This window comes from Carcharodon carcharias, chromosome 30 (assembly GCF_017639515.1).
Source record: "Carcharodon carcharias isolate sCarCar2 chromosome 30, sCarCar2.pri, whole genome shotgun sequence".
Lineage (NCBI taxonomy): Eukaryota > Metazoa > Chordata > Chondrichthyes > Lamniformes > Lamnidae > Carcharodon > Carcharodon carcharias.
Genome location: NC_054496.1, coordinates 20,032,215 through 20,176,393, shown reverse-complemented (window position 1 = coordinate 20,176,393; position 144,179 = coordinate 20,032,215). Strand labels below are relative to the sequence as shown.

Below are 144,179 nucleotides of genomic sequence, written 5' to 3'. Positions count from 1 at the left end.
GATTTGGGGTATATCAATGAGTGTTACAGTGAGTGGTGTGGGGTATATCAGAGAGTGTTACAGTGGGGTGTGGGGTGTACCAGAGAGTCTTACATTGAGGGGTGTGGTGTATATCAGAGAGTTTTACAATGAGGCGTGTGGGATATTTCAGAGAGTGTATCAGTGAGAGGTGTGGGGTATATCAGAGATTGTTTTATGCTGGGGTGTGGGGTATATCAGAGAGAGTTACAAGGTGGGATGAAGGGTATATCAGAGGGTGTTAGCATCAGGGGTGTGGGGAATAGCAGAGAGTGTTACATTGAGGGCTGTGGGGTATATCAGAGAGTGTAGCAGTGAGGGGAATGGGGTATATCAGAGAGTGTTACAGTGAGAGTTGTGGGATATATCTGAGAGGGTTACAGTAAGGAGTGTGGTATATATCAGAGAGTGTTACAGTGAGGGCTGTGGGGTATTTCAGAGAGTGTTACATTGAGGGGTGTGGGGTATATCGGACAGGATACAATGAGGGGTGTAGGGTATATCAGAGAGTGTTACAGTGAGGGGTTTGGGGTATATCAGACAGTGTTACAGTGAGGGGTGTGAGGTATATCAGAGATTGTTACAGTGAGGGGTGTGTGTTATATCAGGCAGTGTTACTGTGAGGGGTGTGGGGAATATCAGAGATTGTTACAGTGAGAGGTGTGGGATATATCAGAGAGTGTTACAGTGAGGGTTGTGGGCTATATCAGAGAGTGTTACAGTGAGGGGCATGGGGTATATCAGAGTGTGTTACAGTGAGGGGTGTGAGGTATATCAGAGAGTGTTACAGTGAGGGATGAGGGGTATATCAGAGAGTTTTACAGTGAGGGGTGTGAGGTATATCAGAGAGTGTTACAAAGAAGGGTTTGGGTATATCAGAGAGTCTTAAGTGAGGGGTGTGGGGTATCTCAGAGACTTTTACATTGAGGTGTGTGGGGTTTATCAGAGAGTGTTACAGTGAGGTGTGTGGTGTATATCAGAGAGGGTTACATTGAGTGGTGTGGGGTATATCAGAGAATGTTACAATGAGCGGAGAGGGGTATATTAGAGAGTGTTACAGTGAAGGGTGTGGGGTATATCAGCGAGTGTTACAGTGAGGCGTGTGGGGTATACCAGAGAGTGTTACAGTGAGGGATGTGGGGTATATCAGAAATTGTTACAGTGAGGGATGTGGGGTATATCAGTGAGTGTTACAGTGAGGTGTGTTGGGTATATCAGAGAGATTTACAGTGAGGTGTGTGGGGTATATCAGAGATTGTTACAGTGAGGGGTTTGGGATATATCAGAGATTGTTACAGTGAGGGGTGTGGGATATATCAGAGGGTGTTACAGTGAGGGCTGTGGGGTATATCAGAGAGTGTTACAGTGAGGGATGTGGGGTATATCAGAGAGTGTTACAGTGAGGGGTTTGGGATATATCAGAGAGTGTTAAAGTGAGGGGTGTGGGATATATCAAAGGGTATTATAGTGAGAGATTTGGCGTATATCAGAGGATATTACAAAGAGGGGTGTGGGGACTATCAGAGAGTTTTACAGTGAGGGTTGTGGGGTATATCAGAGAGGGTTACATTGAGGGGTGTGGGCTATATCAGAGAGTGTTACAGTGAGGGGTGTGAGGTATATCAGAAATTGTTACAGTGAGGGATGTGGGGTATATCAGTGAGTGTTACAGTGAGATGTGTAGGGTATATCAGACAGTGTTACAGTGATGGTTGTGGGTTATATCAAAGAGTTTGCAGTGTGGGGTGTGGGGTATATCAGACAGGTTACAATGAGGGATGTAGGGAATATCATAGACTTTTACAGTGAGGTGTGTCGGTTATATCAGAGAGTGTTACAGTGAGGGGTGTGGGGTATATCAGAAATTGTTATAGTGAGGGGTATGGGGTATATCAGACAGTGTTACAGTGAGGGGTGTGGGGTATATCAGAGAGTATTACATTGAGGGTTGCGAGGTATATCAGAGAGTGTTACATTGATGGGTTTGGGGTGTATCAGAGACTGTTACAGTGTGGGGTGTGGTGTATATCAGAGATTGTTACAGTGAGGTGTGTGGGGTATATCCGAGAGTGTTACAGTAAGGGGTGTGGTGTATATCAGAGAGTGTTAAAGTGAGGGGTGTGGGGGATATCAGAGATGGTTACAGTGAGGTGTTTGGGATATATCAGAGAGTGTTACAGTGAGGGGTGTGGGATATATCAGAGGGTGTTACAGTGAGGGCTGTGGGGTATATCAGAGAGTGTTACAGTGAGGGATGTGTGGTATATCAGAGAGTGTGACAGTGACAGATTTGGGGTATATCAGAGAGTATTACAATGAGAGGTGTGGGGAATATCAGAGAGTTTTACACTCAGGTGTGTGGGGTATATCAGAGAATGTTACACTGAGGGCTGTGAGGTATATCGGAGAGTGTTACAGTGAGGGTTGTGGGGTATATCAGAGAGTGTTACAGTGAAGGGGTGTGGGATATATCAGAGAGTGTTACAGTGAGGGGTTTGGTATATATCAGAGGGTGTTACAGTGAGGGCTGTGGGGTATATCAGAGAGTGTTACAGTGAGGGATGTGGGGTATATCAGAGAGTGTTACAGTGAGGGTGTTGGGGTAAATCAGAGAGTATTACAATGAGAGGTGTGGAGAATATCAGAGAGTTTTAGAGTGAGGGCTGTGGGGTATATCAGAGAGTGTTACAGTGAGGGGTGTGGGCTATATCAGAGAGTGTTACCGTGAGAGGTGTGGGGTATATCAGAGAGTGTTACAGTGAGGTGTGTGGGTTATATCAGAGAGTGTTGCAGTGAGGGGTGTGGGGTATATCAGAGAATCTTACAGTGAATGGTTGAGGGGTATATCCGCGTTTGTTACAGTGAGGGGTGTGGGGTATATCAGAGACTGTTACTGTGAGGGGTGTGTTGGATATCAGAGAGTGTTACAGTGAGGTGTGTGGGGTATATCAGAGAGTGTTACAGTGAGGGATGTGGGGTATATCAGAGAGTTTTATAGGGTGGGGTGTGGGGTATATCAGAGAATGTAACAGGGTGGGGTGTGGGGTATATCAGAGGGTTTTACCATGAGCGATGTGGGTTATAACAGAGGATGTTACAGCGAGGGTTGTGGGGTATACCAGAGAGTGTTACAGTGAGGCGTGTGGGTTATGTCAGAGAGTGTTACTTTGAGGGGTGTGGTTTATATCAGAGAGTATTACAGTGAGGTGTGTGGGGTATATAAGAGTGTTACAGTGAGATGTGGGGTATATCAGAGAATGTTACAGTGAGGGGTGTGGGGTATATCCGAGAGTGTTACAGTGAGGTGTATGGAGTATATCGGAGAGTGTTGCACTGAGGGGTGTGGGGTATATCCGTGTGTTACAGTGAAGGGTTTGGGGGATATCAGAGAGTTTTACAGAGAGGTGTGTGTGAGATATCAGAGAATGTTACAGTGAGGGCTGTGGGGTATATCAGAGATTGTTACAGTGAAGGTGTGGGGTATATCAGAGCGTGTGACAGTGAGGGGTCTGGGTTATATCAGAGAGTGTTACAGTGAGGGATGTGGGGTATATCAGAGAGTGTTACAATGAGGGGTGTGGGGTATATCAGAGAGTGTTACAGTGAGGGCCGTCGGGTATATCAGAGTGTGTTACAGTGAGGGGTGTGGGGAATATCAGAGAGTGTTACAGTGAGGGATGAGGGGTATATCAGAGAGTTTTACAGTGAAGGGTGTGAGGCATATCAGAGTGTGTTACAGTGAAGGGTTTGGGTATATCAGAGAATGTTACAGTGAGGGGTGTGGGGTATCTCAGAGATTGTTACAGTGAGGTGTGTGGGTTATATCAGAGAGTGTTACAGTGAGGTGTGAGGTGTATTTCAGAGAGGGTTACATTGAGTGGTGTGGGGTATATAAGAGAGTGTTACAGTGAGCGGAGAGGTGTATATTAGAACGTGTTACAGTGAGGGGTGTGGGGTATATCAGCGAGTGTTACAGTGAGGCGTGTGGGCTATACCAGAGAGTGTTACAGTGAGGGATGTGAGCTTTATCAGAAATTGTTACAGTGAGGGATGTGGGGTATATCAGTGAGTGTTACAGTGAGGGGTGTAGGGTATATCAGACAGTGTCACAGTGATTGTTGTGGGTTATATCAGAGAGTTTACAGTGTGGGGTGTGGGGTATGTCAGACAGTTTACAATGAGGGATGTAGGGAATATCAGAGAGTTTTACAATGAGGGGTGTGGGGTATATCAGAGAGTGTTACGGTGAGGTGTGTGGGGTATATCAGAGATTGTTATAGTGAGGGGTATGGGGTATATCAGAGAATGTTACAGTGAGGGGTGTGGGGTATATCAGAGAGTGTTTCAGTGAGGTGTGTGGGGTATATCAGAGAGTGTTACAGTGAGGTGTGAGGTGTATTTCAGAGAGGGTTACATTGAGTAGTGTGGGGTATATAAGAGAGTGTTACAGTGAGCGGAGAGGGGTATATTAGAACGTGTTACAGTGAGGGGTGTGGGGTATATCAGCGAGTGTTACAGTGAGGCGTGTGGGGTATACCAGAGAGTGTTACAGTGAGGGATGTGAGCTTTATCAGAAATTGTTACAGTGAGGGATGTGGGGTATATCAGTGAGTGTTACAGTGAGGGGTGTAGGGTATATCAGACAGTGTCACAGTGATTGTTGTGGGTTATATCAGAGAGTTTACAGTGTGGGGTGTGGGGTATGTCAGACAGTTTACAATGAGGGATGTAGGGAATATCAGAGAGTTTTACAATGAGGTGTGTGGGGTATATCAGAGAGTGTTACAGTGAGGGCTGTGGGGTATATCAGAGAGCGTTACATTGAGGGGTTTAGGTATATCAGACAGGATACAATGAGGGGTGTAGGGTATATCAGAAAGTGTTACAGTGAGTGGTGTTGGGTATATCAGAGAGTTTTACAGTGAGGTGTGTGGGGTATATCAGAGAATGTTACAATGAGCGGAGAGGGGTATATCAGAGAGTGTTACAGTGAGGGGTTTGGGGTGTATCAGAGAGTGTTACAGTGAGGGGTGTGGGGTATATCAGAGATTGTTACAGTGAGTGGTGTGGGGTATATCCGAGAGTGTTACAGTAAGGGGTGTGGTGTATATCAGAGAGTGTTAGAATGAGGGGTGTGCGGTATATCAGAGAGTGTTACAGTGAGGGGTTTGGGATATATCAGAGATTGTTACAGTGAGGGGTGTGGGATATATCAGAGGGTGTTACAATGAGGGATGTGGGGTACATCAGAGAGTGTTACAGTGAGGGGTTTGGGATATAAAAGAGAGTGTTACAGTGAGGAGTGTGGGATATATCAGAGAGTGTTACAGTGAGGGGTGTGGGATATATCAGAGGGTGTTATAGTGAGGGATTTGGCGTATATCAGAGAGTATTACAAAGAGGGGTGTGGGGACTATCAGAGAGTTTTACAGTGAGGGGTGTGGGGTATATCAGAGAGGGTTACATTGAGGGGTGTGGGCTATATCAGAGAGTGTTACAGTGAGGGGTGTGGTGTATATCAAAGTGTGTAACAGTGAAGGGTGTGGGGTATATCAGAGAGTGTTACAGTGAGGGATGTGCGGTATATCAGAGAGTGTTACAGTGAGGGATGAGCAGTATATCAGAGAGTGTTACATTGAGGTGTGTGAGGTATATCAGAGAGTGTTACAGTGAGGTGTTTGGGGTATATCAAAGAGTGTTACAGTGAGGGGTGTGGGGTATATCAGAGATTGTTACAGTCTGGGTGTGTGGTATATCAGAGAGTGTTACAGTGAGTGGTGTGGGGTATATCAGAGAGTGTTACAGTGGGGTGTGGGGTATATCAGAGAGTCTTACATTGAGGGGTGTGGGGTATATCAGAGAGTGTTACAATGAGGGGTGTTGGATATTTCAGAGAGTGTATCAGTGAGGGGTGTGGGATATATCAGAGAGTGTTATAGTGCTGTGGGGCATTTCAGAGAGTGTTACAGTAAGGGGTGTGGTGTACATCAGAGAGTGTTACAGTGAGGGATGTGGGGTAAATCAGAGAGTATTACGGTGAGGGGTGCGGCGTATATCAGAGATTGTTACCTTGAGGGGTGTAGGGTATATCAGAGCGTGTTTTAGGGTGGGGTGTGGGGTATATCAGAGAGTGTTACAGGGTGGTGTGTGGGGTCTATCAGAGAGTGTTACAGTGAGAGTTGTGGGATATATCAGAGAGTGTTACAGTGAGAGTTGTGGGGTATAACAGCGATTGTTACAGTGAGGGGTGTGGTATATATCAGAGAGTGTTACAATAAGGGGTGTGGGATTTATAAGAGAGTGTTACAGTGAGGGCTGTTGGGTATTTCAGAGAGTGTTATATTGAGGGATGTGGGGTATATCAGACAGGATACAATGAGGGGTGTAGGGTATACCAGAGAGTGTTACAGTGAGGGGTTTGGGGTATATCAGAGAGTGTTACAGTGAGGGGTGTGGGGTATATCAGAGAGTGTTACAGTGAGGGGTGTGTGGTATATCAGGCAGTGTTACTGTGAGGGGTGTGGGGAATATCAGAGAGTGTTACAGTGAGAGGTGTGGGATATATCAGAGAGTGTTACAGTGAGCATTGTGGGCTATATCAGAGAGTGTTACAGTGAGGGGCGTGGGGTATATCAGAGTGTGTTACAGTGAGGGGTGTGGGGAATATCAGAGAGTGTTACAGTGAGGGGTGAGGGGTATATCAGAGAGTTTTACAGTGAGGGGTGTGAGGTATATCAGAGTGTGTTACAGTGAAGGGTTTGTGTATATCATAGACTTTTACAGTGAGGGGTGTGGGGTATATCAGAGATTGTTATAGTGAGGGGTATGGGGTATATCAGAGAATGTTACAGTGAGGGGTGTGGGGTATATCAGAGAGAGTTTCAGTGAGGGGTGTGGGGTATATCAGAGAGAGTTTCAGTGAGGGGTGTGGGATATATCAGAGAGTGTTACAGTGAGGGGTGTGGGGTATATCAGAGAGAGTTACATTCAGGGTTTTAGGGTCTATCAGACAGGATACAATGAGGGGTGTAGGGTATATCAGAGAGAGTTACAGTGTGGGTTGTGGGCTATATCATAGAGTGTTACAGTGAGGGGCGTCGGTTATATCAGAGTGTGTTACAGTGAGGGGTGTGGGGAATATCAGAGAGAGTTACAGTGAGGGATGAGGGGTATATCAGAGAGTTTTACAGTGAGGGGTGTGGGGTATATCAGAGAGTGTTACAGTGCGGGGTGTGGGGTATATCAGAGAGAGTTACATTGAGGGGTTGAGGGTCTATCAGACAGGATACAATGAGGGGTGTAGGGTATATCAGAGAGTGTTACAGTGAGGGATGTGGGTATATCAGAGAGTATTACAGTGAGGGGTGTGGGGTATATCAGGCAGTGTTACAGTGAGGGGTGTGGGCTATAACAGAGAGTTTTACAGTGAGGGGTGTGGGGTATATCAGAGAGTATTACATTGAGGGTTGCGAGGTATATCAGAGAGTGTTACATTGATGGGTTTGGGGTGTATCAGAGACTGTTACAGTGTGGGGTGTGGGGTATATCAGAGATTGTTACAGTTAGGTGTGTGGGGTATATCCGAGAGTGTTACAGTAAGGGGTGTGGTGCATATCAGAGAGTTTTAAAGTGAGGGGTGTGGGGTATATCAGAAAGAGTTTCAGTGAGGGGTGTGGGATATATCAGAGAGAGTTACAGTGAGGGGTGTGGGGTATATCAGAGAGAGTTACATTGAGGGGTTTAGGGTCTATCAGACAGGATACAATGAGGGCTGTGGGGTATATCAGAGAGTATTACATTGAGGGTTGCGAGGTATATCAGAGAGTGTTACATTGATGGGTTTGGGGTGTATCAGAGACTGTTACAGTGTGGGGTGTGGGGTATATCAGAGATTGTTACAGTGAGGTGTGTGGGGTATATCCGAGAGTGTTACAGTAAGGGGTGTGGTTTATATCAGAGAGCGTTAAAGTGAGGGGTGTGGGGTATATCAGAGATGGTTACAGTGAGGTGTTTGGGATATATTAGAGAGTGTTACAGTGAGGGGTGTGGGATATATCAGAGGGTGTTACAGTGAGGGCTGTGGGGTATATCAGAGAGTGTTACAGAGAGGGATGTGTGGTATATCAGAGAGTGTGACAGTGACGGATTTGGGGTATATCAGAGAGTATTTCAATGAGAGGTGTGGGGAATATCAGAGAGTTTTACACTCAGGTGTGTGGTGTATATCAGAGAATGTTACACTGAGGGCTGTGGGGTATATCGGAGAGTGTTACAGTGAGGGTTGTGGGGTGTATCAGAGAGTGTTACAGTGAAGGGGTGTGGGATATATCAGAGAGTGTTACAGTGAGGGGTTTGGTATATATCAGAGGGTGTTACAGTGAGGGATGTGGGGTATATCAGAGAGTGTTACAGTGAGGGTATTGGGGTATATCAGAGAGTATTACAATGAGAGGTGTGGGGAATATCAGAGAGTTTTACAGTGAGGGCTGTGGGATATATCAGAGAGTGTTACAGTGAGGGGTGTGGGCTATATCAGAGAGCGTTACCGTGAGAGGTGTGGGGTATATCAGAGAGTGTTACAGTGAGGTGTGTGGGTTATATCAGAGAGTGTTGCAGTGAGGGGTGTGGGGTATATCAGAGAATCTTACAGTGAGTGGTTGAGGGGTATATCCGCGTTTGTTACAGTGAGGGGTGTGGGGTATATCAGAGACTGTTACTGTGAGGGGTGTGTTGTATATCAGAGAGTGTTACAGTGAGGTGTGTGGGGTATATCAGAGAATATAACAGGGTGGGGTGTGGGGTATATCAGAGGGTTTTACCATGAGCGATGTGGGTTATAACAGAGGATGTTACAGTGAGGGTTGTGGGGTATACCAGAGAGTGTTACAGTGAGGCGTGTGGGTTATGTCAGAGAGTGTTACTTTGAGGGGTGTGGTTTATATCAGAGAGTATTACAGTGAGGTGTGTGGGGTATATAAGAGTGTTACAGTGAGATGTGGGGTATATCAGAGAATGTTACAGTGAGGGGTGTGGGGTATACCAGAGAGTGTTACAGTGAGGTGTATGGAGTATATCGGAGAGTGTTGCACTGAGGGGTGTGGGGTATATCCGTGTGTTACAGTGAAGGGTTTGGGGGATATCAGAGAGTGTTACAGAGAGGTGTGTGTGAGATATCAGAGAATGTTACAGTGAGGGCTGTGGGGTATATCAGAGATTGTTACAGTGAAGGTGTGGGCTATATCAGAGCGTGTGACAGTGAGGGGTCTGGGTTATATCAGAGAGTGTTACAGTGAGGGATGTGGGGTATATCAGAGAGTGTTACAATGAGGGGTGTGGGGTATATCAGAGAGTGTTACAGTGAGGGGTTTGGGGTACATCAGTGAGTGTTACAGTGAGGGGTGTGGGGTATATCAGAGATTGTTACAGTGAGGGGTGTGGGGTATATCAGAGAGTGTTACAGTGAGGGGTTTGGGTTATATCAGAGAGTGTTACAGTGAGGGATGTGAGGTATATCGGAGAGTGTTACAGTGAGTGGTGTGGGGTATATCAGAGTGTTACAGTGAGAGGTGTGGGGTATATCAGAGAATGTTACTGTGAGGGGTGTGGGGTATACCAGAGAGTGTTACGGTGAGGGTTATGGAGTATATCAGAGAGTGTTGCACTGAGGGGTGTGCGTTATATCAGTGTGTTACAGTGAAGGGTGTGGGGGATATCAGAGATTGTTACATAGAGGTGTGTGTGGGATATCAGAGAATTTTACAGTGAGAGTTGTGGGGTATATCAGAGAGTGTTACAGTGAGGGGTGTGGGATATATCAGAGAATTTACAGTGAGGGCTTTGGGGTATATCAGAGATTGTTATAGGGTGGGGTGTGGGGTATATCAGAGAGTGTTACAGGTTGGGGTGTGGGGTATATCAGAGGTTGTTACCATGGGGGGTATGGGGTATAACAGGGGGTATTACAGTGAGTGGTGTGGGTTATGTCAGAGAGTGTTACATTGAGTGGTGTGGGATATATCAGAAAATGTTACAGTGAGAGTTGTGGGGTATATCAGAGACTGTTACAGTGAGAGGAGAGGGGTATATCTGAGAATGTTGCAGTGAGGGGTGTGGTGTATACCAGAGAATGTTACATTTAGGGGTATGGAGTATATCAGAGAGTATTGCACTGAGGGATGTTGGGTATATCAGTGTGTTACAGTGAAGGGTGTGAGGGATATCAGAGAGCGTTACGGAGAGGGGTGTGGGGTATATCAGAGAGTGTTACAGTGAGGGGTGTGGGGTATATCAGAGAGTGTTACATTCGGGTTGTGGGTATGTCAGAAATTGTTACAGTGAAGGGTGTGGGCTATATCAGAGATTGTTATAGTGAGGGGTATGGGGTATATCAGAGAATGTTACAGTGAGGGGTTTGGGTATATCAGAGAGAGTTTCAGTGAGGGGTGTGGGATATGTCAGAGAGTGTTACAGTGAGGGGTGTGGGGTATATCAGAGAGAGTTACATTGAGGGGTTTAGGGTCTATCAGACAGGATACAATGAGGGGTGTAGGGTATATCAGAGAGTGTTACAGTGTGGTTTGTGGGCTATATCATACAGTGTTACAGTGAGGGACGTCGGGTATATCAGAGTGTGTTACAGTGAGGGGTGTGGGGAATATCAGAGGGAGTTACAGTGAGGGATGAGGGGTATATCAGAGAGTTTTACAGTGAGGGGTGTGAGGTATAACAGAGTGTGTTACAGTGAAGGGTTTGGGTATATCAGATAATGTTACAGTGAGGGGTGTGGGGTATCTCAGAGATTGTTACAGTTATGTGTGTGGGTTATATCAGAGAGTGTTACAGTGAGGGGTGTGGTGTATATCAGAGAGGGTTACATTGAGTGGTGTGGGGTATATAAGAGAGTGTTACAGTGAGCAGAGAGGGGTATATTAGAACGTGTTACAGTGAGGGGTGTGGGGTATATCAGTGAGTGTTACAGAGGGCGTGTGGGGTATACCAGAGAGTGTTACAGTGAGGGATGTGAGGTATATCAGAAACTGTTACAGTGAGGGATGTGGGGTATATCAGTGAGTGTTACAGTGAGAGGTGTAGGGTATATCAGACAGTGTTACAGTGATGGTTGTGGGTTATATCAAAGAGTTTGCAGTGTGGGGTTTAGGGTCTATCAGACAGGATACAATGAGGGGTGTAGGGTATATCAGAGAGTGTTACAGTGAGGGGTGTGGGCATATCAGAGAGTATTACAGTGAGGGGTGTGGGGTATATCAGGCAGTGTTACAGTGAGGGGTGTGGGCTATAACAGAGAGTTTTACAGTGAGGTGTGTGGGGTATATCAGACAGTGTTACAGTGAGGGGTGTGGGGTAAATCAGAGAGTATTACATTGAGGGTTGCGAGGTATATCAGAGAGTGTTACATTGATGGGTTTGGGGTGTATCAGAGACTGTTACAGTGTGGGGTGTGGGGTATATCAGAGATTGTTACAGTGAGGTGTGTGGGGTATATCCGAGAGTGTTACAGTAAGGGGTGTGGTGTATATCAGAAAGTGTTAAAGTGAGGGGTGTGGGGTATATCAGAGAGAGTTTCAGTGAGGGGTGTGGGGTATATCAGAGAGAGTTTCACTGAGGGGTGTGGGATATATCAGAGAGTGTTACAGTGAGGTGTGTGGGGTATATCAGAGAGAGTTACATTGAGGGGTTTAGGGTCTATCAGACAGGATACAATGAGGCGTGTAGGGTATATCAGAGAGTGTTACAGTGTGGGTTGTGGGCTATATCATAGAGTGTTACAGTGAGGGCCGTCGGGTATATCAGAGTGTGTTATAGTGAGGGGTGTGGGGAATATCAGAGAGAGTTACAGTGAGGGATGAGGGGTATATCAGAGAGTTTTACAGTGAGGGGTGTGAGGTATATCAGAGTGTGTTACAATGAAGGGTTTGGGTATATCAGATAATGTTACAGTGAGGGATGTGGGGTATCTCAGAGATTGTTACAGTTATGTGTTTGGGTTATATCAGAGAGTGTTACAGTGAGGGGTGTGGTGTATATCAGAGAGGGTTACATTGAGTGGTGTGGGGTATATAAGAGAGTTTTACAGTGAGCAGAGAGGGGTATATTAGAACGTGTTACAGTGAGGGGTGTGGGGTATATCAGTGAGTGTTACAGAGGGCGTGTAGGGTATACCAGAGAGTGTTACAGTGAGGGATGTGGGGTATATCAGTGAGTGTTACAGTGAGAGGTGTAGGGTATATCAGACAGTGCTACAGTGATGGTTGTGGGTTATATCAAAGAGTTTGCAGTGTGGGGTTTAGGGTCTTTCAGACAGGATACAATGAGGGGTGTAGGGTATATCAGAGAGTGTTACAGTGAGGGGTGTGGGGTATATCAGAGAGAGTTACATTGAGGGGTTTAGGGTCTATCAGACAGGATACAATGAGGGGTTTAGCGTATATCAGAGAGTGTTACAGTGAGGGGTGTGGGTATATCAGAGAGTATTACAGTGAGGGGTGTGGGGTATATCAGGCAGTGTTACAGTGAGGGGTGTGGGCTATAACAGAGAGTTTTACAGTGAAGTGTGTGGGGTATATCAGACAGTGTTACAGTGAGGGGTGTGGGGTATATCAGAGAGTATTACATTGAGGGTTGCGAGGTATATCAGAGAGTGTTACTTTGATGGGTTTGGGGTCTATCAGAGACTGTTACAGTGTGGGGTGTGGGGTATATCAGAGATTGTTACAGTGAGGTGTGTGGGGTATATCCGAGAGTGTTACAGTAAGGGGTGTGGTGTATATCAGAAAGTGTTAAAGTGAGGGGTGTGGGGTATTTCAGAGAGAGTTTCAGTGAGGGGTGTGGGGTATATCAGAGAGAGTTTCACTGAGGGGTGTGGGATATATCAGAGAGTGTTACAGTGAGGTGTGTGGGGTATATCAGAGAGAGTTACATTGAGGGCTTTAGGGTCTATCAGACAGGATACAATGAGGGGTGTAGGGTATATCAGAGAGTGTTACAGTGTGGGTTGTGGGCTATATCATAGAGTGTTACAGTGAGGGCCGTCGGGTATATCAGAGTGTGTTATAGTGAGGGGTGTGGGGAATATCAGAGAGAGTTACAGTGAGGGATGAGGGGTATATCAGAGAGTTTTACAGTGAGGGGTGTGAGGTATATCAGAGTGTGTTACAGTGAAGGGTTTGGGTATATCAGATAATGATACAGTGAGGGGTGTGGGCTATCTCAGAGATTGTTACAGTTATGTGTGTGGGTTATATCAGAGAGTGTTACAGTGAGGGGTGTGGTGTATATCAGAGAGGGTTACATTGAGTGGTGTGGGGTATATCAGTGAGTGTTACAGAGGGCGTGTAGGGTATACCAGAGAGTGTTACAGTGAGGGATGTGAGGTATATCAGAAATTGTTACAGTGAGGGATGTGGGGTATATCAGTGAGTGTTACAGTGAGAGGTGTAGGATATATCAGACAGTGTTACAGTGATGGTTGTGGGTTATATCAAAGAGTTTGCAGTGTGGGGTGTGGGGTATATCAGACAGGTTACAATGAGGGATGTAGGGAATATCATAGACTTTTACAGTGAGGGGTGTGGGGTATATCAGAGAGTGTTACAGTGAGGTGTGTGGGGTATATCAGAGATTGTTATAGTGAGGGGTATGGGGTATACCAGAGAATGTTACAGTGAGGGGTGTGGTGTATATCAGAGAGTGTTTCAGTGAGGGGTGTGGGGTATATCAGAGAGTGTTACAGTGAGGGGTGTGGGGTATATCAGAGGGAGTTACATTGAGGGGTTTAGGGTCTATCAGACAGGATACAATGAGGGGTGTAGGGTATATCAGAGAGTGTTACAGTGAGGGATGTGGGGTATATCAGAGAGAGTTACATTGAGGGGTTTAGGGTCTATCAGACAGGATACAATGAGGGGTGTAGGGTATATCAGAGAGTGTTACAGTGAGGGGTGTGGGTATATCAGAGAGTATTACAGTGAGGGGTTTGGGGTATATCAGGCAGTGTTACAGTGAGGGGTGTGGGCTATAACAGAGAGTTTTACAGTGAGGTGTGTGGGGTATATCAGACAGTGTTACAGTGAGGTGTGTGGGGTATATCCGAGAGTGTTACAGTAAGGGGTGTGGTGTATATCAGAAAGTGTTAAAGTGAGGGGTGTGGGGTATATCAGAGATGGTTACAGTGAGGTGTTTCGGATATATCGGAGAGTGTTACAGTGAGGGTTGTGGGGTATATCAGAGAGTGTTACAGTGAAGGGGTGTGGGATATATCAGAGAGTGTTACAGTGAGGGGTTTGGTATATATCAGAGGGTGTTACAGTGAGGGCTGTGGGGTATATCAGAGAGTGTTACAGGGAGTGATGTGGGGTATATCAGAGAGTGTTACAGTGAGGGTATTGGGGTATATCAGAGAGTATTACAATGAGAGGTGTGGGGAATATCAGAGAGTTTTACAGTGAGGGGTGTGGGGTATATCAGAGAGTGTTACAGTGAGGTGTGTGGGTTATATCAGAGAGTGTTGCAGTGAGGGGTGTGGGGTATATCAGAGAATCTTACAGTGAGTGGTTGAGGGGTATATCCGCGTTTGTTACAGTGAGGGGTGTGGGGTATATCAGAGACTGTTACTGTGAGGGGTGTGTTGTTTATCAGAGAGTGTTACAGTGAGGTGTGTGGGGTATATCAGAGAGTGTTACAGTGAGGGATGTGGGGTATATCAGAGAGTTTTATAGGGTGGGGTGTGGGGTATATCAGAGAATGTAACAGGGTGGGGTGTGGGGTATATCAGAGGGTTTTACCATGAGCGATGTGGGTTATAACAGAGGATGTTACAGTGAGGGTTGTGGGGTATACCAGAGTGTTACAGTGAGGCGTGTGGGTTATGTCAGAGAGTTTTACTTTGAGTGGTGTGGTTTATATCAGAGAGTATTACAGTGAGGTGTGTGGGGTATATAAGAGTGTTACAGTGAGATGTGGGGTATATCAGAGAATGTTACAGTGAGGGGTGTGGGGTATACCAGAGAGTGTTACAGTGAGGTGTATGGAGTATATCGGAGAATGTTGCACTGAGGGGTGTGGGGTATATCCGTGTGTTACAGTGAAGGGTTTGGGGGATATCAGAGAGTGTTACAGAGAGGTGTGTGTGAGATATCAGAGAATGTTACAGTGAGGGCTGTGGGGTATATCAGAGATTGTTACAGTGAAGGTGTGGGGTATATCAGAGCGTGTGACAGTGAGGGGTCTGGGTTATATCAGAGAGTGTTACAGTGAGGGATGTGGGGTATATCAGAGAGTGTTACAATGAGGGGTGTGGGGTATATCAGAGAGTGTTACAGTGAGGGGTTTGGGGTACATCAGTGAGTGTTACAGTGAGGGGTGTGGGGTATATCAGAGATTGTTACAGTGAGGGGTGTGGGGTATATCAGAGTGTTACAGTGAGAGGTGTGGGGTATATCAGAGAATGTTACAGTGAGGGGTGTGGGGTGTACCAGAGAGTGTTACGGTGAGGGTTATGGAGTATATCAGAGAGTGTTGCACTGAGGGGTGTGCGTTATATCAGTGTGTTACAGTGAGAGGTGTGGGGGATATCAGAGATTGTTACATAGAGGTGTGTGTGGGATATCAGAGAATTTTACAGTGAGAGTTGTGGGGTATATCAGAGAGTGTTACAGTGAGGGGTGTGGGATATATCAGAGAATTTACAGTGAGGGGTTTGGGATATATCAGAGATTGTTATAGGGTGGGGTGTGGGGTATATCAGAGAGTGTTACAGGTTGGGGTGTGGGGTATATCAGAGGTTGTTACCATGGGGGGTGTGGGGTATAACAGGGGGTATTACAGTGAGGGGTGTGGGTTATGTCAGAGAGTGTTACATTGAGTGGTGTGGGGTATATCAGAAAATGTTACAGTGAGAGGTGTGGGGTATATCAGAGACTGTTACAGTGAGAGGTGTGGGGTATATCTGAGAATGTTGCAGTGAGGGGTGTGGTGTATACCAGAGAATGTTACATTTTGGGGTATGGAGTATATCAGAGAGTGTTGCACTGAGGGATGTTGGGTATATCAGTGTGTTACAGTGAAGGGTGTGAGGGATATCAGAGAGTGTTACGGAGAGGGGTGTGGGGTATATCAGAGAGTGTTACAGTGAGGGGTGTGGGGTATATCAGAGAGTGTTACATTCGGGTTGTGGGTATGTCAGAAATTGTTACAGTGAAGGGTGTGGGGTATATCGGAGAGTGTTACAGTGAGAGTTGTGGGGTATATCCGAGAGTGTTACAGTGAGGGATGTGGGGTATATCAGTGAGTGTTACAGTGAGGGATTTGGGGTATATCAGAGAGTATTACAAAGAGGGGTGTGGGGACTATCAGAGAGTTTTACAATGAGGGTTGTGGGGTATATCAGAGATTGTTACATTGAGTGGTGTGGGCTATATCAGAGAGTGTTACAGTGAGGGATAGCGGTATATCAGAGAGTGTTACATTGAGGGGTGTGAGGTATATCAGAGAGGGTTACAGTGAGGGGTTTGGGGTATATCAAAGAGTGTTACAGTGAGGGGTGTGGGGTATATCAGAGATTGTTACAGTGAGGGCTGTGTGGTATTTCAGAGAGTGTTACATTGAGGGGTGTGGTGTATATCAGACAGGATACAATGAGGGGTGTAGGGTATATCACAGAATGTTACAGTGAGGGGTTTGGGGTATATCAGAGAGTGTTACAGTGAGGGGTGTGGGGTATATCAGAGAGTGTTACAGTGAGGTGTGTGTGGTATATCAGGCAGTGTTACTGTGAGGGGTGTGGGGAATATCAGAGAGTGTTACAGTGAGAGATGTGGGATATATCAGAGAGTGTTACAGTGAGGGTTGTGGGCTATATCAGAGAGTGTTACAGTGAGGGGCGTGGGGTATATCAGAGTGTGTTACAGTGAGGGGTGTGAGGTATATCAAAGAGTGTTACAGTGAGGGATGAGGGGTATATCAGAGAGTTTTACAGTGAGGGGTGTGAGGTATATCAGAGAGTGTTACAGTGAAGGGTTTGGGTATATCAGAGAGTGTTACAGTGAGGGGTGTGGGGTATCTCAGAGATTGTTACAGTGAGGTGTGTGGGGTATATCAGAGAGTGTTACAGTGAGGTGTGTGGTATATATCAGAGAGTGTTACATTGATTAGTGTGGGGTATATCAGAGAGTGTTACAGTGAGCGGAGAGGGGTATATTAGAGAAGGTTACAGTGAGGTGTGTGGGGTATATCAGCGAGTGTTACAGTGAGGCGTGTGGGGTATACCAGAGAGTCTTACAGTGAGGGATGTGGGGTAAATCTGTAATTGTTACAATTAGGGATGTGAGGTATCTCAGTGAGTGTTACAGTGAGGGGTCTAGTGTATATCAGACAGTGTTACAGTGATGGTTGTGTGTTATATCAGAGAGTTTACAGTGTGTGGTGTGGGGTACATCAGAGAGTATTACAGTGAGTAGTATGGGGTATATCAGAGAGTGTTACAGTGAGGGGTGTGGGGTATATCAGACAGTGTTACAGTGAGGGGTGTGGGGTATATCAGAGAGTGTTGTAGTGAGGGGTATGAGGTATATCAGAGAGTGTTATGGTGAGAGGTGTAGAGTACATAAGTGTGTTTTACAATGAGGGTTTTGGGCTATAACAGGGAGGGTTATAATGAGTTGTGTTGGACACATCAGAGTCAGATGTCAGTTTTATATCAGTGGGTTGGCTGGGGGAGATCAGAGTGAGGGGTTCAGCATTTATCAGTGTGAGATGTGTAGGATATAGTGGAGTGAAGGGTTTGTTATCAGAGTTGGGGCTTTAAGTATTCAGGCAGCAGGAGCTGGGATATATTAGAGTGGGGAGTGAGTTATATTCATGTAGCTGAGGGGAGAGCAGTGTAAATTGTATGATGGAAATCAGATTGCGGGGCCTGTATTGTATCTGGATGAGTGTTTGATGGGGGGATCTGCAGAGGGAAGTTTCATAGGGAGATCAAAGTTTTTGAATGTTGTGGTTTCTATTTTAAGAGAATGTTAGGAAATGGCAGGAAATTACAGAGTTTACCAATTCACTAAATCTGGCTCGTACCTCTAGAGTGGGGTACCCATTACAGAAGGTGGAACATGGAAAATGTCCTTTGTATCATTACCTACAGCTTAACATGAATTAAAAAGAACGGAGGTATTTGTCTTTATTGATGATGTGTGATGAAAAAGACAGAGAATACGGAGAGATGGGAATTGTGAGGGATGAAGGAAGATGAACAGAAGAAGGTACAAGAGAGAAGCATAGAGGCTGTATTTGTCCTATCTGTGGTCAGGATTCATCCTGGTGGGTGTACATACTGTCTTTAGCAAACTCTCTAGTTTCTGAAGAACGAATGATTGACACTGGGTAATTAAAATCTGCATGCTGCAGGCTTATACAGCCCTGGAACATTTTAAAGTGAATAAGATCATCTTTCAGAAAAGTAACTGTGGAAGCAGTTACCTCCTCATCAATGCCAAGATCTTTTATTCAGAAATGTAGGTTAGAGTTGTGGGTGTTTTGCTGTGAGGCTCACAATCCAGTGCATCAGAACTCAAGTCCCACTGTGACGTTTCAAAGAATTTGAGCTCAGTTTATTTTTTGAAAAAGGGAAGTGAAAGAAAGTTAATCCCCACAATCCATGAAGATGTTAAAGTATTTACAAACCAGAGTCCCCTTCAGTTTCTTTCAGGGAGGTCTGACTGATCATGTGATGGCAGTCACACTCCAAGGTGATTGGCTTTTGGCTGTGCCCTGATGTGGCTTAAGCATCTGCATCACCTTCGGGGCCATTAAGGATGATCAGCCTTGGCAGCGGTGCCCATAGCCTGGGAATCCACCTGGCTATTCATTCCATTACTGTTTGTGGGATCTTGCTTTGTGCAAATTGACTGCTGTGTTCCCGACATTACAAAGCGACTTCCGGAGTATTTCATTGGCTGGCGAGTGCTTTGGGAAGCCCTGAAGTGTTAAACAAATGGGAGTTCTCCCTCTGTTTGGGTCAGTTTGCCTCAGACTCATTCCCCTTTGGCTCAGCTGATTTGGGAGGGGGGTGGGGTGGGGGGGTGCGGGGTGGGGGTGGAGGTGCGGTGGGGAGGCAGTGGTATTGTCACAGGACTAGCAAGCCAGAGACCCAGGTTATTGCTCTCAGGAGTCGGCTTCAAATCCCTTCACGGCAGATGGTGAAATCTGAATTCAATAAATGTCTGGAATTAAAGTCTCATGATAATCATGAAACCATTGTCATAAAAACCCCATCTGGTTCACTAATGCCCCTTAGGGAAGGAAATCTGCCGCCCTTACCTAGTCTGGTCTACATGTGATTCCAGACCCACAGCAATGTGCTTGACACTTAAATTCCCTCTGAAATGGCCAAGCAAGCCAATCAGTTGTATCAAACCACTAAAACGTCTATAAGAAATAGAACTGGATGGACCACCCAACATTGGCCCAGGCACCAGAAACGACAATGGCAATCTCAGCCCTGTTGACCCTGCAAAGTCCTCCTTACTAACCTCTGGGGCTAGTGTCAAAATTGGGAGAGCTGTCAAGCAACAGCCTGACATAGTCATCCTCACGGAACCATACCTTACAGATAATGTCCCAGACCCCACCATCACCATCCTTGGGTATGTCCTGTCCCACCAGCAGAGGAGGCGGCACAGTGGTATACTGTGGGAGTCCAGAGGGAGTTGCCCTGGGAGTTCTCAACATCAACTCCAGACCCCATGAAGTCTCATGGCATCAGGTCAAACATGGGCAAGGGAACCTCTTGCTGATTACCATCTACCACGCCAACCTTAGTGGAATCAGTGCTCCTCCATGTTGGACATCACTTGGAGGAATCACTACGGGTGGCAAGGGTGCAGAATGTACTCTAGGTGGGGGACTTCAATGTTCATCTCCAAGAGCGCTCAGTAGCACCACTACTGACCAAGCTGGCTTAGTCTAAAGGACATAGCCTGGGTTTGCGGCAGGTGGTAAGGTATCCAACAAGAGGGAAAAACATACTTGACCTCATCCTCACCAGCCTGCCTGCTGCAGATGCATCTGTCCATGACAGTATCGGTAGAAGTGACCACCATACACATTGTACCCTCTTCACATTGAGGATACCCTCCGTCGTGTTGTGTGGCACTACCACCATGCTAAATGGGATGGATTTTGAACAGATCTAGCAACTCAAGACTGGGTAACTATGAGGTGCTGAGGGCCATCAGCAGCAGCAGAATTGTACTCAATCACAATCTGTAACCTCATGGCCCGGCATATCCCCCACTCTACCATTACCATCAAGCCAGGGGATCAACTCTGGTTCCATGAAGAGTGCATGAGTAGCACCAGGCATGACTAAAAAACACGGAGGTGTCAACCTGGTGAAGCTATAACACAGGACTACGTGTATGCCAAACAGCCTAAGCAGCAAGTGATAGACTGATGTTGTGGCAGAGCAATTGGTAAAGGCTGAGTTACTTAAAATCCCAGAGTGATGCTTTAAGCAGCTGTCATAACCTACATTTTCAATTGGGATGTTTGAGATGCAGCTCTGAATTCAGAAATGAAACCACCAAGCCTCCAGATGTTTCTTATATAAATCAAACATTTATTAATTTAACTACAAATTTAAACACATACACATGTCTACAAATTACTACCATCATAACTTTAAGCAAATCCCCAAATTAATCACTCCCAGGTAAACCTTCACCAAGGCAACCATAACTCATAGACTTTAAACAGACACCAGGCAAAGCACATTTTATCTTACAAATTCAAAATGAGGTTCCTTTCAATTTGGTGCCTTCGCACAGTTGTAGGCTTACAGACAGCACGCCTCTGACACACTCACAAAACTCTTTTTCTGTATATACCCAGCCTTCCCTTTGAATGCAAATTCTCATTGTATCACCTGGCCCTTTGAACTCCACCTCTTCTAACAATAAAACCTCTTTCATAGTACCAATTTTTTTTAATAATATAAACGTATTGCTCCATGTCTCCTAGCTAGGTGCAAGATTTCACCCCCAGCTCTTTGAATGGTTTATTCAACAAAATGGAAATGTACCCTCTACCTCACTGTTTAACATCTCAAAACTATGATACATCAGGCTAGCTGGCTTTAATCCAATTAATACAAACCACACTCACATCTGCAGACACAGTCCCTACTACTAGTCCAATTTAAAATCATTTCCAATAACATTATGTACATTAATATCTTCATGACACTGAGCAAAGCAATTCTACAACCAACGGATCAGTTGTAAGCTCTATAGTCCTGCCACATCTAATTGTGAATTTTGGTGGACAACTAAACAACTCACTGGAGGAGGAGACTCCACAAAAATCTCCATCCTCAATGATGGCAGAGCCCAACGCATCAGTACAAAAGATAAGGCTGAAGCATTTGCAACAATCTTCAGCCAGAACTTGCCGCGCCCCTAGCTGAGCTGTCTCGGTGCAGCTACAACACTGGCTTCTGCCCAGCCTTGGTTCAAACCTGGACAACAGAGCTGAACCTCAGAGTTGATGTCAAGGCAGCATTTGAACAAGTTTGGCATGTGTGAGATTTAAGAAAAACATATCCTGAGATGGGTGAAGGGTGCAGGGTGAAGTTTTGAGGTGCACTCATTTCAGTGGAACGTCCTCACAATGCATATGCTACTGTATATAGATCAGCCTTACACCCACCACCACCCCGGCCTACTCCTCCACCTCCCCCGGTCTAAGAATGTTTCCCTACAATTCCCTTTATCCTTCCGTGTGTTGACAAACTTTTCTAGGAGAAAGCTCCAGAAACCATGCTTGAGGATTTTCTCTGGATATGAATCCGCCTCAGTAAAACTGCTGCCTGTCTTGAGGTTAATTTGCACAGTCTAATCCAAACGGATTTCCGATGGTATTATGTGATTATAACTGCTGAGCTCACCGAGCTTGCAAGATAAAAGGCAGAGGCAGGAAAGTGATGAGTGTTTCCAGACAGCCTGCTTCCTCTATTTTTTTCTCCTTTTGCTTTGGGGCCATGAAGATTGAGCCTGATGGCAATTTAGATACTGACGTTCCATTTCTGGGTTTGAAACTAGCCCAGGCTGAAAGAACATTATTTTTAAAAATATATTCGTTCACAGGATGTAGGCATCGCTGGCTGGGCCAGCATTTATTGTCCACCCTTAATTGCCGCTTGAGAAGGTGATGGTGAGCTGCCTTCTTGAACCGCTGCAGTCCATGTGGTGCAAGTACATCCACAGTGCTGTTAGGGAGGGAGTTCCAGGATTTTGACCCAGCGACAGTGAAGGAACGGCCGATATATTTCCAAGTCAGGATGATGAGTGGCTTGGAGGAGAACTTGCAGGTGGTGGTGTTCCCACGTGTCTGCTGCTCTTGTCCATCTAGATGGTAGCAATCGTGGGTTTGGCAGGTGCTGCCTAAGTGAGTTGCTGCAGTGCATCTTGTAGATGGTACACACTGCTGCCACTGTGCTGGTGGTGGAGGGAGTGAATGTTTAAGGTGATGGAAGGGGTGCCAATCAAGCGGGGCTGCTTTGTCCTGCTTGCTGTCGAGCTTCTTGGGTGTTGTGGGAGCTGCACTTATCCAGGCAGGTGGGAAGTATTCCATCACACACCGGAATCACAATCAGTCGGAACCAGCTGAAAACTGCAGCCGCAGCTTTCCGGCTTCTAACCAGAATAGCCGGGATGTGCCGGGAACAATTGGAACAAATGGGAAATCCAACCAGAAATCATTCCACGCCCGAATCTGTCAGCCGACGTTGGTGGTGCCTGGTTGTGACTGACTGGGAATAGTTAACTGGGGACTGGCGGGCTGACGCTGAGGTCACTACAACCACTGCATGAGTGTTGTTGCGGCTGCTAATTGTTTGTATGGCACCGGTTGAATATCAATTAGTTTTGGGGTGCCTGTCAGGCTTGACCCTATGGCACTGGTGTTGAATATCACTTAATTTTGTCAGAACAGCACTGAGATGGAGGATCATGGCGTTGAGATAGAGAATCAGCCATGATCATGCTGAATGGCGGAGCAGGCTCGAAGGGCCGAATGGCCTTCTCCTGCTCCTAGTTTCTATGTTTCTAACAGGGTGCCTGACTGGCTATGATGTGGGTATTTAACCTGCAAGTGCATATTTCATGAACTGCAACAGTATCCATTCCCAAAGTGAAAATCCATTCAAGGTGCAGGCATGTTCATTAGGTTTTTTTGCACAAAAACGATATAACACAGACGACATCACTAATATATAAAGATGCATGTGTCGAGCTGTACACAAAGACACAAGGCATAGAGAGGGACATGGCTGAGACCACAGCCACGTGGAACAGTGCGGTAATCTTGTGTGTAACATACCTTCGAGAAGAATGTTATTATGGAAGATCACATGATCTTAGTATCCAATAGCAGAGTAGCGCAGGTTACCTCTGTAGTTAGTAGCCTGCAGTCAGTAGTTAGAGGATGGAGAAAGTGTAGAGATAGAGTCTGAAGTGTAAGTACATGTTTAATTGCTGTTGAGTACCTCTGTAAATAAAAAGAGGGCAGAGTTTTGCCCTTGTTGGGAGGGGGGCAGTTGGAAAGCCGCCCACGATCGGGGCCCGCCCAGCGTGAGATGCGAGCGGCAGCGCTCAGCGCTGCCTGTGTGGAGGGGCGGTGGGGGGGGGGGGGGTGGGGAGGAGGGCAAGCGGGGAACTTCGCGCTTAAACATCTCCCTGAGGCACAGAGCTACCTCAAGGAGATGAAGAGTTTTAAATATTGCAAATAAATATTTTAAAAACGTAATAAAACCTGTCCCCTCATGTGACTCTGTCACACGAGCCGGGGCGTGTTATAAATGAAATTTAAAAAATTTTATTTCGTTTTTATTTGATGTCGGAAACGTCATCCCACCCGTGGATGAGGTTTCCAAAAAAAAAAGCCAAGGCTGCTTGGCCTTTTCGCCCGCCCCGCCAATCGTATGGTTGGATGGGCAGTGAAAAATTTAGATTAATTATCTTTTGAATGGCCTTAATAGGCCTTTTAATTGTCGGCCGGCGCGCTGCCAATTCCCGTGTGCGCCCGCCAACGGAACTATCGCGCGACTGCCCGCTAACGTCGGAAGGCTCGCCCGACATCAACATGTGTCATTTCACGCTTGAGCGGGTAGGGCATTCACGCTGAGGTGAAAATTCTATCCATAGAGTTTCTACCTCTACTCAATTCTATCATTTGTACCGAATCGGCCAACCCTTGCAACAAGCGTCCGAACAGGATCCAACAAATTGGCACCTAGGTTCTAACAAACTGGCGACGAGGATTAAATAAGTTAAACAGGAGAAAACAAGAGAAACAGAATCGGCATTGTGCTTCGCACAGCAAGTGGAAGTGGGAGTTCCATTCAAACTGACGAAGTAAATCCCCTCACAGCATTCCGCAATTCAGAAGAATTGACCCTTTCGATCCAGCAATGGATATTTGGTCCCACTATATTGAGCATTTCTCGCTCTCTTTCCAAACAAATGAGATTATGGGGGAAGAGAAGAGGCGAGTGATTCTCTTAAGTATATGTGGGAATAAGACTTATGGCTTGATTCGAAGTTTGATGGCACCCAGAGCCCCAGACACGAGAAATTTTGATGAGTGAGTGGACCTGGTGAAGGGTCATTACCAACCTTGGCCATTCGGCCCTCAATCTGCCCCGCCATTCAATATGATCATGGTTGATCTGTCTGTGTTTCAAATTTCACATTCCCATCAACACCCAAAGGTATTTGATTCCCTTTCCTAACAAGAATCTATCTACTTCCACCTTAAAAACATTCAATGAACCCGTCTACACCACCTTTGGAGCCAGAGAATTCCAAACCTTCCGAGAGAAAAAATGTCTCCTCATCTCTGTCCTAAAAGGGCAACCCCTAATTTTAAAACAGTGCCCCCTAGTTCTGGACTCACCCACAAGAGGAAACATCCTCTCCAAGTGGTGGTAATCTGATGTGCAATATACCTTTAAGAAGGATGTTATAATGGAAGATCACATGATCTTAGTATCCAATAGCAGAGTAGATGAGCTATCTCTGTAGTTAGTAGAGGGAGTAGTGTAGAGATAAGGTTTGAAGTGTAAACACATGTTTAGTTGCTGCTGATTATCTTTGTAAATAACCACAGAATTTCTACCCATGACGTGTCTGTTACTCAACTGTATTGTTAGTACCAAATGGGTCACCCCTTACAACAAGCATGCCAACAGGATCTAACAAACTGGTGACTATGATCCAACACATGTCCACCTTGTCAAGACCATTTAGGATCTTACAGACTTCAATCAAGTCACCCCTCACTCTTCTAAACTCCAATGGAAACAAGCCCAGTCTGTCCAAGACAACCCGCTCACCCCAGGTATTGATCTAGTAAACCTCTTCTGAGCAGCCTCCAATGCATTTACATTCTTAAGTAAGGAGACCCAATCTGCACACAGTGTTCCAGATGTGGTTCTCACCAATGCGCTGTATAACTGAAGCATAAGTTCCTTACTTTAATGTTCAATTCCTCTCATAATGAAGGATAGCATTCCACTAGCTTCCTTAATGACTTGCTGTACCTGCAGAGTAACTGTTTGTGACTCCCGCTCTTCCCCTGTCAGTCTGTCGGCCTATTTCGGCGTTGACACAGGCTCCTTAAAGAGAAGCATCGGCATTGGGTCAGCAGCTGGCCAGCGACCAACACAGCTGGCTGACTTTACAACAGCGGCTGTTACTGAAAGCTAGTGAATGTGGAGAAACAGGTCCAGGTCAGTGGGGAGGAAGAGGAGGAGGCGGAGCTGGCAGAGCAGAATGGACGAGCCCCCCGCCCGGCTGTGGATGATAAGCGGCGGGAAACTGAGCCGGAACGGAAAATCGCCTGGAGGGTCATCAGGCGGAATCTTCCACTCTGAACTCCTAGTTCGGGCACCCACACTCGCCCTCTCACCCAGGGGCAGGCCGACTCTTCAGATGGGACAAGGTTCCAGTCAGGCTTAGAAAGGATAAAGAATCCTGGGGGACTATTGCAGAATCCTGGTGGAATCTCTGAACGACAGGGAGGTAAAGGAATTAATACCCACCCTGTGACGTAAGTGACCAGTGGGATTTCGTTCGCTTCATGTGAATCCTTTAGCCCGCTAGTCAGTACACGGGAAGAATAAATCAAATGAAAACACTAAAGTGGGTTTTTTTTTCCCGCAGATATGTTACGTTCAGGAATGCGGCTGCTTGGACAGCTGCTGGAGTTCAATAGTAACTTCCCAAAGGGAACCGGTTAAACACTTGAGTACATCTGGGGTAAGAACAGGGAGAGCGGGGCTAACCGGATAGCTTCACCAAAGAGCCAGCACAGGCTGAATGGGCCAAACGGCCTCCTGCTGTGCTGTGCAATTCTATGATTGTGTGTTAGGTCCATGAACACAGGATTAGGCAAATGCCAATGACTATCCTGTGCTTCTGGCTCTGTTGCTCTCTTATGCACGCTCGCACACCGATCTGCTCAGTCACCCATTTCCTGCCAGCGTTTCTCAGAGTTGGGGGAGTGGTCGGGGGGGTGGGGGGAAGATGGAAGGTCAGTTTGGTCAGGCAGCTTCCTCTGCTGAAACCCATGTCCAAGGCGAGCGGGATTGTGAAGAGGACTGCGATTGGAGTGGGCACGGTTGTGAATGAGTCTGCTTCGCCTTGAACGTGATTGTATGTTTCAGACTTTGGACCAAATAGCGAATGGCAAACGGGGTGAATTTCCTCATGGCAACTGCTGCTGAAATTTCGGCTGAATTTCTCGGAAACTCCTTTTTGGGGACGTTACGCTGGGACAGGGGATTCACGCCCATCCCTAACTCCCCCTCATTGATCTTCCCAAAGGGAGACCTGCTTTTCGTGCAACGCCTTTCACAATGTCAGTGTCCCGAAATGCGCAACAGCCAATGAAGTGCTGCTGAAGCGTGAAAGCTGTTGTAATGTGGGAGAAGGGGCGGGCCAATCGGCGCACAGCAAGATCCCAATAATGTGACCAGCTAATCTCTTTTTAATGGTTGTTGAGGTTCAAATGTTGGGCAGGTCACAGGAAAGGAGTTCCCTGCCTCTCTTCTCTTTTGCACCCCCCTGAGGAGGCAGATGGAGCCTCCTTTTGGTGTTGCATTCAAAGGACAGTGCGGCACTCCGCCGGGGTGTCAGACTAGATTTTGTCCTAAAGTCCCCTGGAGTGCAACTTGAACTCACAAAGTGGTGCCTGAGAGGTGAGGGTGCGACCCACTGCGCCACATTCGTAATAAACAAGGGAAGGCAGCATTTACGCTGGGGCTTTCCTCTCGAACTCCAACTGTTTGTAGCGGGGAATCGGAGGATCCACCCTGGAAAAGCTTCTGGAAAACCTCTCATCAGATGAGCCACAGTGACTGACAACAGCCAACACTCGGTCTACAGATGCTGAAGCAGGCAGCTCTAACACGTGGCCATTCTGAGGCTGAGTCACGAAACTCACTCGGTTTTGGCAGGGGTGTGATGTTGTTTTGAGTTTCTCAGCTCCAGCTCTTCGTTGTCTCTCACTATGATTCACCATCGCATTCATTCCAGTCAAGATGCAGACTGATTTCCTAACCTCGCAATCTCATCACCACTGTGCAGTTTAATTTATTGGGCGCAAGTTAGCGCAACTTTACAGAATACCGTCATTGCCTGTTTGAATAAATTGACTCAAGGCAGTATATATTCTCATTCCCGATCAGCAAGAACATGGTCCAACGTGGAACTGAGCCTTTAATCCTCCTCAATTAACATCATAACTTCTTTCATATACATCTGAGAGGGCAGACGGGTCTTGGTTTAACCTCCCATCTCATCTTTGACAATGCAGTGCTCCCTCAATTCTGCACCGAAGGGCCAGCCTTGACCTTCTATTCAACCATATGGATTAGGGCTTGAACCTATTAGTTAACTTAGAGGCAAGGACATAGGAACATAAAACATTAAAGCAAACAAACAAAATAGGAGCAGGAGTAAGCTATGATGATCAACAAGCTCCACCATTCAATAAGATCATGGTCCATCTGATCTTGGCCTTAACTCCACCTTCCTGCTTGTTCCCCATAACTCTTGACTCCTTCATAGTACAAAACTCTGTCTAACTCAGCCTTGAATATATTCAATGACCCAGCCTCCACAGCTCAATGATTCATGGACCGCTGAGACCCTCCTCAACTCTATCCTATATGGGCAACTCCTGATTCTTAACTATGTCCACTAATTCTCAACTCTCCTATGAAGGGAAACATCTATTAATAGTTACCCAGTCAAGCCCCTTCAGAATCTTAATTGTTTCAATAAGATCACCTCTCATTCTTATAAACTCTATTTAGCATAGGCTCAACCTTTCCTCATAAGACAATCCCTCCACCCCGGGAATCAGCTTAGTGAACCTTCTCTGAACTGCCTCCGATGCAAGAACGTCCCTCCTTAAATAAGGCAACTGGAACTGTATACAATATCCTAGCTGTGGCCTCACCAATACCCTGTACCATTAAAACAAGACTTCCCTACTTTTATACTCCAATTTGCCCCTACAATAAAGGTCAATACTACTTTAACCTTCCTAACTGCTTGTTGTCCCTGCATGCACACTTCTCAAGGATACTACCCACTGAGCTGCAGATGATACTGGTCAAAAGTTCACATCTGTGGACAGTTCAGGGAGAATAGAATTGGACTGAGGTGCGATACACAAGGTGGCAAAAAGTTCAGCCACAGACAGTCAAATCCAAGTCTTACTGTTGCTTTGAGATGTTACCTCAGTAAGTCAGTGCCTCCAGGAGAAGGAAAAACATTAAAGCAGCGCAAACAGAGTCGTACGGACTGGAAATGTTAACTCTGTCTTCCTCTCCACAGATGCTGTCGGGCCTGCTGAGTTTTTCCAGCTATTTTTGTTTTTGCTCAGTCTCTTCCTTGATGTCTCAGGAGCTCAACTCAAAAAGTTCAGTGAAAGATAAAGTTACAGTTAATCAGAAGAGCGGATATGTTTATTTCGAAGCCTAAGAGGTGTTAAGATTCACCCTTATGATATCAAGAAGAGGTCACAGCTAAATTGGAAAGCAATCAACACGCTTTGCTTTCTGCAGCTCACTGAAAAAGAGGACAATCCCTCTGTTCTTATGGGGAGCAGAAATGTTTTATGTTTGGTTCATTTTCTGCTCCACCACCATTAACAGTGACCCCGCTCCCCACCCCCCCCCCCACCACCCCCCCCCCCCCCCCACCCCCTCCTTCCCCAACTCCGGAGCCACCAAAGTTCAAACAGGTTGATTGCAAATTGAACACCGGTTGCCCGAAATGTTTATGCAAATATTCAATGGCTTGCGGCTTAGTTACCCTCCATTCCGTTTTGAATGGTTATGTCTCTTCTGATGTGGCACTGCTTTCCTCTTTTTCCTTCACTTTCCTTATTTAAGGCAACCCTTGAAACTTACCTCTTTGACCAAGCATTTGACCCAATTCCTCCCCTGTGTGCGTCAGTGTCACATTTTAGAACTATAGAAACCGTAGAACCATAGAAAGGTTAGGGCACAAAAAGGGGCCATTCACACCATCGTGTCTGCGTGTGCCAAAAATAGAAACAGAAACTAGCCACTCACTTTTAATCTCAATTTCCAGCACCTGGCCCATAGCCTTGCAGGTTCCAGCACTTCAGGTGCAGATCCAGGTACCTTTTAAATGAGTTGAGCATTTCAGCCTCAACCACCAATTGAGGCTGTGAATTCCAGACACCCGTAAACCTCTGGGTGAAAAGGTTTTTCCTCATGTCCCCTCTAATCCTTCTACCAACCACCTTAAATCTGTACCCTCTGGTAATTGACCCCTCAGCTAGGGGAAACAAGTCTTTCCTGTTTACGCTATCTCGGCCCATTATAATTTTGTACACCTTACTTAGGTCACCCCTCAGCCTCCTCTGTTCTAAGGAAAACAACCCCAGCCTATCCAATCTCTTCTCATAGCTGCAATCTTCAAGCCCTGGCAACATTCTTGTAAATCTTCTCTGCACTCTCTCTCCAGAGCTATTATGTCCTTCCTGAGCAGTACAGGAGTTAATTAGAAAAACGGATATGTTTATCTTGAAGCCTAAGAGGTGTTAAGATTTACCCTTATGATATCAAGAAGATATCATAAATTGGAAAGCAATCAACACGCTTTGCTTTCTGCAGCTCACTGAGAAAGAGGGCAATCCGTCTGTTCTTATGAGGTGACCAGAACAGTACACAAAATTCCAGCTGTGGCCTAACCAGCTTTTTGTACAGTTCCAGTGTTACATCCCTGCTTTTATATTCAATACCTCGTTCAAGAAAAGAAAGCATTCCATATGCTTTCTTTACCACCTTATTCACCTGTCCTGCCACCCTCGGGGACCTGTGGACATGAACAGTGAGGTCTCTCTCTCTCCCTCAACCCCTCTCAATATCCTCCCATTTGTTGAGTATTCCCTTATTTTGTTTTCCCTCCCCAAGTGCATTACCCCACACTTTTCTGGATTGAATTCCATTTGCCACTTTTCCACCCACTCAACCAAGTCATTGATATCATTTGGGAGACAACAGCTATCCTCTTCACTATCAACTACACAGCCAATTTTTGTGTCATCTGAAAATTTCCTGATCATGCTTCCCACAGTTTAGTCCAAATCATTAATATCTACAACAAACAGCAACGGCCTCAACACTGAGCCCTGTGGAACACCACTGGAAACCACTTTCCATTCACAAAAAACATCTATTGACCATTGCCCTTTGTTTCCTGTCGCTGAGCCAATTTTGGATCCAACTCGCCACCTTCCCCTGTATCCCATTGGGATCTCACTTTGCTGACCAGTCTACCAAGTGGGACCTTGTCAAATGCCTTACTGAAATCCATGTAGACAACATCCACTGCACTACCCTCATCAATCCTCCTTGTTACTTCCTCAAAGAATTCTGTTAAGTTAGTAAGGCACAATCTTCCCGATGCTGACTCTCCCTGGTCAATCTATGCCTTCCTAAATGACAGTTTATCATGTGTGTCAGCATTGATTCCAATCTTACTATGTAATTTTCCTGTGAAACCCCGGCAGCACTTTATTGTGTTAAAGGTGCTATATAAATGTAAATTATTATTGTTGCTGGTGAACTCTGAAAGCTGGTAGCGGTACAGTGCCTGACTTGTCTCTCTTCTCAGACTGCATGCTTCAAGTCACAGGGATGTTCCAAAATTGGAGGAAAGGACAAAGAAGGTCTCCCCTCAACCAACATGACTAGAAAAAAACAAGGTTACCTGGTCATTTGACTCATTGCTGTTTGTGTGCATATCAGCTTCTTCGTTTTCCTACATTCCAAACCGTGACTACACTTCGAAAGTAATTAATTAGCTGTAAGGTGTTTTAGAACGTTCTGAGGATGTGAAAGGTGCTATATAAATGCAGGCTCTTTCTTTATCTTATCTGTAACCTCTGACTTTTCATCTTCACTATGTATTTGATCAACACTTTTGAACCTTCCCAATCTCCAAATAGACAGTCACATATACCGCTGCCCTCACCCTCACTATTCTCAAATCGAGGTTCCTTGAATGTTTTCCTACTTTAGGTCACTGTTTCTCAGGGTTTCAAAATTGCCGAACTCCCACGTCTCCCCCTTATTAAAATCCCACATTGCAACCACAACCTTTCATTTTCTCTTGTACTCATTTCAATCTTTCTGGCATCCTGCACTGTGTTCCTTGGCCCTTCTCCAAGAGCTGTTAACTATCAAGGAAAATGAAAAGGGGTCCTTTCCTGCTATATAATGTTCATTTGAATTAATTGTCCGTTCGGTTTGAAGCAACGGCTGATTCGGCAGGTGCCAGCGGCTGAAGCGGTGTTGGCCCCGTAGGATTGAGCACACTCCTCACGGACCTTCACTTCTTGTCTTTCGGTATCAGAGGCAGCTCTCCCGCGCCCCCCCCCCCGCCACCTACACTCCCTTTTCCCTCTTCTCTCCCCCTGACCTCCTATCCCCAACCCTGGAAACACTGACTCTCTCTGGGGTGCAAGTTACAGAGATGCTGGCAGAATCGGGAGGAAAAGGGGCGGGGGAGAAAGAAATCAAACAGGATAAGTCTCAGTTTTAATTACACTTCATCCTTGGATGGGCAGTGAAGCACTCATGGGTGACCAGATCTAGTTGTGGCATGGCCTGGCGAGAATTGACAACACCCAGAGGGAAGAGCAAAAAAATCAAATTGGAATGACTAAAGAAATCGAAGCAATTATCCTCAGGTTTTGAGGTACAGATTACAGTTACAAAATAGGTTTAATGAAACATCCCTCAGATTGGAGCCTGGAGGCTCAGTATGACTAGTTTCCTGAGTAAAGCCAACAGTTCACTACTATCTCTCCCCTTCATCCCTTGTTATCAAGTCTTCATCTTGTCCACAATATTTTCTCCTTACTCACTCCAGCTTTGTGTTTATGAAGTGCTCATCCTCTTCCTGTCTGGGTTCTGTTTATTTAATTACTAACTGCCCTCTAGAGTGATCATCATCTGTCTTCCTGGACCAGAAAAGGCAGCCAACTGGCTTGGATCATCAATATCCGGCATTGGCCACTGAGAGGGACATTACGGTGATGTTCAGACCCAGGGGACTGTGCACTGAGGAACCTTGAGCTATTTAGGACTTGGGTTGGGGATAAGCGAGGGTATCTCCTGAGAATCGGAGACGTCAATGCAGAGGTAGACATCGAAGTATTCATTCTCACTCTCCGACAATAATTCAGTGGAGAGAATGGCCACTTCTTCTGTAACCCAACACATTTTTCTGGTCATTGGATAGCTTACTGCCAGACCCCGCAGCTGAAAATAATTCCCATCTGGTGGGAAATGGGAAAGATTTTACACTGATCTTGCAGAGGACACCTTCTGGCACTTAGATAGTTGGGACAGAATAAAAATAGAGGGAGGTTAACTCTGTATCTAACCCATGCTGTACCTGTCCAGGGAGTGTTTAATAGACAGTGTAGAGGGAAATTTACTCAGCACAACATCAGTGCAAAAACAACAATCTTCAGCCGGAAGTGCCAAGTGGATGATCCTACCTCAGCTTCATCCAGAGGCCCCTAGCATCACAGATATCAGCCATCAGCCAATTCGATTCACTCCATATCATGAAACAGCTGAAGGTACTGGATATTGCAAAGGCTATGGACCCTGTCAACATTCCGGCAATAGTAATGAAGACCTGTGGTCCAGAACTTGCTACACCCCTAGCCAAGCTGTCGAATACCCGGCAGTGTGGACTGTCCAGGTGTGTTCTGTCTGCAAAAAACAGGACAAATCCAACCTGCCAATTACCACCCCATCAGTCAACTCTCAACCATCAGCAAAGAGATCGAAGAGGTTGTCAACAGTGCTATCAAGTGACACTTACTCAGCAAACTCCTGTTCACTGACACTCAGTTTGGCTTCCACTGGGCTAACTCAGCTCCTGACCTCAACACAGGCTTGGTTCAAACATGGGCAAAAGAGCTGAACTCAAGAGGTGAGGTGAGAGTGACTGCCCTTGACATCAAGGCAGCATTTGACTGAATGTGACATTAGGGAGCCCTAGCAAAACTGGAGGCAATGGGAATCGGGGTGAAACTCGCGGCTAGTTGGAGTCATACCTAGCACAAAGAAAGATAGTTGTGGTTGTTGGAGCTCAATCATCTCAGTCCCAGGATATTCCCACAGGAGTTCCTCAGGGTAGTGTCCTCACCCCAACCATCTTCAGTTGCTTCATCAATGACCTTCCTTCCAATATTAGAAAATAGGGATAGTTTAAGTATGCTCTATTGGTATTTGTGGCTATTATGAATGAGTTTTAGCTTTAATGTTTAAGTTTGATTTGTATTTCTATATCTGTGTGTTAATAAAGGTCAAACTGAGTTTTAGTTTCACTTTAAAATGTGCCTGCATTTCTAATGAGAGGTTTACAACTGTTGCAGCTCAAGTTAAACAAAAAGAGAAGAAAAACTGGGCTGTTGCCTAGCAACAGGGGTCCAGAGAGGCAGATACCTCCCACAGAAACACAGAAAAACTAAAGAAACAGTAGTTTTGAGTTCAGTTTGAAGACAGCTGCCCAACAGAAGCCACTTAAAAGGGACAGATAGCCAGTCCCAAGCTAAAGAAAAGACCCCAAAATCCAGGGGAGTGGAACAGGAGGATGTCCCAAGCTGACCTTCAAGCCAAAGGAGGGATGGGACCCTGGAAAAGGTCCTGTTAATGAAGTTAAGAGTGAAGGGCAGAGAGAAAGGCTCCAAGCCTCAGATTTAAAGGGACAAAAGCTGCAGAAAGCAGATTTAAAGTGAGAACAGTTTGCGAGAACAGAGGCAAGAAGGTCCAAAGAGACAGCTGAAGGTGTGTATCTCTTCGCTATGGGCATGTGAAGCAGTGGTGTACTGTTGATGGCTGAGTCGGTGAGAGAGAGTACTTGGAAGAAAGCTTGAATTCATTTGGTGACCAAGGGGAGAGGAACATTGGAAGGAGAGTTTGATACCCTGGAGATAAACCCTTGCGGAAGGTGTCTGAGAGAAAGCGTCGGTTTGGAAGAAGGTTTCAAGGTGAAGTCTTGGAGATTGGAGATTGGAAACCATCATGTGAAAAACGGAGTTCGTGAGGCTGGTTGGTTTATGGTGTAACAAGCATCTGGGGCAAGTTGAGAGATCCATAGCATCTGCCTGGGGTGGCATCTGTCACTTGATTTCAGAGTGTGGTATGTCTAACCACAGGTCGCCAACTGGTTTACATGGACTGTGAACATTAGAGTATAAGATAGCTTTTGTAACGTGTGTTATCCTTACAAATCTGTATATATCTGTGAAGGTATAGTTGTGGCGAAGGAATGTTGTAATATAGTTAATCTTTTCTTGTTTAATGAATGTTTTATTCTTTTGTTAGAAGTTCATAGCTGACTCCTGTGACTCTGCTCAGTGGCTACTCTCCACATATCTAAACAACCAAATAAAAGTTAGGATCTATCAAGCTGGGTTCCACACTGGGATCAGGCTTGGCCAGGGGTAATCTCAGCTAGGGATCATAATAACAGCATAAGGTCAGAAGTGAGAATGTTTGCTGATGATTGCACGATGTTCAGTACCATTCGAGAGATTTCAGATACTGAAGCAATCCATGTCCATATGCAGCACAATCTGGAAAACATTCAAGCTTGGGCTGATAAGCGGCAATTACATTCACCCCACACAAGTGCCAAACAATCATAACCATATCCTGTTTACATTCAATGGCATGACCCTTGCTGAATCCCCCGCGATCAATGGCCTGGGGGTTACCATTGATCAGAAGCTGAACTAGATCAGCCATATAAATACTGTGGCTATAAGAACAGGTAGGATGCTGGGAATTCTGAGGAGAGGAACTCATTTCTTGACTCCCCAAAGCCTGTCCACCATCTACAAGACACAAGTCAGGGGTGTGATGGAATATTCCCCATTTGCTCCCACAACACTGAAGAAGCTCAACACCATCCAGGACAAAGCAATCTGCTTGATTGGCACCCCATCCACAAACATTCACTCCCTCCACCACCGGCGCACAGTGGCCGCAGTGCGTACCACCTACAAGATGCACTGCAGGAACTTATCAAGGCTCCTTAGACAGCATTTTCCAAACCCACGACCACTATCACATAGAAGGACAAGGGCACCAGATTCATCGGAACACCGCCACCTGAAAGATCCCCTCCAAGCCACTCCCTACCCTGACTTGGAAATATATCGCTGTTCCTTCACTGTCACTGGGTCAAAATCCTGGAACTCCCTTCCTAACAGCACTGTGGGTGTACCTACACCATATGGACTGGAGCGGTTCAAGAAGGCAGCTCACCACCACCACCTTCTCAAGGGCAGCTAGAGATGGGCAATAAATGCTGGCCCAGCCAGCGAAGCCCACATCCCATGAATAAAAAAACCTGTGCTCACTAATCCACTTTGCAGGCAACACCTGAATGTCAAAAGTCACAGCCTTGTTTTTAATTCCCTTCAGAGCCTCACCCCCACTCCTCCCTATCCCTGTAACCTCCTCCGGTCCACAAGCTCTGAGACCTTAGTGTCTCTCCAATTTTAATCCCTCCACCATTGGTGGCCATACCTTCAGCTGCCTAGGCCTGATCCTCTGGAATTCCTAATCTATAGCTCTCTGCCTCTCCAATTCTCTCTTCCCATTTAAGATGCTCCTTAAAATCTACCTCCCTGACCAGCTTTGACCTGTTCTAAACTCTCCTCCTGTGACCCCGTGATGGACCGCCTGCTTCCTCTTGGGACATGTTACTATATTAGGTGCTGGCATCATGGTATTGTCACTGGACTAGTAATCCAGAGACCCAGGGTAATGCTCTGGGGACCTGGGTTCAAATCGCATCATGGCAGATGGTGGAATTTGAATTCAATGAATGTCTGGAATTGAAAGACTGATGATAACCATTGTTAAAAACCCACCTGGTAATGCCCTTTAGGGAAGGAAATCTGCCATCCTTACCTGGTCTAGCAAGCCACCCAGTTGTACCAAACCGCTAGAAAGTCTATAAGGAATGCAACCAGGCAGACCGTCCAGCATCGGCCTAGGCACCGAAAATGACAACAGCAAACTCAGCCCTGTCAACCCTGCAAAGCCCTCCTGACTAACATCTGGGGGCTTGTGCCAAAATTGGGAGAGCTGTCTCACAGACTAGCCAAACAACAGCCTGACATAGTCACCCTCATAGAACTATACCTTACAGATAATGTCCCAGACACCACCATCACCATCCCTGGGTACGTCCTGTCCCATCAGCAGAGGTGGCAGCACTGTAGTATACAGTCAGGAGGGAGTTGCCCTGGGAGTCCCCAACATCGACTCTGGACCCAATGAAGTTTCATGGCATCAGTTCAAACATGGGTAAGGAAACCTCCTGCTGACTACCATGTACCTTCAGGTGATGAGGGAACCAACAAGAGGGAAAAACATACTTGACCTCATCCTTACCGATCTGCATTCCACAGATGCATCTGCCCATGACCACTGCACATTCTTATAGAGCTAAGCCCTGCCTCCACATTGAGGATACCCTCCATCGTGTTGTGTGGCACTACCATCGTGCTAAATGGGATAGATTTCGAACAAATCCAGCAACAGCATTCATGAGACGCTGTGGGCCATCAGCAGCAGCAGAATTGTACTCAAACATAATCTGTAACCTCATGGACTGGCATATCCCCCACTCTAACATTACTGTCAAGCCAGGGGATCGACCCTGGTTCCATGAAGATTGCAGGAGGGCATGCCAGGAGCAGCACCAGGCATATCTAAAAATGAGGTGTCAACCTGCTGAAGCTACAACACAGGGTAGCTTGTGTATCAAACAGCATAAGCAGCAAGTGATAGGGCTAAGCCATTCCACAGTTCGGATCCAAGCTTTGCAGTCCTGCCACATCCAGTCGTGAATGGTAGTGGACAATAAACAGCTCCATAAATAACCCCATCTTCAATGATCGGGGAGCCAACACATCAGTGCAAAAGATAAGGCTGAAGCATTTGACGTGCTGAGTGGATGATCCATCTTGGCCTTCTCCAGAGGTCCCCAGCATCACAGAGGCCAGTCTTCAGCCAATTTGATTCACTCCACATGTTATGAAGGCACTGGATACTGCAAAGGCTATGAGCCCTGACAATATTCTGGCAAAGTTACTGAAGACTTGTGCTCCAGAACTTGCCATGCTCCTAGCCAAGCTGTTCCAGTACAGCTACAACACTGGTATTCATCTGGCAATGTGGAAAATTGCCCAGGTATGTTCTGTACACAAAAAGCAGAACAAATCCAACCTGGCCAATTACCTCCCCATCAGTCTACTCTCCAACATCAGTAAAGTAAAGGAAGGGGTCATCAACAGTGCTATCAAGCGGCACTTGCTTAGCAATAACCTGCTCACTGACACTAAGTTTGGGCTCTGCCAGGGACACTCAGCTCCTGACCTCATTACAGCCTTGGTTCAAACATGGGCAAAAGAGCTGAACTCCTGAGTTGAGGTGAGAGTGACATCAAGGCAGCATCTGACTAAGTGTGGCATCAAGGAGTCCTAGCAAAACTGCAGTCAAAGGGAATCAGGGAAAACTCTCCACTGGTTGGAGTCATACTGTAAGATGCTTGTGATTGTTGGAGGTCAATCATCTCAGTTCCAGGACATCACTGCAGGAGCTCCTCAGGGTTGTGTCCTATGCCCAACCACCTTCAGCAGCTTCATCAATGACCTTCCTCCCATCATAAGGTCAGAAGAGGGGATGTTCACTGATGATTGCACAATGTTCAGCACCATTCATGACTCCTTGGATACTAAAGCAGTCAAGATCCAAATGCAGCAAAACCTGGACAATATCCAGACTTGGGCTGACAAGTGGCAAGTAACATTCGTGCCACACAAGTGCCAGGCAATGACTATCTCCAACAAAAGAGACTTGTAACCATCGTCCCTTGATATCCGATGGCATTACCATCGCTGAATCCTCCATTATCAACATTCTGGGGGTTACCATTGACCAGGAACTGAACTGGACTAGCCATGTAAATACTTTAGTTACAAGACCAGGTCAGAGGCTAAGAATCCTGTGGTGAGTAACTCACCTTCTGACTCCCCAAAGCCTGTCCACCATCTATAACGCACAAGTCAGGAGCATAATGGAATACTCTCCACTTGCCTGGATGACGGCATCTCCAACAATACTCAAGAAGCTCAACACCATCCAGGGCAAAGCAGCCCACTTGATTGGCACCACATCCACAAACATTCACTCCCTCAACCACAACACACAGTGGCAGCAGTGTGTACCATCCACACAATACAGGAACTCACCTAGGGTCCTTTGACAGCACCAGCCAAACCCACGATCACTACCATCTAGAAGGAAAAGGACAGCAGGTAGGTGGGAACACCAATGCCTGGAAGTTCCCCTCCAAGCCTCTCACCATTCTGACTTGAAGATATATCACCGTTCCTTCACTGTCTCTGGGTCAAAATCCTGGAACTCCTTCCTTAACAGCACTGTGGGTGTACCTACACCACGTGGACTGCAGCGGTTCAAGAAGGCAGCTCAACACCATCTTCTCAAGGGCAATTAGGGATGGGCAATAAATGCTGGCTTAGCCAGCGAAGCCCACATCCCATGAATGAATGAAAGACAAATTCAAGGTGCTATAAAAATGCAAAACTTTCAGCTTCAGGGGTTGGATATTTGGTGCTCAGAAGCTCAGGTTTGATTGGCCGGCTCCTTTAAGGACTTCCTGTTGAATTGGCAGTTTAGAGGTTAAACTGGGCTCTGTTTTGCATCAACTGGGGAATTGACAGACTGCTCAGCCCATGGACCACAGTGATCCTAATCAGCCTGTCTCTCAGATTGAAGAGCAGGCTTTAAGTGCTGTTTGAATACACTAAATGTAATTGAAGCCCCAAGCCAAGAACAACATAACCTAAGAAGAGCTGAACTCCCTCTTTTTCTGAACACTGTATCACATTTCATAGCAGATCAAAGAACATTAAAACAAAGCCAACAGCTGTTCGTATTAAAACACTCAGCTCATGGGACAGCAACATCCTGCATTTGTACAGCACCTTTCACATTGTCAAACACCGTCATCAGTCAAAATTCCATACCGCCTCTCATAATGTGGTAATAGGGACAAGTGACCAAAATCTTGATCAAAGTGCAAGATTTGAAGGAGTGTCCTAAAGGAGAAGAGAGAACAATTGAGACTGTACAATCACATATGGGAATTCAAAAGTGTTTTGTTTAACTGGGCCCCAAGAAACCTGTTCCATTTTCTCTTAAAGTGAACTCATTTCCTCCATCTTAAATCCCGCAATCCCTCTTCTGAGTTTTACTGAGATTAATTAAATATAAATGCACAGATGATTCTATGACTCTATGGGCAGAATCTTCTGCATGCCTCCGTGGTGGATTTGGTGGAGGAGGTCCTTGGCCCAACCATCTTCAGCTGCTTCATCAATGACCTTCCTTAAATCATAAGGTTAGAAGTGGGGATGTTCGCTGATGATTGCACAATGTTCAGCACCATTCGCAACTCCTCAGATACTGAAGCAGTCCATGTCCAAATGCAGCAAGACCTGGACAATATCCAGGCTTGGGCGGACAAGTGGAGAGTAACGTTCGTGCCACACAAGTGCCAGGCAATGATCATCTCCAACAAAAGGGAATCTAACCATCACACCTTGACATTCAATGGCATTACCATCACTGAATCCCACCCTATCAACATCCTGGGGGTTACCATTGACCAGAAACTGAACTGGACTAGCCATATAAATACTGTGGCTACAAGAGCAGGTCAGAGGCTAGGAATCCTGCAGCGAGTAACTCACCTCCTGACTCCCAAAGCCTGTCCACCATCTACAAGGCACAAGTCAGGAGTGTGATACTCCCCAAAACAAAAACAGAATTACCTGGAAAAACTCAGCAGATCTGGCAGCATCAGCGGAGAAGAGCAAAGCTGACGTTTCGAGTCCTCATGACCCTTCAACAGAACTGAGTAAAATTAGGAGAGGGGTGAAATATAAGCTGGTTTAAGGTGGGGGGTGGGGGTGGGGGACAGAAGTGGGGTGGGGGGGTGGTGGTGGTGGTTGTAGGGACAAGCAAGCATTGATAGGAGCAGATAATCAAAAGATGTCACCCTGTGATACTCCCCACTTGCCTGGATGAGTGCATATCCATCAACACTGAAGAAGCTCGACACCATCCAGGACAAAGCAACCCGTTTGATTGGCACCACTTCCACTACCCTAAACATTCACTCCCTCCACCACAGCACACGGTGGCAGCAGTGTGCACAATCCACATGATGCATTACAGGGACTCAGCAAGCCTCCTTAAACAGCACCTTCCAAACCCATGACCACTCCCACCTAGAAGGACAAGGGCAGCAGATAGATGGGAACACCACCACCTGCAAGTTCCCCTCCAAGCCACTCAGCATCCTAAATGTATCACTGTGCCTTTGCTTTCACTGAGTCAAAATCCTGGAACTCCCACCCTAACAGCACGGTGGGTGTAACTACACCACATGGCCTGCAGCGGTTCAAGAAGGAAGCTCACCACCACCTTCTCAAGGGTAATTAGGGATGGGCAATAAATGTTGGACTAGCCAGCAACGCCCACATCCCACAAATGAATTTTTAAAAATATCAAGTGGGTTTGGTGGCAGGTGGGGTGCCAACCACCTCTCTGCCTCCACTCAAATGAAGACCATATTGGGGAGGCACGTAGATGACCTCACAACCCTACCATTTGTTGAGGCCCTTAAGGGAGCAATTAATGCCTGCTTAAGGGCACTATCCTACTGCCGATGTTATTAACCCAGTGGCGGGCAAGGGGATGCTCTCCATACAGAGAGTATGACAGGTAACTGGCTCTCAGGTGGGGTCCCTCATGGAAAGGCGCTCAGTGCCTGATCGAGAGGCCCGGCGTTGCAAAGGTTTGTCCGCTGACAAACCACCGCTCCAGTCCTCTTCCCCGCAACCTCCACATCGTGATCCCCTTCCGTCATCACTCACCTGTGCCTGGGACCCTCCTCGACCTGAAGCCTCAGGTGGGTGCATTACCGACAGCTGCCACTGCCTCCCTGGTGGCGTTGCTGAGCACAGGGAGCTGCAAGCCTCTGATTGGCTTGCAGCTCTCAGCAGGTGGGACATCCATTTCCCCCCTCTCAGCCCCAACCCCCACTCACCCACCCACCATCAGGGTCCTCAATCTTAGGGAAGGCCCACCGTTGGCCTGTTAAGTTCTTGAATGGCACAAGATGCAGTGGGCCTATTGGAAAAGAGGCTATGGGGTGGTGGGGGGGTGGGGGGGCGGTGATGGGGTGGGGTGGGGTATTGCCAGCTCTCCAGCTATTGGCCGTGACCCCTGTCACCTCCACAAGATTCCGCTCAGTAAGATATGGGTGTCAGCTATGGCGCGGTGTGTTGTGTGTACCACTCCAGCGACCGGAGCCCAATCGTTTGGCTGGTGTTCCCAAGCAATGAGAGATCATTACATTGCCACTGGTCTATTCTCTCAATGAGATGTTCCAAGGTCCTGTCTGACTTCTCAGGCTGGCATAAAGGATCCGTTAGCAACTCTTCTGAAAGATCAAGAAGCTTTGGCCAAAGTCTACCAAATCTCACTAAAATAGATTATGAGGTCATCATCACTTTCTTCCTGTGCGTAAATTGTCTGCTGGGGTTTTTTTTAACATTACAACAGCGACCACTTGTACAAGTACTTGGTTATGTCGACCTCAGGATGTCTCAAAGTGCTGCACAGCGAATGAAGTACATTTGAAATGGGATTGCCATTCCACTCCTTCTCACTTGCCTTGGACTGGAGCTGCGCATTTCTCAGCCAGACTTCCGACTCGGGCCTGGTGAGGAATGTGCAGCGTAGATGCTCCAAGCTTGCAGTACAGGAGTGTGGGAGGAAGTGAAACCATGCCCCCTTTTAATGGCTCTAGCTACCGTAAACGAGTAAGTTTAAAGCTCCCTCTGACAGGAGAGAAGGTAAGTGTGTAAGGTGAGTAGGTTGGGGCAGGAGGTTTGGGTGTTGGGTTGGTTGGCGAGGGGTCAGGTGGTTGTGGTGGGTGAGGGGGGCGGGCAACCAGGGGTTGTGGGACTGGGAGGGGTAGTCAGGGTGTGGGGTGGCAGTCGTGGTGTAGGGGACTTGGGTGCTCAGGTGGGTGGGGGGGTAGACAGGGGGGGTGGGGTGAGGGTAGTCAAGGGGTCAGGGATAGTCAGGGGCTGGGGGATTAGTTGGGGTGTGGGAGGACTCAAGTGATCAGGAGAGGGGTAGTTGGGGGTTGGGGGTGAGAGTAGTCAGGGGATGGGGGAATTCAGGTGGTCAGTATAGGGTGGGGGGTGGTTGAGGGGGGTGGTGAGAGTCTGATCAGTGGGGCTGGTTGGTGATTTGGCCAAAGTTATCGGTGTAGTATAAAGATCTGGCATATATAGGGTTAAAGCAGAAGTGAGTACAGTACCGCCCACACAGTGATGCAAGAAGGCACACGACCCAGACCCAGGGATCAGCTGAGCAGAGATGAGTAAAGACCAAGACATGGAGACAGCTACTAGTTTGTACCCTTTACTGTACATGTGCAAATAATAGTTAATAAAGACTTACAGTTAACCTATAGAAGACTGTGAAGACTTATTTAAGCTATACCATTCTGTAATCAACCCCCTCCCAACAATCGGGGGTGGTGGGGGTGTGTGGGTGGGGTTTAGCCCAGGGTTTCTGTGAGGGTGGCGGAGGGGGGTTGCTGGTCAAGAGGTTGGTCACTACCACAGTTACCCGGGAGTTAGAACTCGGTAACTATTCTACTCAGACAGTCGGAACCATCTGAGCTCCTCAAACTTCAAATCTGAGTTTCAGAGGGTTCCAGTCACAGGGGAAATGCCAACGGAAGTTGAACCTTTCCAGACAATTCCCATGCAGTCCAGCGCATCTTTGGAGGTACCTCTGGGGTACCACCCTCCGGGGAAGGGAAGATCTGGGCCAGTGAATGGAAAGTCTGCTTCATGCTGTAGCCTGTAACTTAGTTAAAAGTACTCGTGGATTGCCTGTCCGATAACTATAACTTGTTCTCTCTCACTATAAACGTCAAGAAAGCTCTTGTCATGAGAGAGTGGGTAACACACCTTGGCCCTCGATCACATATGGTGACGCTCCGCTGGAAATAGTGAGCAAATTCTGCTACCTTGGGTCCACTGTTGATGCAGAATGCAACTTGCACATGGGGGAAGCAGCTACCACCTTTGATGACTTACGAAACGTGTATGTAAAAACAAGTTGACTTTTAGAACCAAGATGTTGGTCTCTGTGCTCTGTGCTCTCAGCACCTTGCTGCATGACTTTGAAACATGAATGACTTATAATTACCAAGAAAGGAAGCTCGGCAGTGTGTGTACCATCTACAAGATGCACTGCAGCAACTCACTTAGGCAGCACCTGCCAAACCCACGATTGCTACCATCTAGATGGACAAGAGCAGCAGACGCATGGGAACACCACCACCTGGAAGTTCCCCTCCAAGTCACTCACCATCCTGACTTGGAAATATATCGCCGTTCCTTCACTGTCGCTGGGTCAAAATCCTGGAACTCCCTCCCTAACAGCACTGTGAGTGTACCTACACAACAGGGACTGCAGCAGTTCAAGAAGGCAGCTCACCACCACCTTCTCAAGGGCAACTAGAGATGGGCAATAAATCCTGGCCCAGCCAGTGACGCCCACATCCCATGAATGAAAAATTTAAATAAAGTAATTTTCAACTTCAATATCTAGGTGCACTGCAGCATCTCATGGAAGGACAAATTCCCAAAAGAGACAGTCCTCTCAAAGGCAAATCTCCCAATGAGAAGGCAGACACATTCCCAAGGATGTCCTGTATGGGAGGTTAGATGGATCCAAAAGGCCAATAGGGCTCTCAAATCTCCCTTTCTAGGATGTTTGCATGCTTGACATGAAGGCCCCAAATATCGATTTTCATACATGGGAGATACTGGCCAACGAGAGAGAAACCGTGACATTCCCTGTGGGCTGGAGTGAGTCACTATAACAATCAATGGCCACAGCAGCTTGGAAATAAGCGTCAATGCCAAAACAGCACTCCACAATGGTACCTGATAACCACTACATAGGCAGCACTTGTTGCAGAACTGGCCTCTCAAATTGGTCCCCTCAGCACTGAGTAGATGCTCCACCATTTGAAGGTATCCCCATGGATCTACTGCATGGCCACCATCTCGCATCGATGGAAGGGTGAGCCGATGGCAAGGCTGTCGCCTGAGGGGTAAATGTTGGCCATTGGCATCAGGGCAAACCTCTTTTCCGAGAGGTTGGTTAGAATGTGGAACCTGTTACCACAAGGAGTAGTTGAGGTCACTTGCATTTAAGGGGAAGTCAGGTGAGCACATGAGGGAGAAAGGAGGAGAAGGATATATTGAGGAGAAGAGTTAAAGAGGGATTGGAGGAGATGTATGTGGAGCAAAAACAGCAGCTGAACCTCATTGGCTAAATGGCCTGATCCTGTGCTGTTAATACCATGTGAGTAGCCCCATGGGATCGCGTTCCATCTCATCTGAAAGACAGCACCTCCGACAGTGCAGCACTCCCTCAGTACTCCATTGACCTTAAAGTCTAGTTTGTGGAGCTGAAACGTTGGGAGGCAATTTGAACAGACAACCATTGGATGCAGAGGCATGAGTATTAGCAGCTGAGCCAAATAACCCAGAATACACGTTATTCCTGTTCTACGCAGTAAGTTAACATCACATCAGGGGCTTCTCTCTCTCTTACGTTCACCATATTTATAAGAATGGAACTTCACAATGTCCCGCTGAATGGGGCTGCTGCAGAGAGGGTAACTCTCCCTTCCACAGTGACTGGAGTTCACAAGATGATTCAAACTGATCTGACGAAGAGGTGGAGATAGGTCTTTGCACTGCCTTGCTTTTCTGCCAGAGTTGGGATTGAGAAGGTATTATTTGGGGCTCAGTAGATCCATCATCTGGAGAGCAATTCCAAGGTGTTGGATAATGGCCTCTGGGGTTCCTACAGAGTTCCTTTATGAAGATGATATCGCCAATTGTAACCAACCCTTGGTAAATAAAAACACCAGTCTCACACATGTTTCGCTGTATATGAAGTTGCTGTGGTTTTTACAACACACTTGGGATAAAATTATGAGTGAGATTACAACTGAAACAATGAACAACTGCAAACCATCTGCACTGGTGAACTGGAAAATTACTGGACAGCACTCACTTACTTTTAGGTTTTAGTAGACATCAAAGATTGTATATCTGCCTCCATTTCCTGTTTATCTTTATTACCCTTAATGCAATTAATTCTCACTCTTTATAATGGGAACTACATGTAAACATTGGCCGAATGTAATTACACCCTCCCTCCACTTGAGGCGTAAGCAAACGGTTCAGAATCAGTCAGGGCTCACTGCTCCTGATAATTCGCCACCTATGCCCTCTGGAAGGGGAAGTGTGGAAGTTGGGCAAGGGCAGTGTTAAGCTCCGGACTTTCTCCCTGCCAACCCTCGTTCATCTAGGGAAGAAAGGGAAGAAGACAGAAAGAAAAGAAGAAGAAAAAAAATCACTTGCATTTATATGATTTTTCAATGCCAATTGACACACAGCAACCTCCTGCAAACACCAGTGTGACAGTGGACCAGGTTATCTGTTTTAGTGATGTTGGTTGAGGGATAAATATTGGTCAGGAAACTGGGGCGAACACCCTCCCCTGCTCTCCTTTGAACTGGGGCCATGAAATCTTTTACATCCACCTGGCAGGGCAGTTGGGGCCTCGGTTTGACCACCAGAAGTGAAAGGCAGCTCCTCCGACACTGCAGCACTGCCTCAGTACCGCACTGGGAGTGTCAGCCAGACTTTACACCGAGTGCAACATCAATCAGAAATGGGTCAACCTGCCAGTTCAAGTATTTAAGCATTAAAATGAGAGCATGCTTCTCCAGTCTTGCCCACCGGCAGGATCTTCCAGTCCCGCTGAAATGAATGGACTTTTGGCTGGCTCGTTGCATCCGCCCGGGGGTGAGTGGGGGGTTGGGGGGGGGGGGGTAGTCTGAAACAACAGGCCAGGAAAACCCCCATCCTTAATGTCGAAAGGAAAGGCAACATCTTATGGCCTGGCATTAGGAGGAATACCAGTTTTAACCTGGCCTCTGTTGAAGAGTAAAATCGGAGGTGTATAAACCCAACAGTGCGCCCAGTCCTGACAATTGGAATTACCTCACATTGTGTGCGCGCATATTCACATGCAACGGGCTAATGCAGCATCTCAGTCCTCAAAATAGAATTCTGTAAGTTAGTGGTTGAACACAAAGATGTTTAGAAATGCAGTAAACCTCGATTGTCGCGTCTCTCAAGAACATAAACACAGTTACGCGTTGAAAGATCAACAGTTACTTCCTTCAAACAATCTGGCAAATGTTTTGGGTCAGTATGTTTATCAAACCCAATATATTTGTGGAGCAAACGTGAAGGAGTTTTGCATCCAATCTGACAAACTGATTGCTCCCTCACAGAGATTAGCTGCAGCTTCTTGCCATTAATTATTCATGATTCGACCACAACCCAATTGAAAAAAAATACTTCAAGTCCCAACTTTGTCATCAAGCAGCTTCCTGGCTTTGACGTGGTTACAATCAGAGGATGTGGTCTTTCAACATTCTCACTCAGCACAGCTACACAGCCTTGCACATGAATTCAGTCCGGACAGTGAGTAAGATGGCACTCCCGAGGTACTTACTGGGTAAGTCGGCTGTGGTAAAATTCATTTAACTGACAATAATATTTACTGTAAATCAGTGCCTGATTATACAATTCTCTGCCGAATATCTTTGAGTCCCATTTCTAACAAGTGTTATTTAGTTAAATCTTTCCTCTCTCGTATCTGTTGCTTTTTTTGCCCCCCCCACCTCAGTGTTACATGCCAATTGTAACATCTACCGCCTGTTTCTCATTCAGGCTAGTGGTACTAACGTTCAAAACTATGACAGGGTTTCAATAGATAAGGAGAAACAGACAGGAGGGTTCAGTGAACTGAGGACACACAATTGAACATAATGGTTAAAACGCCAGGTGAAGATGAGGAGACTGTTTTCAAGCAGTTGCTATGATTTTGAGAACACTCCCTGGTATGATGATGGAAGGAGATTTAACAATCACCATAACAGATTTTAAAGGGGAATTTGATTTAAGGAAAAATTCGCAGAGCTCTGTTGAAGATTAGGGGAGTGAGGCTAACTATCCAGCTCTTTCAGAGAGCCAGCATTGAGAACAATGGTTAGAAAGGACTCCTTCTACACTGTAAACATCTAGGACATGAGATTCTGCATAGCTTTCTTGTGCTCAATGTCTGATTATGTCCATCTACAGGTTGAGTGTGAGCAATGGGCTGTGCTGTAATTGTGTCCAATATGGGATTTTTACTGTTAGATCAAACTATATTTTTCTAAGTCTTTACACAATCTCCTGATGATTCAATCATTTTTATCAAGTCTTTCAAAATGAATTTACGAAGAATTTGATTTGGGAAATGTATTGGTTAGTGACTATTTCAGGCGAAAAGACAGAATTATCAAAATAATTTGAATTCAACAACTTTATACTAAGGGGAGCTGACTGTGTACACTCTGTTCTGAGTCAGAGGATGATGAGGTGCTGATGTGATTGAGTAATCAAGATGGTGAGATTTACTCCGGATTATAAGTGGCTTTCTCACAGCTGTTTATTGGAATACATCTGAGGTGTTTAGCGAGGATTGGCCATTGTGGTTCTGAGGAGGCACAAAACAAAGAGGAAGACCCAGGTTTGATGCCCTAGTTGCTTGCTGAGGTTTGTGGGCACATGTGAAAGTCTCTCAACTACACTGGCATGCGAGCAGAATTGGGTGGTTGATATTAGCTCTATCTTGACTTGAACTAGATAATCTGATTGGCAACTAGGCAGTTACCATAGTACTTTATGGGGACGATATTGTGAATAAAATGATGTAAGGGAGTTCCCAAATAAGGCAAGATAGTTCCCAAATGCAGGCATCAGTCTTTGCTAAAATTCTTGTGTCCCTTGCTGTAAATAAAGATAACCGGTCTTAATACTTTGAGAAAGTTAGGAGCTATAATGTAGCTATCGTGCAAGTACTCTGCTGAATTGGGACTAAACTGCTAAAAATTCCCAAATTTAACCCCCAACCTGTTCAGGATGAGCTGATCTCAAATGGAGTAGCAGTTATGGAAAGTTTACTGTACAGGAACTGATCCATTTGCCCTTGTTAGTGTTAATGCTCCACACAGGTTTTCTTCCACCCGCTTTTGTTTAGCCCTGTCAACATATCCTTTTGTTACTTTCTCCCTCGTGAGGTTATCCAACTTCCCCTTGAACAGAGAAATACAGCTTGCCTCAACAACTCTGCTCATATTCTTACCGTCAGGAACGGCTGAACAGGTTAGGCCTTTATTAGTGTTTAGAAGAATGAGGGGTGATCTTATTGAAATGTACAAGATTCTGAGGGAGTTTGACCGGGCAGATGTTGAGAAGATGTTTCCACTAGTGGGGGAATCTCGAACTAGGGGACATAGTTGCAGAATAAGGGGGCACTCATTTAAAACTGAGATGTGAAGGAATTCCTTCTCTCAGAAGGTAATGAATGTTTGGAATTCTCAACCCCAGAGAGTTGTCGAGGCTAGATCAATGAAAGTATTTAAAGAGGAGGTAGATAGATATTTGAAATATTGGAGAGTTGAGGAGCTACGAGGAGCTGGCACGAAAGAGGAGTTGAGGCCTGGGGCAGATCAGCCGTGATCTTATTGAATGGTGGGGCAGGCTTGAGGGGCCGAGTGGCCTACTCCTGCTCCTATTTCTTATGTTCTTATGTTCTCACTCTCTGAACAATGACATTTTTCCTGAATTCCTCGTTAATCTATTAATGGCTATCTTATCTTATCATTGCAGTTGGTGTCAGACTCCACACCAACAGCCACACCCTCCCCAACCCCACCCTGGGCTAGGAATTCTGTTCGCTGTCCATTAATGATACAGAAAGTGGGAACCTCGTGAGGTCACATGAGGCACAACTCCATTGCCCTCGTCGTTTTTATTGATTGATGTTGTCTAGGTTTCAACTTATGGAGGTCTTGTGGCACAGTGGGTACTGTTGCTGCCTCCGAGCCAGAAGGTCTGGGTTCGAGCCCCACCCTTGGTACCTGATGGCCTTGGAAGGTGTGTTCATAACATGTCCAAATCGATTGATTACCAACTTGCAAATCCTTCCAACACACGCCAGCGGCAGGCAGTAAGAGTGGGAGAGATTCCTGGTCGGCTATGTGATGGAAAGAACGCTGGAGTCTCTACCATCACTATCCATAGCTCCAGACAACAACATACATGTGGGGATAAAAGTGCATGTTTCCACAGCGACATGGACTCCCTGAGAGAATTGTAATGCAGTTTTCAGTTTAGCAAAGGGAGTGTCACCATAACGTGAACCAGCTGCTTCAGGAGGGGATGGGAGAGGGAAAAGAATTGTTTGAATAATTACGATCAGACAGATGGGCTGTGCTTTACCGTCTCGCTTTGATGTCTATCCGTTGGTTTGCGAAGACTATGCTTGACTGCACTGCTACACATTGACCTCAAGAGTGGGTGATAACCTCGAGATCGATGGCTTTTGTTAAACAGGGGCCAGGAATGATGTTTCACAAAATAAGGGCCTGCATTTTTAAGTTGTCAGGGGCTCAGCCCCCACCATTAAAAGAGTCAACTGTTAAATTCCGAAATCACTGAGAATGTGCTTGCCAAGGCAGAGACACCTGTTGCTAAGCAACTTGAAGAAGAATTATGGGACTTGAGCAGTGGGTCGAGGGAGTGACAATATTTGCCAAGGTGCAAAGAATGAGCTGGAGGGGGAGGGATTAGAGGAGTGAGCTGCAGGATTGGGGGAGTGAGCTGCGGGATTGGAGGGGTGAGCTGTGGGATTGGGGGAGTGAGTTGTGGGATTGGAGAATTGAACTGTGGGATTGGAGGAGTGAACTGTGGGATTGGAGGGGTGAGCTGTGGGATTGGAGGGGTGAGCTGTGGGATTGGAGGGGTGAGCTGTGGGATTGGAGGGGTGGGATATGCATTAGGGATAAATTGGATGTGGGGAATGAGCTGATAGGAGACCAGAGCAATAACATGGCTGCAGAAATGAAGCACAGAGGGGCAAGTGCTAGGGACAGACTTGGACAGGAAGCGCAGAGATAAAAGACGAGTGATTCTGAGAAAACATATTTTATACACAAGGTTGCAGGGTGGTCATATCTGTCATATGGATATATTGGCGTGGTCACTATCAGACAGTGAGAGTTGGAATGGTCACTATCAGGCTGTGCGAGTGTTGAAGTGGTCACTGTCAGACTGTGTGGGTGTCAGAGTGGTCACTGTCAGACTGTGTGTGTGTCAGAGTGGTCACTGTCAGACTGTGTGTGTATTGGAGTGGTCACTGTCAGACTGTGTGTGCGTCGGAGTGGTCACTGTCAGACTGTGAGTGTGTCAGAGTGGTCACTATCAGACTGTGTGTGTGTCGGAGTGGTCACTGTCAGACTGTGTGTGTGTCGGAGTGGTCACTGTCAGACTGTGTGTGTGTCGGAGTGGTCACTATCAGACGGTGTGTGTGTTGGAATGGTCACTATCAGGCTGTGTGTGTGTTGAAGTGGTCACTGTCAGACTGTGTGGGTGTCGGAGTGGTCACTGTCAGACTGTGTGTGTGACGGAGTGGTCACTATCAGACTGTGTGTGTGTCGGAGTGGTCACTATCAGACTGTATGTGTGTCGGAGTGGTAACTGTCAGACTGTGAGGGTGTTGGAGTGGTCACTATCAGACTGTGTGTGTGTCGGAGTGGTCACTATCAGACTGTGTGTGTGTCGGAGTGGTAACTGTCAGACTGTGTGGGTGTCGGAGTGGTCACTATCAGACTGTGTGTGTCGGAATGGTAACTGTCAGACTGTGTGGGTGTCGGAGTGGTCGCTGTCAGACTGTGAGGGTGTTGGAGTGGTCACTGTTGGACTGTGTGTGCGTTGGAGTGGTCACTATCAGCCTGTAACCCCAATTAGTTTAAGCTGAATCACTTACTGACTGCTGATGGTTTCGAAGTGTAATGCACTTTTTGATGTTTTGTGGATACATTACACTGAGCAGCCATGTTGCTGCTTCCAGTAAAATTGTGTCCTCACTCTTCCCACCCACCCTGAACGATGAATAATCACCACTTAACAAAAGAGATTTTGGGAGAGATTCTGAAGTAATGCTCCCCAGAGAGGCAGAATTAATTGGCTCCATTTCCCAGCATGAGTGTCTGGTCACTCTTCTCCCCACTGGCCGCTCTTCCCTATTACTTGATGCTCCATGTGGCTGGTGTCTCTGTTCATCATAACTCTGTTTACAGGACTGGTATTCAGCATGCAATGTGCTCCCAAAGGCTTGACATTTTGTTTAGTCTGAGGACATTGTTTGGAGTAAAATGTTATTTTCTCACGCAGTCAATGAAAATTTTACCCTTCCCCTTTTAACTCCACCTCATTACAATCCATACAAAATGGCCTACATAACTGCAGTCATCGTGCGCTATTACCTGTGATGTTCCCCTCTCAACTGTGCGTAGATTATAAAAGAACTCATTCACCATTGCTGGTGGCATAATCATGTGGAGGAAATTTGCTTCCCTTATGAACTTCTTGGAATGATTTTAGTGTTGCACGATGAATGTTTGCTGGAGGGTTGTGATCAGAACATAGTGAAGGATATGCTTGGACCTATTCGGACTGTCACCCTATCTATGGCAAGACACCTTCCAGTTGTATTGAGCCTTGGTCAGGCCACATCTGTGGTATGAGTGTGAAGTAGGATAGAAACAGTTATTTATTCAGCCAGAGACATATAGAATTACGAGTGCACAAGCTATTCAACATGGATCCTTTATGATCTCCTCCTAGCAGAGTCCCTCTGCTGGCACATGTATGCATGGTAGCCTCAAGTGGACAAGATGCACAACACAAATTTCACAACACTAGAGAGAGGGGTGCAGTGAAGATTCACCAGAATGATACCAGCACTTGGAACATGCCGACTATATAAACTTGGTTAATATTCCCTTGAGGGTAGAAGAGTGAGGGATGATATGGTAGTGGTGTTTAAAATGAAACTATTTCCTCTGGTGGGGAAATCAGGAATGGGGGGGGATGTTATCTTCACATTGGAGTTGGGCTGTTTAGGAGGCAAATTGGGAAGCACCTTTTTACCCCCCAGAGAGGGAAGGGGATATTTGAAACTCTTACCCACAGGAAGCTGTGGATGCTGGGGTTCAGTTGGAGCTTTCAAGATGGAGATTGATAGATTTTTATTGGATAAGGGCATGTGGTGCAGTGGTAGTGTCCCTACCTCTAGGCCAAATACTCTGGGTTCAAGCCCCCTTCAGGGCATGATGGCCATGGAAGGTGGGTTCATAATGTGGCCAAATAGTTTGATTATCAGCCTGTAAATCCTTCCAATATCCCTGCAGGCAGTAAGAGTGAGAGAGTTTCTTGGTCAGCCATATTGCAGAAGGCAACAGAAAACCACTGCTGTACTTTGCCAAGCGTGATTGTGGACCAATCCAATGGTACATGGTTGCCAATGCCCTCGTAGGGTGTGGTACCTGAAGAAGGAAGGGAATCAAGAGATACCGAGCAAAGGCAATTAAATAAAGTTGAGGTGCAAATCAGCCATGGTCTAATTGAATGGTGGAGCAGGATGGAGGGATTGAATGGCCTCATCCAGCTCCTCATCTTATGTCTTAAAGTTCACTTAAATGTCGCTGCTAATTTCACAGAACTTATCCTCTTTGTGAAATGAAGTATTAATGTGAAAGGTTAACAAAGCACTCGACCCTTCTCCAAAGTGAATGTAATATATCCTTTGCAATAAAACACAAGTAAAAAATAGTCTACACACACACACAAACACACACACTATTGCTATAAACACCGTAGCACTAAGAAACAGATGGTTCATTTCAATGGGAGGGAGCAATGAGCCCGTATAAAATATGCCCTTTGTCAACCGAGATTCAATAGTGCTCTTTTCTCTGAGTTAGAAACTTGTGGATTCAAGGCCAATTCCAGAGACTTGACCACAGAATCTTGGCCGACCCTCCTGTGGAAGTGCTGCACTTGCAAGATGTTCGGTCCTTTGGTTGAGCAGTTATGTCAAGGCCCAGCTGCCCTTTCAGGCAGATGAACAAAATGTTTGCATTACATTTTTAAAAATTCTTACTTTGTTTTTTTTTTGGAAGAATGGTTGAGTTTCTATCCTGCGTCCCAGTAGATTGTGGGTGTACCTACACCACATGGACTGCAACAGTTCAAGAAGGCGGCTCATACGAACGTGGAGTCTGAGTAGGCCATTCGGCCCCTCGAGCCTACTCTGCCATTTAATAAGATCATGGCTCATCTGATAGTAACCCGAAATCTGCATCCCGCCTACCCCCGATAACCTTTCACCCCCTTGCTTACCAAGAATCCATCCACCTCTGCCTCATTGTTGCAGACTCCAAATTTACTCAGGCCAGCTATTCCTCCTGCTCAAGAGTTAGGAGTAAAAAGATGTAATTTTTTAATTGTTATTAATTCTTGTAATGCGGGCATCACTGGCTGGGCCAGCAGCTATTGCTCATCCCTAATTGCCCTTGAGAAGGTGGTGGTGAGCTGCCTTATTACTGCAGAGCCTGTAGTGTAGATATACCAAGGGTATACACTCTGTAGTGGTTTAATACAATTCCCATTTAAGGGATTTGAGGATAACTTTTTTTTTCTCTCAGAGAGCCGTTATTCTTGGGAATTCTCCACCCCAGAGAGCAGTGGAGGCTGGCTCTTTGAACGCCTTCAAGGCTGAGTAAAGGTAGATTTTTAATCTACAAGCAAGTCAAGGGTTATGGGAGGGCAGGTAGGAAAGTGGAGTTGAGGCCACAATCAGATCAGCCATGGCCTTACTGAATGGCAGAGCAGGCTCGAGGGGCTGAATGGCCTACACCTGCTCCTATTCCTTATGTCCTATAACTCAGTGGCCAGCTCCACCATGTCAGAGGGCAGTTAAGAGTCAACCACATTGCTATGGGTCTGGAGTCACATGTAGGCCAGACCGGGTAAGGACAGCAGATTTCCTTCCCTGAAGGACATTAGTGAAACAAATAGTTTTTTTACAACAATCTCGTGGTTTCATGATCATTATTAATGAGCCTAGCACTTTATTCCAGACTTATTAATTAATGGAAATTAAATTTCCCACCTACTGTGGTGGGAGTCGAACTCATGCATGGAATTTAATGTCCTCCTGTGACAGGTTTGGTGAGAGAGGGGGCGGCATTTAATCAGGCAGAAGAGTGCTGGGTGGGGATCCTGCTGCCTTTCTGCCCCCATCCTGATTAATTCCATGGTGGGAAGGCCAGTGGATGGCCTTCCCCAACCCATTATCAACTGAGGCCCTTAAGTGGGCAATTAATGCCTGCTTAAGGGTCTCCTTCTGCCCCTCCTGGTATTATGGGGTTCACCATGTGGGGAGCAGGACAAGCAAACCCATGAGGGTTCCTTCATTCAAAGGCACTCAGCGCCTAATCAAGGGAGCCGGCAAGGGGAGGGAAGGCCCGCTGGGAGTCACGCACCCACCCTTGCTGTCAGCCCACACACATACCCACCCCTGGCCTTTCTCCCCTCCAACCCGCCCACGACTTACCTGTGCCCTGGGATCCAGCAACATTCCTGGGCCTCAGGTGGGTGTCATACTGGCAGCAGCCACCGCCTCCCCGGCGGCGCTGCCATTCAGTAAGGCTGCTGGCCTCTGATTGGCCGGCAGCTCTCGGTGGGCAGGACTTCCAGCCCAGGGGCCACTGATCTGCGGAAAGCCCATCACTGTCCAGTTAATTGCCTGATGGGCACTGAATGTGACAAGTCCTCCCGAAAAGAGGTGTTCTGGGGCTCTTGCTAGCTGGCAGGTAAGACCCCCTGTCACCTCCATTAAATACCGTACCATGCCTCCAGAGCATTGGTCCTGGTCTTGGGATTACCAGTCTAGTAGTAATCCAGAGGCCCAGAGTAATGCTCTGGGGATCCGGGTTTGAATCCCACCACGGCAGATGGTAGAAGTTGAGTTCAATAAAAATCTGGAATTAAGAGACTGATGGTCACCTTTGTCAATCGTTGTAAAAACCCACCTGGTTCACTAATGTCCTTTAGGGAAGGAAATCTGCCATCCTTACCCAGTCTGGCCTACATGTGACTCCAGACCCACAGCCATGTGGTTGACTCTTAACTGCCCCTCTGAAAAGGCCTCGCAAGCCACTCAGTTCAATGGCAGTTCGGGATGGGCAATAAATGCTGGCCTCACCAGCGATGCCCACATCCCATGAGTAAACTTTAAAATAGTAACAGTACCACTACTGCCCCCCTCCCCCCTTATTACCATATTAAGTGTCACTTGGCTAAGTTATTCCTTGTGTGTCAGAAGATTGTGGGTTCGAGCAGTACTCCCAGACTTGAGCACATATGAAGTGGATTTACTATGAGGGACTGTAGCCTTAGTGTAGCCTTTCCCATGTTAAACATTTCCTAATGAGGAGCCAGGGCTTGCTTTTGATCTTGAAGTACACAAACATCATTGTTGGCCTGAGTCAGTGCGGGTTTTGGTAGTTATAGGTCCAGGCATTAGAATAAACTCTGCAATGGTCTAAACATCTTGGTTAAGGAGAAGCTGAATCAGAAATGCCAAAATGGGCATTTGTTTGTGGGGCTTTTTTTAAACATTTCCAGTAATTATGTAAACCTTCGGTCACCCTGTGATTTTTCACCAAAATTCCAGGAAAGCTACTTAGAATTACATAGCATTTAAGAACAGAAACAGGCCATTCAGTCCAACTGGTGTTTATGCTCCACACAAGCCTCCTCCAACCCTACTTCATCTCACCCGAACGACATACCCTTATGTTCCTTCTTCCACCACTGTGTGTGGTAATGAGTCTCGCAACTTAACCATTCTCTGGATAAAGGAGTTTCTCGTGAATTCTTAACTGGGTTTACTATTGACTATTTTATATTTACAGCAGTAGTTTTGCTTTGCACCTCAAGTGGAAACATCCTCTCTACCCTTAACCCTCTGACAAACCAGACCACCCTTTCACTCTGGCCTAGGCTGCAGCCCACTCATGCCCAGTGACTCGCCCACGTGCTGATCCCAACTCCACGCTAGCCTCCAGGGAGTGTACAGGATCGTTAGCTGAGCTGGTGGCTGTGGGTGTCAGATACAGTGACAAGACCTCTCCATCAGCGATGTGCTCTTGCTCACCCTCTTCCTCCTCTGGCTGGTGTGGCTGGGCATTTCCAGGGTGTTTTAAACCAGGAACTCTAGAGGGGCAAGTTAGTATGAGCGATGCGTGGGAAGTGAAAGGTTCAGGGCCACATGATCTGCAGCTTGCAGATAGCAGGGTGAGAGTGAGCTGGGAATGGAGAAGGGGCATTTGGTTAGAAAATAGTGGCCCGTAGCTTCCAAGCTCGCCAGCGGCGGACTTGAGGGGTTACCCAAAGATGTGCTGCGGAATCCCTCTGGGAAGTTCCCGGGTAGGGCCTGGCGCTGCAATTGCCAGGAAGTCCACCCGTCCTCTGGACAGTCCTAGTTTCTATGTTTCCATGTTTAACAATGGTCTGTGGGCTCATGATGGAGGATGTCGGAGGTTGGGAGGGTTGGGTGGTGGGGGGTGGGGGCCGTCCCAGGTCCTGTGGGGTTGGTGGAAGGGGTCCAATGTCGGAGGTGGAGGTCAGTCGGAGGTCTGCAGGGGGTGGGGGTCGAGGTTGGGGGTGGACGTCCGAGGTCCGGGGCAGCCATAGGGGGGTGCTGTGCTGGGAACCATCAGATAATAGGGTTTCAATCACAAACTCCGGATGGTTCCGCTGGGATTACACCAATAGTTACTCAGGAAAAGTTAGAAGCATTAAAACCTCTTTTAATTTCTCAGTAACTATTGTAAAGACCCAGGCTGACCCCATAGCACATTGGGCTCCCCAACCACACCCCCCCACCCCCACGTACCCCCCCTCCCCAACATCCTCACCCCCCCAACACTGCAGCACTCTCCCCACATTCCTCCTGACCCCCAACCCCCCGCGCTCCGACACCCCTGGACCTCCAACTCTCACCCACCTCCTCTGGACCTCGGACCCCCCCCCAAGGCTGCCCCAGACTTCAGATGTCCACCCCCAACCCACCCCTCCAGACCACCGACCGACCTCCACCTCCGACATTGGACCCCCCCCCACCCACCAACCCCACAGGACCTTGGACCGCCACCACCACCCCCCCCACCCTCCCAACCTCCGACGCCCTCCGTCATGAGCCTACAGACCATTGTTAAACATATAAACATAGAAACTAGGAGCAGGAGTAGGCCATTCGGCCCTTCGAGCCTGCTCCGCCATTCATTATGATCATGGCTGATCATCCACCTCAATAGCCTGCTCCCGCTTTCTCCCCATACTCTTTGATACCTTTCACCCCAAGAGCTATATCTAACTCCTCCTTGAAAACATACAATGTTTTGGTCTCAATTACTTTCTGTGGTAACGAATTCCACAGGCTCACCACTCTCTGGGTGAAGAAATTTCTCCACATCTCAGTCCTAAATGGTCTACCCCATATCCTCAGACTGTGAGCCCTGGTTCTGGACTCCCCCACCATCAGGAACATCCTTCCTGCATCTACCCTGTCTAGTCCTGTTAGAATTTTATAGGTTTCTATAAGATACTCCCTCATTCTTCTGAACTCCAGTGAACATAATCCTAACCGACTCAATCTCTCCTCATATGTCAGTCCCGCCATCACAGGAATCAGTCTGGTAAATCTTTGCTGCACTCCCTCTAGAACAAGAACACCCTTCCTCAGATAAGGAGACCAAAACTGCACACAATATTCCAGGTGTGGTCTCGCCAAGGCCCTGTACAATTGCAGCAAGACATCCCTGCTCCTGTACTCAAATCCTGTCACTATGAAGGCCAACATACCATTTGCCTACTTTACCACCTGCTGTACCTGCATGCTTACCTTCAGCGACTGATGCACGAGGTCACCCAGATACCGAGGCACATTCCCCTGTCTCAGTTTATAGCCATTCAGATAATAACCTGCCTTCCTGTTTGCAGAGATTTGATCTTTATGTGACAAACACACTCCACCTGAAAGTATATCATTCAAAACAAAAACAAAAATACCTGGAAAAACTCAGCAGGTCTGTCAGCATCTGCGGAGAGGAACACAGTTAACGGTTCGAGTCTGAATAACCCTACAACAGAACTAAGTAAAAATAGAAGAGAGGTGAAATATAAGCTGGTTTAAGGGGGTGGTTGGACAAGTAGAGCTGGATAGAGGGCCAGTGATAGGTAGAGATAATCAAAAGATGTCACAGACAAAAGGACAAAGATCATTCAAATCTTGCCATGAGTCCCAGTGATATAAGTAACAGTAACAGTTAGAGAATAGAGAACAGAACAGGCCAGAGAGGAGGTAACTAAATCCAGAGAAAGATATGGTCTCCAAGAAACTTGATAAAATGGATGTAGTAATTGCAGCATAAAGAAATTGCGGATTAGGGGAATTGTATAGATGAACTCTCACTGATTAAGTGTCTTGTTTTTGTGGGTAATAGAACCGGAATTCCTTGCAGACTTGTGGGGGAGAACTGTAAAATGTTTGATGTGGATCTTGGTTATGGGACATGCAAGCAAAGAACTGAACTGGAGATGTGAACATTTTTTTGTTTGTCAACAACAATAATGGCAGCTGTGCCAAGCTGGTTCTTCAGTCATAACGGGCCTTGTTTTATGAACCTGGCATCATCCTGCAAAGTTGGGGAAAACATGTGCTGCATCTAGCGACTTTAAAGTGAGACCCTTGCATTTGTAGTGTGCCTTTCACTTCCTCAGGATGTCCTACAGCACTTTACAGATAGAACATGTCCACATGTCACACAGGAAATGTGTATCATCTACAAGATGCACCTCAGGAATTCACCAAGGCTCCATCGACAGTACCTTCCAAACCCATGACCACCACCATCTAGAAGGACAAGGACAGCAGGCACATGGGAACATCACTGCTTGGAAGTTTCCCTCCAAGCCACTCACCATCCTGACTTGGAAATATATCACCATTCCTTCACTGTTGCTGGGTCAAAATCCTGGAACTGCCTTCCTAACAGCACTGTGGGTGTACCTACACCACATGGACTGCAGCAGTTCAAGAAGGCAACTCACCACCACCTTCTCAAGGGCAATTAGGGATGGGCAATAAATGCTGGCCCAGCCAGCAAAGCCCACATCCCATGGATGAATTTGAAAACAAACTTGTGGGGAAGAGTGTAACTAGAGGCCATTGTGTAAGATCGAGTCGCCAAGAAATCTAGTAGGGATTTGAGAATAACTTTCTTTACCCGGTGAGTGTTGAGAATGTGGAACTTGGTACCACAAGGGGTGGTTGAAGCAAATACAGGTACTGTGTGTCAAAGCCAGCAACCTTGGGACCGAGGCCATACTGGATTTCGGATCTTGTCGAATTTGGGGTCGGGCGGTTCAGGCTGTGAGGGGTTTGGGTCAAGCAGGGTCTTGTGGTGTCAAGAGTTGCACAGAGTTGGGAAATAGCCCAGCACGCGAAGCAGCATAGCCAATAACCAGTCAGGCCCCACATCGCACCAATGTAGTGCCTAGACGAATTGTCGAGATAAACCCCTTTCTTATTTTTCAATTAAAATTGATGCATGGCATATTCTAAAGGTGTGTGGTTTTTGGGCAGCTGGATTTGAGACACTGTACTGTAGTGTAGACGTGCAACGTGTGTTCTAAGCACACGGACTGTACAAAAGTTAAAAAACAAAGTTCCTTTATTCCACCTACACCAAAACTATGTAAACTGTCAAGGGAAAGCATAACGCCAAGAAACAACTATTCACAGAGAGTATTCACTGCTGATGCTCCAGATCTTGTCCTAATCAGGGCCTCAGCTCCTTAGCGCAGCACTCATCTGGCGTGTTCAGATCTGTCCTCCTGCCCAGCTCCTGGCTGCAGCCACATTCCCCTCTCTCTCCATGAGGCTTCTCAGACTTAGAGTGCTGTCGGTCAGCCTGACTGGGTACCAATCCCCCTTCCTGGCTCTTCAGCCAACCTCAGCGTCTTCAGGTTGCCCTAGGCTTCCGCCGCACTGCCAAGTCCTGACTTTGTCCTGGCTGCTTTCTCTCTCCCCTCGTGGCCCCCGGGCCCCACTCCTCAGCTGGTCAAAGACGCTGCACCCTGCCCATAGGAGCCGACCAGTTCCCCCGCTCGGTGCTCTCCCACATCATCACCAACTGCTGCCAGAGGCCCCGCTGCAGATGCATTAAAGGGGAGCATATGAGGGAGAAGGGAACAAGGGGTTATGATGGATTTAGACTTAGATGAGGAAAGATGGGAAGAAGTTCAAGTGGAGCATAAACGTCATGAATTGGTCAGGTGGAATGGCTTGTTTCGGTGCTGTATATTCTATGTAATGTAATCTTACGTAACAACCAATTAGACCCGTTTGGAGGGTAGTGTAGGAATGTAGCAGACAACTTGAGCGTAACAGGTTTTAATAAACAACAGTGAGATATTAACCAGATAATCTGTTTCGAAATGAAATTAAAGCAGTAAGTGCTGGAAACACACAGCAGGTCAGGCAGCATCTGTGGAGAGAGAAACAGATGTTTCGAGTCCAATATGACTCTTCTTCAGAACGGTTCTGTTTTGTCACTGGGAGTTAAAGATTGGCCAGGGCATCGTGAGAGCTTTGAATAGTAGCTTGGGATCATCAGTGTTAGCCTAAACCCATTTTATTCACAGCTTATGTCCCAGTGCTGGGGATCAGCATCTTACTCTGTGGGGAAGGGAGGTTTTGCCGCACTATAGTTATGCTATTCATACAAAATACTGCCACCCATATGCTAACCCAAACAAGTTCTGTTCATCCATCACCACTGTGCTCAGTGTCTTTCATTTGGCTCCCATTCCAACAAAATTTTCGTCCTTGTTTTCAAACCTCTTTGTTGCCTCAGCCCACCCAACCCCCTCCCTAACCTCCCCCATCCCTATCACCCTCGGAGATCTCAGCAGTCTTCCAATTCTGGCCTCTCACATATCTCCACTTTCCTTCACCTCAACACTGGGGGCCGTGGCTTCAGCTGCCTGGGCTCCAAGCTCTGGAATTCCCTTTCTAAACCCCTTCTCCTTCTTTCGTTCCTCCATTTAAGATGTTCCATAAATCCCACATCTTTGGCCCAAGCTTTTGGCCATCTATCCTAATAGCTGCTTATGAGGTGTCAGGTTTCGCTCCTGTGAAACACCTTGGGATGTTTTGCAATGTAAATGGCGGCATGCAAATCCAAGTTGTTGTTGTACATCACAGGAGGTGGCCAAGCACCATTAATGCGGTCTTCCCTCTCGTCCCCTTTTTTTCCCTTTCTGACTTTCTCTTCTTTTCCTGTCTCCATTTCGTCATCTTTCCTTTTCTTCACTATCTAGGCAGTGAGGTTTATGAGGGGTCCTAGGCTGGTTGGTGCTGACAGCTGTGTCTTCACTGCGTCTATGTAAACAGGAAGCAAGGGAGCTGGCAACATTTGAATCAGGTTGAACCACATCCCAATTGGTGCCCTCACACTGCTTCAGAGAGACATTCCTCAAATGAACACCCCTGACTGCGCACACCACAACCATCGTGCAGCAAGCCTCAGTCCTTGTGTCTGAACAACAACATGCATTGATATAGCGCCTTTAACAGAGCAGAACACGCCCACAGTGCGGCCAAAGGTACGGCTGCCAGTGGTGGGCTGATGAAAACCCAGGTTGCACCATGAGCCGGGATGGGAAGAAATCAGGAGGGTTATATGGCTGGAGGGGGGTCCCAGAGAGAGAGAGGGGCAAGGCAGCAGAGGGGTCTTAACTCAAAGGTGAGAACTTTAAAGTGGAGGCATTGCCTCAATGCAGGAGTCAATGTAGACCAAGGCAGATGTGGACAGGATTTGCTGCGAGTTGGATTACAGAAAACGGAGTGGAAAAATGGGAGGCCGACTAGGAGACCATTGGATTGATTCAGGTCTGGAGGTGGCAAAGGCATGGATCAGCCATGACGAAATGTGACACTAACCCTCCGACGCGATGGCAGGGTCAACTTAAAGTACTGAGCACAAGGAGCTACTCAAGGAAGGGGTGTGCGGGGAAACAGGGTGAAAATCGGACTACCTCCCCTGATCCTGGTGGAGTCTGGAGCAACTTTCAAAAAGGTTGTTTATTTTGAGTGAGTGAACATGACATCAATGGTGTGGGCAGCTAAAAAATGTGGTTGACAGCAGAATCCATTGCCACTACACATGGGCTCCAGAAAATTGGAGCGCCACCAATTCTGAGTGTGAATTGAGCTACCGCATTGAGCACTGACTCAAGGACACGGCACAAACAGATTGAGGGAAGCCTAAAAAGAGTTACAAAGGCATTCACGGATACTCATCTATGAATCTCAGTCACACGTGAGAAATCATAAGTCAAAACTAGACCGGTTTGGCAGGAGCCACTCTCGTTTCATGTCAAGGTTGTTAAGAGAAACCCTTTGAATATTAAAGAATAGCCAACTCAGCACATGCAGCAGAGTAGGTCTAGATTTTACACTGCCTGTTGTTAATCTGTCATCCTGGGTGTCCCAGAATGGGAGAAATATCAGCCATAGCAAACGAACAACAGAAATTTGTGAGGGGTGGCACCAGGAACCTGAGATTATATTCATGAGGGAACAATTGCAGCTGGTAGCTTCCACTCATGGGCTATCAGTGGACGTGGAGTGAGAATGGTCAGTGAGGAATGAAAGGAGAAGTGCTTTCACACAGAGGGTTATCAGAGCACAACACTTTACCACCAGGGGCTACTGACAGAGAGACTAAAACCTCAGTCAAAATGTAAGTATTGAAAGGGAATATAACCAGATACAGGACAAGGCAGGGCAAACACTGCAATTCAGATGTGACTGCCAGCACCCTAAGCTGAAAACCCTTTCTTGTTCTTGGGCCTGTGATTCCATCATTTAAATCCTAATTTATTTTTTTAATTCCTTCACGAGATGTGGGCATCGCTGGCTGGGCCAGCATTTATTGCCCATCCCTAACTGCCCTTGAGGAGGTGGTGTTGAGCTGCCTTCTTGAACCGCTGCAGTCCGTGTGGTGTAGGTACACCCACAGTGCTGTTAGGGAGGGAGTCCTGACAAGGTGGAGCTATTGATGCCAACTATAGAGCCAGGAATAAAGAGAATAACCCTTACAGCTTAGGGTATTATCAAGGTTTTCTTGTATCTCCCTCCTCCCTCCTGCCTCAACTGCTTCGAGTAATGAATGGCTGAGTGAAACCAAGGCTCTCTGGGTTTGAATCCCTGGTCTGTGCCAATCTTGCCCAGTCCATGGGGAGGTGCTGGCCTAGTGGTATTCGTCACTAGACTAGTATCCCAGAGACCCAGGGTAATGCTCAGGGGACCCAGGTTTGAATCCTCCAAAGGCAGATGGTAGAATTTGAACTCAATAAAAATCTGGAATTAAAAGTCTAATGATGTCCATGAAACCATTGCCGATTGTTGTAAAAACCCGTCTGGTTCACTGATGTCCTTTAGGGAAGGAAATCTGCCGTCCTTACCTGGTCTGGCCTACCTGTGACTCCAGACCCACAGCAATGTGGTTGACTCTTAACTGCCCTCTGAACAAGGGCAATTAGGGATGGGCAATAAATGCTGGCCTAGCCAGTGACGCCCACATCCCGTGAATAAATATGAAAAAAATACCTCAGAGCCCTGGCTGCTCAAGAGGGAAATGGTTACAGTGCTGCAAATGGACAAGGAGCAAGGCCTAGAGCAGGCCTGAAGCCTGTGTTCCATGGTCCATCCCTGTGTCGAAGAGGTTAGGTGTAGTTTGCCAAAGCTGGGTCCCAGTGTCACTGGCATGTGATAGGAGAGGACCTTGTCTCTCATGAACAGAATGCTGGTCTCTCCCTGGAACATTTGGCTCCAAGCATTTTGGATTCTGATGTCCCTAAGGTGGGCTGAAAATGGAAGAGACCCTTGAATGAAACCAGGATGGTAACTTGCATACTGATGTTGGATGTGGAACATTGGGAATCCCATGCATGGCACTTGATGCGGGCCAATGCCGATGGGTACAGACAGACAGCACCCGCTGCCAGCTTCAGACAGTGTTGAGTTTGCTACATACAAGCAGCTGCTTGCGTGCTGCCACCTGAATCTGAAACTGCTTTGTGTGTCAGTGAAACTCAGAAAGCTTTTCATCTACATAAAGCCAGCTCATTTCCAACCAGGGCTCATGTTTCGAAAAGGCAAGTGGTTCAAGCACATCATCAGCAAGTTTAGATGCAGTGGTCTATCTGAAACATTGCTGCCGCTTGCCAAGGAATTTCCCCAAAGTCTCTCACCAAAGCTTGTAGAAGAACTAATCATCATATAGCGAGATGCCAGACACACAATACTGAGATTATCTCTATAAATAGAGGCCCTGGATTAAGTGTCATGGTAACATACCAATACCTTGTTCCTCAATACGAGCAGTGTGTCCCCTCCTCTCTCCCTCTAACTCACAATGTGTGCCCGTCTCTCACATAATGGTGTACCTCTCTCTCCCCCTCCCTTACAGACAGTATGTCCCATGCTCTCTCACACACACAGTGTGTACCTCTCTCTCTCCCTCTCTCTCACAGACCGTATGTCCCATTCTCTCTCTCTCTCACACACACAGTGTGTTCCTCTCATTCTCTCACACACAGTGTGTACCTCTCTCTCTCTCTCTCACAGAACAGTATGTCCCATTCTCTCTCACACACATATTGTGTTCCTCTCTCGCTCTCTCTCACACACAGTGTGTACCTCTCTCTCTCTCACACACAGTGTATTCCTCTCTCACTCTCTCTCTCACACACACAGTGTGTTCCTCTCTCTCTCTCTCACACAGACATACACAGTATGTACCTCTCTCTCTCACAGACAGTATGTCCCATTCTCTCTCACACACATATTGTGTTCCTCTCTCGCTCTCTCTCACACACAGTGTGTACCTCTCTCTCTCTCTCACACAGACATACACAGTATGTACCTCTCTCTCTCACAGACAGTATTTCCTATTCTCTCTCACACACAGTGTGTACCTCTCTCTCACACACACACAAACACACAGTGTGTACCTCTCCCTCTCTCTCACACATACACAGTGTGCACCTCTCCCTCTCTTTCACGCATACACAGTGTGTACCTCTCTCTCTCTCCCTCTCTCTCACAGACAGTATGTCCCATTCTCTCTCACACACAGTGTGTTCCTCTCTCTCTCTCTCTCTCTCTCTCTCACACACACACACACACAGTGCGTACCTCTCCCTCTCTCTCTCTCTCTCATATACACAGTGTGTACCTCTCTCCCACTCTCCCTCACAGACTGTATGTCCCATTCTCTATCTCTCTCACAGTCTCTCTCTCACAAACACAGATAATGTGCTCCCTTCTCTTTCTTTCACAATATGCCTTCTCTCTCTCTCTCTCTGTCTCTCTCACACACAGTGTGACCCCACTCTCTTTCTTTATCTCAAAATATGCCTCCTCTCTCTATCACACATACAGACAGTGTCTCTTTCTCGCTCACTCAGGATACCACCCCTCTATCTTTCTCTCACAATATACCTCCTCTTTCTCTCTCATTGACAGTGTCTCTCTCTCTCACAGACTGCATCTCTCTCACATACACACAGACAGCATCTCTCTCTCTCACACACATATAGACAGTGTGCCCTCTCTTTCTCTCACAATTTGCCTCCTCTCTCTCTCTCTCTCTCTCATTCTATTTCTTGTTCTCCCTCCCTCCCTCTCTCTCTCAGTGTCTCTCACATACACACAGATGGTGTGCCCATCTCTCTCACAGTGAAATAGTGACTGAGATGAATATCATGTGCACCCACAATGCGTGCCCCCAACTAAACCATTCAAAAGTGGATTACTCAGCAAAGGCACCAAGCCACTGGTGTATAAATGTTCCAAAGCGACTTGTTTCACTTCTGCATTTGACCAGTGATTTAGTTTCAACAGCAACAAACAGTGGTCGGTCTGTGGTTGATAATTTATGTACATTTCCTGGGCTCTGTTTGGGTTCTGATGTGACACTTCCTCCCTGGGAATCTAAGCACCCTGTTTGGTACGAGGCATTTTTGAGCAGGTTTGAAATTGCTTCTTTCAACTGTACCCAACCAACCAGAGGCACCTTCCTTTTAACCTAGTTTGAGGAGCTGACTGTCATTCATCCTCTGTGGTCATCATGTGATGCAGCTATGGTTGTGGTGGTTGGTGAGATAATAGCATGGCATTTGGTGGTATCGTGGCACTGTCACTGCACTAGTAATACAGAGGCCCTGGGGACGTGTGTTCAAATCTCACCCACATAGCTGGTGGAATGTGTAAATCTGAAATATATAGCCAGTCTCAGTAATGCTGGCCATGATATCTATCAATGGTCGTTGTTAAAAGCCCATCTGACCTACTTTAGGGATGGAAATCTACCACCCTTACCTGCTCTGGCCTACATGTCCCACAGCAATGCAGTTGACTCTTCACTCCCCTACGAAATGGCCTAGCAAACCACTCAGATCAAGGGCAGTTAGGTTAGGGATGGGCAACAAATGCTGGCCTTGCCAGTGACACCCACATCCCTTTAGAAAAATAATGTTTCAATTCATCAACTTAACTTGAAGCTACTGCAAGCTAAGCAAGAATTCTCATCAAGTCGCAAAATCAAGAGCCTCTCTCAAAGAGGTCAGCACACCATACCTATTCTCCGTTATTAGCCATACCTCAGTAAGTAGCCCCTGAGTCCAGAAGGTCCAAATCCCATGTTCTTGAGACTTAAGCACAAAATCACGCTGACAGTGCAGTACTGAGGGAATGCGACACTGTCGTCTCTCAGATGAGATGTTCCGCCAATACCCCATCTGCCCTCTCAGGTAGACCAAATGAAAGAAGAGTGTGGGAGTTCTCATTGTAGCGAGGCCAATATCCGACCTACATCACTAAAAGATGGTCATTGTTGCTTTGCTATTTGTGGGATCCTGCAGTGTCTGCACTGGCTGCTGTGTTTCCTAAATTAAAACTGTGCCTACGCTTCAATAAGTGCTTAATTGGCTGCAAAGGGTTTCCGCACATCCTGAGACCTGATAGGCGCTATATAAAGGCAAGTCTTTCTTGAAGCTCGATCGGGACAATCTCGCCGTCAGGAGTGGGTCTCACGCCTGCGATACAAGGTGCGGCCTTGACGCCTGGAATATTAACTTAGCTCCTCCCCCCACGAGGCGACACGTGTCCTGCAAGTTTAGCTCATTGTGTCACGCTAGAAGACTAAGGTAGGGCCCGTGGCGTCATCCCGAACAAAAGCAAAACCCTGCAGCTGTCGGAAGTCTGAAATAAAAGCAGGGAACGTTGGATATGCTCAGCAGGTTAGGCAGCACCCGGGGAAAGAGAAGCAGAGTTATAACGTTTCAGTTTGATGAACTTTTGTGAGAAGTTTTTTTTTCTTTTGGTGGGGGGGTGGGGGGTGGGTTAGATTTTGGGGCCCAAAAATAGGGGCGCCGGCCGGCAGTGCTGGTTTCTTGACCCAGCGCCCGCCATTTTTACCGAGGCGGGTTCCGGGCCGAGAGGTGGGCTGCCCTCTCCCGAGAGGTGGGCAGCCGGTCAAGAGCCCTTGTTAACCACACTTAAAAGGAGGCCCACTGCCATTTCCCCCTCAGCTTCCAGTTTACCCGACGGGGGCAGAGACAGCTTAACTGGGCTGGAATCAGGCACCCAGCTGCAGGCCGGGATTTCCGTGCTCCAGACAGGCCTAAAGGCCCCACTCCCCCCCCACCCCCCATACACCGCACGCCACCCCCATCACCAACCCCGCACCCTGCCGCCTGCCTGGGTGGGTGGGTTTTGCAACCAATGGCCGCCCTAAGGTGGGTCACCCCACCCCTTCCCCCTCCACCCATGCCCACCCCATGTAGTGACATCCTTTTTATTTAAACTTTTTTTTTTAAAAAAAAATCATTAGTGAGAGGGCGGCCTCCATGTTGAAGCGCCCTCTCAGTCCCTGACCCTTTGCTGCAGGGGGCCGCTGCTCCTCCCGAGTTGGAAGGCCTCAGACCGGCCCTCCGGCTTTGAGAGCCCGCCCACCGCCCTCAACCAGGGCAGGGAACCTGACTTCATACCGACGAAGGGGACCACCCCAGTCAAAGTCCCAAGGGCGTGCCCGCTTCCGCGATCCCCGTCCCACCCCACCTCCCCTCCCACACCCTCCCCAGCAACCCCCGGCCACCATTCTGGGAACTGGAAACAGTTCTGACCCCCTCCTCCCCCCATCCCTGGAGGGAGGGCCCAGCTCCCAGAGTGAGTGAGTGAAGTCGAGGTGATTTCATCAGAATCAACCAGTTCCACCTGTTTTCTTGGCCATACAAATTACATTAACAAAAGGTGCAACATGACTGTTTGTTCTTCTTCATAGTGGTTTATCTCTCTTTCTCTTGCGATCAATATGTCATGGGTCAGACGTGTGAATACGGGTACACAAGCAACAGCAATGGAACATGTGTCGGTGAGTGTGAGGTTTATTTTTAAACATTTGATTATCATACCGAAACAGTTCATCTTCAGTGACTTATCATGCATCTCCTTACAGCTTCAGCTCTTGCCCTTTATCCGCCTTTCGAGTTTTTATTGTCTTTAACCTTCACTTAAACATGGGCCAGGGTTTTGCCCTCGCCGGGCAGGAGCGAGCGGGATGCCAACCGCCACCCTCAATCGGGCTGCGACCACGGATTTCACTCTGGGCGGGCCTTAACGCGCTCAGCGTTGCCTATGTGGAGTAGTGGGGGTGGGGGGGGACTGGGGGAAGGAGGAGGAGGGTGGGCGCGGAGGTTTGTACATGGGCACAAGGGAGTGCGAGGTAAAGCTCCCAGAGGCGCAGAGGGCTGCCTCGGGGGAGATGAAGGTAAAAGGGAAATAAAAGGGAAAGAATTTGAAAAAGTTTAAAAGCACGCCCCCCTCCCCCCCACCTCCTTGTGACCCTGTCCCAGGAGCAGGGGCACATTAGGAATTAGCTTGAAAATGGCAGATCGAAACCTCATCCCACCCGTCGATGAGGTCTCCTTAAAAAAAAACCCAAAGGCCGCTTGGCCTATTCTCTCGCCCCCGCCAACCGTAAGGGTTGGACCAGCAGAGAAAAATTTAGTTCGATTAGACCTTCAACGGCCTTAATGGGCCTGTTAATTGTTGCCAGGCCCGCTGCTGACTCCCACGCACACTTGCCAACCCGAAATATCGGGGCGCTTGCCCGACGTCGTTTTACACTCATTCGGGTGGGACACTCGTCCGCCTGACAAGTTCTGGCCGTAGTTCTAGGTTTTGATTTTTTTTTTACCAGGTTATTCCAACAGGATGTGGCTTTATTGAAACCCGATCCTGAGCAGATAAGGCCTTGCCTTAGAGGTTTGAGATTGAACCACAGTTTTACTTCGCTTGGGTTTTCCTGAAGACCATGGCTCACCAAACTCACCTAGCGTAACGGAGGGAGTTGAAGTGCTAATGTCGGATTGCCAGTAAATCCAATATTCCTGTAACGGTGAGGTCAAAGGAAAGCCACAAATCGACGGGAGGGAAAAGGAGGAGGACTGGTTATTTTTTTTTTAAAAAAAAGCAAAATAAAGAAATATTGAAAAAGAAAATGGCAGCCAGAAAGTGAGCTCTGCAAGCGGGGGAAAAAATGAGGGAATTGTGGCTTTCTTTCACCAATGAGGCGATTGTGACAAGAACCAAGATTTCTGACAAAGCTTATCAAGGAACAGTCACTTCCCTATTGGGAAGGATTTAAATAGCAAAGGGGGCATTTGCAAACTAGAAAGCAAAGCAAAAAACAGGAAGAGAAGTTAAATCACTTCACTTAAAGGATTGCAGAGTTAAGTGAGAAGTTACAGGAGAAGGCCCTGCAAATGGATTCACAGAGAAATGTGATGGTTATCTGAGGAGGGAGAGAGGAGATTAATGGGATAGGTGGGTAGAATCAGAGTTGTTACAGCACAGAAAGAGGCCATTTGGCCTGTCGTGACAGCTTCTGTTCTCCTTATGAGCAATTTACCTAGCGCCAAGACGTAGCTTGGCTGGTGGTGAGAAAGCCCCTCCCCGTCAGATCCTTCCAACATGCCAGGAGTCTCACCCCCTCCACACGTTGCCCTCGAGGTGGCTGTGGTGGGGAAGAGACCGTTGTTCACCTCCTTGTGGATTGTGCCTTTGCAAAAAAGGTCTGGAGAGAGATGCAGTGGTTTCTGTCGAGGTTCATCCCGAGCAGTGCTGTGACACAGGACTCTATGCTCTACAGGCTGTTCCCAGGGACACAAACAGAGACAAACATCAACTGCAGCTGGACGATCATCAACTCGGTGAAAGACGCTCTTTGGTCTCCCCAAAACTTGTTGGTCTTCCAGTGCAAAGAGTTGTCCCCGACTGAGTGTTGCAGACTGGCACATTCCAAGGTCCAGGACTACGTGCTGAGGGACACATTAAAGCTTGGGGCAGCTGCCGCAAAGGCCCAATGGGGAAAGGTCACTGTCTAAGACCTTCCTGCCATAGTGCACCAAGGGACTGGGAATTGTATAGACCCCTCGGGCTGTACAGCTCAAAATGAATGTATGAATTGAAGACTAATTGTATTATAATTGTTTTGAAGCACTTTCAGAGTGCAGCATGATGTATGTTGATAACTCCAATACCATTGCACTGTCTGACTGTCTGTAATGACCATACTGAAATGGCTGGAATATTCATTGATTGTACTGAAGCACCTTCTGATCCAGGTGTAAAAGTTGCATCTGATTACACTTTTTGTGATGGCCATTTAGAAATGCTTTGTAATGTTCTTCCAGATATTTTATGAATAAAGAATATTTTTTTAAAAAAATAAAATTTACATAGTGCCATTCTCCTGCCTTTTCCCCATAACCCCGCACATTCTTTCTTTTCAGGCAACAGTCGAATTCTCTCTGTTATCTGAAGGGGGAGTATGCGCAGAGCTATGGACTACAGTAGATGAAGTTGACTTGCAAAAAATGATCTCTTTCTCTCAGATTACTTTCATCCACCTGACTTCCATCTTTCCTGTGCTCAATGGCCTCTTCCTGCTCCTAACAATTCTTAGGATGGGGCAGGGTTGACCTTTAATCCCATCAATCAGGCTCGAGTTAGAATACAACATTAAAATGCCACTAGTGTATCCAGTTCCTCCTTTCCTGATGTCATTTTCTGTCCATTGCAGATGAGGACGAGTGCCTCACTAGTCCATGTGGACCCTATTCAACCTGCCACAACAGGATTGGAGGGTTTCACTGCAGCTGCCAGCATGGTTTTGCCTCAGCTTTCAACCAACTTCTCAATGGTACACGTGTGTCCTTTTGCCGAGGTCAGTATAATTACAAAGCTGAGATCGGATCTCTGAGACAGCCTAGGGGCAATTTGCTATGTAATGGGAAAAAGCCAAATCAATAAACTTACTCAGGCAGTGAAGAGATATTACAACCTAGGAGAAACCCTGAACTGAACTGGACTCGAGTATTGTTGAAAAAAGAGACAGGTTGAAGCTTTTCACCTTGCACTCATCAGGTCACTCCACAAGAATACCAGAGTTCACTTGCCAACCAATCAGCACTCTCTTCATATACAGTATAAATTGTTGCTTTCCCCTTGTATTGGTATTCTTGTGAAGTGTCCTGATGAGTGCAAGACAAAAAGATTTGACATGTCACTTTTTTCAGCAATACTCAAGTTCTGTCACACCAAATGAATATTTGAACTGGACTTCCTGCGAGAGACTTGTATCAGGAACTACTGGGAATTGTAACCATTGCAAATCGCATGTTGGTTTACCTACAGGCAGTACAGGGATCAAGACGTTCAGGGGCAGGACTAGATTTTATAGGTTAGGTTTTGCTTTAGATATTGCCTCAGGTACAGCTACGTTGGTTAACATTGTGAACGGCTCTGATAGAGAAAATAAGGAGAATCTACTTCCACTGATGGGGTTGGCCCGGATCCAGGGCACACAGATTAAAGGACATTGGCAAAAGAACCAGAGACGAGATGAGGAGAAACTTATGTTATGCAGCGAGTTGCTACGATCTGGAATGCACTGCCTGAAAGTTGTGGTGGATGCAGATTCTAAAGAGGCTTTGGTTTCACCCAGCCATTGCCGGATCGATGCTTAATAGTTTTGAGCACAGACATGTAATCCTATATTCCATAGTAATCAAATCAGGTGCGGAATGAATGCCATTCATGTGGTATTTCAGAAATCCCATAATGACAGTATGATCTGGGATTTCTGTAAATACATTTACACTAAGTGAAGAAAGTAATTTCTAAATGCAGACTGAACTTCATATTACAGTATAATGTGACATTAGGTTTAATGACCATCACCATCTCCTGTCTAATTTTCGAGATGCTAAATATTGTACAGTCAGAATGTTCGGTTCAGGCTAATATGACCAGTTGGATTTAGCTGCAATGCAGTTATACAGAAGCAACCTCTGAAGATTACGCAGTGGTGTGAAATGTTTAATTTCCAATTCTGATCGTCATTTGGCTTCCCGATCAGAGTTTCCTATTTGCCCAGCACAACCTAGGTTGAGGTTATTTAGTCATTTCATGAAGGACATGTAGCAACCAGAAGCAACTGTCACTAGTGCAGACCAGATTTGAACATAGTTCCCATCTGAAAGGCTAGCAAAGAACCTACTGTTCCACCAGTTATCCCAAGCTCATCATTCTTATTTTGCAGATACGAACGAGTGTGACTCTGGTCCATGTGGGCCCACTGCATTCTGTCACAACACTGAAGGGAGTTTTTACTGTACTTGTGCTAAAGGATTTTACCCACATTCCGGAAATTATAAATTCGCTGGTGAAGCTGAGTCCCACTGTAGAGGTGAATACAATGAGAGACTTGACATTGTTCTTAAGTAATATTTATGTTTTCATTGCTCACTCCTTGCTCGAAGTCTGCTCCCACAATATGCTACCGTTTTTCCTTTATCATCATCATCCCAGGCCTCAACAGACACATCTTCTCAATAAGACTCAATATTTGCTCCTTTCACCCATCTCAGTTCATCGCCTGTAGCTTAATAACGACTCCTTCCTTCAATCCTGACCATTATCATTATCCACCCCTTCCCTTTGAGTATTGTTCTTCCCCATCGAAGCTGACTAGTCAATCTTCTCTTAACGTCTACCCTGAAACCCTTCTTTTGTCCCCAACTATTGACTCAGTTCCAATCCCACCTCCACTTTAATGTATCCCTCGGTGGAATGAGTCACTTCAGTGCTCACCTCTCCCACCACTCCCCATTCAAATCCATTCAATCTGGCTCCTGTCTCAATTCTAGCACAGTGACTGCCACGGTCAAAGTTATGTACCAACCACATTTGGTGTGACTGTTTACAGTCCATCAGCCTTGCTTATCTTCCTCAGTACATCTGAGATTTTTGGAACAGCCAACTACGCTTTCCTGAGTGATTGCTTTGACCCCATATAGTCCATCTCCTTATTAATATTGTCACTTTGTTCCTTTCTCAAGGGAGGCAGTGCCTCTCCTGCTAGGATCTCTCCTCCAGTGCTCAATGGTCACCACCAAAGCTTTCATCCTTCGATTCCTCATAATTCTCATCCACACACTGGCCACTAGCCAAATGGTCTGTAATCATGGGTTAAACTTCACTATACTTGTTGTTTATATCCAGTTTTACCTGTCCATCAGCACTCACGGTTGCAAAACCTCTGCTGTGCCCTTTGTTTAATTGTCAAACCTCATTGCTGCTCTGCATCAGCAAGACCAAAGGCATCAGAGTATATTGTGACATTGTATGACAGCGTTTTATGGGTGATAGTGAATCAGATGTCCGTCTTGCATCCCTTCCAATTCATACTTCTATTGACTGCGATGGAATTATAAATCAGGAGAGATGTAAAACCGGTTGCCAATGCACAATTATCCATTTTACACCATTGTATCAAGACAGGGTCCTTCCCATTGTGTTTGCCTCATGCCAAATTTATAGCATCTTAGGCTATGATCCCATTCCTTTCCTACTTAAGCTCAAGCTGAATATATACAACCTCAGTGTACCTCAGGGGTAACATATTACTAGGAGATTGGTTGACTGGCAGAAAACAGAGAGTATGCATAAATGGGTCTTTTTCTGATCAGCAGGATGTGACGAGTGGAGTCCTGCAGGGGTCCTCAACTTTTTACAATTTATATCAATGACCTAGATGAGGGGAGCCAAGGCATGGTAGCTAAATATCTAGATGACACAAAGATAGGTTGGAAAGTATGTTGTGAAGAGGACATAAGGAGGTTGCAGATACATATAGATAGGTTGAGTGAGTGGGCAAAATCTGACAGATGGAATATAATGTGGGAAAATGTGAAGTTGTTCACTCTGGCAGGAAGAGTAAAGAGGGAAAGAATTACTTAGGCAGAAAATGGCTGCAGAATTCCTAGGTGCAGAGGGATCTAGGTGTTCTAGTGCAAGTTTTTTTAATTCATTCATGGGATGTGGGTTTCGCTGGCTGGGCCAGCATTTATTGCCCATCTCTAATTGCCCTTGAGAAGGTGATGGTGAGCTGCCTTCTTGAACCACTGCAACGCATGTGGTGTAGGTACACCCACAGTGCTGTTAGGAAAGGAATTCCAGGTTTTTGACCCAGCAACAGTGAAGGAATGGCAATATATTTCCTAGTCAGTATGGTGAGTGACTCAGAGGGGGTTTTCCAGGTGGTGGTGTTCCCATCTATCTGCTGCCCTTGTCCTTCTAGAAGGTAATGGTTGTGGTTTGGATGGTGCTGTCTATGGAGCGTTGGTGAATTCCTGCAGTTCATCATGTAGATGATACACACTGCTGCTACTGTGCATCAGTGGTGGGGGGAGTAAATGTTGTGGATGTGGTGCCAATCAAGCGGGCTGCTTTGTCCTGGATAGTGTCAAGCTTCTTTAGTGTTGTGGGAGTTGCACTCATCCAGGCAAGTGGGGAGTATTCCATTACACTCTTGACTTGTGGCATTGTAGATGGTGGACAGGCTTTGGGGAATTAGGAGGTGAGTTACTCATCACACAATTCCTAGACTCTGACCTACTCTTGTAACCACAGTATTTATATGGCTAGTCCAGCTCAGTTCCTGGTCAATGATAACCCCAGGATGTTGATAGTGGGGGATAAAGTGATGGCAATGCCATTGACCATCAAGGGGCAATAGTTGGATTCCCCCTTGCTGGAGATGCTCATTGCCTGACACTTGTGTGGCGCGAATGTTACTTGCAACTTGTCAGCCCAAGCCTGGATATTGTCCAGGTCTTGCTGCATTTGGACATGGACTGCTTCAGTATCTGAGGAGCTGTGAATGGTGCTGAACATTGTGCAATCATCAGTGAACATCCCCACTTTTGACCTCATGATGGAAGGAAGGTCATTGATGAAGCAGCTGAAGATGGTTGGGCCGAGGACACTACCCTGAGGAACTCCTGCAGTGATCTCCTGGAACTGAGATGACTGACCTCCAACAACCACAACCATCTTCCTTTGTGCTAGGTATGACTCCAACCAGCAGAGATCTTTCACCCTGATTCCCATTGACTCCAGTTTTGCTAAGGCTCCTTGATACCACACTCTGTCAAATGCTGCCTTGATGTCAGGGGCAGTCACTCTCACCTCACCTCGGGAGTTTAACTCTTTTGTCTATGTTTGAAGCAAGGCTGTAACGAGGTCAGGAGCTGAGTGGCCCTGTGGAACCCAAACTGGGCATCAGTGACCATGTTATTGCTAAGCAAATGCTGCTTGATAGCACTGTTGATGACCCCTTCCATTACTTTACTGATGATTGAGAGTAGACTGAAGGGGCGGTAATTGGCCGGGTTGGATTTGTCCTGCTTTTTGTGTACAGGACATACCTGGGCAATTTTCCACATAGCTAGGTAGATGCCAGTGTTGTAGCTGTACTGGAACAGCTTGGCTAGGGGCACGGCAAGTTCTGGAGTACAAGTCTTCAGTACTATTGTCAGAATATTGTCAGGGCCCATAGTCTTTGCAATATCCAGTGCCTTCAGCCATTTCTTGGCCTCATGTGGAGTGAATTGAATTGGCTGAAGACTGGCATCTGTGATGCTGGGGACCTCCAGAGGAGGCTGAGATGGATCATCCACTCAGCATTTCTAGCTGAAGATTGTAGCAAAGAAGATTGTAGCCTTATGTTTTGCACTGATGTGCTGGGCTCTTCCAGCATTGAAGATGGGGATATTTGTGGAGCTGCTCCTCCAGTGAGTTAGCTAATTGTCCCCCACCATACATGACTGGATGTGGCAGGACCTCTGAGCTTAGATCTGATCTGTTGGTTGTGGGATCGCTTAGCTCTCTCTCTATTGCTTGCTGCTTATGCTGTTTGGCATGCATGTAGCCCTGTGTTACAGCTTCACCAGGTTGACATCTCATTTTTAGGTGTGCCCGGTGCTGTTCCTGGCATTCCCTCCTGTACTCTTCATTGAACCAGGTTCATCCCTTGGCTTGGTGGTAATGGTAGAGTGGAGGATATGCCGGGCCATGAGGTTACAGGTTGCATTTGAGTACAATTCTGCTGCTTCTGATGGCCCACAGCGCCTCATGAATGCTCAGTCTTGAGTTGCTAGATCTGTTCAAAATCTATCCCATTTTGCATGGTGGTAGTGCCACATAACACGATGGAGAGTATCCTCTATGTGAAGGTGGAACTTCGTCTCAACGATTGTGTGGAGGTCACTCCTACCGATACTGTCATGGACAGATGCATCAGTGACAGGCAGGTTGGTGAGGATGAGGTCAAGTATGTTTTCCCCTCGTGTTGGTTCCCTCACCACCTGCCGCAGACCCAGTCTAGCTATTACGTCCTTTAGGACTCGGCCAGCTCAGTCAATAGTGGTGCTACTGAGCCACTCTTTTTGACATTGAAGTCTCCCACCCAGAGTACATTCTGCACCCTTCTCACCCTCAGTGCCTCCTCCAAGTAATGTTCAACATGGAGGAGCACTGAATTATCAGCTGAGAGAGGGCAGTATATGGTAGTCAGCAGGAAATTTCCTTACCCATGTTTGGGCAGATACCGTGAGACTTCATGGGGTCCCGAGTCAAAGTTGAAGACTCCCAGGGCAACTCCCTCCCGAATTTGCAGGGTCGACACGGCTGTAATTGCTATTGTATTTTTCGGTGCCTAGGTTGATGCCGGGTGGTCCATCCAGTTTCATTCCATTTTGTGACTTTGTAGCGGTTTGTTCCAACTGAGTGGCTTATTAAGCCATCTAAGAGTCAACCACATTGCTGTGGGCGTGGAGTTCTAGGCCAGGTCAGGTAAGGATTGCGTTAATTGACAACGGTTTCATGGTCATTGTCAAACATTTGATTCCAGGTTTTTATTGAATTCAAATTCCACCATTTGCCGTGGTGGGATTCAAACCCCAGGCATTGCCCTGGGTCTCTGGATTACTCGTCTGGCAACAACACCGTTACACCATCACCTTCCCTGAGTCACAAAAAGTTAGTATGCAGGTACAGCAAGTAACTGAGAAGGCTAATGGAATGCTATCCTTTATTACGAGAGGGATTGAAGGATGCTATCCTTGAGTTACACAGGGCATTGGTGAGACCGCACCTCGAATACTGCATGTAGTTTTGGTCTCCTTATTTAAGGAAGGATGTAAATGTGTTGGAGGCGGTTCAGAGGAGGTTTACTAGATTGATACCTGGAATGAGTGGGTTGTCTTATGAGGAAAGGCTGGACAGGCTGGGCTTGTTTCCGCTGGAGTTTAGAAAAGGGAGGGTGACAAGTATACAAGATCCTGAACGGTATTGACAAGGTGGATGCAAAAAGGATGTTTCCTCGTGTGGGCGAGTCCAGGACTGTTTTAAAATTAGGGGTCGCCCTTTTAGGACAGAGATGAGGAGAATTTTTTTCTCACAGAGAAAACTTTGGAAGTGCAACTTTGGAAGTCCCTGCCTCAAAGGCAGGGTCATTGGATATTTTAAAGGCAGAGGGAGATAGATTCTTGTTAGGCAAGGTAATCAAAGGTTATCAGGGGTCGATGGGAATGTGGAATTCGAAACACAAACAAATCAGCCATGATCTTATTGAATGGCAGAGCAAGCTCCTATTTTGTATGTTCGTCCTGCCTACTTGAGTCTCAACCATGCTTCAAATCCCTGTCAGGTTTTTACTCAGCTCATCTACATCCACCTGTGAAAACTCCCTCAACTTGGTATTTCCCCAGCTCTAAAGGCCTCAATCATTTATATCTCTGTCATCTTTTCAAAATTTCTCCTCATTGGTCAGCCAAATCCCACCACATATAAACTGCACCTACGCCATTCACCGCAACTGCTCTCAACTGCTCCTAGTGTTCTCAATCTCTGAGAGCAGCTCCTATTCCTCAGGTTATTAATTTCATAATCCCCATCCGCACCTGCACATAACTCCCTGTATCTCTGCCCTGTTATCTCTTGTCTACTAGATGTTCCCATCTCCCTGCAGTTTCACCTTCAATGTAAGAGTCTTGGTCCATGTTGCCCCACACCCTGGAACAGAGTCCTGAACTTTGCTATATCAATCTAAAGATTCCGACTCCTTCTTTGCCACTCTTAAAGTTGGAATGTCACACTGTCTGAGTGTTATATTCAGGCTAACGCAGAAAATTAAATTTATTTACAAGGCAATCGATCAGGAGCAGTCTATAAAGTTTAGTGATGTGAGGTTTTCAATTTCAAACCCTAACCATCTGTTGCCTTTAATGTGTGAATTTGCCATTCGAGGGGTCACTTTGGTGAGACAATTGTTTGTGGGTCTTTGCCCCTCAGGGTCGAAGTTATGTTGATTCCAACTCAGTCCATGGAAGGTCTTTATTTCTATCAAGAAAAGGCAATTGTTCCTCCATGAATATGCACTAGATTCGAACTATGGTCTCAAGGATATGGGGCAGGTGTCTGACACATTGAACAACCACTTATTCCCTGTTTATCACCCTTGTGTTTCAGATGAGGACGAGTGCTTTACTAATTCATGTGGGCCCAATGGCCAATGTCACAACACCGAAGGGAGTTATTCCTGTACTTGTGAAATAGGATTTTCCTCAGATTCCAGAGATTACGAGTTAACTGGTCAAGCCAAGCCCTACTGTTGGGGTGAGCAAAATGACAGATTTGGCCTAGGTCTGAAACAATACTGTTTTCTCTTCAATGCTCACTCTCTGCTTTAGTACTTGTCTCACAATATTCTACAATTTCTCCATTATCATCAGCTCAGCCCTCAACAGACGCAACTCATCAATGAGACTCACACTTCAATCATCGCAGTTCATCTCCCGTAATTCAACTGCTGCTCCCTGAACTAGTGTTTGCCAATATTCTTATTCAGTCCCTCTTCCCATGCACTGTTCATCCCCAACAAGGTTGCTAAAATCAATTAAAAGCCTACCATTAAACCCTTCTTTTGTCTCCAACTATTTGTCCATCTTCAATTGCACCTTCTCTAAGAGTTCTTTAATCTTTCATTTGGTTATCACTGGCAAGGCTGGCACTTGTTGTCCATCCCTCTTTGCTTTTGAACTGAGTGGCTTGCCAGGCCATTTTAGAGTCAGCCACATTGTTGTGGGTCTGGAGTCACATGTAGATCAAACTAGGTAAGGGTGGCAAATTTCCTTCCCTAAAGGCCATGGAAGGTTTTTACAACAATTGATGGTGATTTCATGATCGCCATCACTGAGACTAGCTTTCAGTTGGAACGCGCAATGCCAGGGCGTTAATCTGGGCCTCTGTATTACTGGCCCAGTGACATTACCACTTTGCCACTATGTCCCTAATGTCTGAAATTAATCAGTCACCCAACTCACTTCTCCCACCACTCCCTATTCAAATCCATTCAATGTTTATGGTCCTAAATCTAAACAAAGGAAACTACAAAGATATGAGGCATGAGTTGGCTAAGATAGATTGGGGAACTTCATTATAAGGCATGATGGTGGATAGGCAATGATTGATATTTAAGGAGCCAATATATGCATTGCAACAGTTGTACATTCCTTTCTGGAGCAAAAACACAACAGGATGAGTGGCCCACCATGGCTAACAAAATAAATTAATGATAGTATTAGATCCAGAGAGGAATGTCATAAAGTTGCTAGAAAAGGTGGCAAGCCTGAGGATTGGGAGCAGTTTAGAATTCAGCAAAGGAGGACCAAGAGATTGATTAAGAGGGGAAAAATTAATTATGAGAATAAACTTGCATGGAACATAAAAACAGACTGTAAAAACTTTTATAAGAATGTAAAAAGAAAAAGATTAGTAAAGACAAATGTAGGTCCCTTACAGTCTGAAACTGGAGAATTTAACATAGAGAACAAGGAAATGTCAGAGCAATTTAACAACTACTTTAGTTCTGTTTTCAAGGAGGAAGACACAAATAACTACCCAGAAATGTTAAGGAACCAAAGGTCTAGTGAGAAGGAGGAATTGAAGGAAATTAGAATTACCAAAAAAATGTGCTGGAGAAATTAATGAGACTGAAAGCCAATAAATCCCCAGGTAATCTACATCCTGATAATCTACATCCCAGTGTACTAAAGGAGGTGGCCATGGAAATAGTGGAATGCATTGGTTGTCATCTTCCAATATTCTGGAACAGTCCCAGCAGATTGGAGGGCGGCAAATGTAACCCCACTATTTCCGAAAGGAGGGAGGGAGAAAATAGGGAATTACAGGCTGGTTAGTCTAACAACAGTCGTCGGGGAAATGCTAGAGTCTATTATAAAGGATGTGATAACAGGACACTTAGACAATATCAGTGGGATTAGACAAAGTCAACATGGGTTTATGAAAGGGAAATCATGTTTGACAAACCTACTGGAGTTCTTTGAGGATGTGACTGGCAGAACAGATAAGGGAGAACCAGTGGTTGTGGTGTATTTGCATTTTCAGAAAGTTTTTGAGACAGTCCCACATAAGAGGTTAGTGTGTAAAATTAAAGCCAAATTTCTCCTTGTCCGCCTGTCTGGTTTCACCCTCTCATCTATTGTCCCTGTCTTGAATGAGTTGCACCAGTTATCCTCAATTTCTAAATTCCCGTCCGCATCTGCACTTATCTCTCTAACACTTCATTCCATTCTATCACAGTGGCTTTCACCAGCCGCATGTCTCTGCTCTTCCATCTTTAGTCTACTATGTATTCCTACCTCCTTCCAGCCCCACTGCCAATGAAGGAGCCTTGCCCCCACTCTTAAACACTATCCCTAAACCTTGCTACATCTGTCCCCACATTCAGAATGCCATTTTGAACCATGGTCTCCACCTGCCCTATCTTAAAGGTGCAAAATATCACATTTTGAGAATGCGATATTCAGGCTAAAATGACAAGTTAAACTTATTTACGAAGTAATTAATCAGATGCAACATCTAAAGGTAAGAGGTGTGTTGTTTTTAATTTAAGATTCTACCCGTCCTTTAGTTTCTCAGTGAAAGTTTGCTACTTAAGGGCCAGCTTTGTGCGGATTTGTTTGTGGGTGTTTTCCTATTAGGATATAAGTTAAGGCAACTCAAACCTCATTTCATGGAAGAAATTTATTTCCACCACACAGGTAATTGTTTATAAGTGAGGGTTGGATTTGAACCCAGGTCTAAATTATGCAGCTAGCGTTGAACACAATGCACCATCGTGATTATCACTTTTCTTATATTGCAGATGTTGACGAGTGTCTCACAGACCCATGTGGAGCCAATGCATCCTGTCGCAACAGCAAAGGGAGCTTTTCCTGTACTTGTGTTAAAGGATTTTACTCAGATTCCGGAGATCATTCTTTTGCTGGTCGCCGTGAGTCATACTGTAAAGGTAAATGCAATTACAAACTGGGCTTTGGTCTTAAGCAATATTTATGTCTGCAGTGCATTCTTCTGTCGATTTTCAGCTTTAGCACTAGTCATAATATTAACATTTTCTCCTTGATCAACACTCCAGCCTTCAACAGTGTATCTTCTCAATGAGACTCAACGCTTGCTCCCTTCACCCATCTCCTGTAGTCCAACTGCTGCTCCTTGCCTTAATGCTCACCAGTCACATTACCCACTCCCTCTCCTCAGGCACTGTTCCTCCCCATTGAATCCACTATAATTAACCTTCCCTTTAAAATCCTACACAGCTTTCTTTTGTCTCAAACTATTGGCTCACATTCCCTGCCTCACCTTCCCTAAAAGTCTGGAATGAATCGCTCTCTCCCAACTCAGTGCCCCGCACTCCCCATTTTGAGTTTGCCCAATCGGGCTTCTGTTTCACTCCCAGCGATGTGACTGTCTTGGTCAAAGTTACCAACCGCATTCTGTGTGGCCGTTTGCAGTCCGTTATCCTTCCTCATCCTCCTCAATCTGTCTGTGGTGTGTGACATGAGGTGGGATTTTCCGCTCTCGCCCGCTGCCGGGATCTTCCGGTCCCGCCGCAGGTCAATGGGCTTCTGGCTGGGGCACCACCTCACCCACAGACGGTCCCACCCGCAACAGAGCCAGAAAATCCCGGCCATAGTCAACGGCACTATTCTGATCAATTACTTCTACTCAACGGACCGCGACCTTGGCACCATCCTTACATTCTTCCATTTCTACCTACTCCATGGGAAACAGCCCATCTCCTACAAGGGTTTCACCTCCTGCACACACATGGACACCAAGATTTCATCCTTGGCTCCCTTCTAGCTTTCATCTACATGTCTGTCCCATGTAGGTCTAGGATAGACTTACTACTAAAGTAGATAATATCCATTTTACCTGCCCTTGATCGTACAATGACTGTCAATTGTCAAATGTTGTTGCTGCTCAGTAGCAGCAAAACCAAAGGCATTGAGGTGGATCTCGATCTTGTGTGATTATGTAATATGGGTCAATACACACAGCCTCACATTCTGGCTGCTTGACTGCCAGCCTAAAGCACTCATTCATACCTCTTTTCCATCTTTTCCAAATTTCTCCTCGTGCATCTCCCTGGTTCCACCATACACATCCTTCACCCAATCCCCATGTTACACATGATCCTTCTCATTTGCCGCCTTTGTCTTCGATGGCCTGAACCAGCTCCTGTCCCTCAACATATCGATCTCAAAATCATCATCCTCATCCACACAAATCACCTGACGGCTTCATCCCTTCTTCTCTCTCTGGAACTCTGATCAGCCCCACTTTCTTCCACCCTTAGCCTGCAACTACGTCCCCATCCCCACTGTCAATAAGCGAGTCTTCACCTATCTTGCCTCACACTCTGGAACACTGCCCCTAAACTGTTTCACCTTGCTACATTTGTACCCGCATTCAAGAGTTCTCCCCAGTGTCAATGTTTATCCCTCAGTGAACTGCTTCAAAAGTCTGGCCTTTATCACATTGCTGGTTGTGGGAGCTTGCTGTGCACAAGTCAGCTGCCTCTTTTTCCAAATTACAACAGTGACTACACTTCAAAATTCCTTTGTTGGCCATAAAGCACTCCTCAGGCTGAGAAAGACACTCTACAAATCCAAGTCTTGTCTTTCTTTCATTTATGCCTGGTGTCTGCTGGAGTTGCACATTGTAGAACACCATACTCTTAACCAGGCAATGGTTACAGGCATCATATCACTCAATGAAAAAAAATAACAAGTCTTTGAAAATTAAGATTATTCAATGTTTCTATATATTTTCTTACAGATTATAATGAGTGTAAGACGACTTCAACAATATGTGGAAATGATGCAACCTGTCACAACACTGAAGGGAGTTACTACTGTAAATGCCACAAAGGATTTGCCCGATCATCTGGGGAAACCAATTTTACCGCTTACAACAAGGGATGTAAAGGTAAAAGTATCATGGAGGTTCTTTCTTGGGACCAAATCTTTGGGGGCAAAACATTGTGACCAGGAGATTCTGTGACAGCATTTTTAATGAGTTATTCAACAAGGGAAAGCTTTATTTAGCCTAGAATAAATCAACGACTGTGCCGCCTCTATCTAATTTCACACTGCCGAGGTCTAATCTTGAGGAACATTTGCAAGCAGGTATTTCTCTTAAATCTCACCATTTGAGAATTTTCTTCCCCAGCAATTGTCCTCCTCCATCCTCATCATTATTCTTATCCTTAACATGCAGGGGCTTTCTCCGAGGGCAATGGGTAAGGGCAGGTAGAATGGAAACAAAGAAAAAAAGACTTGCATTTATAAAACTTCCCTAACAATCCCAAAGCATTTGACATTGAAGGGTAGTCACTGCAGGTTGGGGGCAGTGACATACCGGTTAAATTGTTGGGTTAGTACTCTAGCGGTCTGGACTAATGATCTAGAGATGAGTTTAAATTGCACCATGGCAACTGGGAAATTTAAATATAATTTTAATAAATAAATCTGGAATGAAAAGTTAGTTTTGTGGCTATGGATCTGCAAGATTATCATAATAAACCCATCTGGTTCCCAAACGTCCTTCAGGGGAGAAACCATTAGTGTTCTGGCTTATCTGCAATTCTAAAATATGGCAGTATTGTGGCATAGTGGTAATGCACTGGATTAGTAATCCTGAAACCCAGGCCCCTTCTCTGGGGACATGGGTTCAAATCCCACCATTGTAGCTGGTGGAATTTAAATTTAACTAATAAACCTGGAATTGAAAGCGAGTCTCAGTAATGGTGATTGTGAAAGTATCATCGATTGTTGTAAAAACCCACCTGGTTCACTAATCTGCCACCATCACCTGGTCTGGCCTACATTTGACTCCAAACCCACAGAAATGTGGTTGACTCTTAACTGTCCTCTCAAATGGCCTAGCAAGCCACACTTATGGGGGAAATTAGGGATGGGAAATAAATGCTGACCTTGCCAGTGACATCCTCATCCTGTGAAAGAATAGTAAGGGAAACAAAGGCCTGGCAAGCCATTAGTTTAACAACAATAAATGGAAGCTTTGTCATCCCCTGTGAATGAATAGTTAAAATGGATTGAGAGGTAAATACAAGGCAGGACAAGATTGAGAACACCCCCTGCTCATCTTTATAATCGGGTGCTTTACATCCATCCATGGGCCTCGGTTTAATGACATGTGAAAATGGTGGTACCTTTGATATTGTGCAGGTCAAAGGCTGGGAATCCTGCAGTGAGTTACTCACCTCCTGACTCCCCAGAGCCTGTCCACCATCTACAAGGCCCAAGTCAGGAGTGTGATGGAATACTCCCCACTTGCCTGGATGAGTGTAGCTCCCACAACGCTCAAGAAGCTGGACACTGTCCAGGACAAAGCAACCCACTTGATTGGCATCCCATCCACCACCTTCAACATTCACTTCCTCTACCGTGGACACACAGTGTGTACCATCTACAAGATGCACTGCAGCACCTTAGAATCATAGAAAGCACAGAAAAAGGCCTCTTGGCCCATTGTGTCTGCACCAGGAAAAAAGGCTCCTTCGACAGCACCTTCCAGACTGGCGATCTCTACCAGCTAGAAGGATAAGAGCAGTAGATGCATGGAAGCATCCGTGTTCCCCTCCAAGCCACATACCATCCTGACTTGGAATTATATTGCTGTTCTTTCACTGTCGCTGGGTCAAAATCCTGGAACTCCCTCCCGAACGGCACTGTGGGTGTACCTACACCACATGGACTGGAGCAGTTCAAGAAGGCAGCTCACCACCACCTTCTCAAGGGCAATTAGGGATCGGCAATAAAGGCTGGCCTAGCCACACATCCTGTGAAAGAATTAGAAAAAACTCCCTCAGTACTGCATTGTAAGTGTCAGTGTAGATATTGAGCTCAAATCTTTAGAACAGAACATGAAGCTGCAGTGTAATGGGTTAATAAAATAAATTTGCTGATGAGTGGTGTAGATTATGAGCTGTCAGTGACATCAGTAGTCATGTGCTAGAGTCCCAAGAGAGAGGATGGCCCACTCAGTAATCAGGTTACAGAGTAGGTATGTGTCTCCTATCATATATAGTGTTAACAAACTAGTTTAAATATTCACTTGGTAGTGTAGAATTTGCGCATAGCTGAGAAAAGAGACATTTTTTGTCAAAGCTTTTCATCTTGCACTCATTGGGACAATTTGCAAGAAAATACCAATGTCAGGGGAAACAACATATTTATACTGTATGAGAACAAAGTGCTAATTGGTTGGCAAGTGGACTCTGATTGGTAGAGGCATTGCCATGGAGAATGCACCAGCTGATGGTGATTGACAGTTAACTGCCGAGCGTTGTTTGAAATTTAAACCAGGCAGCTTAACTCTGAGTGGTCAAGACATTGCCCTGAGGAGTGAACCAGCGAATGGCTGTCACTTATTTTGTTTAGCTGAAGCAGGCCCAATGTGTGTTCATGTTCTTTCTGTCTGCAAAGAACCGGGCCCCGTGTGTTAATATATGTACCAGTACATGCAAATGCACCCCAACTGATGATCTTAAATTGGTTGTTAGCACACTGAGGATTATTTAACAATCGCAGAATCCTATCTAATGCTGGATACTGCATTTTGAGTTTTACAAGCACGGGCTGGTTGGATACGCTCCATACCTTGCCTGTTGTGAACAGTGGAAGGAACATGCCGGCCAGGATTTTACTGCCCCTCCCGCCTGGCAGGATACTACAGTCTCGCCGAACTGAATGGAGATTTAAATGGCTCGCTGCTTCAGCTGGGGGGAGATACACTGAGGTGGGGCCATAAAATCCTGGCTGCTGTTTGATACGATCTGCCAGTCTCTTCTCATGCTGTATGAACATGTCGTTTCCCCTGAGATTGGTATTTTCTTGCGAATTGTCCCGATGAGTAATCTTCGACCAAAAATGTCCTTTTTTCAGCAGAACTATTTCAAGCATGTAGCAGAGTAAGACTACAGTCTAGTTAGACAGGTCACCCATAGGAGGAGCCAGCAACCATGCTGAGTACAAAAAGCAGAACCCACAACTTTCTGACTCAGGGACGAGAGTGCTCCCATTGAGCCATAACTGACGCATATGTGGTAAAATAATCACACCACAAACACCCATTAACACGCTAACTTCTTAAAGTTATTTGCAAAATGCTTGCAGCTGCAAATCAAAGATGCTCAAGTAGCAGGTTATCAGCTACAGATCTCCTTTAAATATTTCCTATTTGAAAAGACTGGCTGACCTAACAGAAGAGTACTTCAACGTCAAAAATTGACTCATTTTTCCCTCAAGGAGAAAGAACTGTATTGAATCAGCGCTTTACACACCTTTAGGACATCCCAGAGTGTTTTACAGCTAATGACAACAACTTTGGCAGTGTCGACTCTGCTATATTGTAAGAAACACAAATTTGCACATAGCAAGATTCCACAGACAGCGTTGAACTAATGACCAGAGAGCTGTTTTTTTTTAAAGTGATGTTGCTCACAGGAAAAATATCGAGGGCGGGAGGAAGAGAGAGGAGATGGGGGGGGTGGGGAGAGAGAGGAGTGGGGGAGGAAGAGTCAAAAGGGTCAAAATCCTGGAACTCCCTCCCTAACAGCACTGTGGGTGTACCTACACCACAGGGACTGCAGCGGCTCAAGAAGGCAGCTCACCCACCACCTTCTCAAGGGTAACGAGGGATGGGTAATAAATGCTGGCACAGCCAGTGACCCCCACATCCCGTGAATGAATTTTAAAACAAACACTGGAGAGAAACTCCTCTTCTCCTCTTTGAAATAGGGGTCAGGATTTTCTGGCCCTGTTGACTTTTGGCAGGACCAGACGATCCCTGAGACTGGCAGGGCCGGAAAATTCCTCCCAGGATCTTTATTGCCCACCCCGAGGCCTCAGTTTAACAACTGTCCCAAAAGGTGGCACCTCTACAGTCCCTCTGCAAAGGAGTATCACAGTGTCGCATGTCAGCCTCATATTTGTGTTCATGTTTACGGAGCGGGGTTGTGTTATCTTGTGTTAATGAATTCTTGCCTGGTTGTGATGGGGATTTTTTTCCCCTCGTGTCCCAGAACCGATCAGAAAATAGAAAGAGGCAAAATTCGGGCTGAACTGAATCCTAACTCGATTTATCCCACGACTTATGCCCTGACTGGGGCTCATTGCAAGGGGTCACGGAGATTGAAATTGGCCCTCGTGTTTACTGGACCGTTTCGACAAGATTTTTCACGCTGTACAGAATGCCTGCTCGCAAGCCTGGTGGCTGCAGGCGGGATTACCAACCTGGAGGTCCTACCAATGCACGCCAATGCCAGGCAGCAAGAGTGGGAGAGATTCCTGGACAGCCATGTGACGGGAAGAAGCACCATCTATAGCTCCGGGCCGCAACACACATGTATAAGTGCATGTTGCCATGGCAACTCGGACTCCCTGAGTGAACTATAACACCCCAGCGCCACGGTGTTTAGTACAACTTTAATGATTCCGAGTGTGCAAATGATAGAAGTAAATGGCATGGGAAAGCATAATTCGTTAAGTTTTAAGAAAACACTGTTTGAATTTCTAAGCTTCAACATGGCTGCCTTCTTTTGTGATACATTGTTCAATCTGATTTTCCATCTTCTACTGCCTTCATTTTCATCAGTGTTACCATTCGAAATAAAAATTTAAAAGCTCTATTACCATTATAAAAAAATGTATGATTTATACTTTTGCGTTCCGTTTACAGTTTGCTTCTATCTGGTGCACACCCAAAGTTCAAAGTTCCCGAAGGACTTTATCCACCACTCTGTATATAGAACTGTGCGCACATACACACAGGAGTGATGGGAGTCGGTTACTCGCAGCATGCGGTCTGATAATATCCACTCCTCTGTTACAGATGTGGACGAATGCCTTAAGAACCCGTGTGGCTCTAATGCAACCTGTGGCAACACAGTTGGGAGTTATACCTGCACCTGTAACCCTGGCTTTATATCATCATCTGGAGGCACCAGACTGAATCACAGTGATATATGCGTCGGTAAGAGTTTTCCATTTTATTCTGCCAATTTCCAATTGTCTGTTCTCTTCTCTCCTGCAGCTGCAAGGCTGATGCACCAGTGCGGTACTGCACTGTCCAGGGTGTCATCAAGTGGATCAGATACAAAACCAAGGCATTATTTTGAGTAAAAACAAAATTACCTGGAAAAACGCAGCAGATCTGACAGCATCTGCAGAGAGGGATACAGTTGACACTTCGAGTCCGTATGACTCTTCATCAGAACTAAGACATATAGAAATGAGATGAAATATAAGCCGGTAGAGGGGGATGGGTGGGACAGGTAGAGCTGAATAGAGGGCCAGTGATAGGTGGAGGCCAAGAAGAGACTGCCAAAGATGTCATAGACAAAAGGATAAAGGGATGTTGACAGTGGTGATATTATCTAAACGATGTGCCAATGGGGACATTAAGCGTAACAAGCAGGACAAGCTAGTGGCAGATGGCCCTAGTTGGGGTGGGGTGGGGAGAAGGGATCGAAATGGGCTACAGGTGGAAGTGAAACAATAGATCAAAATAAATATAAAAATAGGTGGGAAAAGAAAAATATATTTGTAAAAAAACTCTCGCTGTGTCCTAGCCAACATTTATTTCTTCACCAACAACACCTAAAAGCAGACTCTCTGCTCATGACCACTGCTGTGTGCAGTTTGGCTGCACTGCACTTTGAAAGCACTGTAATGGCTGTAAAATGCTTTGGGATCCCCATGGTTTCTGAAAGATGTTGAACAAATGCAAACCTTTCTTCATTTCGAGAGAGATTGAGTGAGACATTAACGGAGTGCAACCTCCATTAAATGAATCATATCATGCACTCGTCCTACTTTAGAACAAGTACATGAGAGACCTAATTTGTATAAATTATGATGGGCTTTGCCCAGAGAATAACAGCAACATTTTTCTTTATTCTTTCATGGGATGTGGACATGAGTGGCAAGGCCAGCGTTTGTTACCCATCCCTAATTGCCCTTGAACTGAGTGGCTTGCTAGACCATTTCAGGGGGCAGTTAAGAGTCAGCTGCATTACTGTGGGCCTGGAGGTACACGTAGGCCAGAACGGGTAAGGACAGAAGATTTCCTTCCCTAAAGGAGCATTCGTGAAGCAGATGGGTTTTTATAACAATCGATGATAGGTTAGTGGGCCAGTATTTTGCAGTCCCGCCCATGGTGGGAATCATCGCTCCCAGGATGGAAAATTTGACTTTGGAAAGGAAAATCCTGGCCCTGGATGCCATTACTGAGATGAACATAATTTTGCGCATTTATTAAATTCAAATTCCACCAGCTGCCATGGTGGTATTTGAGCCACAGCATTAGCCTGGGCCAACTGGGTTATGCATCCAGTGACACTACCATTATGCCACCATTTCCAGCAGCTCTTTAGCTCAAGCCCACGTCCCATCACTTTCAGGCTTGCCTGCCAGATTATGCTGAATGGATCATCGGGGATAGACTCTGTCCGATAGGAAATTGCTTTCCCACCCTGCGTATGTCACAGGACCCCCAGTGTGCATAAATTCCTGAGGTTCTCACCCGACTCAAGGCGGATGTCAAGGCTGCCTAACTGAGGGTCCTGGGAAATATGGCGACAGAGCAGAAGCAGGTTGCTGAGTCAACAGAGTGTACAACAACAACTTACATTCATATAGCACTTCCAATGCCATCAACCATCCCAAGGCACTTCACAGACGTGTTATAAAACAAAACATTATGAAATTTGACACCCAGCCACATTAGGAGATGTTAGGTCAGATGACCAATAGCTCGATCAAAGCGGCAGGTATTAAGGAGTGTCTTAAGCGAGGAAAGCGAAATATTGAGTCAGAAAGATGTAGGGAGGGAATTTCAGAGCTTAGGGCCTAGCCAGCTGAAGGGGCATTCACCAATGGTGAAGCAACTAAAGTCAGGAATACTCAAGAGGCCAGAATGAGACGAGCGCAGATATCACGGTGGGTTGTAGGGTTGGAGGAAACAACAGAGATCAACTTGCATTAATATAGCACCTTTAAGGTAGTAAAACATCCCAAGGTACAGCAGATGAAATTTGACACCGAGCTACATAAGGAGATATGAGGACAGGTGGCCAAAAGCTTGGTCAAAGAGGTCGGTCTTATGGGTCTTTTCTGTGATGCATTTTTTCAACCTCTTGGCCAAAGTTTATTTCTAGGGGATCAATTTACACATATTCATGGATCCATGATCTTGTTATGGATTTATAGGTTGCTTTATTGATGTCTTTTGATATGAGAAACTACTGTAGACAAATGATAAAACTCTGCCGTTCTTCACTTTTCTGTACTTCTCCCTAGAATTTGACTGTCCTTCTGATGATTTCACCATGTGCTCACCCATAACCTTGGAGGCAGGGTCAATGCAGGTAGGCTGTCTCTCATTTCCTTTCACTTTGACATTACTTATTTTTACTTCATTCTGGAGATGTGGGCCTCACTGGCAAGGCCACTGTTGTGTATTCGCCACTTTCTTGTATATTTTTTATATTTGATTTGCCTCAGAGTAATGTAGAGATATTTTCAGTTGTTAAGTGTGCAACAGGTTTATTTACAAGAGTTTCTAAATACCTCTGCAATCACAAAATGTCCACACTCATGGTTAATCTAGCTCTGAGCTCTAGTAGCTTCTGTGGTGTCTGTTTCCTTTGCTCTGACTCCACACGCAGACTTAACCAATCGAACACAGTGAGCATAGATCAGTTTACCAGGCTGTCATAATCAAATGCAGATCAATTGAACAATTGAACACCACAGCCACTATTTAGAGTCCATCTCGAGTTGCCATTGAGAAGATGGTAGTGGGTCTTCTTGACCACTGTGGTCCATGAAGGTGAGGGTGCTTCACAGTGATGTCAGGGAGGGGTTTCCAGGATTTTGATTCAGTGACGATGATGTCACGGGGATCTATGTCTGAGTGAGAATCATGTGTTTGTGTGGGCATGCATGTGTGGGTCAGTATGAGGTTTGGAGGGGAACTTGGAGGTAACGGTGTTCGCATATGTCTGCTGCCCTTGGACTTCCTGGGTGGGTTCAGGAGAACCTGACCTTCTTGATAGTTCTCAAAGCCAATCACTAATAAATGAGAGCTACAGTTGCTATCTGATGCATGGCACTTGTGTCCATTGCAGAACTAATAATAAGGCAGCTTGTTCCTCTCTATGGCTTAGTGCATGAATGCATGACTGGGAATAATTAATATAATTTAAAGCTTTTCTTTCATAAGTGGCCCTATCTACTTCCACAGATGGACACAAAACCTCACCATGGTACTACTGTAAAGAAGAGTAATGTTCTCCCCTGTGTCCTGCCCAATATTTATCCCTCAACCAACATCACTAAAACAGATTAGCTGGTCATTATCGTTTTGCTGTTTGTGGGAGCTTGCTGTGGGTAAATTGGCAGCCACATGTCCTAGATTACAATGGCCCAAAAGAATTGCATCAGTGGTAAAGCACTTTGAAATGCCCTGAGGATGTGAAAGATGCTATATAATTGCAACACTTTCCTTTCTTTGATGTGGAAAAATACATTTTGAAGCCTCAGCTTGTGCTGAGTTTGTTAATGTCAGTCAGTGTGCCCTCAAAGGCTCAGCATCAGCCCTGAACTGAAGAGTAGATAAAGAGGATTCCTACCTGTATGTTATAACCCATGATGGAACCATCACCAGTGCGAAATTTGAGTGAAGACCAAATTGGATTTGGAGGTTTTATCTTCAGCCTCCTGATCCTCTTCATTCTTCATCCTCTAAACATAATAACTTATGGGGTTGACTGATTGAAAAGAATTAAAGTTCTTCAGTCCACATTGGACAAGGTACTTGTATAAATAACTACCAAGACTCATGGATAGCTGGACAATGACTCTACCCTATTCTTATCTGAATGTTGGTTAGAGATAGACGCAGGTACCAACCTGGATGAAATACTTGAGATGAACCAACCGCTGATCGAGATGATCGAGAGAGGACATTACCAGATCACAAGCTGCTCAATGAAGGAACTTGTTGAAATGAAAAAAGAAAGTCTTGCATTTAGATAGCACTGTTCACACCCTCAGGACATCCCTAAGAGCTTTACAGCCAATTAATCACTTTCTTTAATAAACTCAACCAATTTGTGTATAACAAACTTGCAATGTCATCATGATCATTGGTTTGTTCAGGAATAAACATTGTCCAGGACACTGGGGAGAACTCCCATGTTCTTTGAAATAATGCTATGGGATTTCTCACGTCCACTTGAGAGAGAAAATGGGGCCTTGATTTGACTTCTCATCTGAAAGACAACACGTCTGACAGTGGCAGCAGTCCCTCAGTACTGTATTGGAACCTAGATTTTGTGCTCAGGTCTCTGGAGCAAAGCTTGAACCTACAAACACCTGACTCAATTGAGAGGGCTACCCTTTGAGCGATGATTGACACAAGGAGCTCATTGAGAACATTGTTTAGACCCTTAGAGAAGGTAATTGGCTTGGGTCTATGGACTCCTCCATTGATATCAGTTGAGAAGGGAGGTTGAGGGTTAGAGTTGTTAAAAACATTACCTAGTTTTATGCCTCAGTGGCTGTGAGGGAGAAGAACCTGAAGCAACCAATCTCATGCTCCTAGTGAGTATAAGTTGGGACAGGACTACAACACTGTAGCTGTATTGTCCGATCTGAGCTCTCTATGTCTAGTTCACCTCTGCGAGTGTGGGATCAGTGAATTGACCCTTTAGTTCCCCTTAAAACAGGAGATCAAGAGATGGTTTGAAGAGGATGTCCCTTTTGATAAAATAATCACCCATCCATCATCACCTTAGCCATTCACTCTTTCCACTACTGGCGCACACTGTGCCCCATCCACAAGATGCACAGCAGCAATTCCTTCAGCAGCGACCAATCCCGCAGCCTCAACTATCTAGGAGGACAAGAGCAGCAGACACCTGGGAACACCACCACCTACAAGTTCCCCTCCAATTCACACACCTGGAACGATATCACCTTTCCTTCATTTTCTGAGCAGCCCTTTCACCAGGTGGGCCGCAGCTGCTGAGGAAGGCAGCTCATCACCAACTTCTCCAAGGAGACCAGGGATGGACATTAAATGCTGACCTTGCCAGTGATTCCCACATCCCATGAATTAATAAATAATAAAAGGAAAAACATAGACTCTGGATTGAGCAGGCTTGATGGTTTTTTTTTTTAATTCATTCATGGGATATGGGCATCGCTGGCTAGGCCAGCATTTATTGCCCCTCCCTAATTGCCCTTCTTCAGAGGGCACTTAACAGTCAACCACATGGCCTGGAGTCACGTAGGCCAAACCAGGTAAGGACAGCACATTTCCTTCCTGAAAGGACATTAGTAAACAAGATGGGTTTTTATGACAATCATCAACAGGCAGCCAGTGGAGGAGTGATTAAAATTGGGAAACAAATTAGAGACTTGTTCTCTGGGGGTTTTAGGGCTGGAAAAGATTACAGAGGTAGGAAGGGGTGAGACTTTGGACAGATTTGCAAACAGGTTTCATGGTCATCAGACTTTTAATTCCAGATTTTTTTTATTGTTAAATTCAAATTTCACAATCTGTCACCATGGGATTCAAACCCAGGAGCATTACCCTGGGTCTCTAGAGTACTAGCCCAGTGACAACACCACGATGCCACTAGCTCCCCAACCTTGTATAACCTTGACTTGCATTACACTAATAAATAACATTACGTTCTCAGCTTGTCGGAAGGAGCCACTTAATGTTCTTTGTAGTACCAGGTGAGGTACAAATGTCAAATATCGTTTGGGAAAAAAAAGTAATATTCTAATCTTAGAACTGAAATAGATAATGCTAAAAAGGACAGGTAGGAAATAAACCTCAAAACAATGTCACTTATGTGGCTCGTGGGCGGGACTTGATTTTAACATTGGAACAAAGTGAAGGCAGCCGGTGTCATGGAAGAAATGAGTGTTACCCACATTTGAAGATTTAAATTATGCTTCTAATACAGCCTAATTCTCACCCATTGAGAAAAATAATGCTGTGCTTCTGATGTAAGTGTTATAAAGGAAGATTAACAAGTGCTTATGCTTAAACAGAAAAGAGACCTCAATAATTATCACCAGGTGGAGGGATTTTTAATTCATTTGGTATCTGAGGAACTGGTCATGAAAGCAAGTTTCAGTTATACCTTTTATCTTTTAATTGCTCCTGATAAAATGTCCAGATATTTCAATGAAGCACATTTTGAATAAGAACTTGCTTTAAATCGTGCCTTAACATATTAAAATATCGCAAGATGCTTTGCAGGAGCGTTATCAAGCAAAGTTTGACACAGAGCCACACAAGGGAGTTTTAGACAGGAAGTGAAGTAGGTTTTAAGAAGCATCTTCACGGAGGAGAGAGAAAGAGAGAGGTTTATGAAGGGAATTGCAAAGCTTAGGGCCCAGGCAGCCAATGGAGGAGTGATTAAAATTGGGCAACACAGGGGAAAAGAATTAGAGACTTGTTCTCAGAGGGTTTTAGGGCTGGAGAAGTTTACAGAGTTAGGGAGGGTTGAGACCTTGGACAGATTTGCGATCAAGGATGAGAATTTCAAAACCGAGACTTTGCTAGACCGGGAACGATCAATAAGCACAGGGCTGATGGGGGATCAGCACTTTTTTAAAAAAAAATTTCACAAGATATGGGCTTCGATGGCTAGGCCAGCATTTTTATTGCCCATCCCTCATTGCCTTTGAGATTGGGATTGTACATTAGGATACGGGAAGCAGAGTTTTAGGTGAGTTCAAGTTAGAAGAATTCTACAGCTGCAAGGGTCTGAGCTGTCCAATCCTTAAGGTCGCTGACACACATTAATTTGTATAGCTGTGACATATGAGTGGAACACATTTGTTTCTTTACTAGCAGACGGCCTGTGGCATTGCTCACGGCGAGTTAGAGGAGATGGTGTTTGCAAACAACAGGGCATTGTCATGTGAGAGCATGGTGGGACAGTTTGACAAGTCGGAAGTGTGACAACTGAAGGAAGTGCAAGCTCCACACAAGATTTTGACTGTATTCTTGGCCAGCTTGTTCTCAAAGTCCAACTGGTGCACTAATGTCCTTCAGCAAACGGGATCCTGCCATGCCTACCTGGTTTGGTCTACTTGTGACTCCAGTCCAATACTAAATGACTGTCTCAGGCAATGAATGTTGTTTTTCCAGTGCCAGCCACACCTCAGGGGTAAATTTAAAAAATCTCTAGGAGCATTGCACTTGTGCATTGGAAGATTATAATGAAGGTGTTGTCAACAGAGTTTGACTGAGAAGGTGGGAAAGGGAAGTGGATTTAATATTTATATGAAATGTGCATTCTATGCAAGGTTTTTTTCATGTTAGAGACCTATTTGCTGCCAATTATACACAGACTCAAACTATCCATTTAGTAAGTAATTTGTCCCGGAACCAAAAATATAATCACAAATTTCTTTCCATAACCTTCACGCAAGAATGTGCACCCCTTTTTTCCGCAGGGTTGCCAACCCTCCAGGATTTGTCTGGAGACTCTGGGAATTGAAGATCAATCTCCAGCACTCTACTGTGTGCAACACTGGAGAAAAATCATCGGGACATTAAAAAAGATTGTCTTTTCTCTGTAATTTTCTTTGAACGTTTCTCTTTACCAAGTATAAAAATATTAAAAGTGGGCAAAAAAAGGCTGTTTGGCTGACAGTCAAGCATCATCCAATCGGGCAATAAGACTTTTTGCTTTCCAATTGGTGGAGGAAGACATAAGGATGGATGTGTTGGCCACAAATGACTGGAGTGTGGGGGCAAGTCATTTGCTGAAATCTCCAGGAATAACATCTAATCACAGTTGGCAACCGTACTGTCTGCTCCATGCAGATTGTAATCCGCAACACCCCATGTGTGGTATCATCGAACATCCAGTAACTCAATAATATGTCTTCAGGCTAAGAGTTAGGATGGTGCCTAGTGCATGGCAATAATATTCTTCCTGAGAATTACACATAACAGTCATGGCTTGTGCACATGTAGCTATGTGCCATGGAACTGCTGCCCTTGTATCTTCTAATGTACTAAAGTATATGGATTTGACTCTCTGTTTCTCTCTCTCTCTTTCCAGGAGACCAGTTCAACTCCTGAGCCTGTACATGAGGTTGACACTCCATACTGCTCGGTCATCAGCTTCTTCCATGGTCACAATGTGTGTGAGAAGTTACACAGTGAAGAGGATTTTGACTCTGAGCAGTATCTGATGGTAAGCAGCGCGAAGGGGAGATTGGACTCACTTGGAACATTATTTAGAAATGGTTCCTATGCTTGCCTCAAACACAGAACTCTGATTTGAGACCTCGGTTGCAATTCATTTCTTTTTACCAATTGTCTTTTTCACCCCCAAGCAAAGATGGGTCAGAATAAGCAGTGGCTATTACTCAGTATTTACAGCACAGATACAGGTCACTCAGCCCAACTGGTCCATGCCTGTCTATATGCTCTACATAAGCCTCCTACCAACCCTCTTCACCTAACCCCATCAACATAACCTGCTTCTTCTTTTGCCCCCTCATGTCCTTATCTAGCTCTCCCTTAAATGTATCTATGCTATCTGACTCAACTACTCCGGGTGGTAGCAAGTTCTACATTTTACCCACTCTCCTGGTGAAGATGTTTCTCCTGAATCCCCACTTGGATTTATAAGTGACTACCTTACATTCATGGCCTCTGGTTCTGGTTCCACCTACAAGTGGAAACATCTACACAATTAAACACTTTTCATTAGCTCCCCAGTCCCTCCCTTAATCGGCCCATTTTCTCCCCATGTATTAGCTCAGGGAGTGACTAGCTCAGGCTATGCAACCATCTCTATGGCTTTTCTATCTCATCTCTATCCTAAATTTCCACTCACCAGATGTGCAGGAACCAGTGGACCACAATCTTGGATCTTGGCTCCCATGCCTTCCCTTTTGCAAGGCACAGACTCTCAGTGTAGCTTTACGTACTATTTCAGAGATTGAAGGGGCTCTGAGGGTCAGTAATACATCAGACAGTGCATCTACCCACTGGTCAATGAGGGGTCAGGATGCGGAGGGAGGTGATTGTTACAGCACCCAATTTAATGTGCATGCTTGTAGCATTTTCAAGTATGACACAAGCTTGGGTTTTGGGCCTATTTTCCAAAGAATGCTAGATAGAAAGAATTTGCATTTCTATCATCTTTCATGACCCCAAGACATCCCAAAGTATGTTGAACCAACAAAAGACTTATGAAGTGCCTGCACTGCTGTAATGCAGCAGACAGAAGCACACAGCAAGATCCCACAAGCAGAGATGAGATAACGATCAGTGATGATCTGATCATTGGTTATGGGATAAATATCGGCCAGGACACAGGTTGGGACGGAGGGTGTGGTGGGATGCAGGGAGGGTAGATCTTCCCTATTCTGCTTCAAAGGAGTGCCGCGGGGTCTTTTATGCCCACTTGAGAGAGAGGAAAATGGCACCTCCGACAGTGCGGCGCTCAGTAATGCACTGGGTCAAAATCCTGGAACTCCTGACCTAATGGCACCTCCATCCAGATAGACTACCTTGGTTCAAGAAGATGGCTCACCACCACCTTCTCAAGGGCAACAAATGCCTGCATTTTCAGCGATGCCCACAGGCCAGGAACAAATAGAAAAATTGCCAGTCTAGATTTTGTGATCAAGTGAAACTTGGACCCACAAGCTTTGACTCAGGCCAAGAGTGCCACCACAAAACCAAGGCTTGCATCTATTTTATTTGCATAAGATTTGCAGCTACAACATGGGTGGGTCTTGGGTATATTGCCAAATTTAGATTCGCGCTTCATAAAGCATAACCAGCGTAACACCAATATTCTGATAAGCCTCCGGCTATCCACAAGGCATCATTGGTAATGTGGAGCTCAAGAAAGTTGGTGCTCGTTGTGAGACTTATGCGCAACTCAAAATGTGAAGAGTTAGGTATCAACTGGGTGTTGAGGCATCTCTCGGCAACAGCTGCAAATAAAAACAAAAATGTAAGTATTTTCTAAAGAGATTTGGGTGTCCGAGTACATGAATCAGTTAGTAGAAAGCAATCAAAAACATTGAATTTTGGCCTCTAGTTCAAGATGACTGGAATAACAAAGACAGGAAATTAGGAAGTTATGCTTCAGCTGCATAAATACCTTGGTCAGGAGTGACGCTTTCAGCTTCAGATACCACACTTCATGCAGAATGTACTGGTCTGACTGTGAGTGCGGATGAAGATTTACCAGAATTGGTACCTGGGCTTAGAGGGTTAAATTATGAGGCCAAGATGCTTAAACTTGGTTTGTATTCACTTGAAGATGTACAGCTGAGAGTTTTTGTTTTATTCATTCATGGGATGTGAACGTCGCTGGCTAGGCCAGCATTTATTCCCCATCCCTAATTGCCCTGGAAGGTGGTGGTGAGCTGCCTTCTTGAACCGCTGCAGTCCATGTGGTGTAGGTACACCCACAGTGCTGTTAGGGAGGGAGTTCCAGGATTTTGACCCAGCGACAGTGAAGGAACGGCGATATATTTCCAAGTCAGGATGGTGTGTGACTTGGAGGGCAGCTTGCAGGTGGTGGTGTTCCCATGTGTCTGTTGCCCTTGTCCTTGCAGGTGGTAGAGGTTCGGGTTTGGAAGGTGCTGTCGAAAGAGCCTTGGTGATTTCCTGCAGTGCATCTTGTAGATGGTACACATCTCCCACTGTGCGTCAGTGGTGGAGGGGATGAATGTTGAAGGTGGTAGATGGGGTGCTAATCGAGACCATTACTTTGTCCTGGATAGTGTCGAGCTTCTTGAGTGTTGTTGATGAGTGACTTGATTGAGGTGTTTAACACATTAAAAGGGGTAGAAATGAAGAAACTATTTCCCCTGCAAGGACTCAGGACCGAGAGGACAAAATCTTCAAATTACAGCTAGGCCATTCAGGAAGGAAATCAGGAAGGCCTGTTTTATACTAAAGGTTATGGAAATCTGAAACTGCCTTGACCAACATGCTGGGACACATCTGGAACTCTCAAGATTGTGATTAATCGGTGTTGGTTAGGTTAGTGTATCGAGAGATGTGGAGCAAAGTTGAGAAAATGGAATTGAGGAGCAGGTCAGGTGTCATCTATTTGAGGGGTTGAATGTCCTCCTCCTGATCCTAACGTTCCCAACAATCAGAAACTGCAACTCATCACTGCCCAAAACTCAATCCATTCGCCTTGTTCTTTTCTTTATTCTTTCACAGGATGTGGGCATCGCTGGCAAGGCCAATATTTATTGCCCATCCCTAATTGCCCTTGAGAAGGGGATGGTGAGCACCCTTCTTGAACATGGATCTGCAATCCATGTGGTAAATTGTTTACCATCTACAAGATGCATTGCAGCAACTCACCAAGACTCCTTCGATAGCACCTTCCAAACCCACGACCTCTACCATCTAGAAGAACGAGGGCAGGAATTACGTGGGCACACCACCACCTGGAAGTTCCCCTCCAAGTCACACACCATCCTGACTTGGAAATATATCGCTGTTCCTTCACTGTCACTGGGTCAAAATCCTCCCTCCCTAACAGCACTGTGGGTATACCTACACCACATGGACTGCAGCTGTTCAAGAAGACAGCTCACCACCGCCTTCTCAAGGGCAACTAGAAATAGGCAATAAATGCTGGCCCAGCCAGCGAAGCCCACAGCCTATGAAAGAATAAAAAATATTACTGTTGCTATACAGGTGTTTCTCTAGCCTACTACTCACCTGTCCATTGTATTATTTGCCATTTTTAATGAGCCGGACATTGCCTAGGCCTAATTTTGTCCCTCTTTAAATATACATTTGTACTTCTGCATACATATTCATTTAAATTTGGAGTGGGAATGCCGGACCCTAGTTAACGACCCTTAAGAAAATAGGTTGTAGCCACACTGATGGGACTGTTTGAATCCCGCAGAACCTCACGTCGTTAACCAACGAGCTTCTGAGAAACCATTCCCTGATGGAAAACCTGGGAGCGCAGGATCGGCAGAGAGCGCTGGAGGTGTCCCTGCAGTCCATGGAGAACTCAGTGATGGCTGTGACGTACACGCTTAGTGACCAGGAGAAAAAGAACATGTCCTTTGGCAACATAGGTAAGGTGCCATGGGAGCGGGCAGGTCCAGCTCCGCCAAATTACCTTGGGGGTCAAAGGGGTTATAGGGCACTCTGTGATTTGAACTGGGAAACCGAGCTGAGGCCCATTATGCAGAAACGAAGGCAAAAAAAAAAAAATGCTGGAAATGCTCAGCAGGCCAGGCAGCGTCTGTGGAGAGAAACAGAGTTACTGTCTCAGGTTGCAATGACCGTTCATCAGAAGAGGATTCAGAGCTCTTAGTATTCTGTTTTCCCAACAAGAGACAAAGAGGGGGGATTATTATGTGAGGCTTATTAAAAAATAGTCATTAGGCGGTGCACAACATGACTATTATAAGCCTAAAAATTGGAAGACTTGAAAGAAGCTCGCAACCAACGTGACCGCCAGACCCCTCAAAGAACTTGACAGCCAATGATGTACTTTTTGAAGTGTGGTCACTGTTGTAATGAAGGAAGTGCGGCAGCCAATTTGCACACAGCGAGCTCCCAGAAACAGCAATTTGATAGTAACCAGATTGTCTGTTTTAGTGATGTTGATAGAGAGTTAAATACTGTCCAGGACAGCAAAGGGAACTCACTAGCTCTTCTCTGAAATAGGCCATGGAATCTTTTACAATTGCTTTGGAGAGCAGCGGGGCCTCAGTTTAACATCTTATCCGAAGAGGGGATGGGTGTCAACTCAAAATTTCACAACTTGAGATTTGATAGATTTTTGTTAGGCAAGTGTATTAAGGGTAACAGATCCATGGTGGGTCCAATGGAGTTGAAATATAGATCAGGCATGAGCTGATTGAATGACAGAACAGGTTCGAGGGGCTGAAAGGCTTCCCCTTTCCAATTTTCTTAAGAGTCAACCCATGTGGGATGGAGAAAATTGGTCAAACATTCCCAGTCATACAAAGAAGAGTCTTTTATTCAGGGAGTGTTCCAAGCTGTGTTTGATACACATATAGAGGGTTAACTTCCAGATTTATTATTAATTAATTGAATTTCAGTTACAACAGCCACTCAGTAATTTGGCCATCCGATCATTTATCTCTTTAATTGACATAATATTTTTGATAACAATGGATTAAAACCAAAATCTACCCCCAAAAAAATGCCTCCTTGCTTTCACAACCTTGTCTGGCAGGCCTGCTCCTGTCTGCCCTGCGTCCAAACCTTCCCCAAATTATCCCGGTAAATCTCCCCGTGCGACTGGCCGGTATTACAGCCTTCCCGGGAATTGAACTGGCCATTTAAAGTTCATAACTTCACTATTCATTGCTACGCTGTCACTAAAACTTATCCCCCTTTTGGTGAAGGTTGCGAACACTCCAGGATTGGCCTGGAGTCTCCAGGAAGTGAAGAGGGGTCTCCCGGACCCTGCTGTGTACAATCCTGAAGGGAAGAAGTCATAGGGATGTAGAAAAAGCTTGTGTGTGGTTTTTTTGTTTTGTCATTTCCTTTGAAAACGGATATTTGGCTGACGGTCAAACATCATCCAATCGGCTAGCGAGTCTTTTTGCTTTCCAACTGGCGTAGGAAGGCAGTGCATCACAAGGATGGACGTGTTGGCCAACTAATGGCTGGAGAGTGGGGGCAAGCTATGGGGTGAAACCTCCAGGAATACATTGAATCATGACTGGCAACCCTACTTGGTCTTTGTTTTTATAGAAGTTCAAATGGAGGTGCTGCGAGGTCACAACATTTCAGATATGGAAACAACATCCCTCTCAGCGAAGGGAAACCAGATGGACATTCACTGGCGGGCGGTCACTGACGAAGAAGATTCCGGTAACCCTCTTTTTATCATCTCAAATATTTGCAACTGTGGCTGTGCCAAGGGTATTTATATTTTTTAGCCTAACTCACTCATGGGGGAAATTGGCAGGATTTGCCCACCTCACCCACTCTCTAATATTGGGTGAAATGTAAAATCCACTTAGCAGAGAGCACTGGAAGTGTCCCTGCAGTACTCAGTGAGCCCATGGATCACCTGCCCAGAGAGGTTAAGATTCACCCCCTGAAGTCCAAGTGGGGTTTGTAACTGTAGTAATGTCACAACACTTAGATTGTGAGCAAGGTGACAGTTTACTTTATTCATAGGATGTGGGCATCATTTGCCCTTGTTTATGTAAGAGTCACATGTAAACCAGACAGGGGGCCTGGATATTGGTAAATCAGATGAACTTTTATAACAACGATTTCATGGTCATTCATCAGACTTTAATACTAGATTTTAATTTATATTTCACCATCTACTGTAGTGGGATTTGAATCCAGTCCCCACAGCATTAACCACAGTCTCTAGAATGCTAGTCTAGTGACAGTGCCACTATGCTACAAACTCCCCACCTCTAGCTGCTCTCGACCTGAGTGGCTTATTTCAGAGGTAGGTTAAGAGTCAACCACATCGCTGTGGGTCTGGAGTCACATGTAGGCCAGACCGGGTAAGGATGGCAGATTTCCTTCCCTAAGGGGCATTAGTGAACCAGGTGGGTTTTTAATGACAATCGATGATTCATGGCCACCGTTACTGAGTCTAGCTTTATATTCCAGATTTATTATTAATTAATTGAATTTCAGTCACAGCAGCCACTCAGTAATTTGGCCGTTCAATTATTTATCTCTTTAATTGACATAATATTTTCAATAACAATGGATTAAAACCAAAATCTACCCCCCAAAAAGTGCCTCCTTTCTTTCACAACCCTGCCTGGCAGGCCTGCTCCTGTCTGCCCTGCGTCCAAACCTTCCCCAAATTGTCCCGGTAAATCTCCCCGTGCGACTGGCTGCTATTAGCACCTTCCTGGGAACTGAACTGGTCGTTTTAAAGTTCATGTTTGATTCGCACCAAGCCGGCTGGTTGATTTTAAGCAAACGGAGCGACATTGTGGAGCTTACCTGCAAAATGTGTTGCTTCCGTGGTTAACGCTGAGGAGATTCATTTCATCAGTTAATTGTGACATTGAGCCACATGGCTAAATGTGAACGACCGTTCACACGAAGGTCCCTCTGTCAAGAATTGTGGTGAATGACTAAGTAGTCGGTGTTTAGTGATGTTGGTTTAAGGAGCAATAGTAACCAGGATACTGGGGAGAGCTTCCTTGTTCTTCTTTGACATGGAATCTTTTACATAGAAAGAGAGGAAAACTTCCATTTAATGCTTTACAGCCGGCAGATTACTTCTGTCGTAATGTAAGGAATACAACAGCCTATTTGTGTGCAGCCCACTTAAAGGCCTCATTGCACCATTGCTGGTGTTAACCCAGCGATGGGCAGGGGCCTGGTCACCTGAGGAACGTGACAAGCAAAACCTAGGGGTTCCCCGTTCAACGGCACTCAGTGCCTGTTTGAGGGGCCCAGCGTCAGGAAGGGAGAGGCCCGCTGAGAAGCACCCGCATTGCTTTGGCAGCTGACCCTCTCTCCCCTCCCCCACCACGTTATATGTGGCCTGAGATCCAGTGACAGTCCTCAGCCTCAAGTGGGTGTAAATGGGCAGCAGTCACCCCTACCGCCTCCCATAATGGCGCTGCTGTTCAATGCAGCTTACGGCCTCTGATTGTTTGGCAGCTCTTGGCGGGCAGGTCTCCCCGACCCCCGCCCTCACCCCGGTGTCAATGGCCCCAGGGGAAGCCCCAATACTGGCCTGCCACGTGGCTAAGTGTCACATGATGTGGTAGGTCTTACCCTGTGGTAGGCACAGGCAACGTGAGGCTCTAGTCAGCTCTCCAGACAGTAGCTGAGAACCCCGTCACCTCCATAAGACTCCAGACAACACCTCTGACAATGTAGCACTCCCTCAGTACTGCACCTCAGTGCCTAGATCAAGCCCCACAATTAGGTTTCTTCCCATTACCTCTAACTTAGAGGTGGGAATGTTCAGCCACATCGACCCAACAGACCAAAAACAATTTTGCCCTTTGTCCGCCTCTAAATGTCCACAGTGGTACCGCCCACAATCTATGCCAGCGAGACATCGAAAAGAGCAGAGAAGGTATCAGGCAGGTTGGATGTCTTTCACTAGGGGCTGCCTGCATTAGATCCTGGGTATCACCAGGAGAGATGGCACCACCAACAAGGAAGTGCTACAGAGGACTGGTCATTGTGTCCACAAGCCAACCTGACGGAGAGACGACTGAGGCTGGCAGGACACGTGTTTTGTCTCCTGGACATATGCCCCACCAGAGTGGCAGTAGAATGGGCACCACCAGATGAAGAAAACGGGGCTGGTCAAAGAGGACTCGGCAAAGTATATTTAAGGCGGATCTCCCAGAGCTGGATACCACCTGGGCTGGAGCAAAAGAGATTGCGATAGACCGGGGCTGATGGCGGAGTCTTGCTGCCCATTGCCCCAGGCAGACTAGAGGAACCAAGTCTAAGTCTAAACTAGTCTTACCAAGTGCACATCCCAAACCATTTATGCGGACCTATGCCTTGACTAGGCCAGAATCACTAACAGGCCGCAGGGCTGGGGGAGGGAGCGATTGCTATAGAAACTGTGCAGCCGGGGTAGTGTTGACCGTTCACTTTACGCTGGCAGGCTTGGCTGGCGTGGCACTGATCGCCTTCTCTCAGATGGACTCCGTGCTTAATGGCTCCTTGGACCACGAAGAGGAGAATATGCGGCTGAACTCTCACGTGCTGACAATCGCCTCGACCCGTAAAAACAGACAGGCCCTCGTCGAACCCATCAACATCACGTTCCGAAACGAAAAGGTCAGTGAGGCGTTGCGTTGAGATACAGCACGTCTATAGAAAGAGGCCATTTGGCCCAAATCGTCTGCCTGGGCATTTATACCCCAACATGATCATCCTTCCTTCTATCAGCAGATTCTTCTTTTTGTTCCCCCCACCCCCTCTCATGTACTTATACAGCTTCCACCTAAACACATCTTTACCATTTGTCTCAATTATACCTTGTGGCAGCAAATTCCATTCTCAGGTTAAAGATACTTCTCCTGAATTCCCGATTGCGTTCATTAGTAACTAACCTTATTTTTATGGCCACGAGATTTGGTCTTCCTTAGGAGCGGCAAGACTTTCTCCATAGTTTAACACAGCTAGAGACTCGGTGAGCTTGGATGGCTGATGTGTGGTTCAGAATGACGCCACCAGTGGGGGTTCACTCCTGCCCTCCACAAAACAGACCTCCCTTTCTTGTTCCTTCCCACTCCTGCTTCCTTTCCCTAATCTCTGTGCCTACTTAAAACCTGTTACGTCTCACCTTCTTCCTGTTATGCCAGAAGGTCATAGAAACCAGAACCAGAACCAATCACAAAAACAGAAAATGCTGGACAAATTCAGCAGGCCTGAGAGCATCTGTGGAGAGAAAGACATAGTTAACGTTTCGAGTCCGTACTGAGTTTTTCCAGCATTTTCTGTTTTTGTTTCAGATTTCCAGCTTTTAACCAGAATTAATCACCCCTTTCCTCTGGCACAAAGAGAAACTCAACACATTACATGTACGGAGAGATCCATGTCCCTATTCAAAATGGGGTACACACACTCTCTCTCCGCTTAAACACACCCCACTTAACTAAGTTCCACCGTGGCATGGGCTTGCAGAACCAGGGCTTACCCAAGCATGTGCTGGGGATTCACCATTTAACCCCACACAAGAGCACTGGTTCTGCCCGTTTCACCAGGACCAGCTCACCCGAACAATCGAGAAAGGTTGCTGTGTTGTAACAGGCGCAAGGTGGAGTGGAGACATGCTGCTGGTGCTAAGGCAGTGTGCCTCCTTATGTAGGTGACTGAGCACTGAATTAGTCTGCTGAGTAAAATCTAAAAAGTGACGTTGACTTATTGTTCCCTTGATCTAGGAGAAGAAACCTCGAGTCCAAGTGGTCTGCATCGCCTTAAACCGCACGGGAGTTGGAAGCCATTGGTCCCGGCAGGGCTGCACTGTGATAAAGTCTAACATGACACACACCATTTGCAAGTGCTCACACCTAACCAGCTTCGCAGTGCTAATGGCATTGTATGAAACCCAGGTATAGTACACAGCAGGACATAAATGCTCTTTCACCCACTAAAGGCTGCACATTGCCAAGGTTTCTGATACAATCTGTTATTTTACTAATAAATTACCAATAGCATTGATCATAGTCTGCTAATAAGCATAAGTTCTGACGTATAGTTACACAAGATGGTGACAGAATTTGCAGATACTTGAGAAACTCACTGCACGTGCCACCTTCTGGCCAGAACATGTAACTACATTGTTACAGGCTACCGTTTACATACAAGATCTCCATTCTCAAAGTTTACATTGGCACTTTCAATGGCAAATGTTGGCAGAAAGGCATAACACAAATCATGAGAGCATAAAGTTAAGCTGGAAGTATTCACAGGTTTGTTAATAATGAGGTAAATGTTTAAGAAGTTGGAGCATGGTGTCAATATTGGTATCACTGATACAGGCGAGGCAGTATTTCCTCTTTTCAATATTCTGCCGTTGTCTGTTGAAGCTGCTGACTCTTCCACCAGTTTTTTTTAGGTATCAGCCACCCTACAGCGTGTTTCCCAAGCAACCAATCTTTATGCATGGTGTTAGACTGTGACGGCATGCTTCACTCTCTCTCTCAGTTTCCCCTGTGATTGCCCACCATTCCATCTCTTCCCAAGTTTCTTCTTGGCAATCCATTTCTATGGGACTGTTTCCAGTTTGTTACACTAATAAACACCATCCCCTCAAAGATCTCTCCTTCTCTGCCCATGTGGTCACTTGGTGTACCACAGGGCTTATCCTGCTTTCAAAAGCCTTTGAACAGCTCTCTGCTCTGGTGTCTTTGGCAGGAGCTTCTAACTTATTTCTTGCTTTTCCATGGTTTCTTCTCTACCCTTTGATCTGTAAGGTAATTCAAGGCGCATCAGTAGATAATTGATAAGTAAGGCTTTCCAACAATGAGGGTCATCACAATTGAGCCCAGGCATGTCCTTACCCAACAGTAACATTGAACAGCAGTGATGACTGGATAATGGGAAAGAGTGGAGACCGTGTTTGATCCCCACTTCTTAACTGGGTCACTGAGGTCCATTGTAGCCTCTCAACCACCTCCCAACTGAAATGAACCAGCTTAGCATAGATCAGAATGATCCTGGGATCTTTATGTCAGCGGACTCTGTACCCAGCATCTACTCACCAGATCACTGGATGAGTTCAGAGTATCTTATACCCTGGTGAAGATTCACAACCAGAGGTGAAAATGCTAGTCCTGAAATCCCTCCATTTCAGAACGGACTGGGAATCATCCTGTGTGGGTCAGACTGGCAAAACAATGGATTATAAGACATAAAACAAGGTGGACAAAATGGAAATGATCAGCTAGTTGAAGGCATTGGAGCTCTATATTGAAACATTCCATAGCTAACCGTTAGTTACAGTGGTCTTTCTCCACCTTCTCCTGCAGGATCCCTGGCATCTGTTGAACCTCAGCCTCATTTCGTACATTGGAATAGGCATCTCACTCGGGTGCCTCTTCATTTCATTTGTCACGTTCTTGATGTGTCGTGGAATTAGGAGCACCCGGACCACCATCCACACCCACCTGTGCTTGTGCCTGTTCTTAGCAGAGCTCTTGTTCCTCGTTGGCATTTCCCAAACCAGTAACAAGGTAAGCCATTGCTCAGTGTCAATGTCTTGTTTGAGTTGTAATATCTGTGAACGTCAGATCACCAGCAGAATATCTAACCCAGGCACCAAATACTATCATTCGTCATTGTCCACATTGAGTTCATGGAGGAAGACAGAGTGTAGTGGAATTTCGGTTTTTGCGGCTGTCAGTGATGCAAATTGCATTCAAAATTGCGATAGTTTTCCAAATAGAACTATAGAATGCCGTCGAACATGAAATTTTCCAAAAGGGTAGATAAGGGAGAGCCAATGGATGTTCCTTATATAGACTTACAGAAGGCATTTGATAAGGTTCCACTTAAGGGACTATTAACAAAAATGAAAGGAAATTAAATCGGAGGCAACCCATTGAGTTGGGTGAGAAATTGGTTATGGCAGGAGATAGAGAGTAGGGATAATGGATATGTATTCAAAGGGGCAGGATGCGGCTGATGGGGCACCACTTTCCTTTGCCGCACATGCATGGAGTTGATTCAGGTTTTGGTGAAATGAAGCCCATCTCCACCCCACACCATCTCCCCCCAGGTGGGAAAGGAGTTGGGTCACAACCCCGCACACACACACACACACTGTGATGTCGGGGCCCCATTATAAAGGTCGAGGGGAAACTTGAATTGAATGCCCCGAGATGTTTTGCTCATGGCGGGCAGGATTTGGAAGCCTGTGGAAACCGTGCCAGATGAGTCACTTTATAAATCTTGCGGGAAGGCTGCTGAGCGGTCAAGAACATTCTAACAGATAAATTTGAAAAGTATTTACCATTTCAGATGTGATTATTAGACTCTGTCTAATAAGTTAGACATCTTCTTAATGCAGTGCTGGATCACTGGGCTCTCTGCGCTGCAAAGGTAAATTATCCACTACATTGACCAGCACTGTATAAGTGTTATAGTTAAGTGCATTAGAGGAATTTTAAAATTGCAGAAGGTCCTCCAATGCATTCAAAACTTTTGAAAATCATGCTAGGAAACCCTGCTGTCATGATCTGAATGGTGATTTGATAGTCCAGACTGCAGAATGTTAGAAAAAAAACAAGCTATCTACTCCTAGACTCCTTTGAGTGACAGGCCATTTGCTGTAGCTTGGAACAAAAACCCAGCCATCTGTTCCTCCAATTTCAAAGAAATCCTTGTATTGAGCGCTAATAGTTTGACACATATGGGGCCATTATGAATGCTTGGCTGAGTTTCAAAAACTATTAATGGTCTGAGTACAGCTTGGGGTTGTTTACACAGTTATCCAGGAGACTGGAGCTTTGTTTTATTGACAGTTTTACAAGACTATAATTGGATAATCGGTCTTGGATGTGGTTTTTGAGTGGGTGCTTATTTATTTTCACAACCTCCTGATCACTTAAGAGGATTGAACTAAAGTGTTTATTCACTGAAGCATGAATGTCTGTGCGTTTGATTAACAGTTTTAGGATTTTGTAAGTGGTTCAATTTTTTAAAGTTCATTTCGAAAACTTTCCATTGCTGTTACTTGGCTCATGATGTCCGTGCCTAGTAGATACTGGGTGAGTGAATATGGAGGATACATAGGTGCAGAGGGGGGACATGAGGGGAATGGGGGCATCGAGGGGGAAAGGGGGTATAGGGCAATGGATGGGGAATGGGGGTATTTGGGGGCATGGAGGGGGCATGTAGGTGAGGGTGTTGATGGGACTAAGAGGCCTAACTACCAGGTAGAGGACTGGGCTGATGCCCCAGAGAGCCACAGCCGGCTTTCTAACCAGCCCCCTCGGCATTTGCCCACCTCCATCACTGCCTCAGGCCTGCCTAGTGAGATGGCAAACCTGATTATTGCCAACCCACATCCTGTGGGGATGAAAATTCTGTGGGAGGAGGTGAGGCGCTTGGGATCGCGAATTTGAGAAGCAGCCTCACTCACGTTTCCCAAAGCATAGGGACGATCCAGCCCATGGTGTCTGTGCTGGGGCTTGAGATTTTCCTGTACTTTTAAACAGCTCAGAAGCAGAAATAGAGAGACGCATATCTGAGTTAAGTGGCACAGTAAATAGTTTAGATGAGAGAAGGAGATGGCAAAAGGACATTGATAGATTAAGTGAATTGGCAAAACCGTGGCAGATAGAGTTCAATGTGGCAGAGCGTGAGGTCATCCAATTTGGACTTTAAAGAGATCTAAGTATTTCCTAAAGGGCAATTAAGAAAGCATGGATCAGCAGAGAGAATTAGGGGCCCAAGATACAGATCAGCAAGAACCTAATTGAATAGTGCAACAGAATTAAGGAGCTGAATGATCTCCTCCCGTGAAATGAATAACATAGAAGGGATGATGAAGCACCATGCTAATGGAATCTTCTGAGATTGGGGATGAGTTCCTCATTGTAGCCAATCTAACCCAAACCCACTGCTGACGTGCGAGTGGGTGACTCCATCCCACCTCACTGGAAGGCTTCCTTCTCTGTTGGTGAGGACACTCATAGAACACTCAATACTCATGGCATTGTTCTCTCTCAGGTTGTCTGTGCAATCATCGCTGGGTTTCTGCATTACTTCTTCCTGACTGTGTTTGCCTGGATGTGTCTGGAGGGGATACAGCTCTACCTCATGGTGGTGAAAGTTTTCAATGCAGGCTGCCTTGGAAAGCGACACATGCTCCCATTTGGCTACGGGCTTCCTCTCCTGATTGTGGGGATCTCGGCCGCTGTGGATAGAAAGGGCTACGGAACAACCAAACAGTACGTACCACAGTCCCGGCTTTTCAATAGATCCTTCAGGAACAAGGGTTAAGCAAAAGTTGACACAATGCTTGTCCCATTTGTGATTATCTCATCATTTCCTGTCCGAATTTTCCCTCCTTCCTTTCCTAGACCACAATAACAGTACAAACTTCACCAGTGCAGATTCTAGAATTAGCATAAAAACTGCTTGATAAAGTCCATATTAACTTTTGAAGAACCAGAAAACCATACAGTTATTTTTGTCACAATAATTCACAAAACCCAGGGGAATGAGGGGGTGTGATTGGAAAGAGCTCCCCCAATCTTCCTTCAGCATTCCCTCCTACCATCTCTCCACTAAAATCCTGTAACAGCCTCTGATTTCCCCAATTCATTATACCTGGTGTCACATCTTGGCCCTGATCAGACCCCGAAAGATGCACTGATGGACTCAATGGAAGACGCTAACACAAAGGCTCCATGGGAACTGCCCAGGAAGTTTCAACTTCCAATGGGCAATCTCCCTGCGTCTGGAACCTTCCGAAACTCCGAGTTAGAGTCAGACACTTCGGATGGTTCTGACTCACTTGGAAGAATAGATGTCCAGGACAAGTTAGGAAGATTAAAACCACTTCTAACTCCTGGATGACTATACCACTGATCCCCCCCTCCCCTCCACTGGACCTCCCAACTACCCCACCCCCAAGTACCCGACGACACTCTGAACCTCTGACTACCTGCCCCACCCCATTCCCTGAGCACCCCCCTTGACCACCAGACTGCCCCCTGACCACTCCCCAATCACCCATCTATTCCCCTGAGCCCCAGACTACCCCCGCCACCCCAGGCCGCTCCCCACGCCCTGTCAACCCTGACTACCCTCCCGACACTGCCACGACCCCCTCAGCTTGCCATCCTCCCCGCTCACCCACTTAGCTTACACAGTTACTGTCTCTCCGTACCTCATCGAAGTGTTTTCTTGGACGCTTTGGCTTAGCGGAATTTGGCAGCTCGTGCTGGAAAAGGGGAGAGTGGCTTGGCCTTCCCTGATACTCCCACATCACAAAGGAAGTACTCCCGGAGCAGGCACGCTCCACATTTCTCAGGCGGTCCGGTTCTGAAGTCCGGGCGAGAAACGTGGAGCTCCACTGCGAAGTAGGTAAATGGGAGCAGGGTGGCAATCCTCAATTGGCACTCCTCAGAAGGTTCAGCCCCTGGGGTCTATGTGGAGCAGCAGGGAAGCAGAGGAGAGAAACACTGCAGAAGGGATAAGCAGCACAGATGTTAAAGCTACATCAGCAAAGAGTCAAACATTGGGCCTTAACTTCATTGGACCCGCACTTTGACATTCAGCCAGATTTAATTGAAGCTACCGACACTTGTCTTTATCAATCGAGACATAGATCACAAAAGTAGGGAGGTCATGTTGGAGTTGTATAGAACCTTGGTGAGGCCACAGCTGGAGTACTGTGTGCAGTTCTGGTCACCACATTATAGGAAGGATGTGATTGCACTGCAGGGGGTGCAGAGGAGATTCACCAGGATGTTGCCTGGGATGAAACATTTAAGTTATGAAGAGAGTTTGGATAGACTTGGGTTGTTTTCGTTGGAGCAGAGAAGACTGAGGGGCGACCTGATCAAGGTGTACAAGATTATGAGGGGCATGGACAAGGTGGATAGGGAGCAGCTGTTCCCCTTAGTTGAAGGGTCAGTCACAAGGGGGCATAAGCTCAAGGTGAGGGGCAGGAGGTTTAGGGAAAAAGCCTTCTTACCCAGAGGGTGGTGATGGTCTGGAATGCGCTGCCTGGGAGGGTGGTGGAGGCGGGTTGCCTCACATCCTTTAAAAAGTACCTGGATGAGCACTTGGCACATCATAACATTCAAGTCTATGGGCCAAGTGGTGGTAAATGGGGTTAGGTAGGTAGGTCAGGTGTTTCTCACGTGTTGGTGCAGACTCGATGGGCCGAAGGGCCTCTTCTGCCCTGTGAGATTCTGAGGAGCAGCTCACGGGCGGACTGGCGCCCGACACGATCAGACGCAACAGAACGCAGGAAGACGTCGGGCGAGCATCCCGATGTTATCCTGCACGCGCCCAGTCTCCAGGTTGGCAGGCGCCCGTGGCAGTCAGAGACATGCCCGCCATCAATTAAAAGGCCACTTAAGGCCATTAGAAACCCAATCGAAGCCAATTTTACATTGTCCAGGCGATTTCGCGCTCATCACGTACCAGGCTGGCAGCCCACATGTTGCAAAACCTCATCCAAGGGATTAGAGAATTTGTTTCAACTTGTGGTCGGTGGGGTGGGGGAGGGGCCGTTGCCTATATTGCAGCAACAAATGAAATTCTAAGTAACCCAATGGAGGCAAAAACCCTGTGGAACATCCTGACAACACGATAAAGCTCTAAAGAAATGCTAGTTCTTTTTTTAGCTAAATTCTTAGGCTGCCAAATTCCTGCTGTAATCTTTTTGGAATCCCTCTCTTTTTATGACCTTCAAAAACTTTGGAAAGCTCCATAAAAGTAACAGAGCAGGAAGGTCTGTTCCACTGAAGTGTATTTATAGGTCTTGGCAGCTTAATCAAACATCCTTGTTACTGATTAGAATCAGTCTCTGCTTCTCAACCACAATGAAAAGTACTCTAGCCTATTGTCCAACCCTCTCTTCCTGCCCTACTGTTCACCTCTTTCACCAGACAAATTGGGTTTATTTTTAGTTTGTTATAAGGGGTGGGTAATAGCAAAATCATTGCCCATCACTATTTACCCTATAAATCCAATAGGGAATCCCAAAGAAACTCCCCTACCCAGGGAATGGTGAAAATGTGGCAGTTGCTACCACAGGGAATGGTTGAGGTGAATAGCACAGATGCATTTAAGAGGAAGCTGAATAAACACGTGAGGGCGATAGGACCAGAGGAATATGCTGGTAGGGTTAGGAGGAAGCAGGTATGGAGAACAAATACAAGCATCGACCTTGAGGGCCAAATGGCCTGTTCCTATGCTGCACACTCTACATAAGGTGATAGTGGGTAACTATAAGGAGCAGAGAGTCCAAGTTTGGTTCTTTAACTCACTGCTCCCACTGTTTTAGGCAGATATTTGGCCATGTTTCTTTATTAAAATGATCCAAAACTGAAGGATCCCCTTTGTTCTCTCCACCTGTAGCCCTGTTTTATTTTCTTCAATCTTTATTGTTGTCCATAGTGAGAATCAGGAAAATTGTATTGTCTTGCAAACTATTATCGCCCAGGTGAACATCTTTCTAAAACTACGTGAGGCTTCAGTCACTCGCCTCCCTCTGACAACCCTTTCTTCCACCGACAGCCCAGCACCTCCCAACCCCATGACATCCATTACCCAGAGGGACAAGGGCACCACCAAGTGCATGGGAACTTTATTGCCTCTAAGTTTCCACCCCCACCAAGTCACACACCATCCCGAATAGGAAACATGTTCCTTGTCGCTGGGACGAAATCCTGGACTTGGCTCCATGACACCATTGTGGGAGTGCCTTCACTGCATGGACTGCAGCAGTGCAAGGAGGCAGCCCACTAACACTTTCTCAAGGGTAACTCAGGATGGGTGATAGGTGCTGGCTTTGCCAACAATGCCAATATCCCAGAATTTTAAAACAAAAAGTCAAAACAAGAACTATTCTGTTTGCAAAGGCAGTAAACAGCACATTTGTGCCACACATTTTATTACTTATCTTTCATTTTGTTTGAGTTGCTGGCAGATGGCTGTCAATGCGCTGGATAAGCCAACTGCACTGCCCAGCAAAGTCTCAGAACCTGAGGAATAGGAACAGGAACAGCAGGTCATACAGCCCCTTGGGCCTGCTCCACCAGTCAATAAGATCATTTTTAAAATTTATTCATTCGCAGAATGTGGGCTTCGCTGGCTGGGCCAGCATTTAGTGCCCATCCTTAATTGTCCTTGAAAAGGTGGTGCTGAGCTGCCTTCTTGAACCGCTGCAGTCCATGTGGTGTAGGTACACCCACAGTGCTGTTAGAGGCTGGGGGTGGTGGCGGAGTTCCAGGATTTTGACCCAGAGACAGTGAAGGAATGGGGATATAGTTCCAAGTCAGGATGGTGAGTGGCTTGGAGGGGGATCTTCCAGGTGGTGGTGTTCCTATGCGTCTGCTGTCCTCATCCCTCTTGGTGGTAGAGGTCACAGGTTTGGAAGGTGCTGGCAGAGGAGACTTGCTGAGTTGCTGCAGTGCATCTTGTATATGGTGCACACTGCTGCTACTGTGCCAGTGGTGGAGGGACTGAATGTTGAAGGTGGTGGATGGGGTGTCAGTCAAGTGGGCTGCTTTGTCCTGGATGGTGTTGAGCTTCTTGAGTGTTGTTGGAGCTGCACTCATCCAAGCAAGTGGAGAATGTTCCATCACGCTCCTGACTTGTGCCTTGTAGATGGTGGACAGGCTTTGGGGAATCAGGAGGTGAGTTACTCGCCACAGAATTTCTAGCCTCTGACAGTATTTATATGGCTAGCCCGGTTCAGTTTCTGGTCAATGGTAACCCGCCAGGATGTTGATAGTGGGGGATTCAGTGATGGCAATGCTACTGAATGTCAAGGGGCAATGGTTAGATTCTTTCTTGTTGGAGATGGTCATTGCCTGGCACTTGTGTGGTGCTGAAGTTCCACATCAACTCCACTCGTGTGCCCTACCATATTCCTTAGCATCGAGAAATCTATCAAATTTCAGTCTGTTTCTCTATTTATATTCCTGTTAACAGTCTATTTCCTTCCACTTGCAGTTGCTGGCTGTCGCTGAAAAATAATTTCTTGTGGAGCTTCCTGGGGCCAGTGTGTGTGATCATAACGGTGAGAATCACACAGAAAAAAATCCATGTAAAGCACATTTATTGTGAAGAGGGCTGGTCCTCAGGTGTAAAATGCAGAAAAGAGCTGAAGCTGTGAACCACACAGTTAGATATTCTCAGATGGAATACTTTCAACTCATGGGTAACAGAGCTTAGGATACGTGAGCAGGGAAAGACACTGAAGGGCAGCAAAAAGGGAATATAGGATAAGTAGGACGATAGGCAAGATTCATCTCTGAAAAAAAGATATACACATGTCAGCATTCTGAGCCCTTCCTGTTCTGAACAATGTTTATATTGATCATACACTCATACCAAGGATGGAACACAACCAGCATGTCTTTCTGTTGTCTCAGTCACCATTCTTGTCCATTTTGAGAATATTGGCACTAGAAACGGAAAGCATTGCCTCATTTTTGGTTTCTCATCCCAAAGATCACTCTTCCAGGTTGGATGTCTGGAGAGTGCAATAAAGCACTCTCTCTCTCTATAATGTCCCACCGGTTAACTGAAGAGAGGTTGTGAGAAAAGCGTAGAGAGATTATTTTCATTGCACGTAATTCAAAGACATGAAGCTATGACCCCCAAGATAAACTGGATCTCAAGAAAGAGATAGTAGAAACTTTCCTTTATAAAGTGTTATTAGGGTTGGAGACGCTTTGCCACAACTGATCCTTGGTGTTAAACCCACTGATGGTGGTGGTGTACATAGGAAATAGGAACAGGAGTAGGCCATTCAGCCCCTCAAGCCTGCTCCGCCATTCAACTAGATCATTGCTGATCTTCTACCTCAATGCCATTTCCTGCACTATCTCCTTGATATCTTTAACATCTAGAAATCTGTCAATCTCTGTCTTGAACATATTCAATGACTGATCCTCCACAGCCTTCTGAGGTAGAGAATTCCAAAGCTTCACCACCCTCTGGGTGAAGAAGTTCCTCCTTATCTCAGTCCTAAATGACCTGCCCCTTATTCTGAAACTATGCACCCTGATTCTTGACCCTTTCTCAGCCAGGGGAAACATCCTTTCTGCATCTACCCTGTCAAGTCCTGGAAGAATTTTGTATCTTTCAATGAGATCACCTCTCATTCTTCTAAACTCTGGAGAATACAGGCCCAGTCTTCTCAACCTCTCCTCAAAACAATCCCACCATCCCAGGCATTGGTCTGGTGAACCTTCACTGCACTCCCTCTATGGCAAGTATATCCTTCCTTAAGTAAGGAGACCAAAGCTGCACACAGTACGCCTTGGTCTCACCAATGGTGTGTTGGAGTACACTCAGGAAGTCCTACTTGCTGTGGCAGCCTGAACTATGCATGCATGTTGAGTCTGTAGCCATGGATAGTGATGGTAGAGACTCCAACTTTCCATCACATGGCTGACCAGGAATCTCTCCCGCTCTTAACCCCTGCCATGGGCATGTTTTGGAAGGATTTGCAGGTTGATACTCTACCTTCTTGGTTAAACCAATCATCCAAAATGGTACAGAATAACTCCTTGAAGTAAAATGTTATCAAGGGATTTGAGGAGGAAGTAAGAAATTGGGGTAATGCAAGATTAGGGTCTAAATTCAACGTGAGAAAGGAAGGCTAAAATATCCTTGTTGTTAAATCAACTCCTCCCAAAGTCCCTATCCAATTTAGAAATATAGGACTTAGGAGCAGGAGTAGGCCATTCGGCCCTTCAAGCCTGCTCCACAATTCAATAAGATCATGGCTGATCTCAACTCCACTTTCCTATCTGCCCATTCCCCACCACTGACCCTCTCCCCCTCCTGATAACCCTTGACTCACTCGTCTATCAAAGGTCTGTCTAACATAGCCTTGAATAAATTCAGTGACCCAGCCTCCACTGCTCCCTGGGGGAGAGAATTCCACAAACGAACAAGAGAAATAAGTTCTCTTCATCTCCATTTTAAGAGGGAGATCGCATTCTTAAAATTAGTGCCCTGGTCCTGGCCTCTAATCTGTCCTATCATGGACTCCAGTCCGGCAATGTAATGCCCAGACAAGATGTTAATCGATCTCCCAAAGACCAGCAATCCTTCCAACCTTGCATCTCCACTTCACCCCTGACCTGCTGCCCTCTGCACTAACAATCCCTTTTCCCTCTATTCTGACCACCCCACTTTAGGAGCGAAGTTAGTAAAGACTTCTACACACAAAGGTTGGTGGACATGTAGAGCCCTCCCTCACAAATGGTAGTTGAGGCTGGGTCAACCACTGTTCATTTTAAATCTGAGATTAATAGATTCCTGTGAGCCAATGGTCTCAGGGGATATGGGACAAAGGCAGGTGTGTGGGGTGAAATGTAATGGCCTCGTCCCTGGCATGTTTGATAGCAGGGAGGGTGAAGGAAGGGGATCCTGTCACCCTCCATCCCAATTAAGTCTGTGGCAGGAAGGCTATTGGAAGGATTTCCTGCCCCCAGCACTAATTAATGCCCACTTAAGGGCCACTTCCCACCCCCACTGGTATTAACCCAGCAGCAGACGAGGTGCATACCAGATGGGGAGCACAACTAGTAAACTCTGGCGTGTTTGAGTTCAGGCTTCTGGGGGAGTGGGTGTCCTTCATTCAAAGGCACAGCGCCTGATCAAGGGACCCAGCACTGGGAGGTGAGGGGAGCACATCCCCTGCCCCTTGATGCAGAGCCCCCTAACACCACCCCACCCCCACTTCCACACAACCCCTCCCACCATCGCTCATCTGTATACCAGGGGCCATCCATGATCCTAGACCTCGGGTGGGTGTCACACCAACAGCAGCCTCCCCACTGGCACTGCCATTCAACAGAGCTACATACAGAATTCAAATGTGCACCCATTGTGGAGGCAGCCTCAAATGTATGCTGCCTTTAGATCTCCATATACAAAAAGAACATAACATGCTTGAGAGAGGCCCCAAACTCAGACAATACCTGAGAGCACCCAAAATGGAGATCACAGCGTAAAAATATCTTAATTGAGGTCGCAGAGCTTGTGCTGTATCTGATCCAGGAAGAGTGGAATGGGATAACAGAGAGGAACCTTAGCTCTGTATCTGGCCTGGGAGAACTCACTGAGATAGGTTAGAGGGGACTTTGCTCTAGAGTGTCCAGTTGGCTCTGTAATAAGAACAGAAAATGCTGGAAAAACTCAGCGGGCCTGACAGCATCAGTAGAGAGAGAAACAAAGTTAACGTTTCGAGACCATATGACTCACATTCAGAGACTCTTCTCCAGTTGGCTGTGTATCTGGTCTGGGAGCACCCACGTATACATTCATTTTAGACCAAGTTCCTGTGTTGTACCACAAACCCTCTAAGTCTGAGGCATTCCTTGACAATACTGTAACTGAACATTCCCTCCCTTTTCAGGTCAATTTGGTTTTTTATAGCATCACACTGATCAAGTTGGCAAAGAAGATGTCCTCTATTAAGAAGGATGAACCTAAACTGAAGATGATCAGGTATGCGTGGTGCAAGGATATCTGGCTATAGGGAGAGAACTGTCTTATTCAAACCACTTTGTCCGGCTAGACCAAGGAGATTTGACTCTGTTTCCTGTGCCCCACTTGCAGGACTTTCACAGTTACAGCAATCGCACAGCTCTTTCTCCTGGGCTGTACCTGGATATTTGGAATTTTCCATTTTCAAAAGGAAACCATCGCCATGGCTTATATATTCACCATCATTAACAGCCTTCAAGGAGCATTCATCTTCATTCTTCACTGTCTCTTAAATAAACAGGTAGGAGACAGACATGTTCAGGTAGCAGCTCATGCTCAATACCCCAGGCAGTGTAAGGTCTGATGCCTTATTCTGATCCGGATAGAATCAATCACCGGATCAAGTATGAAGCAATTCCTTTCAATTGTGTTTATCATCTTTCCTGTAAACAGTATTGCATGATATAAGCCATGTCTGTCTCTGTAACACTCACTCATATACCCCACACCCCTCACTGTAACACTCTCTGATATACCCCACACCCCTCACTGTAACACTCTCTTATATACCCCACACCCCTCACTGTAACACTCTCTGATATACCCCACACCCTCACTGTAACACTCTTTGATATACCCCACACCACTCACTGTAACACTCTCTGATATACCCCACACCCTCATTGTAACACTCTCTGATATACCCCACGCCCTCACTGTAATACTCTCTGATATACCCCACACCCCTCACTGTAACAATCTCTGATATACCCCACACCCCTCACTGGAACACTTTCATAAAAAATCCCACACCCCTCACTGTACACTCTCTGATATACCCCACACTCTCACTGTTACAATCTCTGATATACCCCATACTCCTCACTGTAACACTCTCTGAAATACCCCACACCCCTAACTGTAACACTCTCTGATATACCCCACACCCCTCACTGTAACACTCTCTGATATACCCCACACCCCTAACTGTAACACTCTCTGATATACCCCACACCCTCACTGTAACACTCTTTGATATACCACACACCCCTCACTGTAACACTCTCTGATATACCCCACGCCCTCACTGTAATACTCTCTGATATACCCCACACCCCTCACTGTAACAATCTCTGATATACCCCACACCCCTCACTGTAACACTTCTGATATACCCCAACACCCTCACTGTAACACTCTCTGATATACCCCGCGCCCTCACTGTAACACTCTCTAATATACCCCACACCCCTCACTGTAACACTCTCTGATATACCCCACAGCCCTCACTGGAACACTTTCATAAAAATCCCACACCCCTCACTGTACACTCTCTGATATACCCCACACCCCTAACTGTAACACTCTCTGATATACCCCACACCCTCACTGTAACACTCTTTGAGATACCCCACACCCCTCACTGTAACACTCTCCGATATACCCCACACCCCTCACTGTAACACTCTCTGATATACCCCACACCCTCACTGTAACACTCTCCGATATACCCCACACCCCTCACTGTAACACTCTCTGATATACCCCACACCCTCACTGTAACACTCTTTGATATACCCCATACCCCTCACTGTAACACTCTCTGATATTCCCCACATCCCTCACATTAACACTCTCTGATATACCCCACACCCCTCACTGTAACACTCTCTGATATACCCCACACCCTCACTGTAACACTCTCCGATATACCCCACACCCCTCACTGTAACACTCTCTGATACACCCCACAGCCCTCACTGGAACACTTTCATAAAAATCCCACACCCCTCACTGTACACTCTCTGATATACCCCACACTCTCACTGTTACAATCTCTGATATACCCCACACCTCTCACTGTAACACTCTCTGATATATCCCACACCCCTCACTATAACACTCTCTGATATATCCCACACCCCTCACTGTAACACTCTCTGATATACCCCACACCCCTCACTGTAACACTCTCTGATATTCCCCACACCCCTCACTGTAACACTCTGATATACCCCACACCCCTCACGGTAACACTCTCTGATATACCCCACACTCTCAATGTAACACTCTCTGATACACCCCACACCCCTCACTGTAACACTCTCTGATATACCCCACACCACTCACTGTAACACTCTCTGATATTCCCCACACCCCTCACTGTAACACTCTCTGAGATATCCCACACCCCACACTGTAACACTCTCTGATATACCCCACACCCCTCACTGTAACACTCTCTGATATATCCCACACCCCTCACTGTAACACGCTCTGATATACTCCACACCCCTCACTGTAACACTCTCTGATATACCCCACACCCCTCACTGTAACTTGGATACACCCCAGACCCCTCACTGTAACACTCTCTGGTATACCCCACACCTCTCATATTCTGTCATTCTGGCCTAGATTTTCATCTAAGGGGTGGAGAGCATGAGTTGTGAGATTTCCCAACATTGTGATGCAGCCTCCTGCCTGTGGCTGCCCATGTTATGTGATGTTGGAACAGGCCCGAGTTGGATCATCAGCTTCTGTAGCAGGCCCATGGTTGAAACTGAGCCAGGCAGGTTACAAGGATTGCCTTGGTTCCCCGGGACATCTCTGCAACGTGACTAAGCTTCTCCCCATCTTACCCTTCAGCAGTCATTGACTTACCCAGTGCCCATTTTTATGGCCTAGCCTCATCAATTCTTCACAATATATCCAGTCAACTCTGTTAACATTGTCTAGCCGACACCCTTACCCATTCCATCAGCTCTTCTCCTCTGGGTCCCCACACTCCCTCCATCCCTCCAACACTAAGCCTTCCCTCAATCCCTCCATTCCTCAACACTCAGCTTCTCCTCACCCATCATTCCGTCCACTCCACGAACACACGCCTTCTCCTCATTCCCTCCATCCCTGTGACCCTGGGCTTCCCTTCACTCCCTGCACCCCCCCCAGACCAGGCCTCCCCATGCCTCTGCCTCCTCTACTTCATCACTGGTAGCTTCTTGTTCAACCATAACACCCCTGCCTTTGAAATCCCCTCTCCAGGATTCTCTGTTTTTCCACCTCCCTGTTTTAAAAACGCAGGTCGAGGAACCTTTATTTGTAAATCTGAAACCAAACGCATCCAAAAACCATAATTTTTTTTAATCTCAGTGACCTTTCGCACAGGAAGTCAAGTTGCTTATCTACACGGTTTACCTTATAACTTCTGTGGCGGACGTGCGGAAGATAGACTTATTACAGGCACCCTGTATTTATCCCTCACTGACACATCTCACTGTTCTAGCCATTTTATTTACTTTTTGTTATAGCTAGCCTAGGCTTAGGCCACTGTAATGTAAGTTTTTATGCGCTATATCGAAAAGCGAAATTATCTGAGATCCAAAACGCGATCGGCCTCAAGGATTTCAGATAAAGGATACTCGACCTGTACTCACAATCGTCCCCTTTGGCCACTCTTAGTGTTTCCTGCCTTGGCCTATTCAATCCCCTTTCTTTTTCTCAACACTCAGCACCCACTGTACCTCATCGAACGACACAGAGTTTACAGTCCAGAAACAGGCCGTTCATTCTGTTCTCTACCGGTGTTTACACCCCCTCACGAACCTCCTCTCCACTCATTTCATTTTCTTTTTCATTGATTTAAGCTAATTGGCATAAAAAAAGGAAAGAAAACTCCAGAGATGGAGAGAGTGAGGGGAATTTTATTTTATGCAGTGAGTTGTGATCTGGAATGCACTGCCTAAAAGGGTGGGGTGGAAGCAAATTCAACAGCAACTTTCAAAAGAGAATATACGCAAAAATCTTTATTATCCGGCATGCGCCGGGAATGGGTGGTGCCGGTTAATCGAAAATGCTGGTTAACAGAGAGTTCTAATTACCGATGGGATATAGCACAATATTTGTAGCATTAACTAATATGCATGTACTCAGGAAGTAAAGAACCATATTCTTTTTACTTCCAATCTTCAACGGTGCATTAAAACATAAATTAAAGTATTAAATAATACGGTATAGTGTCTGGATAATTGCTTCACTTCTGGTTGGTAAAGTGGCAATTTGCATTAGAGGAACGTCATAAATTCTGGCTCAGAGAGAATTGTGGTTTGTAGGGTGCCGGATAACACACAGTTTACTGTACTGGATAAAGAAAATCTTGCAGATCTATGGGGAAAGAACAGGGGGCTTGTGGTACTAACTGGATAACTCTTTCGAGGAGCTGGTATATGGGTTGAACATGCAATGTGATCCTATTGTGCTGTGATCTCACCTTTTCAACATATCCTGTATTTTTTCTCTCTTTCGTGTGTGTGTCCCTTAATTCAGATACCTACCCACGAGGTCTGATCCTCTAGAACTTTGCATACGAGTGTCTCCAGTCTGATCATTAATTTGGCCATTTTCTTTTCAAAGGTGAGGGAAGAATTTTGGAAACAGCTCTCGCGCATCTGCTGCTTAAAGCCCATTCTATACTCAGAGTTCATCCAGACTTCCACTGTGCCAATGATGAATTTACAATCAAGGAATGCCTCAACTCAACAGGTTTGCTTCTCCATTTTAATCTCTCTACACAGTACTCCCTCGCTCTGAGTGGAGAGGTGACCTGCTGTTAAGCCCAGGGAAACATCTGGAAATGATTGGGAGTATTCTGGATTCCTTAATCGCCTGCTGTCCCTTATCATTCCACAGTGTTAGCCTTGGTTCCATTGGAAGGCACCCTTAGCTCAGAGCCAAAAAAGTTGAGGGTTCAAGTCTCGCTCCAGAATTTGATCATCGAATCCACTCCAGTGTGGCAGTGAGGGAGTGCTGCACTGTCAAAGGTGTTCTTGTATCGAGGTGATTCAATGGCACCATTTTGGAGGACAGGGATTTCTCCTTTGTCTCCAGGCCAATATTTATCCTTCACCTGATATCAGAAAAAAAAGAATGATCAGAATGCTGTTTGTGGGAGCTTGCTGTGCACAGCGTGGCTACCACATTACAACAGTGGCCACACTGTAAAAGTACGCCATTGGCTACACAACACTTTGAGATGTCCTGTGGTGGTGAAAGGCACTATATAAATGCAAAATCCTTTACTCAATTGAAGGAAAATTGGTTATTGTTGCACAGACAAGCTTGGTTGCCTGTCAGTCAATGTGGACCCTTCCATGACACCTGGCAGAAGCTCCTTAACACACAATCATAGAATGGTTACAGCACAGAAGGAAGCCATTCGGCCCATCATGTTTGGGCTGGCTGTCTGCAAGAGCAACTCAGCCAGTCCCAATCCCCTGCCTTTCCCCAGTAGCTCAGCAAATTTTCTCTCTTCAAAAAATTATCATTTTGGAAAACCACAATCGAATCTGCCTCCACCACACACTCTCAAGCAGTGCATTCGAGATCCTAACCACATGCTGCATTAAAAAAATAGGCTTTTCCTCACATCTCCTTTGGTTCTTTAGCCAATCATCTTACATTGATGTCTTCTAGTTCTCGACCCTTCTGCCAACGGGATCAGTTTCTCTCTATCTGTGCAGACTCCTCATGATTTTGACCACCATCAATCCTCCTCTCAGCATTCTCCTCTCTAAGGAGAACAAATTTGCCAATATATCCTGGCAACGGCCCCACACTGGGGAGCACCAACTTAGCACTGGGTAAGGAATCCTGCAAGGAGCCATCCAGTCTCAGCTTTCAGTAATCCAACGTTGAAGGTAGGGTTTTAAAATGAGGAGTAAGTAAAAAACCCCCATAAGCATAATATACCACAATTTGAGCTAATACATTTTCAGTGTGTAAGTGACATCTACTGGCTAAACAACAGTTTTGTTTGAAGTTCACTTGGACTGCATTGCTTCATCTCTCCCTCTGGTGACCAATCATCCCTCAATACTCGTTCATGGGATGTGGGCATCACTGGCTAGGCCAGCACTTATTGCCCATCCCTAACTGCCCTTGTTCAGAGGGCATTTGAGGCAACAAGGCTGAAGCGTTGCCTATGTAAGGGCTAACTTCACAAATGCGGCTCCTGCTGTGGAAGCACACTTGCTGGAAGAGCACAATTGGGAATTCTGGTATTCCAGTGCACAGCTCAGCTATCCGACGGGCATGGTGCTCATTGGATTGGAACCAGAACCTGCGAAGTAACCGCGTAACATATTGAACAAACCAGGAAGCAATCCTGAAGCTCGGCAGCGAGTGAAATTATTACTGGTGCTAAAATAGAACCCTCAGCAGTACTCCACTGGAGTGCCAGCATAGATTTACACCTTTCTTTAAAACTTCCAGGAGGAAATCTTCCAACTGAAAGGCAAGAATTCAGCCCAGTGAGTCACAATTGAAGCACCACCACACAGTGCCTGTGTGCAGTGGCTGTGGCTTTTGAAAGAAACCAAGACTGTGTTTTAGAGCGAGAAGCTAAGACTGCATTGACTAATCGATCTCTATCTTTGTCGGTTGTTTCAGAGCAGACCCAGCAGCCTTCACAGCACGCCATGAACATCTTCTGACCAAACTTGAAGAATTAAGCCGACATGCACTTTTACCAGGGAGATTGTGCTGGGAGGGATTGTGAATCTCTCAATGAAGGTTGTTGCTATTGATGGGCTGGGAGGTCGTTATGGATCCTTCTCATGGGTCAGATTGGCCCCATACAATGGGTCAACTCATTTCTGAACCGACGGGAGGAATACCACGTGGAAGATGCACATGTGGAATGGGGACGGACTTGGGCTCAAAGAAGGATAAGAAGACATATGTTTGACATGCATGTTCTGCACCAGACACCGTCCACCCGAGTGGAAGGGACCATCCTAATGAAGCCAATCTCGGGGGTTTCTCTTTCTGTTGCTCTTATGTGTTTGTAGTATTTTGTGTCGTACAGTACATAGTTTATCATGAGTCAGTGTGACTTCATGTTAAAGAACATTGTGCTGTGTTTTTCGAAGTATCTGGATTGATTCTGGAGGGACGTTCAATCCTATCCATTGGGTTCTATGCTGTTGTGTTTTTTTTTGTTATTATTCTGACATTTTATTTTCTGCCAACACTTCTCTCAGCTTTGTATCAAAACGTGGAGCAACACAAAGGGGGCCAAGACCTGGTGTCATCATAATGAGTAATTATCTATCTGGCAATGATGGTGTAGTAGTAATGTCACTGGACTGTTAATCCAAATGCTATGGGTAAGGAGGTTTAAATCCCGTCACGCTAGCTGCTGGAGTTTAAAGTTCAGTTAATCAATCTGGAATATGAAGCTAGTCTCTTTTTTTGTTTTAAAAAAAAAACCCATCTGGTTCACTAATTCCCAATCAAGAAGGAAATCTGCCCCCCTTACCTGGTTTGGCCTATATGTGCCTCCAGACCCACAGCAATGTGGTTGCCATCTTAAAGAGTGATTAGGGATGGACAACAAATGCTGGCCATGCCAGCGATGCCCACATCCCATGAAAGGCTTTTTAAAAATGCTGATTACCCAATAGTATGGAAAGGGTAGGCAGGGGAATCTGCTCCTGACCTGCCAACAGTGACTCCTGCTGGAGCTGGTTCAGGAATCGGTTCAGTTGATGCCCCTCAGCATTCCAGGTGGCTCCCATTAATCCAGTGATGCTCTAAGTCAGGGCCAATCGGAAGATCTAAATTCATTCTCTGGAAATCCCGTGAATGACAGAGAGGGGGAACTCTAGGACAATCCAAAAGTAGCATCAATAAAACAGTTTACAGATTATGAAGTATGACAAGAAGATTGTTGACGAACTGCTCGAAACTTAGAAAGTTAATATAAATAAAATGGATTAATTTTATGCTTTGTGAAGTATTGGTTTTTTTAATTCATTCATGGGATGTGGGTGTCGCTGGCTAGACCATAGCCCAAATCACCCTTGAGAAGGTGGTGGTGAGCTGCCTTCTTGACCCGCTGCAGTCCATGTGGTGTAGGTACACACACAATGCTATTAGGGAGGGAGTTGCAGGATTTTGACCCAGCGACAGTGAAGCAATATAAATCAGTAATTGTGGCTGACAATTATAATTTGGTGAACGTAGGTATATTTACCATACAGCTAGTTACTAAACCATTCACATCAAAAGGCCCTAGGTCCAAATTCTGGCCTGTTAACTTATCATAGCCAGGGTTGCAATGCTGCACTACAATTGTCCTGCAATGGAAAGTGTCTCCTGAATCACAGAATCACACAGTGCAGTACAGGCCCTTCGGCCCATCGAGTCTGCACCAACATGTGAGAAACACCTGACCTACCTACCTAATCCCATTGACCAGCACTTGGCCCATAGCCTTGAATATTATGACGTGCCAAGTGCTCATCCAGGTACTTTTTAAAGGATGTGAGGCAACCCGCCTCCACCACCCTCCCAGGCAGCACATTCCAGACCATCACCACCCTCTGGGGAAAAAGGTTTTTCCTCACATCCCCCCTAAACCTCCTGCCCCTCACCTTGAACTTATGTCCCCTTGTGACTGACCCTTCAACTAAGGGGAACAGCTGCTCCCTATCCACCCTGTCCATGCTCCTCATAATCTTGTACACCTCGATCAGGTCGCCCCTCAGTCTTCTCTGCTCCAAAGAAAACAACCCAAGCCTATCCAACCTCTCTTCATAACTCAAATGTTTCATCCCAGGCAACATCCTGGTGAATCTCCTCTGCACCCCGTCCCTGTGCAGACTTCAGCTAAGGACAGGTTCGGGCTGTTTTGTGAGTTGTGCCACAGTTGAATAGCCCAGAGCGCTCATTGTCCTGGTTTGCTGGTGGTTCCATTTCTTGACAAGATGCTGGACCCTCTTCCATCATCTATGCTGAAGCCTTCAGAAGTAGTGGAGGCAACACTTCAGTTTTAGAAACAGGTCACATAGGCAGAATAATTTCAATAGTTTATAACGTAACCTTCACCACACAAAGTGCAACAGTTCAAGAAGGCGGACTCACCTTTCTCGAGGAGAAATCGGGATGGGCAATAGGTGTCGGCCTTCCTAGTAACACACGCATGCCATGAATGAATAACTACCCTTTAAAAAACATTATCTATTTCACTGTGTCCGGGTTAAGAGAGAAGCTGAGGATTTGCATGTATTTAGCACCTTATCCCATTCTTAAAATGTCCCAATGTGCTTGACCATCAATAAATTTAAATTGTAGTACTTGTAATGTTTGTGTATTTTATATATTTGATTTTTCTCAGAACAATGCAGAGATGGCATTAGTTTCTAAGGCCAGAGTTTTCCAGCACCACCTCCCCACCCCCCCACCCCCAACCCCAACAATGGGTTCCTCTGTGTTAGTGCCAGCGAGCCACTCCATTCACATGAAATCTCCATTCACATCAGGGGGACCAGAAGATACTGCCGGTGTGACGGGCTGGAACATTCCGGCCTAAGTGAGCAGGAACCTTATTTACAAAGTTCCATCCAATGTTTCATAATGTCTTCCAGCCCAACTCCTAGTAGCTTCTGCGTCTGTTTACTTGTCTCAGAGTCCGCACCCAGGTTTAACCGATCAAGCACAGTGAGCATAGATCAGTTACCAGATACACATAATTGAGCGCAGAACAATTGAACCATTGAACACTGCGGAAACGAACATCATTGCTACGCAGTGTTTTTTTTATCCTTAAGATTGCAAACTCATGAATTGGTCTCCGAATATCTGGGTCTTGTTTATAAGCTATTGTCTCCAATTCAATGATCAGAAATGGCATGTTCCCTTTATGCTTTCACATTGATTGCATTTCTAAAGTACAGAAATGCAAAGACCACAAGGATTGCTCTGTATGTTGGCTCCATTCCCCTCGTAGGAGCTTAGAGATTATGGCTGAGGAAGCCTTCTCACCTGAGGAGTTGAAGCACAATTTATGCTCTGGGAGCTGAGGTGAAGTGTCATGCAGGACACTGAAAATGAAGAGTGAAGACAAGGCAGTTAAGAATATTGTGATTGTGTGACCCCAATCCTGTAAAAGCCAGCAGATTATAAGAACATAAGAAAGAGGAACAGGTGTTGGCCATACAGCTCCTTCAGCCTGCTCCGTAATTTGATAAGATCATGGTTGATCTGACTGTGGCCTCAACTCCACATTCCTGCCTGTTTCCCATAATCCTTGACTCCTCTATTGGTCAAAAATCTGTCTATATATTCAATGACCCAGACTCCACAGCTCTCTGGGATAGAGAATTCCGAAGATTCATGACCCTCTGAGAGAAGGAATTCCTCTGCATCTCCATCTTAAATGGGATATGTGTGTGTGTGGTGTGAATGTGTGTGTGGTGTGAATGTGTGTGTGTGCATGTGTGTGCATGTGTATGGTATGTATGCGTGAATGTGTGTGTGTGTGTGGTGTATACGTGTGAGTGTGTCTGTGGTGTGAATGTGTACGTGTGTATGTTGTGCATGTGTGGTGTGTGCATGTGTGTGGTGTGTATGTGTGAATGTGTATACATGTGTGTGTGGTCTGTGTGTGTCTGTAATGTGTGCAGTGTGTGTGTGTGTGTCTGTCTGTTGTGTGTGTGTGTGTATGTGTGTATGGTGTGTGTGGTGTGCGAGTGTGTGTGTGTTTAGTGTGTGAGTGTGTGTGTGTGTGTGTACGCACACATCTATCTAGGTATATAAATAAATATATATAGAAGGATAGAATGACTGACAAGAGTACAGCAATAGTTTTCAGATGATGGGTATACTGAATTGGAATCAGAATGGAGTGAATATTAATTTTAATACAATGAACACACAGTCAGGAGAAACTGTGTGTAGGGTGGGTATCTGTGAAAATAAAGATATTGCCCACGTAGGGCAAACAAGCAGAGGTTGGAACATGCTGTGTTGGAAATGATCTCACATTCTTTAGCTTTTCTTGATCGGTTTCGAGATAACAATGTTTTGTGGCTTCCGGTGGAGATGGTTATCCAAGTACAGAAAAGGCTAGGAAGGAAAGTGAATGTAGGAGGCTGGACTGGTATCTGGTCAGCTCCACATTTTGTACATAAAGTCTTTTGCAGCAATTGTCCAGTCTTGAAAGTTTCTTTTCATTGTAGAAACTGAGCTTAAGCAGAGAATCTTCTGAACACCTCATTCACTGGGCCCCAGAATCCCATTGGAAGCAATAATATACTATAGATTCCCAGGAGCAGCTTGATGCAGTTACATTGAATTTACATACAATAAGTAGCCAGGCTACGATTGACAAGGGTCTTCAGGACTGCTGCGAGAGCTGGGAAAAGTGGTCATTCACCTCCCGTCTCCACATTCAGATACTTCTTTAGTAAACTTGCCTTTATGCCAGCTAACTGGGAACAGAACCATCCAATTTCTAAGGCACTGTAATTTGGAATTTTCAGATAAGCAGAGAAACCTTAATCCTATCCCCCAATCCTAAACTCAACATAACCCCTAACCCTAAATGCTAAAACTAAAGCCTAAACCTAACCCCAAATTGTAGCCGCTAAAACTTAACCCTAACCTTAACCCCTAACCCTAAACATAATCATAACCCCTAGCCCCTAACACTAACCCTAACCTCAACCAATGAACCCTAACCCTAACCCCTAACCCTAAACATAATCATAACATCTAATCCTTAACACTAACCCTAACCCCAACCAATGAACCCTAACCCTAACACCAAGCCCTAAACATAATCATAACCCCTAACCCTTAACACTAACCCTAATCCCAACCAAAAAACCCTAACCCTAACCCCAAACACTAAACATAATCATAACCCCTAACCCTTAACACTAACCCTAATCCCAACCAATAAACACTAACCCTAACCCCGAACCCTCAACATAACAATAACCCCTAACCCTTAACACTAACCCTAAACCCCAACCAATAAACACTAACCCTACCCCCAAACCCTCAACATAACAATAACCCCTAAGCCTAACCCTAAACCACAACCAATGAACCCCAACCCTAACCCCAAACTCTAAACATAATCAGAACCCCTAACCCTAACCCTAAACCCCAAACAATAAACACTAACCCTAACCCTAAACCGCAACCAATGAACCCTAACCCTAACCCCAAGCCCTAAACATAATCATAACCCCTAACCCTTAACACGAACCCTAATCCCAACCAATAAACCCTAACCCTACCCCAAACCCTCAACGTAACAATAACCCCTAACCCCTAACACTACCTGAAACCCCAATGAAAAACCCTAACCCTAGCCCCTAACCCTCAACATAATCATAGCCCCTAACCCCTAACCTCAGCTCTAACAGCTCCAGCAGCACCAGAACTGAGTCGTGGGACTGCTGGTGCTGCAGGCAGGCCTTGGGAGGCAGAGCAATGGGACCTGGACTCAGGTAAGCCCAAAGCCTTTAAGGCAGTCAGGGATTGGGGAGTCTAGGGAAAGGGGCGAGGGGAATGGGGAGGCAGGTTTTGGAGGCGAGGTGGGGAGGCACAAAGGTGGGGTGTTCCCAATGCACACATGGCACCCTCACCCCCCAAACCCTTTCCCTCCCACATTATCAAGAGAGTTATCTTTAAAAATTGGCCTTGCCAGCCTGCCCATGTCACCTGTATTATGATGTGTGCAGCATACTGTTCAAATCAATTGGCTTGTTATCGAGCTCAATTGTCCAATAATTATCTTTTTAAAACTGGTGGGTGGGCTGCCAGTTTTGGTGGGCCATATCCTGGGGACCGGGTCACGGTAGTCAAGAGGTGAGTGGGCTAACCAGTCATCATATTTCACATCCTCCTCCACTAATAACATGGCTGATGGAGGGAGGGTGGGGAAGTGGCATCAAATCCAGCCAAGAAGCTGAAAAAAACAACTCACCACAGGCACAAAAACTCGATCTGCTGATTTTCAGTCTGAGATATGATGAGATTCCACGGTTTCAGCTAAGCCACAGGGTTAATAAGGGCACTTTAAGTGTGCACAGAGGCCAATCGTCGCACTGGTAACAATGAGCAATGCAACGTACCTCCAAACACTTCAATTAAACAGACAACCATCAGCAACTACACTCAGCAATATCAGCAATATAGCTGCTGGCATAGTGGTATTGTCACTGGACTAGTAACCCAGAGACTCAGGGTAATGCTCTGGGACCTGGGTTTGAATCCCATCATCAGTATTCAATGGAGGAATTTGAGTTAAAAAAAAAACCTGGATAACCATGAAAACGTTGCTGATTGTCTGTAAAATTCCAGCTGGTTCACTAATTTAGGGAAGGAAATCTGCCATCCTTACCTGGTCTGGCCTACATGTGACTCCAGACCCACAGCAATGTGGTTGACTCTTAAATGTTCTCTGGACAAGAGCAATAAGGGATGGGCAATAAATGCTGGGCTAGCTAGTAATGCCCATGAACAAATAAAAAAAACGTAAGTGTAAGGGGGATACCTAGATACAAGAATACCTTGCATTTAGATAGCACCTTTAATTTTGTAGATCTGTACTTAATTGAAGCGTTATCAAACAATACCTTATATGTGTTCAGGTGACCAAAAGCTTTCTTGAAGACTTGGGTTTTGAGGAACATCTTAAAGGGAGAGAGAGGCAGAAGTGTTCAAGGAGGGTATTCCAGAGCTTACAGCCTTGGCGGCTGAAGACACAGCTGCCAGGGGAGGAGTGAAGAATGGTCAATAGGCTCAAAATGGCGGGAGTGCATTGATCTAATTGGTCTTAAGGCTGGAGAAAGTTATAAAGTCAGGGAGGGTTGAGACCATGGAGGGCTTTGATCGCAGGGACGAGAGTTTTCAAACCGAGAAGGTGGGGGACAAGGAGCCGAGCACAGAGGCGATTAGTTAGCATGACTTGGTCTGAGTTAGAACATGGGCAACAGAGTTTTGGAATCCACGTTTACAGAGGGTGAATGTCGGCTGGCCAGCCAGCAGAGCATTGGAACAGTTGAGTCTAATGGTGGAAACTGAGCATATGAATGTCAGCCGTGAGATTTCCTGTCAAGGCTCATTCTGCCTGTTCTGATGAGGTTGCAATCCGTTAAACCAAGGCTGCTGAATGCAAGCCTTGAGTTATTGCTTCCCACTGGCCTCAACCACAGTCTGATCTCCCTCGCCACCCGCCTCACCCACTCTGCGTGGGCCCTGAGTGTGGGAGACATCAGACAGCCCAGGTGCAGCTTCCCTCCGCTTACACTTCCCAACCTGCTCACCACATCAACAGGTGGCTGCTCAACTCTCAACTGCTATCCTGGGGAATAACTGAGCGACAGGCACTGTTCTGCCGAAGTCTTCTTCCAACACCGCGCTACCGAAAGAATGGCCGGAGAGAGAAAGTTAAGGAGGAATTTAATGCCCTCTCCCATGGTGAGTTTGGTGGCAGGTGGCAGCCATTTCATCAGGCAGGAGGATGGCGGATGGGCACCCCTCACCCCCCCCACCCCCCCCCCCCCCCGCCCCCCCCCAGCTTCCCGCCTCCACCCTGATTAAGTCCACGCAGGAAGGCCAGTAGAAGGCCCTTACGCCCTGCCACCAACTGAGATCCTTAAATGGCCCACTTAAGGGCCTCATCCCAGTGCCACTGGTATTAAGCCAGCAGTGGGTGGTGGAGAGAGGGGAGGGGGCGTGGCAGGGGGAGGTGGTTGGGGCCTGTCTTGTGGGCAGCCTGACAAGCAAACTTGTGCAATGTTTCTTGTTGGCTTCCATGGGGGCTCCCTCGTTCAAAGGCTGTCTGCAATTTCATTGTTACCCCGGACCGTTGTTCAAGACTGAGATAAACAGAGACACAGTGGGATACATAACATCTTGATATCATTAAGTTTAGGCACTTTCTCCATATAGTGCATTGAGAATTGTTGTGCCACCTCTCACTGCTGGGAGAATTCTTTCCTCATGCACATTAAAAGGATGCCATAGCCCAGCTGTGATGAATTAAGCAGCACCATCTTTGGTCCTGGCCACTGCCCAGCTGTGGTGATATGAACAGTGCCATCATTGTGCCTGGCCACTGCCCAGCTGTGGTGATATGAACAGTGCCATCATTGTGCCTGGCTACTGCCCAGCTGTGATGATATGAACAGTGCCATCATTGGTACTGGCCGCTGCCCAGCTGTGATGATATGAACAGTGCCATCATTGTGCCTGGCTACTGCCCAGCTGTGATGATATGAACAGTGCCATCATTGTGCCTGGCCACTGCCCAGCTGTGATGATTATGAACAGTGCCATCATTGGTCCTGGCCACTGCCCAGCTGTGATGATATGAACAGTGCCATCATTGGTCCTGGCCACTGCCCAGCTGTGATGATATGAACAGTGCCATCATTGGTCCTGGCCACTGCCCAGCTGTGATGATATGAGCAGTGCCATCATTGTGCCTGGCCGCTGCCCAGCTGTGATGATATGAACAGTGCCATCATTGGTCCTGGCCACTGCCCAGCTGTGATGATATGAACAGTGCCATCATTATGCCTGGCCGCTGCCCAGCTGTGATGATATGAACAGTGCCATCATTGGTCCTGGCCACTGCACACTCCATCGCTCTCACTGACTTAATGAGTAAAACAGTCAAACTGTGCATGCTCGGCATTGGCAGCAAAAGCCACCTAATGCAAATTCCCCACATGTCAAGATCGTGACTCCAGGCCATATATTAAGACTTTGGGTGCGCAATGCAGGCTGACAATCCATCTCAGTAATGAGAGAATATTGCCCTGTCAGAGGCGGATGTGATGCTAAACCAAAGCCATCTGACCTATTAGGCAGCCATAGAAATTTCCTTACTGTTTTTGAAGACAAGCATGAAGATTTGGCACCCCGATCAACGTTTATCCCCCACCTTACACCGATTAACTGAACGAATGTTAAGAATGTTATGTGTAACTTGTTGTCATGTTCAACTATCAACTACACATTTTGTGATTCGGGAAGAGTTCAGAATTACACTTAATTGCACGTTACACGACCTCTGAAGGTCACAAAGTGCTTTACAGCCAATGAAGATCAGCCAATGGTATAATATAATCTGTACAAAGGGACCATGGGTTAAAACGAGTCCGCTGGCTGTAAAATATGTTGGGACACCTTCGAGCCACCATAGGCACTATTAAAATTCAGGTATTTTCCCTTTGCTCTGGTAGACCACAGGGGATTGAGTTCGACAAGTTCGGTCGGCAATCCCTGACCCTCCCCCACACCCCCCATTTTGTCTCCTTCGCCTCGTCGTTTTTGCTTTTGTCCATGATTCTGCCATTCACACCTCCACGGGGCATATCTTTTGTTTCTCCACGTGTCCCATTACCACTCCCTTTTGGCTTTGCCCCACCAACTCTTTTGGTCCGCTAATGTCTCCCGTCTTTTGCTCCTCAACAAACCTTTTGATTTTTTTTTCCCTCTGACCCTCCTCCGTGTTTCACCTCCATAAAAGTCATTACATTTCGAACCTTTCCCAGTTCTGACGAAAGATCACAACCTGAAACGCTAACTCCGTTTCTCGCGACACAGATTTCCAGCATCCACATTAGTTTGCTCTGATCTTAATGCCCTGGGGGTGAGGGTTCAAATCTCACCAAATCAGCTGGTGGAATTTCAATTCAATTAATGAAAATCTGAAGTTGGAAGTTTGAAACTGTCAATTGACGTAAAAACCCGTCTGGCTTGTTAATGCCCTTTTAGGAAAGGAAATCTGCCATCCTTACCCGGTCTGGCCTACATGTGACTCCGACCCCACAAAAGCAATGTGGTTGGTTGACTCTTAGCTGCCCTCTGCAATGGCCGAGCAAGCCCACTCACTTCAAGGGTAATTAGGGATGGGCTGCAAATGTTGGTCTTGCCAGCGACCCCCACATCCCATGAAAGAATGAACAAAGAACGTTTCCCACTAGCAGCTGCAAGTGACCAGTGCAGCTCTTCTGATACAAATACTACAGAATGAGTGGTGACTTGGCAGGAAAGAGGGGAAGGTGACAGAATAAAAAGACTGACGAGGCTTATTGAAGATGGGCTATATCCCTGGGAAAAAAACAGAAAATGCTGGGAAAAACTCAGGAGGTCCGGCAGCATCTGTGGAGAGAGAAAGAGAGTTAACGTTTCGAGTCTGTTTGACTCTGCTTCTGAAGAAGAAGAGCCATATTGAGCTCGAAACGTTAACTCTCTTTCTCTCTCCACAGATGCTGCTGAGTTTTTCAAACATCTGTTTTTATCCTGAGAGCATTAGCCCAGGCCCGTGGGTTATTAGTCCAGTGGCATTACCAATACTCCACCATCTCCCTTGAATATTCTACCAATAACATTATTAAAGTTCCTGTTAAATTGTCCACACTAAACTTAAACTTGTACAATCAAAATTTAATACATCTTCCCACTCAATGTACTTATTCCTGCTCTTTAACATGTGGTGATCAAAGTATTGGTCATTGTTACTGGTGTCCAAGAACATTTATATTGAACTACTCATATAGCCATGAGTTTCTTTGTTGGATACCATTGACTGGGTTTGGTAGCATCATGGTTATGCAACTGAGCTAGTGGTCCAGTAGTCCAGAGACCTGGAGTAACAATCGAGAGGTATGAGTTTGTAAATCCCACCAGGGCCTTTAGGAATTTGAATTCGATCTCACTGATGTCAGTAAAGGTGACCACAAAGCGGTGGAATTTTTGTTAAAACCTGACCGGTTTGCTAATCTCCTGCCATCTCCTCTGTATGTAGCTCCGTAATGTGGCTAACATTTAACTGCCCTCTAAAATAGCCTAATAAGCCACTCAGTTGTATGAAACCCCTACAAAAAGGCAGCGGTTCAAGAAGGCTAATGTTCACCTCTTCAAGGACAACTAGCGGTGAGCAATAAATAGCGGGATTGCCAGTAACACTCACATCGTGTGAATGAATAAAAATACAGACAGACTGAGACAATGGGGAGGGAGGTTGGAGAGACACCATAGTGAAGAGAGAGTGGGTGAGTGTATGAAGAACAGTGGGAAACATTGGAGAAGAAACAGAATGTGAAACATGGCTCATAGTAAACTAAGTCTCAGATTTTGTAATGCTCATAGCTCCTACAGGAGTATGTGTTCCACCAACAATTGGGCCAAGTTGCTTAGTTCAAACTTTAAACTGGACAATGGGGAAGTTAGTAATGTTCTCACTATTGATCTAGAATAAAGTCCAGGGACAGGGTAGACAGTAAGGGATGGATTGAAATTCCGATTTCGTGTTTGGGTTATTGGAGGGAAGCAGAGCCTCAGATCTGTTGTAGGATGTTGCTCATGCTGAAGAATGCTTGGCATTGTCACTTGTAAACTAATGGGAATTGTCACTTGACCTATATTGAGAGCTTTCAGCCATAGTAAGATACAACACTCTTTCACACACAGACATGTACACACACCCTCTTCACTGTCTCACCTTCCCACACACGTTGCTCACTGTCCATCTACCCAGATTTCTCTCCACTCTCCAGTCACGGCTTTTTCTCCACTGTTCTCTTTCCCTCTCCTCTCTTTCTCTCTCCCTCACTTTTCTGTGCTACGTGCTGTCTTTTCAACCTCCTCCCCCATTGTCTCTCGCCACGTTCCGATCTCTCTAAATGATCCATGGTTTTACTTTATCTCTTTCCTCTTTATTTCAATGTCATTATATTATTTGTCCTCCACCCCTTTACTCATGCTCTCTCTACTCTCTACTCTCTGCTGTCCTTTATTATCTTTCTGCATTCCTCCTACACCATTCCCTGTCTCCATTCTCCTGCCTCTACTCTCTGTTGTCTATCCACTGGTCCCTCTTCAATCCCTAGTCATTCTCTTTTAACATTCTCTTTCCCTCTCTCTTTACTTTCTACTCTCTGCCACCATTTCACACTTTTGTCTCCATTGTCGCTCGCCATTTGATTCCTTTTTGTGTCTTCACTCATTCCTGCCACTGTCTAAGGATGACTCAAGTTCCCCAGAACGGTTCTGTCGCAGGGTCTAATGGACAGACCATTTCTCTGCTAAAGATTACCTGGCTTTAGTTATGATTGCAAGACCTCAGAAGCAGAATTTTGCCTCAGCTTAAAGCCACGAGGAAGCCACAGGGTGCTGTTTCAAAGGTAAAAAAGCATCTCCAAGAGATCCACAAGAACATCCAGAAAACCCACAATTGACATCATTGCCACAGAAGCCTTTGACAGTAGATGAAATCGTAGTTGATAGAAAACAAAAACGGAAACAGAAATACCTGGAAAAACTCAGCAGGTCTGGCAGCATCGACGGAGAAGAGTACAGTTGACGTTTCGAGTCCTCATGACCATTCAACAGAACTAAGTAAAAATAGGAAAGGGGTGAAATATAAGATAGTTTAAGGGTGGGGGGGGGTCTGGTTTTGTTGGGACAAGCAGCCAGTAATAGATGGAGGTAACCAAAAGCTGTCACACACAAAAGAAAAAAGAAGTGTTAAAAGTGGTGATATTATCTAAAGGAATGTGCTAATTAAGAGTATAAGACAGGACAGATAAGGTACAGATAGTTCTAGTGGGGATTGGGGAATACTAAAAGGTAGAAATAAACAATGGGTGGAAATACATTTAAAAATAATGGAAATAGGTGGGAAAAGAAAAACCTATACAAATTATTGGAAAAAACAAAAAGGAAGGGGGAAGAAACGGGAAGGGGGTGGGAATGGAGGAGAGAGTTCATGATCTAAAATTGTTGAACTCAATATTCAGTCCGGAAGGCTGTAAAGTGCCTAGTTGGAAGATGAGGTGCTGTTCCTGCAGTTTGCGTTGAGCTTCACTGGAACAATGCAGCAAGTCAAGGACAGACATGTGGGCATGAGAGCAGGGTGGAGTGTTGAAATGGCAAGCAACAGGGAGGTCTGGGTCATTCTTGTGGACAGACTGAAGGTGTTCTGCAAAGCGGTCACCCAGTCTGTGTTTGGTCTCTCCAATATAGAGGAGACCGCATTGGGAGCAACGAATGCAGTAGACTAAGTTGGGGGAAATGCAAGTGAAATGCTGCTTCACTTGAAAGGAGTGTTTGGGCCCTTGGACGGTGAGGAGGGAGGAAGTGAAGGAGCAGGTTTTGCATCTTTTGCGTTTGCATGGGAAGGTGCTGTGGGAGGATGAGTAGGGGATGATGGAGGAGTGGACTAGGATGTCATGGAGGGAACGCTCCCTATGGAATGTCGCTGGGGGGGGTGAAGGGAAGATGTGTTTGGTGGTGGAATTGAAGGGTCGTGAGGACTCGAAACGTCAACTGTACTCTTCTCCGCCAATGCTGCCAGACCTGCTGAGTTTTTCCAGGTATTTCTGTTTCTATTTTTGTTTTGGATTTCCAGCATCCGCAGTTTTTTGTTTTTATCTTAGTTGATAGAGTTCAGTCAATTATTCAGCATTGACTAGTGGGCAATGCATGCGAACATACCTATAAATCTTGGACTCTAATGAAAAGAGAGACAAGTTGTCAAAGTTTTTCATCTTGCACTTTTCAGGACAAATGCAAGAACACCAAATTTCCAACAATCACAATAGTTTATGCGACAAAAGAAAAGGGTGATGATTGGTTGGCAAGTCGATTGGCCTTCGCGTTGCCATAAAGAAAACAATGGGGAACTATTGGCTCCCCAGGCTCCCGGGTAGTTCAAAAAAAGGTGCAAGGCTAGAACATGTTCCTTTTGTTTGCAGAGAATGGGTCCCTCTGTAAGTTAATGCAAGTTGCTTCTAGCAAACGTAATGAATGGCTGCATTTGTTGCCAACGCCATGCATGTGCAGTTATATGCTGCTGGCAGCCCAGGTTAACGGCCGCCATCTTTATAGGGGGTAATGTGCAGCAAGGCACATGTGCGGCTGCCATCTTTATAGGGGGTAATGTGCAGCAGGGCACATGTGCGGCTGTCATCTTTATAGGGGGCAATGTGCAGCAGGGCACATGTGCAGTCACCACTGGCAACAGGAGAGACAATGTTCTATTCTGGACTGGCATTGGTGGCTTCTGGAAACTCCTTTTACAGGGAATTAGAAGGGAATGATTTGCAGATGGGAAACTAAGATCTTTTCCGTGAGGGATATTTTACTGTAGTCATGATGATTAGTGTTTCCAAACTCTGTCTCACTATCCCTGTAATGTAAGTGGATTGTAGGTTGCTATGATTGTTTGACTATATTGCCTCATCTAACACTCGCAGCGACCTACCATCTGCTTACATTACTGGGATAGTGAGCTTAGTAACACTAACCAACACATGTCCAAGAAAATATCCCACAAGGAAAGGATTTTAATTTCCCGTCTGCAAATCCTTCCCCTCTGCACTCTGAGTTCCAGGCTGCAGGCTCCAGCAGTGACGCCATTGGATTTCTGCATATACGTGGACCAGTGCGCAGGCGGGGATGAGTATTGGCGGCCATCTTGCATGGCCATGTTGCATTGGCAGGAAATACAGTCTAAATGAGCCAAGTTATGGCCTTGGCTGATTATGTTAAATTGGTGTCAGAGTAACTGTCAGCATACTTAGGATTCAAAAATCTTGGATTGCTCACAGGTTCAATGGATGTGAGGAAAACAAGAAAGACTTTTACTGATATTCCACCTTTCACAACCTCAGGACATCTTAAAGCATTTTGCAGGCAGTTAAGCACTTTTAGAGGTGTAGTCAATGTTCTTGTGTAGGAACCAAGGCTGCCAATTTGCACACAGCAAGCTCCCACAAATAAAACGACCAGACAATCTGCTTCATTGATTAAAAAAAAATACCAGAAAACATGGCAGAGCACTCAGCAGGTCTGGTAGCATCTGCAGAGAAAGAAACAGAGTTAACGTTTCCGGTCTGTGACCTTTCATCAGAACGGAGGAGAATTAGAAAATGCAACAGGTTTTGGGCCACTGAAAGGTGGGGGAGGGTGGGAAGAAGAACAAAAGGGAAGTTTTGTGTTAATGTGGAGGGCAGGAGAGGTTGAACGACAATATGCAAAGGTGAAACTGAGCTGCAACTGGAGAAGTACAAGAACAGAGGAGGCATCTGGATGAGGTGTGTATGGAAGGAAAGCAGCTGTCTGAACATAAATTAAGGGGATTAAGAAAGAAACTCTCCACAGATGTGCCAGTCCTGCGGTGTTGCTCCACACTTTCTGTTTTTATTTCAGATTTCCAGCATCCGCAGTATTTTGCTTTTGTATCTGTTTCAGTGATGTCAGTCGCAGGATAAATCAACAGGGCTATCAAGCAGCACTTGCTTAGCAATAACCTGCTCACTGACGCCCAGCTTGGGTCTCACCAGGGCCATTCAGCTCCTGAGCTCATTACAACCCTGGTTCAAACATGGACAAAACAGCTGAACTCCAAAGGCAAGGCGAGAGTGACTGCCCCTGACATCAAGGCAGCATTTGACCGAGTGTGGCATCAAGGAGGCCGAGCAAAACTGGAGTCAATGGGAATCAGGGGGAAAACTCTCCATTGGTAGGAGTGATACCTAGCACAAAGGAAGATGGTTGAGTGGTTGCTGGAGGTCAATCACCTTAGCTCCAGGACATCACTGCAGGAGTTCCTCAGGGTAGTATCCTAGGTCCAACCATCTTCAGCTGCTTCATCAATGACTTTCCTTCCATCATAAGGTCAGAAGTGGGGATGTTCGCTGATGATTGCACAATGTTCAGCACCATTCGTGACTCCTCAGATAATGAAGCAGTTCATGTCCAAATGCAGCAAGACCTGGACAATACCCAGGTTTGGGCTGACAAGTGGCAAGTAACATTCACACCACACAAGTATCAGGCAATGACCATCTCTAACAAGAGAGAATCTAACCATCGCCCCTTGACATTCAATGGCATTACCATCACTGGTACCATTATCCCTACTATCAGCATCCAGAAACTGAACTGGACTAGCCATACAGATACTATGCAACAAGGCATCAGAGGCTAGGAATCCTGTGGTGAATAACTCACGTCTTGACTCCCCAAAGCCTGTCCACTACTATCTACAGGGCACAAGTCAGGAGTGTGATGGAATACTCCCCACTTACCTGGATGAGTGCAGCTCCCACAACACTCAAGAAGCTCGACACCATCCAGGACAAAGCAGCCCACTTGGCACCCCATCCACAAATATTCACTTCCTCCACCACTGACGCACAGTGGCAGCAGTGTGTACCATCTTTAAGATGCACTGCAGGAACCCACCACAGCTCCTTCGACAGTGCTGCCCAAACCCACGACCACTGCCATCTGGAAGGACAAGAGCAGCAGACACAAGGCAACGCCATCACTTGGAAGTTTCCCTCCAAGCCACTCACCATCCTGACTTGGAAATATATCTCAGTTCCTTCACTGTCGCTGGGTCAAAATCCTGGAACTCCCTCCCTAACAGCACTGTGGGTGTACCTACACCACATGGACTGCAGCAGCTCAAGAATGCAACTCACCACCACCTTCTCAAGGGGCAATTAGGAATGAGCAATAAATGTTGGCCCAGCCAGCGATATTCACATTCCATAAATTAATACAAAAATTATTGGCCAAGACACCAAGGAGAACTCCCCTGCTCTTCATCAAAATGGAACCCTTGGGGTCTTTTGCAGTCACCTGGGAGGGCAGACAGGGTATCAGTTTAACATCACATCCGAAAGACAGTACCTCCAACAATGCAGCACTCCACAGTGCTGTGCTGGGACAGGCTATATTATGTGCACAAGTCTCTGGAGTGGGATTGGACGAACAACTGTCTGTGTGAATGTTGCTGCATCTTTCCTACACTATAACAGTGACAAAAAATCCAAAGTCCTCCATTGGCTGTACAGTGTTTTGGGATATCCTGAGGCTGTGCAAGGTGCTATAG

General features: G+C 46.1%; 1 protein-coding gene across 1 annotated transcript; it reads left to right on the top strand.

Annotated features, from left to right (window-relative positions):
• Positions 1-47,348: 47,348 nt before the first annotated feature.
• LOC121271332 (adhesion G protein-coupled receptor E1-like) lies at positions 47,349-127,755 on the top strand. The gene is made up of 19 exons (XM_041177271.1): positions 47,349-47,398; positions 69,258-69,347; positions 72,060-72,203; positions 82,551-82,697; positions 84,530-84,679; positions 89,609-89,749; positions 92,077-92,144; positions 97,878-98,012; positions 101,721-101,898; positions 103,556-103,675; positions 106,425-106,600; positions 107,707-107,877; positions 109,297-109,500; positions 112,001-112,221; positions 116,969-117,035; positions 120,393-120,484; positions 120,596-120,764; positions 124,877-125,005; positions 126,911-127,755. The coding sequence occupies exons 1-19, from the start codon at positions 47,374-47,376 to the stop codon at positions 126,941-126,943; spliced, it is 2,460 nt and encodes an 819-aa protein (XP_041033205.1). The 5' UTR covers positions 47,349-47,373; the 3' UTR covers positions 126,944-127,755.
• The last annotated feature ends 16,424 nt before the right edge of the window (positions 127,756-144,179 follow it).

Bases quoted from the DNA above. Each gene is read 5' to 3' on its own strand.
- LOC121271332 (XM_041177271.1), top strand. From the start codon at position 47,374: ATGGCACTCCCGAGGTACTTACTGG. The intron at 47,399-69,257 runs GTAAGTCGGCTG...TCTTCTTCATAG, and splicing joins ACTCCCGAGGTACTTACTGG to TGGTTTATCTCTCTTTCTCT. The intron at 112,222-116,968 runs GTACGTACCACA...TTCCACTTGCAG, and splicing joins GGCTACGGAACAACCAAACA to TTGCTGGCTGTCGCTGAAAA.